General features: G+C 52.2%; 5 protein-coding genes across 9 annotated transcripts; 3 read left to right on the forward strand and 2 right to left on the reverse strand.

Moving 5' to 3' along the window:
• Nucleotides 1-10529: 10529 nt before the first annotated feature.
• Nucleotides 10530-21027, reverse strand: PRPF19 (pre-mRNA processing factor 19). Its single transcript, XM_035012942.1, has 16 exons — nt 20795-21027; nt 18995-19144; nt 18734-18810; nt 17828-17969; nt 17671-17744; nt 17484-17546; nt 16584-16625; nt 16375-16449; nt 15942-16017; nt 15674-15783; nt 14066-14221; nt 13773-13842; nt 13460-13545; nt 12981-13151; nt 12737-12842; nt 10530-11049 (listed from the first exon to the last, which is right to left on the reverse strand). Exons 1-16 carry the CDS (start codon nt 20811-20813, stop codon nt 10952-10954), a joined length of 1515 nt encoding a protein of 504 aa, XP_034868833.1. The 5' UTR covers nt 20814-21027; the 3' UTR covers nt 10530-10951.
• A 4191-nt stretch (nt 21028-25218) lies between these two features.
• Nucleotides 25219-33205, forward strand: TMEM109 (transmembrane protein 109). Its single transcript, XM_035012943.1, has 4 exons — nt 25219-25330; nt 29879-30120; nt 30989-31091; nt 31548-33205. Exons 2-4 carry the CDS (start codon nt 29887-29889, stop codon nt 31937-31939), a joined length of 729 nt encoding a protein of 242 aa, XP_034868834.1. The 5' UTR covers nt 25219-25330; nt 29879-29886; the 3' UTR covers nt 31940-33205.
• A 1122-nt stretch (nt 33206-34327) lies between these two features.
• TMEM132A (transmembrane protein 132A) lies at nt 34328-47364 on the forward strand. 3 transcript variants are annotated; one of them, XM_035012944.1, is made up of 11 exons: nt 34328-34523; nt 36956-37170; nt 37412-37630; nt 38392-38723; nt 40031-40180; nt 41455-41653; nt 41743-41886; nt 43886-44088; nt 44830-45109; nt 45469-45660; nt 46081-47364. In XM_035012944.1, the coding sequence occupies exons 1-11, from the start codon at nt 34424-34426 to the stop codon at nt 47122-47124; spliced, it is 3078 nt and encodes a 1025-aa protein (XP_034868835.1). In that variant the 5' UTR covers nt 34328-34423; the 3' UTR covers nt 47125-47364. The 3 variants fall into 3 exon arrangements, with proteins under 3 accessions (XP_034868835.1, XP_034868836.1, XP_034868837.1); XM_035012945.1 differs by having other exon boundaries at nt 41458-41653; XM_035012946.1 differs by lacking the exon at nt 45469-45660.
• SLC15A3 (solute carrier family 15 member 3) lies at nt 47283-59967 on the reverse strand. Its single transcript, XM_035012947.1, has 8 exons — nt 58751-59967; nt 55683-55972; nt 53404-53551; nt 51977-52087; nt 51129-51297; nt 49566-49724; nt 48050-48205; nt 47283-47594 (listed from the first exon to the last, which is right to left on the reverse strand). Exons 1-8 carry the CDS (start codon nt 59288-59290, stop codon nt 47440-47442), a joined length of 1728 nt encoding a protein of 575 aa, XP_034868838.1. The 5' UTR covers nt 59291-59967; the 3' UTR covers nt 47283-47439.
• A 16266-nt stretch (nt 59968-76233) lies between these two features.
• Nucleotides 76234-117342, forward strand: CD6 (CD6 molecule). 3 transcript variants are annotated; one of them, XM_035012948.1, is made up of 13 exons: nt 76234-76415; nt 104159-104227; nt 105181-105531; nt 106291-106602; nt 107330-107632; nt 108993-109058; nt 111188-111328; nt 111669-111764; nt 112817-112939; nt 114646-114717; nt 114945-115181; nt 115482-115586; nt 116119-117342. In XM_035012948.1, exons 1-13 carry the CDS (start codon nt 76355-76357, stop codon nt 116181-116183), a joined length of 2001 nt encoding a protein of 666 aa, XP_034868839.1. In that variant the 5' UTR covers nt 76234-76354; the 3' UTR covers nt 116184-117342. The 3 variants fall into 3 exon arrangements, with proteins under 3 accessions (XP_034868839.1, XP_034868840.1, XP_034868842.1); XM_035012949.1 differs by having other exon boundaries at nt 115485-115586; XM_035012951.1 differs by lacking the exon at nt 112817-112939.
• The last annotated feature ends 22125 nt before the right edge of the window (nt 117343-139467 follow it).

Below are 139467 nucleotides of genomic sequence, written 5' to 3' on the forward strand. Positions count from 1 at the left end.
GGGGGTGTCTTTGGTTCTAAAATGAGTCTCTTGCAGACAGCATATCGATGGGTCTTGTGTTTTTATCCAATCTGATAGCCTGTGTCTTTTGATTGGGGCATTTAGCCCATTTACATTCAGGGTAACTATTGAAAGATAGGAATTTAGTGCCATTGTATTGCCTGTAAGGTGACTGTTACTGTATATTGTCTGTGTTCCTTTCTGGTCTATGTTGCTTTTAGGTTCTCTCTTTGCTTAGAGGACCCCTTTCAAGATTTCTTGTAGGGCTGGTTTTGTGTTTGCAAATTCCTTTAGTTTTTGTTTGTCCTGGAAGCTTTTTATCTCTCCTTCAATTTTCAATGACAGCCTAGCTGGATAGAGTATTCTTGGCTGCATATTTTTCTCATTTAATGCTCTGAATATATCCTGCCAGTCCTTTCTGGCCTGCCAGGTCTCTGTGGATAGGTCTGTTGCCAATTTAATGTTTCTACCATTGTAGGTTACAGATCTCTTCTCCCGAGCTGCTTTCAGGATTTCCTCTTTGTCTCTGAGATTCATAAGTTTTACTATTAGATGTCGGGGTGTTGACCTATTTTTATTGATTTTGAGAGGGGTTCTCTGTGCCTCCTGGATTTTGATGCCTGTTTCCTTCCCCAAATTAGGGAAGTTCTCTGCTATAATTTGCTCCATTATACCTTCTGCCCCTCTCTTTCTTCTTCTTCTGGGATCCCAATTATTCTAATGTTGTTTCGTCTTATGGTATCGCTAATCTCTTGAATTCTGCCCTCGTGATCCAGTAGTTGTTTATCTCTCTTTTTCTCAAATTCTTTATTTTCCATCATTTGGTCTTCTATATCACTGATTCTCTCTTCTGCCTCATTTATCCTAGCAGTTAGCACCCCCATATTTGATTGCACCTCATTAATAGCCTTTTTGATTTCTACTTGGTTAGATTTTAGTTCTTTTACTTCTCCAGAAAGGGTTTCCCTAATAACTTCCATGCTTTTTTCAAGCCCAGCTAGTATCTTTAAAGTGATGATTCTGAACTCTAGATCTGACATCGTACTAATGTCAGTATTGAGTAAGTCCCTGGCAGTCGGTACTACCTCTTGTTGTTTTTGTTGAGGTGATTTTTTCCGTCTTGTCATTTTATCCAGAGAATAGATTGAGAGAACAAAATGCTAACAGGGTAACAACGTTCCCAGAAAATATACTCTAAACAAATCAGAAAAGACCTGAAGCAGTGGGAAAAGAAAGGGAAAGAGAGAAAAAAGATAAAGATAAAAACAAAAACAGAACAAAACAAAAAACAGAATGTGATCAAATATGATCAGGCTGGTATATAGACCAGTGCCACACACTAGATTTGGGGTGTATTTTGGTCTGTTAGAAGAAAGTGCCTCCCAAAATTTTAAAGAAAAACTTATATTATGTACAAAAATAATGGTTGATATGATGAAGGGAAGGAATATGACTATAAAGATGGAAATTATAAAAAATTTTATAAAAGGAATTGATAAGTTGTTTGAAAAAAGAGGATTTTAAAAAAAAAGAAAGAAAAAAAAAGGGAGAGAATGTGATCAGGCAGGGGAGTAGAAAAAAAACCATACACTAGAGATTTAGGGTATATTTTGATCTGTTAGAAGAAACTACCTTAAAATTTTAAAGAGAGAACAACTTATATATATATGCCAAAAGTAAGGGTAACTACTATGAAGGGATAGAATATGACTCTAAAAATGAAAAATAAAAATGTTTTTTAAAAAAGGGATTGATAAGATGTTGGTTGAAAAAGGGAAAAAGAAAAATTAAAAAAAAAAGTTAAAAAAAAATTAACTTTGAAACACTAAAGAATCATGGTAAAAAAGCCATGAATTCTATGTGCATTATTCCCCTAGCGCTGGAGTTCCGTCGTTCTCATTGATCGGTAAACTTGGTCTTGGCTGGCTGTTCTCACTGATCTTCTGGGGGAGGGGCCTGTTGCCATGGTTTCCAAATGTCTTTGCCGGAGGCAGAATTGCCCCGCCCTTGCCCTGTCTGGGCTAAGTCATCTGCTCGGGTTTGCTCTCCGGAGCTTTTGTTCCCTGCGAGCTTTCCCTACAGCTTTGGAGGCGGAGAGTGAAAATGGCAGCCTCCAATCTCCACCCCTGAGGAGCCAAGAACTCGGGTCCCGCTCCTCAGTGCGCCCCCAGAGAAAAGCCGTCAATCACTCCTGTCTCCCTGGTCTCCGGCCGCACTCCATGCTCACCCGGCCTGTGACCGTGCGTTTCTCTCTCTGGCCCCCGACCCCGTGTGGAGTCTCCAAGCCCAGTAGATCCCTACGGTGCGCTCCCGCGCTGTTCCTCCCGGGGAGGAAGGGGAGTCTCCCCGGATCTGCCGCTTGTTGGGTCCCTGCTGGAGGAGCAGTGGCCCGACTGTGCCGCAGATCACAGTTTATGGCAACCCCGAGCTGAGACCCCGCACCTCGGCTCCGTCTCTGCAGCCGGCTTCCCCGCTCCGATACCTGGGAGCTCTGCCGCCCTCAGGCACCCCCAGTCTTTCTGTGACCCCGAGGGTCCTGAGACCACACTGTCCCATGAGGGTTCCACCCCCCGCTTAGCCACCGGAGTGACGTCCCTCAGTGGAGCAGACTTCTAAAAGTTCCGATTTTGTGCTCCACGGTTCTATCACTTGCCAGAAGCAGCCGACGGAGGCCCCCTCCCCCGCCGCCTATCCTCCCAAATATCGCCTCGGATTCACTTCTCCGCACATCCTACCTTCCAGAAAGTGGTCGCTTTTCTGTTCAGAGAGTTGTTGCTATTCTTTTCTTCGATCTCCTGTTGAGTTTGTAGGTGTTCAGAATGGTTTGATCCCTATCCAGCTGAATTCCTGAGAGGAGACGAAATCCAGGTCTCCTACTCCTCCGCCATCTTGCTCCGCCCCCTCCAAAAAAAAGTTTTAAATGTACCTCTTTGATTAGAAGACAAACATCGTTAGAACCCCTTGTGTCTTATAACCTGCCGCTTCGCGTCTCTCATCTGCTCTCCTGAACTTCTCTCCCTGTCTGCAGAGACCTCTTCCAAGTCAGGGGGGCAGCATCTTCATCTTGCAGATTTCCCATGGAGTCTGCCTCTGACCTCTTCCTCTGTGGAGCAATTCCATCTTCTTGTCCCAGGGGATGATGTAACCGTAATTTTCCCCTCACATTTTCCTCTGTGAATATGGCAAACACCGCATTACCCTGTGTAATCATAAAAGTACCCACTGGCTTTTCTGTGATACTGACGAGGCAATTCAGGTGTTTCTCTCCTGTCAAGGGTACACAGGGACAAGATCTGGATACCTCTGGCAATCAGTCCTTGTACACAGATTGTGTCAATACTTCTGGGTCCGAGGGTTCTGTTGAGATCTCAAAATTTAGTCCAAATTTTGCCCAACGTAAAACTTCTCCCCGCCCACCCCCCACCCCTGCCCCGAGCCACTTCCTAGTGCGAGCAGGAACCTGAGCCTTGAGAACAGTTGGGTCAGGCCCGATGGGGGTGATAACAAGCCACTCGTGTTGACCTGCAGCAGGAAGCAGAGCTGCTCAGGGGCCTCTCAGGTTTGCTCTCTTCCTGCCCTTCTGAGGTGGAGGCATGGTAAAAGCTGTGGCTGCAGCAAGGTAAGGCCTGAAGGACTCCCCTACCTCTCCACCGACCCCCGGGCTCCCCCCACTTCTGCTACGACTGAGATCAAGTGCATGTGCTTTGCCTGCAAGGAAGGGGGAGAATAGTAAAATTTGACTCCCTAAAGTGTGGCCACATGCCCGGGCATCTCTGTAACAGGGCCACTTCCATCCCAGCAGTAGGAAGACCACATGCCTGGATTAACCTTCGGAAGTAAACAACTAAAATGCCAGATGATATACACACTTCAAAAACATGTTTAAATCCTTGCTGAGCAAACAAGAGGGGTTAAAAAAAAAAAAAATGCACATAAGCCAAAAATAAACGCAAAAATTCTGAGAAGTAAAACCAGCTTCTATTCTGGGGCTTCTGTGGGACCCTGGTGATCTTGACATTCTGCTTTAATGAGGACAGGGGACTACAGGTCAAGCTCAGAGCCTGCCAAAGGTGGGGAGTCCAGATCCGGGCCCCCAACGGAAACGGGGGCTTCAGAGGGCCTCGTCCTCAGGATGAGAGCAAAGGAGAAACAAGCCCACCGTACAGAGAGGGGCAGCAAGGGGTCTTGCTGTGCTGGATAGATTGAAAAAAAAAGTACTCCCCTGAGAATTACAATTCCTCTCCTCTGGTGAGTGCAGCCCAAATTCTTAGACTGGGGCAGGGGTGGGAATGCTCAAAGTTTCAAATGGAAAAAGCTCCATGGCTGAGTTTAAAGTGATCCCTGGGCTTTGGAAAGGAGCAAATGCAAATCCTGTCTGAAAAAAAATATGATTTCGGCCAGTTTCCAAGAATTCTCATGGTCACAATAAAATGAGCACTTTCCAAACCAAAATCACAAGACACTATAGAGTGAAAAGGAAGGGCACACACTGGGAAGACAGTTGCAACACCTAGACAAAGGATTAGTATTAAAAAAAAAAAGTGTGTGTCTGTATATATCTAAATGAATAAAACTACCAATCAGTAAGAATAAAACAAGCCAAATAGCTAAACGGGCAATTTGTAAAAGATAAATGGCCTAGATGTGGATGAAGATGCTCCACCTCATTAGTAATCATGGATGTGAAAATTAAACTTCAAGATAGCATTATATACCCACCAGACTAGCAAAAAATTTTTAAATGAGCAAATATTAAGGGTTGGTGAAGGGTATGAAGACAGAATGCTCATCCACGTGGTAAATCACAGTGCAAACTGATACAACCGTGTTGATAAAGAGCTTGTCATTACCTATAGTATTATCTATATAATAAATCCCCTCCTAAGTTAATATCCTAGGAAAAACCCTTGCTCCAGAATTTTCACAGAAATATTTTTTATAATAGAAAAATTAGAAACAATCCGTGTGTCTGTTATCAACAGGACGTTATCAATGCATTGTGGCGTACTCCTATGATGGAATCCCACAATGAACGAGAGGGAAGGGTTAACCTGTTTGGGTTTATCACTGGCAGGCTGGCCTCCCGAAACAGGACTTGGCCTCATACAAGGCTCCATGGAGTCTGGCCACTGCCAAGGGCCTAAGGCACTGATCAATTACAAAGCTTGGGCCCCAGCCCCCTAATTAGGTCAGAAGGGGCTGGTGCTTCTCCAAGCAAGAATGCAATGCAGTAAATCCTGCCGCTGGCTAGCTATGTCAAACACCTGCGAGAGCACAGGACTGTATCAAGGGGCAGAGTTGGTGCAGCCTCCCCAAAAGAACGATCTGGCAGATTAGGGCTGAAACCAAGGTTCAGCCACATGATACTGTAACCCTTCCCCTGGTGGCCATGGCGGGGCTGTGCCTCATGATCACGCAGCTCAATGCACCACAGCGCCATGGCAGGCACCCCATGGGGCATCCCATGGCGGGCACCCCAGAGGCACTGCCCTGCAATGAGGCCACACGGGACCTGCACGAGTGGGACGGCTCCCATCTCCGAGGAGCAGTGTTTCAGCAGTCTGGTGGGAGTTCCGTGCCCATTGCCTTTGTTTGCACAACAGTGAATGAACCATAACCACATGGGTCAACACAGGTACATCTCAAGAACAATATTGAGCAAATGAAGTCAAAGAAAGCAAGCTGAATGATTTCATGTATATAAAGTTCAAAAATAAGCAACCACCCCCCCCACACACACACACACACATAACACAGTGGTAAAATTCAAAAGAGAAGCAAAGAACTGATCCACCCCGATCTCAGGGTAGTGGCTTCCTCTGCACTCATGGAAGAACACAGAGGGCCCCCCATACTATCCTTCTTAAGCTGGGTGCTGGATATAAGGAGGTTTATTATTCTTTAAACTGCAAAGGTATGTTTGAGACACATTTGAACCAATGTTTCACAATAAGAAATTTAAAAAATGTTGGGGCGCCTGGGTGGCTCAGTCGTTAAGCATCTGCCTTCAGCTCAGGTCATGATCTCAGGTTCCTGGGATTAAGCCCTGTGTCAGGCTCCCTGCTTGGCGGGGAGACTTTCTCCCTCTCCCATTCCTCCCTGCTTGTGTTCCCTCTCTTGCTGTCTCTCTGTCAAGTAAATAAATAAAATCTTTAAAAAAAAATTTTTTTTAAATATTAAAGACCTGTTTCTGCTGCTGAAAAGCTGTGAGATCTTCGACTTCACACTGCTGGTTGAGACCGGCAACCTCCTCCCCTAAATACAATCTGCTGGGCAGTTCTCCAATCTTCTTGCCCCCCGCCATCCACACGGTCCGTTCTCCCTGCCCTGCCCTCCTCCTGCAGCCAGGCAGGGGCGCTGCAGCATCCCCTGCTTCCCCAGCCGCCCCTCCTCTGCTCCTCTGCTCTTGCTCCACCTGGTGAATTGCCATCTCTCCCCAGACCTACCTGATGCTGAACAGCAGCGTACCCCCTTCCGCACACCCGCACCATGCAGAACTCATGCCGTGGTCCCAGCCATCTGTACCCTGCCACCTCCCTCACTGGCCCAGGTTCCAGAGCCTTCATCTTTGTAACACAGGCAGGTGTCCAGCGTCAAGGGCCACCGTGACCCCTAGAGTGCCACTGGATGCCAGTGCCGACAGAAGCAGGGATGACCGCAGCCAACGCTGTGTGCTCGCCGCATGTGTCCGCTCACTTAACCCCCAGCAACCCTATGAAGCAGGCACCAGCTGGTCAGGGTTTCGGATGCAGAAACCGAGACACTGACATGGTCATAGAGAGCTGCTGACTTGGGCTCCAAACTCGGCTTCCGACTCGAGAGCCCACACTGAGCCACAACTCTCAACTCCAGAAAACTGGAGCGGGTGGTCAGCTGCCCATTGTCTTCACAGAGGACGAGGTCGTCAGCTTGGTCTCTGAAGCCAGATGGCTTTAAGTCCCAGCTCCAGCACTCAGCTTGCTTCCCGTCTGTAGAATGGGGATAACAGCACCTGCCTCCTGTCCACGGTACCCAGCCGTCCTGGTGCCAGTGCTCCTGGAGAGACTAACGGAACCACAGTGCCCCCAGGTGGCCGCCCTGGTCAGTGCTCCAAGGCCAAGCAACCTTCAACAGTGGAAGGGAAGAGGAGTTTGCACCCTTGGCCCCAGACACAAGCCCACGCGTGGACTGTCAAAGGGCTCAAGTTCATGTAGGATGCAAGAAGCACTGATGACACCACCAAACGATTTCCCTTCAGATACCCTAGAACCAACCGCTCCTGGACCCTAAATACAAACTCAGGAGCCGGACGATACGGGTCCAGAAAAGGTGAGCCCTCTGAGAACCCACCAAACTCCAATCTACCAGCTGAGACCTACGGCCAAAAGGTTCGCCTACAAGGCAGCTGAGCCCAGTGTGAGAGATGTGGCAGGGGTGGTGGCTCTCCATCCCATTTTGGCCAAAATAACCAAGTCTGTCATCCCCCTGCTTTTGTGTTCCGAGGAGAGTCAGAGACCAGGCTCCAGACTGAGCCCCACGGTTGAATCTCTCGGTCTGCCCCTTAGCAGCCACGTGACATAAGGTAAAACGGGGAAAGACAGCACTGAGTACACGGCCTCGCCCTCGAAATGAAAATCTAGCTGAGAGACACAAATGCATGAACACCTCCAAGATCACAGAGCTGTGCCAGAGCCGGGAAGCATGGCCGAGCGAGGTCACTCACCCGCGGGGCCAGGGCTGGGCAGCAGAGGCTTCCTGGAGGGACCCCGAGCGTGGGGAGGGAGACTCCGGGGAGAGCAGACGGCAGGGGACACAAGTCGCCGTCAGGGTAAAGCAATGCAGGAAAAGTGCCGGGAGAAACAGTCACGGCGCTGACGGAGCAGTGAACACAGTACCGCTGGCCTCGAACAGCGCAGAGGGTAGGTACCAACCCCCCGCAGTCGCAAATCTGTGCAGAACCTCTGACTTGCCCCCAACTTAACTACTCATAGCCCAGAAGCCTGTTGACCAGAAGCCTCACCGATAACATCAACAGGTGATCCAGATCTACCTGTGCATGTCCTGTCTACTACGTTCCGACCATCAAGTCACCTCCGGGCAAGAACGTGTCAGAGCAGAAAATACACGGTACGTACCGGGTTTATTGAAAAAGCCCGTGTGTAAGCGGACCCGCACTGTTCCAACCTGAGTCGTTCAAGGGTCAGCGGCAGTGGTAGGAAAGTCATAGTAGGAGCAGCGGGAGGAGGAGGGGCAGTGGGAGGAGCTGCTCACAGACACGCAGCAGCATCAGTGGTAGGAGTAGGAATGGGGGCAGGAGGTGGTCAGAGTGGGCCTGGGAGGACTGGTAAAAGTGGTAGCAGCAGGCAGAGTAGCAGTGGCGGGGGGCGGCAGTGGGGGGGCGGCAGGAGCAGCAGTGAGAGGAGGAGTAGCAGTGGGGGGGGGGGGGCGGGGGGGGGGGGGCAGGAGTAGCAGCAGGAGAAGGAGTAGCACTGAGGGGGGGCGGCAGTAACGGGGGGATGGCAGCTGGACTGACAGCAGCAGGCATAATATACACAGCATGTATCCCGTGCACCGACCATTCTACAAACTTCTCTACGCTCTAATTCACTTAAGTTTTACAATATCCCTACTAAATACAATATCCCCAACTTCTGAAGAAACCGGAACCGAAAGAAGTCATATAATCTGGAGGAGGCCCCCTCCCCAAGTGCCAGAGCTGGGATCCTGCGCTCCTACCTCATACCCTGGACTGCAGAGGAGGAGGCCTGAGGCTCCACGGGGTGCAGGGAAGCTGCTCGGTTGGACAGCTAAACACCAGGTAGTTTCAAGAACAAAATGAGGGAATGTGTGTAGTGTCCAGAACACAGCTAATATAAGGGGACAGACGGCAGGATGGAGTCGAAAGCATTTTAGGACTTCTAACCCAAACACGCGGCTCCCAAGGCCAGGAGAGCAGAGCCAGGCCCCAGTTCTAGAGCGGTGGTTTGGAAAAGGGTGGGGGTGGGACTAGAGTCCCTTTGAGATCCTCTGAGATGTATTCCAAGCCCCTCCCCTGCCAAAAAATGCATGTAAGCATGGACACAACACATGCTTCACACCACAGCGCCCCTCCTAACCCCGGAGTCCCCTGAGAACCTCCCTTTATCTCTTAAATGGTTTTCCTGGAAACAAAGCTGACCCAACGACGCAGAGTCACATCCAGCCAGGAACCAACCCATGGCTTAGTGCTGGGCTGGCGGAGGTCCGGCTCCGCCCTTCCCCACCTTGACTGGTGCTACCCGACCACCTGCAAAGAGCAGCTCCATCCCGTCCTCCTTTCAAAGTGTGTCCAGCCTCAGAAGAACCACGTGACAGCTCTTTTCTGAAAAAGGGACAACCCCACACTTTTCAAACCAGGATACCCAAAACTGGCCTTTGATTGGCAAATGTTGGAAAACCTCCAGGTGTTCAAACGCCGCCTCGTCACTCCCCTCTCGGGAGTTTCCTGTGAGAACTGAACTAACAAGAGGCTGGCGCTCGGAGATGCCCACTGCAGCGCCATCTGCCAACAGCTACAACTCTGGTGTGTGTTCCAAAGGCAGGGTCCACGGACCATTACAGATACACACACACAAAGGCCGTCCTAGTCAAACATCTGTGAAAACTGGGTCAAACAGTTAAAAGGTTTTGTTGCAGTTTTCAAAGGCCTTACTAGCTAGTAAGCATTGTGAGCCTCCGAGGGGGAGAGCAGCGGGCCCGAACTTTCTGGACCATGGGACGCTGACCCAGCAGAACACGCACGAAGCTGTTGCGTGGCACGAGTGGGGACCGCCGTGCTTGGCCGCACTGCCCCCCACCCCAGCATAGTACCTCAGTCACGGCCCCCCAAGTCTCACCTCACATTCCCTTACGGGCTCCAGCAAGCTTCCAGCCCAACACGCTGCGGGACTGCTCTTGTCCAGGGTCCTGAAGACCTCCCTGGGCCACCACCCCCACCCCTCGGCCCACCTCTGTCATTCCCCCTTAGAAACTCCCCCTGCCAGCAACACCCCTCCTCCCTTTTAGCAAATAAGCACTAAGACTTCAACTTCGTTATCACGTGCAAGAGGCCACCCCACCTTCAGTAGCCAAGGAGCCCTACTTCCACCCCCAGAAGAGGCGCTGGCGATCTCACCTTCTGTTGCTTTACTGTGCTGGCAGTCTCCCCAGGAACCAGCTCTACTTCCAATGTTCAAAAGCCAGAGTCTGGAAAATCTTCTGGATTTAAGCTGACCTGGGACAGGTTCTGCAGCACCCACAGCAGAAGACTCCTTCCTGACAGGTTCACACTTCCTCACCAGCAAAAAAAAGGCTATTTTTCCCTCACGTCCCCCTCCCTTGGCTGCTGTGGAAGGCAACCCCACAAGAAAGTGGCGGCACGCGAGCGACATCTGGCGACACAGATGAATGACTCTGGAACACAAGGTCGAGGCCTGCAGAGCCCTGAAGGGCCATGAAAGTCTTTCTGGCCAATGTGCTCCCTCCCCGACCTTCCCAGCTTGGGCTTCCTTTTATAGACACACACAGGGAGGTGCTGTTTATTGTTTTCTTTTTTTAATGAAACTAAATCACTGCTTACAAAAACCTGCAAGAACCCTCACGCCCATCCCCTTCACACTTCCCTTGGCTCAGCCTCTCCCCATCTCCCAGGAACTGAAACTCAATGAGTGCCATGAGGGGAGAGGCCCTGGGCTCCGACCCGAGCCTTCACAGGGTGACAGTTCTACCTCCCATGATCCTTCCTGTCAGGCTGGAGGTGGCATGGATGAGGGTGGTCCCCGCCGCCGTGGCTCTCAGGTCACCACCCAGACCAGAGTGAAATGATGTGAATGCCCCCCCCCAGAGACCCCCCCCCCCCCCAGTAGTCTCTCCCTTTCCTCCCCCCCACCCCCCTACCCTAATTCTACCCCGCTACTGAGATGAGGCCCAGCTCCCAGATCCAAAGGGCCAGGGCCTACAGACTGTAGAACTTGAGGCTCCTGTCCATGCCCGTTGAAGCGATGAACTTGGCGTGGTGCCCAAAGGCCACCCCTGTGGTCAGGCCGCTATGCTCTGAGGAGAGAGACAAGAGGCAGTGGTGAGGCTTCTCCCCCTGAGGGCTGAGCGCTGATCCAGAGGACACACTCCCAAATCCATCCAGTGCTCCCCGGGTCAGTGCTCACGTACTCTTTCCCCAGTCGCCTCTACGCTCCCGAGGGCAGGGTGCTAGTCCGGCCTGCACACCACCTGTCCCTAGGGCCTTACTTGACGCCTGGCATACAGCAAGCACTTGAGTTTTTCTTGTGGGCTGAATTAACAGATGAACGTCAGCGCCCCCACCTGAGCTTTCGGAGCAACTGCAATTCTGCTCAGTTCAAGTGCTAGAAGTGACTGGGAGCCGGCGGAGGGCACAACAGACCAAGCTGACAGGGTCTCGTTCTTCCCCTTCTCACAAACTTAGTTTTACAGATTTAGCTGAGTTTTCACTTCGGTTTAAAACTTCACTGCTCAGCTGGCTGGTATATGTTTATCCTTTGTAGTTAGTTCTAACTCCTTGCTTATCACTGAGACAGTTCCTTAGCGTGTTCTAGTTCAGGGGGTTCCCATTTAGGGAACCTGGGCCCCCAAAACAGGGCAGGGCTGGGCCAAGGGCAGAAGAGGCTAGGTGACACGCCACCCTGGATTCAGGTAGTTCATGAGCAGCAAAGCAAACTCCTTCTAGGTTTAGGGTAACACCTGGCACCCCGACTAGAGAGCCCAAGCTGGGCTGCCAGCCCGCTGCTCTACCTCACTCAACTCCAAAACCCCGGAGCCCAGTGAAGGGTCACAGCTAGGCCTGCACACCCCTGTAGCACACACACTGAGCAGGGCTCAGCGGGACGTGGGGGGCAGGAGGAGCATCCTGGGGCCCACCCACACCCTGCTGATCAGGGGGAGAATTTCATCAACAAGGACAGCAAGCAGCTGCCGTTCGCTCAGCTCCCTGGCGTGCAGCGGGCACCCTGCCACCGTGCGGGCCACTTCTGTGGCTCCAGCTGGGACATCTGCAAAGCAGTGCCAGTGTGACCTTTAAAAAAGGAAGAAGCTGCAGCTCTGAGAGAGCAAGTCATGTACCCAGAGCCACACAACTATTAGAGGAGGTTTGCAGCCCCCACTATCCACTGTGCCCGCACTACTTTTCTTCTCCAGCATCCACAACTGCAATCAAGTGATTGTGAACTCGCTCCACTTCCGCTTTCCTAAGCGGACTGGGAATTCCATTAGTGCAAGGCCTGGATCTCAGTCCCGGCTCCATCCCACAGCAGACAAAGACGCGATGGTGAGCAACGGCAAATCCTTACTATGTGCCAGACACTGTTCTATGTACGCACGTATGTGTCATACATACGGCTACTTCCTCTGTTTATACGCATGTGTACACACATACACAGATAACTTCATATACATACAGGCTCACCTAAACCTCACGACCACCCAGTGGAGTATGCACTGTTAGCATTCCCCAGAGAGACCGGGCAACTTGTCCAATGTCGCACAGCTTGAAGTGGACTTGAAGTGCTAGGGCTGGCATTTAAAGCCCAGCAGTCTGACTCCTGAGTTCATTTTCTTAGCCACTCAACTCTGTTGTCTCAGGTAGTGATGAAAAGCTGCCTAGGCAAACTCACGCCCGCCCCTAGAAATTCCTAGCCCGGTGGTATCTGCCCTCTTCATTCTGGGCCAGGGCACCCTGGGGCCTTGGGGTCCCACAGTCAGACCCTACCTGTGAAATGAAGAATCTCTGTCCACTGCTTGCAGATGTAGATCTGGACATCAGTGCCCCCGAGGGCCAGGTAGGTACCGCTCTGGTCAAAGATCAGTGACTTCACCTGCCAGAACCAGGAGAGAGGTCGCACGAGAACAGAAACTACAGGGCAGTCAGGGATAAACAGAAGTTAGATCAATTCGGTGAATAACCGACAACTGAGGAACCACAACTGACAGAGCAGAGGAGGGAGGGGGCACACCTCAAAGTTGTTATCCAGCTGCAGCGTCTTGAAGTTTTTAAGCTTGCGCAGATCCCAGAGCTTGACAGAGGAGTCATCGGCCGCCGTAGCCAGGTAGTAGCCATTCTCCGAGAAGGCAATGCTAGTGATGGGGCCCGAGTGGCCGGGGAAGTTGGCCACGTTGGTGCGCTCCTACGGTTGGAGGATGGGTAGCACAACATCACCCACTGGTCATGAGAGGGAGAAGATGGAGTTCACCAAATGCCTACCTCTGAGCCGTCCTCCTCCATCCTTCAGGGAAGGACCACTAGCAGGAACGGCAGAAGCAGATGGCCCACCCCAGGAACCCCGGACCACACCTATCACATCACACACACACACATGGCCACAGTCTCTCCACCCTTGGGACACCCCCAGGGCCAGGTGCCATCAGCACTTAATCACACCTCGTAGTCAAGAGCTCAGAACCTGGGCCTTAGATGGAGGCTGCCATGTCCCACCTTCAAGTCCCAGATCTTGATCTGCGAGTCCATGGTGCCTGTCCCAAAAATGAGCCCATCAGGGTGGAACTGCGCACAGGTGAGAGCTGTGGGAAAGGGAGATGGAGCTGTGGTCAGAGCCCACGGGAGAGACAAACACAGTGAAAGGTTCCTCGCTCTTCACACTGCTCACTATGCCCAGCACAATGCCTAGCACCTGGCAGGTGCTGGCAGCAAATGTATTTTAAGAAGAAACAAGCAAATGACTAAATAAAACATAAAAATAAAGGATAAGCAGCAAAAGACAGAGCCCAGCAACTGTGAAGTGACTTACAGCAGCCAGAGGTCTCATCTGTCACCTTGGTGAGCACACGCCCTGTCTGGATGTCAGAGAAGGCCCAGTACTGAAAAAACAGAGACAATGGAGCTAGTAAGAAAGTGGGTGCCCTTCAGGAAGGCAGGGACCCTATTTCGGCAAACCCTGGCAAAGCTAGCCCCTCTGAACAGAGGAACATTCTCCTCTGGGGTTCTGGGGAACCAGCTGGTGTTGGCAAGATGTTCCCTCCTCCCAGGATGTTCAAGCTCGGAAACCAGCAGGCCTCTGCAGCGTCCAGGCTGGGACCACACCTGGTCATCAGAGGAGCTCAGGAGGTAGTCCCCAGTGGCATGCAGGCTGAGGCCTGTCACAGCGCTCTCATGGGCCCGAACAACCTGCACACAGGAGGCATTCGGGACCGACCAAATCCTGATAGTAGCATCTGGAGAGGCAGAAAACACCAGCTCCTGAAAGGAAAGCGGAAGAGATGGACCATAACAATCTTACAAAAGGGGGCTGGGGACGGCCATAACCCCAACAACTGCTACTCTTTCAGCCCTGTCCTGCCTAGAGCCATCCATCCACCCAATGATGCCTAAGAGAGCCAACAGTAAATGCTATTTAAAACAGTAAATCAAACAGCAGTGGCCTAGATGAGGAAGCCTAACTATCTAGAGGTAAGAAGGACAGCTGTACCAGAGAACAATTTCCCACACCCTGTTTCTAGGACCAGAGAGAGCAACGTGGCTGGTGTGACTGAGGAACTGAGGTTTTTTTGGTTTTTTCTTTTAGTTTTATTTTACTTTGTTTAAATAGACACATGTAGCTAATGGCTACTGGCAGGGATAGCGCAGGTCTGAGCAGCACTGGGTCTAGGAGGGGCTGCAAGGGCATGTTCCACGTTCCAGTACCTCCCACGCTTCACCTCTGCAGGGGCAAGTTAATCCTCAGAAAAATTGGGGGCAGAGAGAACTTACATAGTGTCAGCCACCAATTATTTAGATTAGGACATTAAAAACTGTAAGAACCAACTACACTAGTTCGTCAACACGATTTTATAAGAGACATAACATATTAACACCCAGTCAGCAAGAAAGGAGTGCTTTCCATCTGAAATACATTTAGTTTTAGGGCTCCTGGCTGGCTCAGTCAGGGGAGCATGTGACCCTTGATCTCAGGGTCAGGAATTCAAGCCCCATGTTGGGCACAGAGATTACATAAATAAATAAAACTTAAAAAGAATAAATGAAAAACCAACAAATAAATACATTTAGTTCCATGAAAACTTCATGTTATTCATCTACTTCTAATTTCCTTAAGGGACAGGGAAAAGGCTGACTGTCTGGGAAGCACAGACTCAGCCACTCTCCTACAGTCTCAGGCCCAAACTGTCCCAGACCTCAAGACTCAAAACCTATAAGGTCAGTAACCTGGTCTAATGAGCTGCCTTTGCCCCCTACGCCAGCACCCATCTATTTAAGCCCACACCACTTTCAATAGTCAACATCAAGTTCCCCACCCCCAACCCCATAGGACCATGGGAATGTGGACAAACCTGTCCTTCCCAGATATGCTGAGTCAAGATTTTGCTGAGCTTTGTTCTCCATAGTTTGTATTATAGATACTGTAGGGTTTTTCCTCTTCCTAACATAACGTATGTCTATGAATATGCTTATTCAAGCTGTTTCCTCTCTTACCCTGCTCTGAAGGCCACTGCTCTAGGAGGTTCTACAGAGAACAGGGCAACCCCATTACTGCAAACAAAGGCCTAGTGCCCACTCTGGAGGCTCAGCGCTTCGTCGGGCCCGATTCACTTCAACAAGGACACAGTAGGGCACTGGATGACTGGGCCGCGACCCTAAGCCACTGCAGCAGGGCTCAGGAATGAGGAACCCAGGGTGACTGGCAGAACCCTTTACCTGGGAAGGATGAAACACCACACTGGTAACTTTCTTGGTATGGCCTTTGAGGGTGGCCAGGATTTGCTCAGAACTCTTGTCGAAGACGACAACATTTTTATCTGCCCCACCTAGAAAGGACCCAGATGAGATCCAAAAATGAGTCACGCCCACCTGGGTCCCTCTGCTGAAGAAGGTACTTTTGTCCCCAGGCCATGCAGAGGACAGGAGCATGCACCTTCCCCACCAGCCTCCCCGCCTTGGCCTGCTGGGCTTGGCTGGCTCTCACCAGTAAGAATCTTGTTGGTGTCGGCAGGACAGAGGTCCAGGGCAAGGATCCCAGGAATGCTGGCACTGTGCAAACCCTGAGCAGAGGGCACAACATCAAACCCAGTTGTGGCTGAATGCAGGCCGGCCATAAAGCCACACAACTCCCCCATTCCATCCCCAGCCCCAGGGAACAAGAGCGACCTCTGTTCCTCATCCACTGCACTTGGCCTTCTGCCCGGACACAGCGCCACCTTTGCGGCATTACTGGGAAAGCCAGCACCAGGCAAGAAGAGAAGCCCTGAGAGCTCTGCAGCCGGGGCAAGAAGCCAGGGCCGGGGCCGGTGCACAGCTCTACAGCCACCGCTCCCGATGCTGGCCGCCCGGCCCAGATACCGGCCCAGACGCCACGGGGGGCACCCTGACTCCCAGTTAGCGGGGACCTGGCCACTCACCACGTGGGATGCCACCTGCCGGTATTTGCTCAGCTCCTCCGGCTTCACCAGCTCCTCCGGCACCGTCTTCCCTCTCTGAGAAAAAGCAAAAGCCCCCCAACAAGAGCGGCAGTGAGTGCAGGATGCAGCGACCTCCCCTTCTCCCGAAGGCGGCAGCTGCCTCCACTGGCCAGCTCTCCCCTGGCTCCTCTGGCTCCGGGAGGACTCACCTTCTTACGCTCCGTGGTGAGCACAGTGGCCTTGTCTTGAAGCTGGGTGAGAGAGAGGAACAGGCACAATGTGAGACAAGTTACTTTGCCAGGGCAGCGGCATGCTAGACACTGGTCACATCTGCAAGTGTCACCTGCACTCGTGATCTGCCAGGTTCTGTGCTAAGGGCTTACGGGCATTCCCTCTTCTTACTCTCACCCCAACCTGATGAGATGGTGCTGACCTTACTTCACAGAGGAGGACACTGAGCCTCAGAGGAGTAAGGTCCCTTCCCCAAGGCCTCAGCGGTGACAAACGGCAGAGTGAGCACCTGAACCAACTCCCACACCAAGTCTACACCATCAAGAGAGCAGAGATGCAAGGTCAGCACAGACAAGACACAAACGATTAACTCCTACAAAAGGTGAGTTCTGTGCGTACAAGAGGGCACTGGCCCTGGAATCTGGCCCGCTCTGCCTTTGAATCTTAGGCTCCGGTTCTTTATCTGTAAACTAAAAATGGCAATTCCCCTTCTGTCTCCCTCAGAGAAAACACATGAAAACGTGTAACAAAGTGTTTTACAATCTGCAAAGAACCCCGTGAACAGTAAAAGCTACAAGTTGCACTTATCAGTAATTACAATCTTTTAAATTCTCACAAGTCTACAAAGTAGACACTGTTATTCTCAGTTTAGAAACAAGGAAAATGAGATACACTGTTAGTTAAGTCAGCCCAAGGTCATAAGGCTTCTAATAGGTGATAACAAAGCATGAACATGGGCAGTGCAGCCTGAGTCTGTGCTCTGCACCCCTCTGCTTCAGTCCCACATGGATGGGACTTCTATTCATACTGGACTCAAGGCAGAGGGTGAGAAGTGAGGGCCCACGAGCATTCCCACTGAGTGACTTCCTACAACTTACCTTCTGGATAATCTCGGGAGTCATTCCCACCAGCTCACCCAAATCCATCGGCTCGCCTGCACCCTGAAGACAAGAAAGTTAAAGGTTAGGGAGGCACAGAAAGCCAAAGACACGTGCAGAAGAACCACGTGCAACACCGCACACAGGGGCTATGGACTGGCGGGGGGTGGGGGCTGGCCATACTCACCGCAACACTCGGCTGTGAGCTCGGCACGGCCTGCGGCACGATGAGACCAGCCTGTGGTTTCAGGGTGGCCAGAGCTGAGAGAGAAGAATACATTAGAAATGGGGTATTACAAAGCAGGACCAGCCCAGAGTGGGGGATGGCGGGGCCGAGGCTGCACCTTCTCGGGCAGCTGTAACTTCCTTGGTGAGACGGGCAATGACACGGCAGGCGGCATCGTGCTGGTACAGAGCGTGGGACAGCTCTTGGCGGGTCGTCTGCAGCTGCTGGCGCAGAGTGAAGCTGTGCAGCATGACTGCATCCTGGGGAAGGGAAACGCCACTGTGAGGGGTTGGGGAGGAGCAGGGAGCACCCAGCAGAAGAGTCAGCCCTTGATCAAGAGGACACTGCCCCGTATTCCCACAGCCTGGACCAGTATAAGTAACTCAAGCGATACGTGAGGGACCAGGAACGTGCTGGCAGCCACTCGAGCTGCCACCCCACACCAAATACTGGGCACAGAGAGGAGTGGGAGCCCGCTCTTCCGCACCCCCATTTCCTGTAATTTACTGGCAAATCTCAACGTCATAGCGTCACCTCCCCACGAGGGAAGAATAATGCTGCTGCTGCCATTTATGGACTGCCCTCATTGTGTCAGGTACTGTGCAAGACAGTCGCTCAAGATGTATTCACTCATCCATCTTTTAGAGAGCCTATTACATACGGTGCAGCTCTTGGCGCAGGGGATATACTGATGAATAAAACAAATCCCTGATGTCACAGGGTTTATACTCTAACCTTATTCTAATTCTCCCCCAAACCCCGAGAGATTGGCACAAATCCTTGTCCTATAGTCAGGGAAACCAGGACTCACATATGAGCAATTTGCCCAAGGTCATATGGCAAATGAGCAAGGGAGCTAAGTGTGAAACCCAGATCTGTGTGAGCTCAACAACCAGGCTCCTCCTCCACTATCATCCTGCCCCTCAAAAAAAAAAAAAAAAAGCTCCATCTTTCCCAACCCAAGTCTTAGAGCAGTGGTCCCCTCTCTTCAAGTAGAGACATCAGTTCTCTTCCACAGACTCACCCACTCATCCTGCAAGGCTTTCAGAATGGCTGGGATGCTGGTAGCAGAGGGAGGCTTGGGTCGGATTGGGTGAGCAACTGCCAAGAGAGGGAAAGCGGGTATGAAGAACCATAACCCGGGGACTCTTCCTCTCCCCCACCTCTTTCCTCTTTAGCCTGCATTAACAGAACACCATCTCCTCGTCCAGTGCGCTGGCACCACCTCCCAACTTCTCAAGCTCTGAGCTAAAACAGCCCTGGACGGAGGCCAGCCACCAGGCACCTTTGATGTCAATGAGCTGCTCCTCGGACAGAGGCTGGTTGTTGATGGGGTCTGTGCCATTCTCTGCAATATACTTCTCAATGAGCCGCCGCTCGTAAACATGATTAGAGACAGGGGACACGCACGGGTGCTCTGGCACTTCATTGGAGACTGTGGAGAAAAGGCAGGCAGTGAGCTTGGAGTGGTGAAAGGGACCCTGGGACAAAGGGATGCCTCACAGGCAACTGGCCCCAACAAAACCACACGTCCCCACATTCAACTAACAGAAAGCAGGACATGACACTAGTTTTGTAGTGTCCCCAGCATCTTTTCAGCTACATAACTAGCTTCTGCATCACTCTCCTGACAGGTAGTCAATCAACAATTACTGCATGACTACTATGTGCCACGTACCTACAGAGCAGTCAATGATCCCCGCCCATCTCCGTCTGGAACAAAGATGCCCAGGCACCCATTATACTCCAGGACACAGAAATACACATGGCCACTCAAATCTCAGTCTAAAGCCAAAATGGATTATCAAAGAAATTACAAATGTTACATTAAGAAGAAACACTTACAAGGCATTCATCAGGTGCCAAGCATGATTGTAAACATTTTCCATAGATTGACTCATCCTCACAACAACCCCCAACAGAGGTATCATTGACACGCCTGCCTCAGTAGACTATGCACCCTTGAGGACAGGGATTACAGCTGGTCTGACTTCCAGTACGATGCAGATGCCCAGCAGGCATCCAGTAAACATCTAACAAAAACATCTAAACACAATCAAATGAAAGGAAGGATGGTGCTGGGAATATGGAAAAAACCTTCCTCAACACTGAAAGAAAACAATGAATGTGAAAATATTCTGCAAACTTTAATTTCTTCACTATGAAAGATTCCTTTATCTGGCCCTCATTTCCCTTCCTTCCTTCCTCCCTCCTTTTGGATTCATGGAGAGGTTCTGAGAAGAGCACAGGGCTTCCGAGTTGGAAGCAAATAGAGAAAGGGATGTCCTAGTAACCTGATGACACAGTGAGAATGGAAAACATCTGCGTGCTGCATTAAAATACCAGAAGGAAAGACCATGCAAGGCAGGAAAAAAAAGCATGGATCTGGGGTCGGAGAAACGACCTCCGCCACAGTCTCCTCCAGCCTTACATCCTCATCTGTAAAACCCCGATCTTCCTTTCTGCTTTGGAGAACTCTTGTGAGGATAAAATGAGATCACGGACTTGGAAGCGCCGAGTCAACCAAAGGCTTTATAAATGTGCGCTGTGTTTGTTTGGTAGTCGTACAGGGTGAGGCTGGGAGCCAGGGACCTGGATTCCAGCCCTGTCACTGCCTCTAACTCGCTATGTGACCTTCGCAAATTGCAGAATCTCTGACTACCCGAGCGGGACCTCAGACGTCATGCAGCGCAATGCCCTCTTTTTGCAGCTGTGGAAACTGAGGCCCAGAGCCTGCGCCAGATCACAAAGCCAATCGGAAGGGAGATCCTGCACAAGCTCGATTCCTACACCACAGCTGTTTCCCTGCACCAGCTCCCTCCATCCAGGCCTCAGTTCACTGCGTAAACAAGGTGCTTGGCCTCAGTGACGTCTGCGACAATAAACTTGAGGCGTTATGTAAACTGTGAAGCGCTGCGCAAATGCACCCCACGCCGAGGAGGAGGACCCCCGCGCTGACAGGCCGCCGCCCTGCCCCCAGGGAGCCCTGTTTTCGCCTCCGCCCCGACCCCTGCGGCCCGCAGCTCCAGTCCCGCTCCGCGCTCCGGCCCCCTGCGACCCGCGATCGGCCGCAGCCGACACTCACTCGAGCAGATCAGGGACATGGCGCCGTCGCTGCGCTCCGAGGCGCCTCACACCGGGCTCCGGGATTCGCTTCTGCGCCCCCCCGGGCCGCTTCCGGTTCCCCGCTGCTTCCGGGACGCTCCGCGGCTAGCGGGGAGCGACCCCGCCGAGCGATGCACGCGTAGCGCTTCACGTGGGGCTGCGGCCGGTCGCGCGCCTCAGCCTCCAGCACCTAACGGAAATTGCCCTTTCCCAGAATGCAACCGGGCAGGAAAGGGCCCGCCTGGGAACCTTCGGCCATTTCCGGACCGACTCGGCGCCTTCCGTAAAGCGCTCCCGGAGCCTGGGGCAGAGGAGGTTCCAAACTACATTTCCCACAATGCAGTGGGATTTTTAAAGCCAATGTATTGAGCAACACTTTCTTGAGACCGTCGTCTTACAAACTTTGGAGTGTATGAGAATTTCCTAATGAACTTTTTAAAATACATCTTCCTGGGGTCCGCCTTAAGAGAGTCTGCATTTTTCGTGTGTGCCCCACGTGATTCTGAGGCAGGTGTTATCTCCGACCACGCTTTGAGAGACAGGGCTCGGTGACCGCGAAGAAAGCGCAGGTGCAGATGGGTAGAGAAACTAGCACTGAGGAAAAAACTGTTCTGGTTCTGCCTCTACTCCCAATTTGCGCTGTGATCGTGGGCAAGTCATCTCCTTCTACGCCCCTCTCCTCCATGACTTCCAGGCCCCTTCCAGCTCAGATCTGTCAGGTTCTAAGTGGCTCTCTGTAAGAGGCTCTAAGGAGTCATGTACAGAACACGTGGTGTGGGCTATAAGGGATCCAGACAAAGCAGGACAGACAAGTGTAATCAGGGAAATCTTCGTGGCTGAAGAGGGGTGAATGAGCTGGATTTTGACAGGTAGGCAATATTCAGATAGAAGGGGAGAACAGAGGGCATCCCAAGAAGAAGAGCATGAGCAAAGGCTTGGAGAGAATAAAATTTACAGGTATGAGGGGCAGAATGGCATAGGAGCCTGAAGTCTGAAGTCAGATTGCGGGTGCTCTAATCCCAGCCCAGCCAGCTAGTAAACTGTGTGAACTTCTCTGCCTTACTTTCTTCATCTGTAAAAAAGGGGAATGATAACAAAGGTTGAACTAGCTCATAGGGTTGTTGTGAGGAGTTAATATTTAAAAAGTGCTTTGGGGGCCGCTGGAGTGGCTCAGTCAGTTAAGCGTCCTTCTCTTGATCTCAGCTCAGGTCTTGATCTCAGGGTTGTGAGTTCAAGCCCCGCTTCTAGCCTACTTAAAAATAAATAAAATAAATAAAAAGTGCTTTGGACTTTGCCTGGCACATAATAAGTACGATATACATATTCGGGTTTGTTATCATTATCCCTGAATCCAAGCAAGATTGTCCAAACTACTATCATGTCTCCCCTGCAGCAGTAAAATAGCATCCTAATTGGTCTTGCTTCCAGCCTAGCCTTCTAATTCACTCTTTACAGAACAGCCAGTGATCCACTTTCCATGAAAAATCTATTCCTGCTACTCCCCAGGCTTTCCATTCATCCAACAAATATTGATTGGGTGCCTCCTAAGTGCCAGACTCCACTCTGATAACTAGAGATACAAATGGTGAACAAGGTTTCTGCTCTCTTGGAGCTTACATTCTTTTTTTTGGAGGGGGGGAGGGTGGCGGGGTGGCAGAGACAATCAACACATCAGAAGAAAATTCCAGAGTGGTAAGTGCTAAGAATAAAACAAATCAGAGAAAGATGGATAGGAGGTGGTGTGGCTGGGAGAGATGGGCTGCTTTAAGCAGGGTATTCAGGGAGGGCATCTCTGAGGAGGTGACATTTTTGCTGACACCTGAATGAGGGAGAGTGTTTCTGGCAGAGAAAACTTGCCCCCAAGTCCTGCACCATCTAGCCCCTACTGACCTCCACCACCACACCTCATCTTCCCTCCAGCCACACTGGCCTTTCAAGTCCTCAAACTTAGCCCCTCTGGCTGGTTCCACTACTTGTGCCTGGCTCACCTTCCTCCTCTCTCCTCCCCTCCTATTCCCGCCAAAGTAAACTTTCAATCTCATCTTAAATGGCACTTCCTCTGGGGCTTTTTTCTTGACCCCTGTCTGAAGTTTAGACCCCAAAGCACCCTGTAATTCTCCTTCAAGCCATTCTGGTAGCTATAATCATTTGATTATTTAATTGCTTACAAGTGTCTGTTTGATATCTGTGTTCTCCACTAGACTTAAACTCTGTGACATCAGGAACCATCATTGTTCTGGTCACTGTTGTTCCTCAGAGTCTAACACAGCACCTGACACACAGTGGGAACTTCATAACTGTTGTTGTTTGAATGACAGGCTGCCCGACACCAAGTATCTTGAATATTTGGATTGATAGGGAATAAAATGGATGCATTTAGTCAGGGTCTTGAACCAGAGGCTAATTAGACTTGATAGGGCTGGCAGTAGAACAGCAGCTGAGCTGTGGAGTGATAGCTACACTTCCAAAAGATTCCTCTGGAACATACTTATTGAATGGGTTGGAGGAGAACAGACTGGAAGAAGAGAGCCAGAAATTCATTTGTTGAACAAATCCTTATTGAGTACCCACTGTGTGCCAGTCAAGCACTATCCTGGGCATTAGGGATACCACTGTGAGCAAAAGCAGAGGTGTCCCTATCCTGGGGAGCTTAGGGCTGTGACTGAAGAATGGAGAAAACAGGCAGTCCTTTCAAGGCTTGTGAATTTCAAAAGCCAGCCCCTCATGGATAGAAAGGATATAGGGTTAACAATAGGAGTAAATATTACAGGTAAGAACTTGATCTCAGAGTCCTCCCCACTCCCCCCAATCTCAAACTCCCACAGGGGAGCTAAAGATCCCCTAGGCAGGGAAGGAAGACATAGTAAAAAAGGGATATATGTGTACCTATAAGTCGCACCTTGAGGAAGGAGCTCTCTGCCTTGCTCCCTTGGCCAAGGCTGCTGCTACTCAGGAACTAAGGGGACATGTTGGCCAGTAACCCAGACGAAGCTCCATTTCTCAGGTGGATTTAGTGGCAACCTGTGTGGGCAAGTGATGGAAGAGTAGGCAAGACAGTGCAGCTCAACTGACAGGATTAGTGACACTTTGGCCCCATGTTAATTTTCCAAACACTGTGTACACTCTGAAAACCAAGGTGGGAAGAACCCCCAACTGAGATTGTTTCTACTACTCAGATGGAAAAGAGCTAAAAAGAAAGTGACTTGTCATAGCGGGGGTGGGAGTGGGGAGTTACATTTCTTGCACAGGAATCTGTGACCTGAGATTGGTAGTCCTACAAATCAGAAACCTCTCACAAACAAATGTACATTTGTAACTGTTAGAAAAGCTGCAAGGTGAGGCCCAGGATGCTACCAGAGCCTGTTCTGGAAGAAAGAGAACCTTAGCTTAGGCAGGTAGATGGATGCGGCTGAGAAACATCTCAAGGAAAGAAACAACTGGAGGAGGTGACAGGCTGGTTACTGCTGAGTTGTGTAGTCTGGGAAGAAGGCACAATTAGAAGGCTGATCCAGGGAGGATGGGGAAAAAAAAGAGTTCTGTTTTAGAATGTTGAGCTTCAGGAACTGTTTTAACATCTAAGGGGGAGATTTCCTAAGGCAGGCAATTTGAGAGAGGTATTCAGACAGCAACTTGGATTTTTTTTTTTTTTTTAATATTCACTCTCGTTACTTGATTGAATCTCCACACACTACTGTGAAGTGAAGTGATATTTTTAGGACTGTATAGGAAAGTCGAAAAGCTGAGGTCAAGAGGGATGAAGCAATGTGCCTAGAATCACAAAGCAGGCAAGGGATTGCCTCATCCCAAACCCCTGGTTGTTCACCTTCACGATCTTGCCTTTTTTTTTTTTTTTTTTTTTTTGTAGAAATGGGGTCTGGAAGTTGGTTCCTTTCCTTCTCTAAAACTGAGTGAACAATTGGGAGCTATCTGCAGGGCTCCGGGTGTGTAACTGCTCTCGGAGGGGGCGGATGCAACTTCCCAGCGCTAGCGCCTCTTACTGCTCCTCTAACACCTTTTTCCTTTGTGCCTTTTTAGCGCGAAAGTTCCTCAAAAGACCAGGTGCCTCTTGATTAGAACTACATTTCCCACAAGGCCCCAGGAGGCACTGACTAGCCCGAAACTACATTGCCCGGAATGCTGAGGTATTGAAGAGAGGGATGGGCTTCGACTCCGAATTTCAAAGATCAGTTTACTTACTTCACAGGCCAGATATAGTCACTCCTTCCCCCTTTCCTGCCAGAAACTTCCGTTCCCAGCTCAAACTTCCGATCCCACTCTTTTTCGGTGGGAAAGCTTGGTTGGGAAAGGAGGGGGTGGGGTGGCAACCGTGATTAGGAGGGTAGGGCGCATGCGCCCACGGCGCAGGGTTTGGGCTGGGAGGGGGACTGGTCGGTCCCCGGGCTCATCCCGCCTTGCGCGTGCGCAGACGATAAACCAACGCCCCGGAGTTGAAGCGCGGGTTTGGTGGCGCGTTTTAGCGAAGTCGCACGTGAAGGGCAGTAGTGGCCGGAGCCGGGTGAGTGCCAGTGGAGACCGGGCCTCAGGGGCAGAACGCGGGATGGGCAGGCGGCAGCCGCCGCAGGTGGGAGCGGGGCGGGGCCTCGAGGCCTGGCGAACACGCGTGGGGTCCGACGGCGCCCGGCGGAGGGAAACAAACTGGGGACCGGGATCCTGGTTGCTATGCAACAGGGGGCGTCGTTACTAGGTAACAGGGAGGCACGCGTTTCCGGGGTGAAGAGGGTTCGGAGCTCTGCTCAGAGGTTCGACTGAGGCGGGGCGGCTGCCCGGCTGGGGTACGAGGCTAGCGCTGCGCCCCTCGACCCCGCCTCACGGCCCAGCTTCCCGCGGCCTCGCTTTGAGCACCTCCGGGTACCCTGAGCCCCTTGGGGTATCCCGAACCCATGGGCCGCGCCTCGTCCCTTGCCACCGACGCCACCCAGCAAGGCTTGGCAGGGGACTTGCTGTTCGAAATAGCACATGCCACTGACACCCTGTCTGGGGGAGGCTGGGCCCTGGGGAGGAAGCTGCCCCTTTGCCCGTCGCCCTGCCCCCAAACAGTTGCTGGGCAGCAGCTGTCAGGGGTTTAGCGGGGGCTGCCCCCACCTGCCGGGACGCTGACTTCATTTTCCTCAGTGGCAGCTTCGCCCCACCAAGGAGCTTCCTTTCAACGCAGCTGTGCTTCTCCGGTGGCCGCTGCCTATTTGGATCAACTTTAAAATAAGCCTTTTCTCCCCACCTCTCCCTTGCTACTCTCACAGCTTCTTGGCGGTCTTCTAATATTCCTTTCACAAGCATCTATTAGTCATTGTTCTGTGCTAGGCAATGAGGATTCCAAAAAAAGTTGTCAAGTCTAACCGGAGGCGGTCAAAGTCTAATGGGGGAGGCTCGCCTATAAACTGCTAAATTATGCTACAATGTAATGAGTGGTGTATTGGCTGTCTGTGTACTTGACCCTTAAGGTCTACAAAGCTCTTGCAGAAACGTAGTAGTAGTTCTTAACCCTGCTTAACCCCATTTTGCATTGAGGAGACTGAAACTCAGATTAAGGAATAGGCATAAGGTAGTGGCTTCTAATTTGTGGCAGAACTGAGTCTGGGATGCAAGTCTCGGTTCCTTTGTCTCCTGCCACACTTTGGAGGCTTTGCCTAAAATAGACTTCCTGCGCTGCTGATCGCTTGTGGCAGCTGTCTGGTTATGCATATCAGAAATCCTCGAGGGGCTCTAAAAACAAAATGCTGAGCCCTTCTTTGGGAGAGTCCAAGGTGGCCGCTCTTGGGGCAGACATCCTTGCTTGAACAGGCTCTACAGACAGACCTTTCTGATGGGCGGCCAGAGCTGAGAACCACTCTTCTACCGGGGCAGCTCTGAGCAATGATAGGAAAAATCAGGGCCGGCAGAGGGCACTAAATCAGCTGCCCCTCCTGCCACGTAGTGATTCATGGTGTGAAAGGAAGCTAACCAGAGGAAGGAGCCTTGGCAGGGGGTGTGTGGACTGCCCCGCCCTGCCCTCTTGGCAAACCACAGCTAAACATATAGTGCCTCCTTACTACCTTAGTTAAGTGAAGCACTTTCCCAGCTGAGCCGGGTTCTCCTGGCCCTGCCTGAGCCATCTTACAGAAACCTGGACAGAAGTGGCAGGTCTTGCCCCAATCTTTTGCCGTCCTCATACCTCTTGGTACAAAACCATGACCTCTAAGTCCAGCAGGTGGGCCATCTCCCGGTGGGAATCTGGATGTCCTCTCCCTTTGAGCTTGTTGCTAGTTGGTGGAACTTTCAGTGCCTTGAGGGCAGGGACCGTGTCTTTCTGAGGCAGCAGAGGGGTGTGGAACAAGCAGAGAGGCAGGATTTAGATCCTGGGTTCTGGAGGCAAGGCCCGGTTCTGTTGTGTGAGCTTGAACAAGTCACTTGACCTCTCTGAGCCATAGTTTTCTGAGTAAAATGTGGAATCACAGAACCTTATCAGGTTGTTGTAAGAGTTAAATGAGATGGTGAGGAGACAAGCACTTTGTAAATTATAAAGCACCACACTCATACACAAATAAACATATGCTTAACAAGATACAGACACACTCAACTGGGGCAGGTGGCCGCTTGTGTACATAAATATAAATACACACACATACAATTTGTTGTTGTTGAATGCCTACCATTTGAGGCCAGGTATTGGAGGAGATGATGTTTAAGACGTATTTCCTCTCAGAGCTCGAGACTGCGTGGCTCTTGACTGCCATGGCTTCTCTTTATTAAAAGTATTTGATTGGGCTGCAGTGAGGAGATGAACAACAGTGAGGCTGATCCTTGCTGCCTAGAAAGGACCTAGAAGAAACAAGAAGGAATCCTGTTAAATAAAACAATTGGAAGAAACGGACCAGCCAGTGAGCTGCACCCTTATCTGCAAAGGGTACACTGTAGAATCCTGCTAGATTTGGTTTCTGGTGCACTTCAAAAAGTCAGCTGGCAAGGCAATGATGGCTTCACGGGGGAGGGTTTATTCCAGGTCCCCTGGCTCCTGTTGACTGGGGCAAATGGCTGCCTGAAAGTTGAGGATCACACAGAATGCCAGAGGCTCCATGGGGGGAGCAGCTCATGTCACCCTGACCTTCTAAAACAGAGGAGATGACATCTGATCCCTCCTGGTAGAGGTCCTTGGATATAGGACCCAACCCAAGATAGCAACCCTGCTCTTTAAGTTCCCAGGGTGGTTATGACCCAGATAGCTCAGGAACTGACCTGTGCTTTCCTCACGTCTGACCACTGACTGGCAGGCAGGAACCATCTGGTTCTTGATTTACGCCAAAGAGAGTAGAATAAAAGGCTTCCCAGCCTGAGGTCTCTCCCCATGAACGCGTGTTTTGCAGCCCTGCTTGATTCCACAGACCTCAAGAGGAACTTAGGGCAGCTGTTTCTGGGCCAGAAAGTGCACGGATATGAAATTTTTATAACTCTTTCTTGGACTCTTCTCCACTGCACTAAGTAAGAATGGGAACCTCTTCCCTCTCCTCTATCCTGGTGGCTCCCATTTCTGGCCAACTCCCTGAGTGATCTGCTAACTGCAAACACTTCAGATACCTGGCTGCTCCTGTACCCGGGGCCTGGCTTAGCCTCTGATCGTCGGGTCTCAATCATGGAAACTCCCTGGAGCTACAGGTTCATTTCTGAGCCTGGAAGAGAACAGGGGATTTGCTGGTGCTGTTTGACATTTCTCAAGCACTGTGGCAAATGGAAGGTAGACTTGGCAAACATTTTTTTTTGGCTGATCCACACCTGCTTCAGTGAATCGGTACTTATTGGGCCTTAACTTGCCTGTAGCATCACGTTAGGCGAGCTCAGAGCACAAAGCACAAAGTGGTTAAGTGAATTGTCACCAGTCATTCACGGAGATGACTGGTAGATGCCAGGTTTATTTTAGCTCATGAATAATCTATTGCGTGACTTTCTAAATCACTTTTGAGACTGACTTTGGAGATGACCCAGCTGGGCGGTGTGTGCGAGGGGTCTGACATCAGGTGCACCTGGGTTCAAATCCTGGTTTCCCCACTTACTGCTTCTCCCACCTCCGTTTCTTCACATCAGTAAAATGGACTAAAGTAACAATGCCTACCTGATGGCAGCGATTGTATGAGATCGGTGGTGCGTGGTTCGCTTTTTATTAATAATAGTATCTTTCCCTAAAGGTTGTGCTTTAATCCTTTGTCTGCCTTGGAGGCTGGGGAGTTGAGATCATTCTGTGTCAGCGCATCTCATCTTGGCGCAGTGGAATCACCAGGGGAGATTTGCAGGTCTAAACCTAAGTCACAGCCAGTGACACCAGGACCTCTGGGCTCTGGACAGAGGCATCAGTAGTTTGGAAGCTCCCAGGTGATTCCAGTGAGCAGCCAGTTGAGATCCACTGTGTTACCTTCACTCCCAGGGAGTGTGCAGTTCAAAGCAGAAGCTCAGGTTCAAGTCCTGATCTTTCTGCTTAGCCCAGTGACCTTGGGCAAATGCCTAAGTCCTAAGTCTCAGTTTCTTCTCATTTGTTACCGGGAGGGCGAGGAGGTTCATACCCACCTCGTACGACGGTCCTGCAGAGCAGATGGCATGTGTGCCGTTCTTTCTTGCTCGAGCACGTACCTGAGCGCTGCCCTTTACATCATTACACAGCAATAATCGTATTTGTGTGCTATTTTTTAAGTTGTTTTTTTATATCAGCTTTACCTTAAGTAGATTATAACCTCCCTGGGGACAAAGCCTTATAGTCTTACACTTTTTTTTTTTTTTTAATACTCATAGCACCTAAGGCCCAGAGATAGGATTTTTAGAACTGGAATAATCTAGCTCTTCTCATCCACCTGAAGGCATTGAAGAATACTTGCTGGTTAATTAATATGCAAGTGGTAAAGAATGTGAAGGAGGCACCCATGAGTCAGATGGTCGTGCCCAGCTTCAGTTGAAAGACCCAGTTCTGCCTTTCTCAGCTAACAGGGTAGGGGTGGAGGAGGGTGTTGGGGCAAGTCATAGCTGGGCCAGTGGGTGTCCATGCCAGTTCTGGCTCCCTGCTCACCCTGTGCTTCTCTCCTGGCAGACCCCGCCATGGCAGGCCCAGACAGCAGTTCACCGTGGGGCAAGCATGTGCTCAAAGTCATCCTGATGGTCCTAGTGGCCCTCGTCCTCCTCCACTCAGCATCATCCCAGTCCCATGCAGACTTTGTGCCACCAGGCCAGCAGAAGGAGGCCCCAGTTGATCTCTTGAGCCAGATAGGTCGCTCTATGTGGGGAACACTGGATGCCTGGCTTGGGCCAGAGACCATGCACCTGGTTTCCGAGGTAAGGACAGTGGTCCCTGCTGTGACCACACATATCGAAGAGAGATAAAGGGGGAGACGTTCATAGTCACCCTGTCTTGGCTCCACATCTTCTGTGTGTCATAATCCCTGGTGCAGAGAGCCCCACATTCCACAAAATGAAGCCAGACAGTACCTGCTTTTTGCAATCCCATTGTTTGATTCCTGCCCTGGGACCTTTAGCTCTTTCCCTTCTTCCTGCCCTTTCTTGTCAGAAAGACTGAGAAATGAACCAGTCTTTATAAACCCATGTCACTGGATGACGATAGAGTCTGACTTTGGTCTAAATCTGACCTAAAGTCTTAAATTGGCAAAATATCAAGACCTGAACCCTGTAGAGGTAGAGGTAGGTCTGACTCAGGGCGTAAGGCAGGGCTGTCTCTTCTCCCTAAGGGCATCCCAGGCGTGGCATCACAGACTTTGCATAGGTCATTCTAAACAGTCCAGCCGCTCATTTATAACATCCATCACCCAGTAGAGTTGATTGACCCCTTTTTCACTGAAACATCCTAACCCTTCACAGATGTTGCTTCACACAACTTCGTGATTCCCTGGGAAGACCCCAATTTCACAAGGTGACTACCATAGAGATTTGTTGATTTCCCACACACACATTCATCTACTACCATCACCAAAGTATTCTGGCAAGTCAGTTGAATGAGGGCCCAGATGTCCCAAGTTCCAGTTCAGGAAGGACACACGGCCTGCTGTCCCTGCTTGGTGGGCTAACCTTTGGCTGAGAAGGAGGTGGGACCCGTTCGTCCCGGGCTTTGCCGGGCGGGGGTCAGAGGCCTAAAGGAGAAGGAGCGTGATTGATTGTGGACTCATCTCCTGCCCTGCTCTTTCCACAGACCTTGTCCCAGGTGATGTGGGTCATCTCTTCAGCCATCTCGGTGGCCTTCTTCGCGCTGTCTGGGATCGCTGCACAGCTGCTGAATGCCTTGGGAGTGGATGGTGAGCACCAGAGAACTGGTCAGGTCTCCCAGAGCTTAGCCTGTCACTTCCTGTTGGTGGGACTTTATCTTTTCAGGGCCCAGACTTTTTCCCAGCTGCTTGACGCCTGCCGGGTTTCCCCAGAGGCAAGCATAAAAGTGGGCTAATGACTGCAGCCTCCCAGGTGTTTGCTTCGTGTTAGGCAGAGCATGGTGCTAAGCCATAGTATCTCATTTAACTCTTACCCGCAGCCCAGAGAATCACCCGCATTTTGCAGAGGAACCCGTTCAACCAAGGGCAGTAATCTACGCCCGACCAGCAGGAGCGGGAGCTGAGATTCAAGCTCCTATCTTTGTGACCCTGTGGGAAAGGGTTTTTCCTTTGTAAGGGGGTTTAGCTCCTCCCCCTTCTTTGGTTCTTGACCCCTGTGCCCTGACCACTCCAGGTTGGCTGATTCTGTAACTCTCCCTCTTCCAGGAGACCACCTCACCCAGGGCCTGAAGCTCAGCCCCAGCCAGGTCCAGACATTCCTGCTGTGGGGTGCAGGGGCCCTAGTCGTCTACTGGCTTCTGTCTCTGCTCCTTGGCTTGGTCTTGGCCTTGCTGGGGCGGATCCTGTGGGGCCTGAAGCTTGTCCTCTTCCTGGCCGGCTTTGTGGCCCTGGTGAGGTCAGTGCCCGACCCCTCCACCCGGGCCTTGCTCCTCCTGGCCCTGCTGACCCTCTACGCCTTGCTGAGCCGGCTCACTGGCAGCCGTGCCTCGGGGGCCCAACTGGAGGCCAAGGTCCGGGGGCTGGAGCGCCAGGTGGAGGAGCTACGCTGGCGGCAGAGGCGGGCAGCCAAGGGGCCCCGGAGCGTGGAGGAGGAGTGAGAAGGCCGCCGGACAAGGCCACCTTCGCCGTACCAAAGAGCTGCACTGCTTCTGGATCGCACAGCCCTCCTTCCGGCCCCCGGCCCCTTTCTTGCCCTGTTTCTGAACTGTCAGAGCCTTCATCCCTGCACCAGACCCCCTAGCTGAGAAAGAGGAAGACCATGACCCATGATGGACCCCAGGAGCCTATCTTCTGAGGTTCTCTGTCTGGAATTGGTTGTCCTAACCCTTTCTCTGCTCCCAGCCTGCCTCAGTCAGGCTGGGTTGGCAGGGTCTCCCCTGTGGCTTGTGCATCTGTTCTCAGTGGACATCCCTGCCATTGGTCTCCCGTGACTCAGCCGGCTCCCCCCTCTCCTCCTGCCTTGCCTTCCTCCTGATGCTCTCACTCTCCTGTCCTTCTGGAGCTCCTCCTCTGCCAAGTCCCCAGCTTCCTTCCTGTTTGTCTCCTTCTAGCCCTGCACTCCACCCAAACCACAGTCCCTCGAGGCATGTTCCTGTCCTCTTCATTGCGTAGCCAGGGGGAAGAGGCAGGGCATATGGGACCTGAGGGGAAGGGCTGGGGGGAGTTCCCAAAGGGTTTGGGAATAGAATGTACATTGAGTCTGTTACAAGTGCCTTAATCCGAGCCAGCAGGGCCCTCTGCTTGCCCGCCGCTGTACTGTATGTAGGAAAGTGCACTGTGGCTGCTTTGTGTCAAGAAGAGAGTTTTCCCTCTCAGAATCTTGATTCCCCTTCAGCCAGAGCAAAAGGTGACTGACTGCTTCATAGGCTTGTGCCTGCAAGTAGGACCCTGCGGTGGCCATCAGATCCCCTGTGGGGATTTCAGAGACACTGAAGGAGAAAGGAGGACTTCTCTCGTCCGCACAGCTCCAGACGGTTCTCCACCCCTCTCCCTCCACTCACTGCCACTAAGGAGTTGCTCATCAGGGTCCACCCCAGTGGCCTAGGGGGAGTGCAGAGCAGACACACCAGAGCTGCACACCATGGCCCCTTCCTCTCCCAAGCTCCAAGAGGGGCAGGGTGCCTGCCACCTGAGCCCTCTCCACCAGGGGTCTCATTCTTCCTCTGAGGCTCTGGTGGTGGTGGGCGTCCTCTGCCAGGGCCAGCACAGGATGTGAAGAATGAATTCAGTGCTCAGTTCTTACTGTTAAGGTCTGATGTGGAATCACAGCAGCAGTGATATATATTTTTATCAGCGCTTGGTTGGTTTTAAATAAAATGCACGCTATTTTATTATCTCGTTCATATAAAATGTATTTACTCAAAGTCTTGGATGGCTTTCATTTGTCCCTCCAGCTAACTCCATTTCTGCGGAGCGGCTCGGTTTTCTTGACTTCTCCCTGCAGGGGCAGCGTGAAGCTGGTAGAAAGGGAGGGAGAAGGGGGAGCAAAAAAGAAGGCTGGTACCAGGCACCCTTCCCTCCTGGAGTGTGAGGGATGAGGAAGTCATGCCCCCTTTACAAAACTTCCAGGAACTGGCCCACACTCTTGGAATAGTGTGTATGGGGGGAGAGCAAGGAAGGGCACCCCTTCCCCCATGGTGGGCAAGAGTATGAAAGGCTGGCCCGCAGGCAGCCAGGAAATTTGCCTGCCCTCCCTCCTTCCCTCACCAGATGGGAGTTTCTGGCACTATGGTTCTCAACTTGGCCCATAGGTTAAATCAGTTGTTTTGTAGAGCGGCCCAGGTGTGGGGGTTTTTTTTGTTTCTTTTTAAGCTGCCACAGAGATGCTAATGTGCAGCCAGGTGCCCTGGTCCGGACCTCTCCTAATTGTCTGGTAGGCAAGGCTGGGCCAGGAGGCCAGGACCTGGGTGGCAGGACTTCCCTCAGGAGCAGAGAGGCCCCCACCTTTCCTAGGCCCATGGGCCTCTCCCAGGGATGGGGCTGGGCCAGCCGTGTGCACCTGAGACCTTCCTCCACAGGAGTGGCCCAGGACTCTGTCAGGGCAGGCCCAGGTGATCCTCACCTGGCCCATTTTGGCCCCTTTCTTCCCCTTTTCCGCCCCTGCAGTTCGGTTCCCCATAGCCCCAAATCCCAGTTCTGATTCAGGTGTCAGATACCTTCACAGGTGAGTTGCTTGTGGGCGGGCATGAGGCAGAGGAAGTGGCTGTTTGCTCCAGGGGCAGGAGCTTCCGAGAGGGAGCCAGCAGAACGCCTCGAGGCCCTCTTAGTAAGGCAGATCAGTCCCCAGGGAAGCGGCCTTCTCCCCGACCTCAAGCACGGGGCGCTCGGGGCTTGGGGATCCGTAGGGCACTAGGACCCGGCGGGGCGGAGGGGCAGCCCGTGTGCCGCGCTCGCTCCCTCCCACCCTCCTGCTCCGGCTCCCGCTCCATTGTCTGGGAGCTGCGGCCGCGCACAAGCGGCCGGGCGGGCGGCGGCGGGGACCCAGCCGGCGGGGTCGGAGCGGCGCGGAGCGGGCGCGGGAGATGCCGGGCGGGCGGGGGCCACCTGAGCCGCCCGCCTAGTCCCCGCCCTCCGCGGAAAGGATGTGCGGCGGGATGGCGGGGCGCGCAGCAGCGGTTCCCCGGGGGCCCTGCGGCCCCTGGCTCTGCCTCCTGGTGGCCCTGGCCCTGGACGTCGTGAGAGGTCAGCGGGAGGGGAGGGGATGGGCGGGGCGAGGGGCGGCTGGGGCCCGGCCGGGCTGGAGGGATGCGGCGAGCCGGGAGCTGCGGGTTCCCGGACTGAGCCCGGAGCGGGGTCGCCCCGCAGCGCGCCCTGAGGGCTGGAGGTCTCACCCCTCGGATCTTCCCTCCAGCCGCGCTCCTCTGTTGCTTCCCTCACTTCCAGAACCCGGCAACTCTTCTGATCCAGGACCAGCCGGGTCCCGGGCTCTCCCCGCCAGCCCCCGCACCTTCCGAGAGCTCCCCCTCCCGCCCGGGCATTTAACCCGGCTGCCCCTGGCCCAGGCGCACCAGCTCCCTAATCTGCGGTCCACAGAGCTGCACCCAAGTGGCTCCTAGTCTCCCCCCTCCGCACCAACGACTCACCCACCGTCGACCCAGCCCCCACGGGCATGGGAAGCAGCCCCTTTGCCTGGGACCTGCGAGGTGTGCAGCCGCCGCCGCCCCCCCCCCCCCCCGGCCCCAAGGAGCATTCTGACCTTGGAGTCTGCGGGGATTGCCCCATCCGTGCCTTCCTGAATTCTATGGGGATCCCCATCACTGGAGGAAGGGGGAGCGATTCCTCTGTGCCCAGGGTGGGGGTCAGACTTGGCAGGGCTTGGCTGCTAGGTGGATGACACCACAGTACGGGGCGGGGAGAGGGGATGCGGTAGGGGGGGGTGGCGGATAGTGAGGCATTCTCTAGCCCCCTCACCCTCACCGTGAGAGCTGAGCTCTGGGTGCTGGGAGCCCGTGGGAGTCAGGCCACAGAGCATCTTGTAATATCCAGGCAGTAGAACAGGAGGAGGGCTGGAGGTCAGGGACTGCCCCCAGGAAGCCATAGTCACTCACCTGTTACACTTGGGGGCAGGATGTGTGGAGCGTCTCAGACACAAGTTCCTTGGTGGGAGAGTCTTGAAGGAGGTTGAGAAACCATCAAGTCCCCCAGCCCAGGATGGGGCAGAGAGGGACCTGGTTCTAGGGCTGCTTTCAGCCACCTGCTCCCCTCCCCAGGGGACCAGCAGGAGCCCTAATAACCTCTTATACAGAGAGATGAAGGAAGCCTTGTCACATCCATTATTCAACAGCAATAACCCCTCCTCCAGACAGCTCACCGCACTTTACAAAGCCCTCCCCTATTCACAGTTGTTACTAAATGCTCATTCTACAGGTGAGGACTCAGGCTCCGAGATGTTAAATGACTGACCCAAGCTTTATTGAGGCAGAATTAAGACGTAAACGCAGTCTTCCAGGCTCCCAGAACATCCTCTCCAGGGAGAGCTGCCCAGCTTGGGGGATTCAGGAATGAGTAGAACAAGTCCCCCTGTCGATAGACAGGAAGACAACCAATTCAGATGAGGCAACTAGGGGGCTGGTGGGAGGGCAAGCAATCAAGAAGGGCTTCCTTAAGGAAAGTCCCTTAAGGACTTTAAGGGCCGGGGGAGGGACCCACAGTCTAGGGAGTGAGGCTGGAAGTGCTCACCCTTGCAAACAGCGCAGGGAGGAGAGGGAGGGTATCCCTCTGGGTGTGATGCCTGAGCTCTGACTCCCAGCTTCACCGCTCTCCAGCTGTGGGATCCCAGGCAAGTCCCTTAACCTCAGCCTCATCTTTCACATCCATAAAATGGAATTAATAGCAATAGAACCTAGTTCTCAGAGTTATACAAATTGAAGAATTAATCTCAAATAGTCGTCTGTGTATAGTGTTCGAAAGTGTTTATTATTACTAGGTCTAACTAATAGTTGGTACAAACCAAGTATGGTCTTAGGGGTCCTTTGCCCTTCTACTCATTGAATATTTTGGCTCTCTCCCCAGGCTCATAGTCCCCCCCCCAACACCAATGCCAATCCCACTTTTGCACTCCGGTACCCAGTTGGGACAGGGAAGAAGGGAGCAAGCTTAGGAAACCAGTGCAGGGTTGCCATGGTGATGATGGAAGGGGAGGGAGGTGGGTGCCCCAGCAAGTCTGGCCAAGGACCCGGGGACAGAGAAAGGGTCTCTCTTCTACAAAGCTCACCTCATTGCCATCTTACTGCACAGACCCTGTCTGGGGAGAACTGTGCCCCACAGATGCCTTGACACCAGAGGCGAGTAGGTAGAGGGCAGGAATGGGGAGGAGATGTTGAGAAGGTTCTCCTCAAGGGAGGAAGGCCTGAGTCTATGGTAGGCAGGAGAAGGAAAGGTTTGGAAGCTGGCATCCAGTCCGAGATGTACGTTCAAATCCTGGTCCCGCCACATGCTACCTCCTGTTTCCCCATCTGTGAAATGGGACAACTTCCCCTATATCCTGGGGGGATGGGACATTTCTAACCTTTTCTTCCTCCGCTGCCCACCACCACTGTGCCCCAGGCTGGAGCTCAGTTCAGCCCCAGCCAGCTCTGGAGCTGTCCTCATCTCTACCCCTTCTCCTTCTTCAGTGGGCTGTGACCAGGACCCCCTGGACCCCGTCTACCTGCCCGCAGCCCTGGAGCTCCTTGACGCCCCTGAGCACTTCCGCGTGCAGCAAGTGGGCCGTTATCCCCCGGCCAACTCCTCTCTGGGCTCCCGATCTGAGACCTTTCTGCTCCTGCAGCCGTGGCCCAGGGCCCAGCCACTTCTCCGGGCCTCCTACCCACCCTTTGCCACTCAGCAGGTAAGGAGAGGGCACCAGGGACTGACTCCTAGGCTCACAGGATGCAGAGCTGAGGTCTGCTTGTGCGTAGCTCAAGGGTCCTCCCCAGCCCCAGCTGTGCTCCACATTTTCCAGAGGGGGAAATTGCAGTCTGTAAATGCTCTGTCCTGCTACACCAGGTCTGGAAGCCTGGTGTCCCATCTTTCCGGATCTTGCTTCCCTGCACCCCCTGCTTTGTTGAGCACCCCCATTCTCCCTCCAGGTGGTCCCGCCACGGGTCACTGAACCCCACCAGCGGCCAGTGCCCTGGGATGTGCGGGCTGTGTCAGTGGAAGGGGCCGTAACTCCGGCGGAGCCCCATGCCCGAGTCCTCTTCCACCTCAAAGGGCAGGATTGGCCTCCAGGGCCTGGCAGCCTGCCCTGCGCCCGGCTCCATGCCACACACCCTGCAGGCACTGCTCACCGAGCCTGCCACTTCCAGGTGAGTGGGCGGGCCCTACCTAGGCCGGCCCTACCTGCTGTGCCAGCCAGAGGGTAGTCCTGGGTAGGGAAGAAAGGGCTTACCACTTCTGGGTGGTTTGGGAGTCCCAGACAAGCTGACTCCATTCCTGTTCTGCTAGCTTTCATGGGGACCCTTTGAAAGGGTTATTTAGGGCGCCTTAAGGAAGTCAGTCCATTGTATATGACTTTGGGCAAGTAACTTAATTTTTGTGGGACTCAGCTTCCCCATCTATGAAATGGAGTAGTAATAATTCCTACCACATATGGAGCTGGGATAAAGAACAAATGAAATGAATGCAATAGCTTTTAGCACGATGCCAATGCCTGGCCCAGAGTAATCACTCAGCAAGTATTTGCATTATTGTTAGTATTACTTTTATAATTGCAACTTACACTGTTTTGGAGTCGAGCACGGGAATCCACCAGGGAGAGGTATTTTGCTTGCTTTGGGATTCTTCGAAGCCTGAGGTATAGTCAGGGTGGTCCTGGGGCATCATTAGGGGGAGGCATTGGCATTGGCTCACTTTGGAATGAGACTGTTCCCCAAAGTCGAAGTGTGGCTTTTGGACGTGTCCAGAGACCCAGCCCCAGTCACGTCACTCATTGACTGTGTCACCTGGAACGTGTCTCTGGCCCGGGCTGGTCCTGCCTTTCATGGACCCCTCCAGCTCTGCGTTTCCTGCCGTGGGTGCTGGAACCCCCTCCCCTGCCGGGCCAACCGTGGCCATTGTGTGTTTGCAGCCCTCCCTAGGTGCCTGTGTGGTGGAGCTGGAGTTTCCCTCCCACTGGTTCTCCCAGGGCTCCACCACGCGGGCCGAGCTGGCCTACACGCTGGAGCCCGCAGCTGAGGGCCCTGGGGGCTGCGGCCCTGGCAGGGAGGAGGACCCCAGGGAACAGGCCCTTCCGGTGGGTGGTGTGGAGCTGCGCCCAGCGGACCCCCCACAGTACCAGGAGGTGCCCCTGGACGAGGCTGTGACCCTGCGGGTGCCTGATGTGCCCGTGAGGCCTGGCCAGCTCTTCAGTGCCACCCTCCTGCTTCGGCACAACTTCACAGCCAGTGTCCTGACCCTGCGGTGAGTGCTGGGCTCCTGGGGAGGTGGAAGGGACGGGTTGGAGGAACCTCTGCAGGAAGACTGGGCAGGTGCCTTCTCCTTTTGGGGTCCTTACTGGTATCCTTGATCGCTGCAAACACGGGCCCACCACACTCCCTCCAGGCCAGGCAAGACCCGGCCATGGGCACAGTCCTGAACTTGGAGTCGGAAGCAGGAAGCTCTCCTTCCCCTGGCACCTCCCTGAGACTCCTTGTCCAGTGGGACTAACATTGCCTGCTTCTCAGGGCAGCTGTGAGGCTCCAGGGAGGGAAAATAGGAGAGGACTTGGAAACTGGAGAGTGCAGTGCCTGGGGGATGGTTAATGCTCTAATACCCCAGGACAGGTGTTCGCTCCAGTCGTGTTATCTGCATGTTCTCCTGCCTGCCTCCTTGCTGCATGTCCCTCACCTTTGGACAGGAAGGCCCTCCTTTTGTGTCTCTCTCTGCAGGAAGTTCTCCCAAAGTAGCCTCCCATCCCAATTCCACTGACAAGGATTTGCGGAGTATGACTCCCCTCTCCCATGTTTGGGTTTGTGTGTGTCCTGTCCCTATGTATTTCTCAGGTGCCTGTCGCGTCCCCCTGTCTCTCACACCCTCCTATGCCCACTCGCACACTCATTAGATCTTTCGCAGACACTTAAAACATGTCCAGGCCTGTGTCTCCACTCTGGAGCTACAGAGGAGCAAGGCCAGGTCCCCACCTGGTGTTAAGGGGCCCCGGCGGTAGGGAAAGGAGCTGTGTGGCCTGCACTGGATTATGTGCTCTGGGAGGTATGAGGTGTGATGGGGGCCTGGGTGAGGGCTGGAGGAAGGAGAAAATTCATCCTGCCACAGGAAAAGCTTTCTAAAGGAAACAGTAATTTGAGTTGCTGGAAGCTTGAAGAACAAGCAAACAAAAAAAAGAGGGGCAGGCCGGGCTGAAGGCACAGGCTGAGCAGACTCAGAGGCATAAAAATGAGCTGGGGTTGGGGGGGAGGAACTTTCGGTGTAACTGAAGCAGAATGACAGAGGGATGTCACAGCCAAAGATGAAACTAGACCAGATCCTGGAGGGCTTTGATGCCGGTATTAGACTTGACCCTGTGGGCAGTGGGTCTTTGAGTCGGGGAGAGCTGTGTGACCTGACCTGCGCTGAGATGGGGTCCTTCTGGACCAGAGGATGGTGAGCAGAAGATTCAGACCAGAGCTGGGGAGGCCAGACAGGAGGCTGATTGCCTTTCGCCCCTTGTGTCTCTCCTCATTCTAGTTCAGCGCCCACCTTGACACACTGGGCCTATGTCCTCTCCCCAGGATCAAGGTGAAGAAGGGGCTGCACGTGACGGCTGCCCGCCCAGCCCAGCCCAGCCTCTGGACTGCCAAGCTGGACCGCTTCAAGGGCTCCAAGCACCACACAACTCTCATCACCTGTCACCGTGCCGGGTCCTCAGGGCCAGACTCCAGGTGGGCAACTCCCTCCCCAGGGGGCGGAGGAAGGCGTGAGCAGATTATTTCTGCGGCCTGAGGGAAGGGGGCTGCCAGGCTGCTTCCCTATTCCCACGTGAGCAGGCACAGAACACTCCTTCAAGGAAGCTGCACAAAGCAGATAGTGATTCATTCAGCTACTATTTATCCATCCCCAGGTACAGCGAGTGTCTGTGATCTCATTCCAGGTGATACCAACCTATCCTGGCTACTCAGTGACAGCCCTCACAGCCACCACCCTGCCTCCCTCAACCACCAAAGGGGTCCCTTTTTCTGGACCGTTAATATTTCAGGAACAGCTCAGCTGTGGTTAACCTTTATGAACTCTCATTCATGTTCTGAACCTGGGCCAAGGCCAGGAGCGTGGTAGCTCCAGTTTGAATCCTGGTTCTGACACTTTTGGATAACCATGGGCAAGCCGGTTAACCTCCCGCGATACCCCCTGCCCCCGACCAGAGCCTCAGTTTCCTTACCTGTAAAGTGGGGATAATAATACACCCCTTAGGGTCCATGAAAATAAAATACTGTAGAGCAAGCAGCCAGCCAGTGCTTGATCAGAGGAACCCGCGAGAGTTATGATTCAGGGGGTCAAGTGCCAGTCCTGGGGCTTTGAAGTGACTCTTCCTCCCAGGGAGAAATTGACCCCAGCTGCTTTATGCCCTCCCCTCCCCCCATGGCTATGGAAGACAGAAGTCTGTCTGGTGGGAGGGCAAGTGGAGGGGGACTAGGGAGGCAGGAGGGCAAGCAGGCTTTCCAAGGGGGGTGGCGAAGTGGCTACATGGATCTTCTAGAGGCCAAGGGCGTATAAGAGCTGGGGCTCTGAGCCGGGATGCTTGAGTTTAATCCCAGCCCTGCCACTTTTCACTCTGACTTTGGGCCGGTTATATGACTTCTTTTGTTTTGTTTTGTTTTGTTTTTGAAGATTTTATTTATTTATTTTGACAGAGAGAGAGAGACAGCGAGAGGGAACACAAGCAGGGGGAGTGGGAGAGGGAGAAGCAGGCTTCCCGCGGAGCAGGGAGCCCGATGCGGGGCTCGATCCCAGGACCTGGGGATCATGACCTGAGCCAAAAGCAGACGCTTAATGACTGAGCCACCCAGGCGCCCCTGGGCCGGTTATGTGACTTCTGTCCCTCTGTTTTTTCCCCTGCAAATTGAGGGTTATCATAGGACCCAGCTCACGAATCTAGGAAGTGCTGACAACAGCGCCTGGCCACTAGCAAGCACTCAGTCTCTCTCTCTCTTCTGGCCAGCAGCCCCCTCGAACAATCCGAGTTCCTGTGGGTGGACTTTTTGGCGGAGAATGGCACAAGTGGGGGCGTGGCAGTCACTCGCCCTGTCACATGGCAGCTGGAGTACGCAGGCCAGGCCCCCGAAGCAGAGAAGGACAAAATGGTGTGGGAGATCCTGGTGTCGGAGAGGGACGTAAGAGCCCTTGTCCCACTGGCCAAGGTAAGGAGTCCCCACCTGTGCCCGGCCAGGCCCAGGGCCAAGGGAGGCAAAGAGCTGGGGGCTGAGCCCCTCCTGAACAACCCCCCCAGGCCGAGGAGCTGGTGAACACGGCTCCGTTGACTGGAGAGGCACGGCGTGTGCCCGTGCGCCTGGTCACTGTGGACAGCGGCGGGGCTCTGGTGGAGGTGACAGAGCAGATCGGCTGTGAGTCGGCCAACACACAGGTCCTGCAGGTGAGTGGCATGTGCCAACCCCGTGTGAGTATGCGCTCGTGTGCACAGTGATGCACAGACGCCCTCCCCACTCGGGTCCCCAAGAGAACAGCTTCTTCTTCACACCAGAAACCTCGTGGGGGGCACCACAGATTCAACTTTGTTTCCACCACCCCTCTCCACAGTCACGTGGGAGCTGTGTCACCCCAGCAGCCACAGCTTAGGCATTTCCATGTTCATTACTGTATTGACAAATGAACTGATGTGGGAGAGTTAACGGCACATACTTTGGGGGCACGTGACTGGCTCAGTCAGTAGGGCATGTGACTCTTGATCTCAGGGTCCTGAGTTCAAGCCGCGCATTGGACATAGAGCTAGAGCCTTTTTTTTTTTTTTAAAAGATTTTATTTATTTATTTGAGAGAGAGTACATGAGGGGGGGAGGGTCAGGGGGAGAAGCAGACTCCCTGCCGAGCAGGGAGCCCGATGCGGGACTCGATCGCTGGACTCCAGGATCATGACCTGAGCCGAAGGCAGTCGCTTAACCAACTGAGCCACCCAGGCACCCGAGCTAGAGCCTATTTAAAAAAAAAAAAAAAAAAGAGTATGTATGTTGGGACCCACAAATTTTGGTTTGAAACCCATCTTTGGAGGCACCTGAGTGGCTCAGTTGGTTAACTGTCTGCCTTCAGCTCAGGTCATGATCCCAGGATCCTGGGATGGAGCCCCGCCTCAGGGAGGGGGGGGGGGTCCCTGCTCAGCGGGGAGCCTGCTTCTCCCTCTCCCTCTGCTGTTACCCCTGTGCTTATGCACTCTCTCTCTCTGTCAAATAAATAAATCTTAAAAAAAATAATCTTTTTTATCAATTAGCTGTGTGATCATGGACTAGTCTCTTCACCTCTTGGAGCCTTGGTTTTCTAAACTTTAAAATGGGAAAATATAAAATGGGAATATATTGTAAGAATTTAAAGCATCCAGGGGCGCCTGGGTGGCTCAGTCGGTTAAGCATCTGCCTCTTGATTTCGGCTCATGTCATGATCTCAGGGTCACAAGACTGAGCCCCACGTCCAGCTCGTCGCTAGACATGGAGCCTTCTTAAGATTCTCACTCGCCGTCTGCCCCTCCCCCACTTCCTCCCTCTCTTAAAAAAAAAAAATTAAAAGCACCTACGACACTATACCAGCAGAGAGCAGGAGCTGAAGCAATGGCAGCTTTTAATACAATGTAATACTTATAGGATGTTAAAAATGATAATTATTAGAGCCTTGTAATGATCCACGAGATTAGGGAAAAAAAGGGGGGCAGGGTAACTTTCTCCATTTTGAAGTTCTAAGAGGGGAAGCCCAGAGCTTGCATTTCCTAAATCCTGGCTGCCTGACCAGAAGAGGTGTCTTTTCACTTACGATGGCACTTTGCCCCTGTGTGAGTGGTTCCCTCCTGAGGGCTCTCGGGTGGGTAGGTCTGTCTTGCCTCTGCCCACCTTCCTGTAGTTGGTTGCCAGGTGGCTCCAGCACAAAAGTCGGAGGCCAGCACTAATGAGCCAAATGTGTGGGTTCGAACTCTCCACTACCAGGAGAAAGATTTTGTTTTTACGCAAATAGTTTCCCCAGCTGAGCCCCAGGTGAACTTGGGGAATGGCTGGTTCCTCTAGAATGGATCTCAAATGCATAGTGAAGCCCTTTTTTTTTTTTTTTTTTTTTTAAGATTTTATTTATTTGAGAGAGAGCAGGAGCAGGGGAGAGGGGCAAAGGGAGAGGGAGAAGCAGGCTCCCCACTGAGCAGGGAGCCATGCGGGGCTCAATCCCAGGACCCTGAAACCATGACCTGAGCCAAAGGCAGACGCTTAACCAACTGAGCCACCCAGGCGCCCCTTGGTGAAATCTTCATACTCTTAAGACATGCCAGTAAAATGCAGAATGAATTTCAGCCCTGCCCCATATGGCAGGGGCTCAGGGCAGCCCTCTCTGCCCTGAGCTCCACACCTGTCTTCCGAAGCTTAGCCCAGCTCCTACCTCCCATAGGTGTCGGAGACCTGTGATGCTGTGTTTGTGTCTGGCAAGGAGAGCCGGGGCGCCCGCGGGGTGCGGGTGGACTTCTGGTGGCGCCGGCTGAGGACCTCGCTGCGACTGACAGTGTGGGCCCCGCTGCTGCCCCTGCGCATTGAGCTGACCGACACCACCCTGGAGCAGGTCCGAGGCTGGAGGGTGCCCGGCCCAGCTGAAGGGTGAGTGGGGGCCTTGGCGAAGTCGCTCTGGGACCCGAGAGATGGTGCAGGGAACACAGCCATGGGCTCAAGCTGGGATCTAAAAACTGCCCTGTTGCTTCCATCCCTCCTGCCCACCTGCCTGTCCCCACCCAGCCTCTGGCCATTTTGTGATCGCCAACCTCCACACTCTCCCCCTCCCATGCCACACTTCTCTGAAGTACAGATCACTTCCTAATTACTGGACCGCCTGATTCATCTTGTTTGTGGTCTGCCCACCGCCTTCACTCTCCTCCCTGAGACTTTAAGACCTGGAAGGCGAGGGGTTTTGTCTATTCTGTTCACTGCTGCGTCCTCAAAGCCTAAGATGGCACCTAGCTCAATAAATATCGAGAGGGTCCCACCGGAGCCCAAGGGCGAGGTGGCCTCAGGAATCTGAGCCAGGCCCCCCAGACACTGAGCACTGCAAGGTCTCCCCCTCGGAGAGGGTCTCCCCGCTTCCCCAAGAGCCAAGAATTCAGATTAAGAGCAAGAGGAGGGCGAGAGCGGCTTGATGGACAGGCATAGGCACCAATTAGGAACGGCGGCGCCGCGCGGACACGCAGAGGGGCAGCTATGCCAATTTGAAGAATGCGCGTCCCTTAGGAGCTGGGGCGAGGGGGGGTGTCTCCAGAGGGCGGGGCCCTCAACGGCTGGGGGCGGAGCCCGAGCTGACGCCCCGCCCCCGGGCCTGTCCGTCCTGCCCCACCCCCACCTCCCCAGAGTGCTGGAACCCGAGGCTGCTGCGGTGGCGGAGGAGGCCGAACGGCGCGCCCGGGGCTGCCGCCTGCAGTACCAGCGGGCCGGCGTGCGCTTCCTTGTCCCCTTCGCGGCCCACCCACTGGACGGTGGCCGCCGCCTCACCCACCTGCTCGGCCCCGACTGGCTGCTGGACGTGTCCCACCTTGTGGCGCCGCACGCACGCGTGCAGGACCCGCGCGTAGCCTCGCTGGAGGGCGGCCGCATCCTGGTGGGCCGGGAGCCCGGTGTCACCTCCATTGAGGTGAGCAGACCCTCATGAGAAGGGCATAGATGGCCCCCAGAATGTTCATGGGCAGGTATGAAGAGTGTCAGAACGGGCCCAGGGTGTACCTGGGCAGGTATGAGCCCAGCGGGATTGGAGATTGGGTGAGAATAGGATGGGGGACACCCTCAAAGCATGAAGGGCTGGGGTTGGGTATGGAGGGACCAGGCCTTGAGAGAGGAGGGAACTGTTCCCTAGGCATGGGGGTCCCAGTATGTATAGGTCGTATGGAGTGCAAAGGGTGGGGAAAAGCAGCATGTGCAGATGATGAGGCTCAGACTGGAGAGGCTCTCTGTGTACTTGCCCCCCCACAACTTGCAGCTCCCTCTCACCCTCAGGTGCGTTCCCCACTGTCTGACTCCATTCTCGGGGAGCAGGCATTGGCTGTGACGGATGACAAGGTCTCGGTGCTGGAGCTGCGGGTGCAGCCGGTGATGGGCATCTCACTGGCCCTGAGCCGGGGCACTGCTCACCCCGGGGAGGTCACAGCCACATGCTGGGCACAGTCAGCCTTTCCCGCCCCAAAGCAGGTGACAGCCAGGGGTTCAGGGGGATGAGCTCAACATCGCCAGGTGGGGGCTAATGACAGGGGGATGGGAGGCACCTGGACCCCTCACCTTAGGGTTTTCAGAATGAGGACTGACTGCCCTGTGAGGTAGTGAGCTCTCTGCGGCTGGAGGTGATCAAGCAGTGGCTGGCTGGAGTGTGGCAGTGGGAGGTTGGTTAGATGGCTCTGAGGACCCTCCTGATGACTCAGACCCCAGGGCTGAGTGGCAGACAGGTGATTGACGCATGTCCCCTCTCTCCCTGTGTTTTGTCCATCTGCCCATGTCTGTTTTCTCTCTGATCTCTCCTCCTTCGTTCCATGTGGCCTGTCTCTGTGGGAGTGGTCTCTGTGTGCATGCGTGCGTGCCCTCGCATGTCTCTGCCTGTGTCCGTGTGCCCCACAGGAGGTGGCCCTCTCCCTCTGGCTGTCCTTCTCTGACCACACCCTGGCCCCCGCTGAGCTCTACGACCACCATGACCTGGGACTATCTGTCTCAGCCGAGGAGCCCGGTGCCGTCCTGCCAGCCGAGGAGCGGGGTGCCCAGCTCGGGGTGGTGGTGAGTGGGGCAGGTGCTGAGGGGCTGCCCCTGCATGTGGCTCTGCACCCGCCTGAGCCCTGCCGCCGGGGCCGCCACCGTGTGCCCCTGGCCTCTGGCACCGCCTGGCTAGGGCTGCCCCCTGCTCCCACCCCAGCCCCTGCCCTCCCATCCAGCCCTGCCCGGAGCTCACTGGCCACCGAGGCCAGCATGGGTGGTAAACGATGGGAGGCAGGTGGTGTTGGGGGCAGCGGGGGTGTGAGAGGCAAGTTTGAGCGGGCAGAGGAGGAGGCTGGGAAGGGGGCAGAGGCTGGAGAGGAGGAGGAGGAGGAAGAAGAGGAGGAGATGGTCCCCGCCCCACAGCGGGTCACCGACCTAGAGCTGGGCATGTATGCTCTGCTGGGCATCTTCTGTCTGGCCATCCTCATCTTCCTGGTCAATGGTGTGGTCTTCGTGCTGCGCTACCAGCGCAAGGAGCCTCCCGACAGTGCCACCAACCCTGCCTCCCCCCAGCCCCACAACTGGGTCTGGCTGGGCACTGACCAGGAGGAACTGAGCCGCCAGCTGGACCGGCAGTCCCCCGGCCTGCCCAAGGGGGAGGGGGGCTGCCCCTGCGAGACTGGGGGCGGAGGGGAGGCCTTGCCCGTGGCCCAGGCACCTGCTGGGGGCACCACCAGCTCCTCGAGCACCCTGGCCCGGAAGGAAGCCGGGGGGCGGCGGAAGCGGGTAGAGTTTGTGACGTTTGCGCCAGCCCCCCCAGCCCAGCTGTCTGAGGAGCCCGTAGGGGCCCCTGCCGTGCAGTCCATCCTGGTGGCGGGTGAGGAGGACATCCGCTGGGTATGTGAGGACATGGGACTGAAGGACCCCGAGGAGCTACGCAGTTACATGGAGAGGATCCGGGGCAGCTCCTGACCCTCCCCAGCCCGCCTGGCCCGGCACTGTCGGCCGCCAGCCCGGGCAGCTTCCTGCTCACCCTCTGGTGCTTGCGGATCCAAGTCCCCTGCCTGGCCTCTCAAAAGGATGCCCACCCAGGCCCCCTCTGCCCTGCCCGCCCCCGTCATGGACCATGCTCGTGAGGAAGGGCTTACGCCCCTTATTTATGAGAACCATTTCATCCTAATGTTGGGTACAGAATAAACTCAAGGAACCCCCACTGGGACTGTGGCTGTCTGTGTCCTGGGGAGAGAAGGGAAGGCGGGGGGGAGGAGGCAGGTGGGGGGAGGGTGTTCAGCCCCTATCCCTGCTGGGACAGCTCTGGGAGGTTGGGCCCTGAGCTACCCTCTTGTAGCGGCCAGCGATCCAGATAAACAGGAGGGCCGTGGCGGCCTGAATGCAGGCCAGCAGGAAGAAGTAGAGGTCCATCCGGCAATTGTTGATGTTCCCTGGGGAAAGGAGGGGTTGGCATGAGGGTCGGGCAGGGCTTCCCCGAGACTGGCAGCGTGGGCAGTGGGTGGGCAGACAGCCCTCTCACACCTGCCGGTCGCCAGGGTTTCCTGTGCTGCCGGCAAGTCCCTGTGGGCTATTCTTTCAGGGGTTTAAAACACAAAGACCCCAGAGAAAGGTGACCCTTCAGCCAGAATGACAGACTTCCAGAAGCAGGAAGGAGACTTGGAGGTCTGCCAAGTTCACAGATTCCTTTTTGACAGTTAGGGAAACTGAGGCCCAAAGTGGGGAGGCCACGTTGTGGGCGACTGGCCAAGTTCAGGCTAGAACCCAGTTCTCCTGAGTCCAGCCTGCCACTTCGCTCTGCCTGGGGTCAAAGCACTTAGTAGTTGCCACAGCCTTTCCAAGCCTCCCACCACCCACATCCCGCTCCCAGGGAGGGCCCCACACTCACCAAAGTCCTCGGGGCAGTAGAGCCAGCCCCCGGGCAGGGACAGCAGTGCCACAAGGCTGGAGCCCAACAGCGAGCCCACTCCCGACAGGCAGAAGAAGATGCCTATGATGGCACCCTGCATGGAGCGCGGAGCCTCGGAATACGCAAACTCCAGGCCTGCAGAGGGAGGGGGGAGAGCCAAGTGGACGGTGGAGGAGCAGAGATGAGGCCCACCCAGCCTCCATCCTGGCCTCCCCTGCATGACTGCCCACCACGTGGCTAGGACGACACCTGTGCCCCCGAGACCCCTTGCTCTGCCCTGCTCATTTATTCCCCTGGTTGAACACCTCCACCTGGATGCCCCCACATTGCTCTGTCTCCCCTCCTCCTCCTGGGTCTCCCATTTCAGGGATAGCACCTCTCTCTCCCCTACCCTGTCTGCCCGCCTTCAACATCATCACCAAATCCTTTTGATTTAGCCTCAGAAATATCATGTCTGCCCTCCCTGTTCCCTCTGCCCTGGGCCAAAGGGTGGCCCTGGTCTTTTACTGCCCAGCCCCTGCAAATGCCTTTTAATCACCCCCCTGCTTCCTGTCTTCCTCCTCACACAGCTAGATGGGTCTGTCTAAAAAAATCTCTAATGGGATCCTTTCCTGCCAAAATCCCCATGGTCGTTGGGGGTGAGGGGCGGGGGGCCCTGTTGCCCTCAGGAGAGACTTCAACATCCATCCAGGTTTGGCCCCGTACCTCCCCAGCCTTCCGCACACTCCCTACAAGGCTTAGCTCTCCGCGTCTGCTGCTCCCCCTACCTAGGACATCCTGCTACCTGCTGAGTTCTGCCTTCTCTGCCCACCTGCCCCTCCCCCACCTCGTCCCAGGGACTTTCCCTACACCCTAGAGCCACCACTATAGCCCTCCCCTGGGTTTGCTGTCTGCGTGACTGTCCCCCCAGCTCTGAGTGAGTCCCACCAGAACCTAGCCCCGGGCCTGCGGCTGACTAGCTGCTGCTTGGCTGAATGAAGAGCCCACCCCCACCCCACAGCTCTGGCTCACAGCCCGGCAGCGGGGCACACAAACGTGCTGCATTCTTACAGCACAGCGACCCGGGTGCCGCGATGGAGATGAGCGAAAGGAGGCTAGAAGGACTCCCTCTGCCCAGGGGCCTCGGAGAGGGCTTTATGGAGGAGTTGACATTCAGGCTCAGCAGTGAAGGGGAAAGAGGAGTTCACTTTGAATCTGAGGCACGGGGAACTGCAACCACACAGACACAGGGGATGAAGGACAGGGCACCAGGGACGATGTGGGAAGTCGGTAGGGAGTGCCTTAATCACCTGCAAATCTCCAGGGCCGATCACAGTGCCTGGCACAAAGCGGGTGCTAACAAGTCTCCACTGGGTGAATGCGGCCCCACTCAGAAAACCTGGCCTTCCTCCACACCCACGAACTCCGGAAGCTGTGCCCGTGAGACCTCTGACTTCGAGGCAGCACCAGGCAGAGCCCATCACTGGTGCGAGAGCAGGGGAGGGGTCCAGGGTACCTGGGATACTGGCAAAAATCTCACTGATCCCGATGAGCAGGTACTGAGGGATCTGCCACCAGATGGACAGTGGAGCTGCGTAGTACACATCCTTCCCGATCTGCTGGGACACCGTCTGGTTGCGATGGATGTACTGTAAACGCTCCATCTCCAGGCCTCCTGGTGGGGGACGGGGGGGGACTATAAATAGCCAGGCCCACCATCCGCAGCTTAGCCCAGGGCAGAGCTTGGCACGTGGAAGGTATTCCCTAGGTAGCCTGTGACAGAGCAGCAGGAAAGGAGAAGGACACTGGCCTGGGGGCACGGTGGAGGTCCAAGATACGAGTTTCAACTCTGACTTTTGCCTTGGCTGCTAGGAAGCTCAGAATGAGGTTTTGCACTCATGAACAGGACCAGCTTGCATTAATTGAGAGCCTGTTATGTGCTGGGCATTTAATATGCATTCTTGTAAATGAAGAAAGACAAATTTAGGTTAAGCAACCAACCCAGGGTCACCCAAGTTGATGAGCATAGTTGGGGTCTGATTTTACAACTGACCCTATTTCCCTAATATCACGAGACTTCTCTACTATAGCATCCAGAAGGGTTTCTAACCTGGCTTTCAAGCTTACTTTTATCTCCTTCCCCTTCGTTGCTTAGAAGACACTGGATGTGGTGGGAGGAGACGCAGGTTCCAATCCTGAGCCCTGGCACTGGTTAGCTGTGTGACCTTGAGCAAATCACTTAACCTCTCTGAGACCCAGTGCTGTTACGCAAGAAGTAGGAATAAAAATCCTCGGATTGTTGTGGGGATGAACTAGGACAAAATGCATTAAAGCGTGGAGCTGAAAAAGAGGCTAGTTTGGTTTTCGTCCTTGCAACACAATACTGGTTTTTGAGCTTTGAGTCCCCTGGGTCCTCCTCGTGATCCAGACACAGTGCTGGGTGTCTCACAGACTTCACCTTTTTTAATCCTCACAACGCTCCTGCTAGACCACATTCCATGAGGGCAGAACTCGGGTCCTGCACCGGGGCTGAACGAATTACTATCCCCATTGCAGAGTCGGGGCTCAAAAACACTAAGTCACTTCAGGATCACTAAGTTACCGAGCGTAAGGGACGGAGGTTTGTGCAGTAGCATGAAAGGCTTCTTTACCAGAGCCCCTTTGTCATAAATGGGCTTCAAAGCCTTTTGAACTAGAAGAAGGAAGAGAATAAATGATAAACTCTTTAAAAAAAAAAGTGGCTGAGTGTCTGAAAAATTCTTCAGCACATTGATTGGGTGCCCATGTGCATTATTCATAGCAGTGAATGAAAAAGAAAAAAAAAAAAAAAAACCTGCCTTCAGGGAGCTTACATCCCACAGGAGAAAATCTTTTTCCCTCTCGTGGCCTGAGTTCCCTCATCTGTCAAGATGAGGGAAGGCGGGACTAGAGGAGGAGGGTCCCCTTCAGCTCACAGTCCCTGGGAAGCCAAGACGGATGCCCATGGCGGGAGGGTGTGCGCGGCGGGGGCCAAGGTTCCAGCATCAGCCCCAAGTGGAGCCGGCCTCCCTCCCGCGTCCCTCCACTCGGGCCCACACACCTGCCACAAGGACGGAGGCAAAGCCGAAGAACATCCCCAGGGCCATCTTCTGCAAGGCCGAGGGAAGCAGCTTGCACTGCTGCAGTAAAGGGTCGAGCAAGTGGTCCTTCACAGGCACCAGGATCAGCACCACCACGACGTTGGCCAGGAGGAGCCAGGCTTCTGGGATCTGGGCAAGAGGGGGCCAAGCAAGGCAGGCTAGCAGAGCAGAAGGCGCTCTGGGCGGGAGCTGGGGGTGCTGGCCTCCGGACTGTCCCTGGTGACCCAGGGTAAGCTCTTTCCCCTCTCTGGAATGCACCTTCCTCAGCAGGGTGAGTCGGGGATGGGATTAAATCAGAAATGGCAAATTGGTTCCTCTGGCTTCTGTCAGTGGGTGGTAGCTGCCTGGAACATTCTCAGGCTCAGCATGAAAACGTGTCAAGATGGATTAGTGATGTCTGCCCTGGGCAAGGAATGGAGGTATAGGGGCAAAGGTCATTGCTCTGCCAGCTCTGAGGATCTTTGATGTTATGAGTCTTGGAAATGCCAAGGACCTGATTTGGAAAGTTCTGGTGAAAGACAGACATCTGGGCATCCAGGGTTCCCAGAGAGTGAGGGAAGTCAGGGTAGAATTGAGGGACCCGAGTGCACCTTGCAGGCCCTGAGGCCTGCCTCAGAACAGCAGTGGGTGGGAGCGAAGCTGGCCTGAATTCTTGGGCTGGGGCCCAAGTGTACCCATCTTCCTGGGGCTTTTCATGTTCCCTGAGGAACCCCTGCACCTGGGCATGGAAACTTCATTTCCTTCTGTTTGCAGAGGAGGCTCCCAGCACCGCCTGCTGTGGGGGCTGAACACACGCCTGGTCTCTTACCTTGTAGCTGCTGCGCTGGGCTCTCAGAGCCATGGAGCTGTTGGCAGGGTGGTCTGGGAAAATGTTCGGGATGCGGAGATGAAGACCCTGCAGGACATACGTGGACTGCATCTGCCAAGAGAGATGGAGCCGTGGCTGGAACAGAGCTGGCCACCTCACCTCCAGCCCAGGAGACCGCCAGCTCCTAGATGGGCGTTCTTCGGAAGGAGCACAGGATAGCTGGGCAGCTGTCCTCTCTGGGACGTGACACCCCTACTCTCCTTCCTCCTCAGGAGCCAGGCTCGGTCGGGGAGCTTCCTTCGCCCTGCTCCCAGGCCCGTGAGCTCTGTGAGCAACCTGATCCCAGAGCCTGGGCACAGCTGGTCTGACTCACATTTGGTGTCTCCAGGGTCTGGCACAGAGGAGGCGTGGAGAAATGTTTGTTGACATGGGGAAGATAATGACATGGCTGTCCCCACAGAGAGCTCTCATTTGATACTGAGGCCAAGCTGCGTCCCACGGGCTGACAGCATAGGCCCTGCATAGGCATCCGCCCACCAGAATGGCTCTGGGCAGAGCTGAAGGGTCAGGCTCAATGCAGGGGGATCCGGGAGAATCCCCCAGGAGGGTTTGGGGTGGGGGAGGACACTCGGGTTGCTCAGGACAGCAGCTATGGACCAGCAGCTGGTGTGTAAGAATGTCAGTATTCTGAGAATCGGCCGTGGACACACACACACACACACACACACCCATGTCCCTGTCCCCTTGCCTCTGTGTCACCCCCAAGTAGCAGGCTGGCCCTGCATAACCCCCATCTTCTATAAACGCAAAACAAGCTTCCTAGGAAGGGGGTATGGAAGGCAAAGACCTTGTCGTCTGGGGGTTAGAAGTTGGGGTTAGGCACCCTCAGGAGGTGGTGGGAAGCAGCGGGTCTCAGACCTGGCTGAGTACCAGTCTCCCCTGAGAAGTTTATCACTCTAGAGACTTCCCCAGCAATTCTTTCAGTAGTCTGGGGTGGGACATGGAATCAATTTTAAAGGCTCTGCAGGTGGTTCTGAAACACAGCCCGGGTGGGGGATCACCACTGTGAAGTATAGGACGCTCTGAGCTTACCCTTAACTGGCTGTGGGGCATTGGGCAACTCTGGGCCTCAGTTGCCACGCCAACGAATCTGACTGTTCTAGAGCTCTGAGAGCCTCCAAGCCACCCGACACATGAGGCCCAGACAGACGGGGTGACATTCGAGGCACTGGGCCTCAGACCCGTCTCCAGAGTTCCTCATGCTATTCATTATCGGGATGGCTTTGTGCCAGGCCCCACATAGCCCCAAGTCACACTGTGAACCCCTGCCTCCCTTTCCACATGCTCTGGGCTTCTACGGTGAGAGCTGAGGCCCGTCAGGGGACCGGGGAGCCCGTGCCCCCAGAGTGAAAGGGCCGGGTGCTCACCTGGAAATATACCATCCAGTAGGGCACCAGAGTCACCATGACGGGCAAGATCTTCACCAGCACCTGGAAGTTGGCCATGTCCTCTTGGGGGGAAGGGCCAGGCTGGGGAGACCTCTGGTCAGGCAGCGGTTGGGTGCCTTGAGGGTCTCTGTGGGGCCAAGGGGGGGACGGCAGATAAATAGCAGCCCCACTGCCATCATTATCCCCTAATTTAATCTTGCTCCCCTATCACCAGTGACTTTAGCATCACCTCCGAAATCACTCATCTCCTCCCTCCACCATGAGCATCACCTTCTCCATCATCATCATCATCATCATCACGCTCCTCGCCATCATTGTTGTTAGTGAGGCGATCGCCCCCCAAAGCCAGCCTCCCGCCGACTGTTCATTACACTCCTTGTCACTGTCCTCACTCTCCCCTCCTTTCTCACACAGGTGGCTGATCAAGACCCCTCCCACCCTGGAGCTGAGGCCCAGTGGTCTGGGGGAAAGTAGACTAGGGCCTGTGGCAAGTGGAGTGTTGGGGGATTTTTGGCCTCACAGCATCCGCATGCTGTGGGAAGCAGGGAAGTCCCAGTCGAAGCCTGACTCAGAGAGAGAGGTCAGCCTGGGTCTGATATACGCCAGAGCTCCCCCACTTGCTGTCTCCAAGTCCACCCTCTTCAACAGGGCAACATTATAGTCCTCTCCCTACCTGACAGACGAGGAGGGAGGCAGCCGAGAGGTAGGGGTGCAGGGGAAATGATCAGGAAACAGGATAGATCAACCACTGCTGTGACCTTCCCCCTTTGCCCTTTGTCCTGAACGGTTTCTAATCTCTTCTTGCTCTAGAGCCTTGCTTCATCCTTTGAGATGCCGAAAGGGGTAACATCAGTGCAGTCCTTTCCAAAGATGGGCCGCTATCAGCTTCTCCCCTCCCAGGATGCCACTCCTCCACCCATGGGCGATCCGCCCCCCTGCCCTGGAATCTGGGCCGGCCTTGTGGCTGACCCACAGAATGAGAGGAAGTGATGGCTCTGGGACTTCAAGCCCCGTAAAGGACTGATAGCTTCCGCCTCCTTCCCTTTGGAACCTTCACTCTTGGAAAGCTCCCTCCTCTTGCAACCCAGACACCTTGCCGCGAGGAGCTCCAGCCACAGGCGTGAGGCCACATGACGGGAGGGGGACCTGACGTGGACTGCCAGCCACATAAGTGAGCCATCTTGGATGTTCTAACCCCTTCAGGTCCCCAGATGACTGCAGCCCCCTCCTCCCTCCCAGTGACATCACAAGAAGGAGAAGAACTGCCCGGCTGAGCCCAGTCACCCACAGAATTGTGACAGGTAAGAAAACATGGTTGCTTAAGCCACTGAGTTCCAGGACAGTTTGTCGGCCTGCACTGGGTCGTTAAAACAAAACCCCACAGCAATGCACCAGCTTGGACAAACATGTCCTGCCCCTTTTCCATCTAGAGCCTACTGACAGGCTCTGTAACCGGCTCCAAGGTCCGGACACAGGTTTGCTTAGCATAAGTCGTCAATTCACTTCAGGAAGGTCAGGGGCCATAGGAAGCCGGTGTGTATGTGTGTGTGAAGCTGTTCAGAACCTTCCGCCCTGGGATGCAGGCTAATGGAGGGGGGGCAAGTTTGGCTGATTTCTTAGACTTTCTTTTTCTTCTTTTTAAAAGATTTTGTTTATTTATTCGAGACAGAGAGTGGGAGAGGGAGAGAGCCCAGGCAGGGGGGCGGGGCAGAGGGGGAGGGAGAAGCAGGCTTCCCGCTGAGCAGGAAGCCCCACTCGGGGCTCGACCCCAGGACCCTGAGATCATGACCTGGGCCGAAGGCAGATGCTTAACCAACTGAGCCACCCAGGCGCCCTCTTAGACTTTTTATACTTAACACCAGCGTGGCATTGGATTACTTATATTATATCCCAACGGCCTTGGCTGGTACCATTGCCTCCATCATCATCCCCACTGCCGTTGTCGGTCACCACCGACTTATCTTCGCTGCAGCTGCTAACGAACACCTCCACCTCGACCTCGACCATCATTGTCAAGACCACGAACAGCCTCCCACTTTCTACAGTTAGTCCATCAGTACCGCCGCCACCACCACCTTGACCTCCGTCACCATCCTCAGTCACAGCGGTCCGCTGTGGCCCGGGCACAGCAGGTCGTCATAAAGGGCCACCACGGGAGCTGACCCAGAACGTTCTTCCACCTGCACCGTGCCTCCCCGGGAGGAGCACGGCACGCCTCCAGGCTCTGTGGCCCCCTTCCCCGGGAGCCCCTTTCTTACCTGGCAGAGTGTCGGTGCGACAGCCGGGGACAGCAGTTTTGGAGAGCGAGTTTAAGCATAGAGGACACTTGGCTGCCTGTGGGGGGCTTGGTGATGAAGATGGGGGTGGCAAAGAGGAAGATGAAGAAGGCCAGGCCCAGGCAGCCCACGATGATGCTATAACCCAGCAGGAAGTCGATGTTCTGTTGGATAAAGGCCACCACCAGCAGCGACAGCACGGCGCCCACGTTGATACTCCAATAAAGCCAGTTGAAGAAGCGACGGCTGGCATGGCGGCCAAGATCCATCACCTGCAGGGCAGGGATGAGAGTAAGGGAGGTCCAGGGGCACCCTGCCACGATGTCCCTGCACCCCTTTTCCCACAGAGGCACTTCCTGGGTCGGAACTTTCCTGGCCCCTGGTCACTAAATAGACACTCAGTACATATTGGTTGATTGAATGAATAAACCTTTCCCTTGGGAGTCACTTGTTAATGATCAGGACAGTTTGGCAGAGCTGTTTTTTCATGCCCATGGCACACAGTGCTTTTTTATTTTCACCAAGGAGTGCATACAACAGATGTCTCTGATGCCACTTTGTTCATTTCTGGTTGATTTATTCTTTTGTCTTTGACTGAACAACCTACAGTATGTATCACCTTTATAATCAGAAGAAAGCCAGTAAAGATCAGGTCTGTTTCACATTACTAAATATGATGTATGTGTATTACTGAAAGAACAGTTTAAAGTTTAATTGAGAATTTCCTCTGCAACTTGGAGATGCAGAGTTTTCTACTGTGGCCCATTGGCCCATCCCTTCCTCTCCTTTTGCTCCCTCTGTTATATGCCCAGTCAAATAAGGTTGGCATATCAGGGAAAGCAGGGGCGATCTCGGACACAGCCCCAAGAGCGGGTTCTGGCCTGATGAAAAAAAAAAAAAAAGGCCCCCCAGCAAGGGCAGAAAGACTGAAAATCTTTACCCAGGATTTGGATCAATCTGCAACAGTCAGGCCCCAGGCCCCCTTCCGGTCTGCTGGCTCGGGGCAGCTGCACTGGCTGATCCCACCTCTCGCAGACCCTGGTCCCAGATTCTGACCCAGCAGGTCTGGGGCAGGGCCCAGGTGCCTGCATTTCTAAAAAGCAGTGAAGACTAGAGGTCAATTTTCAAGGTGATTCTGTATGCTGTTACACCCGTCACCCTTTCAACAAACCAACGCATCTCAAAATCCACTTTTCTCCTTTTTGTCAAGCTTTACATTCTGTAATTGCATTGGGGAAAAGATAAGTATTTATTTTTCCTTTTCCAAAGGTAAAATTATAGTCCATACAGATGCATGCCCTTAGAGACTCTGAGGGGTCCTCTAGGCATTGCCCGGAGAGGACCATGTCCACACGATGAAAATGTTTGCTGTAGACTTTCGAGCAGAAAATTGAATAAGTCCCATTATGTGCAGGCACTTCCATTTATTAATTGGATGTAAATGAATATGACAATCGCAACTCTAAGGGGAAGACCAGGCAGCCCATTCAGGATATAAATGAGCTCTCCCAAAATGAGCACTTTGTCAAGAATGATGGATGGCCCTTTTTGAAATCAGCAAGTGTGTTAAAAACGCGGCTCCTGGGTATGGCTGTCTGCCAGATGGTGCCAACCCTTCCCACCCACACACCCTCCATCTGACTGTGCCCCTGAATTCTGTAACAGCCCCTCACTGCTTTGGTGTACCTGCTCCGGTTACCCACCCACTCTCCACTGTAGCCAGAGACATTTTTTAAAGAACTCAAATCCAGTGATGTCCACCCCTGCCTGAAATCATTTCAGGGTTTCCAACCTGTCCTATGGGTCAGGTTCAGACCCCCTAGGGCAGCCTAGGGCACCTGTAGGTGTAGTGGACGTCAATGAAAGAGTAGAATGAAGGGAAGAAGAGAGATTCCTATTGGCAGATGTTGGGGGTCTCCTAATCCAAAGGAAGGTCAACAGTAGCTGAGGAATGGACAGGCCTCCCTGTGGGCACCAAGTCCCCCATCATCAAAGGAACCCAAATAGGCTGGATGAGTCAGTCCTTGGTAAGGACACTGGAAAACATGTAAGATGTTGAACTGTGGGTGGCAGCTGGATGCAATGATTCTTTGAAAATGTTCCCTTTATGATGGTGAATACATACAATTAAAGAACATTTGAAGAACAGAGGCGAAAGGGAGAAGTACAGTAAGTCCTGTGATCTGATCACACTGTTATTACAGTCTTTTCCGGTTTCTCCTTTTAGCTGACTCCTACTCTTTCATAGGGCTGTAATCATATTCTGTACTCAGTTCTGCCTTGCTTTTGCTCACTAACACCACATGTGGTTGTTTTAATCCTATTACATATTACTTAAACGTATTGTCTAATATCCCACTGAGTAAAGCTATCAAAATATAGCCATATCGTTAGGCCTTCGCTCTTTCATTCGGTAAACACTCACTGAATTTCTCCTGTGTGCCACGCCCACTGTCCAAAAGCATACAGAGAAAGGCTCAGAAGTTGAGATATTTGCCCAAGAGCTCCTGGCTAGTGAGTGGCAGAGCTAGGATCTGAACAAGTCTGCGGGACCCCCACCTCTGGCGCTGCTGGTTAGGAAGGGGCTTACTCCTTCCTTAGCCCCCAGGTCCCTAGGGCACGTAAAGCTGGGGCTCGTGGTGGGGCCTGAAGTCCAGCTACCCTTCCTACTCCTTGACCTGCTCTCTCTGTGACCTTGGACAGGTTGATTCATATCCTGAAACCTCAGTGTCCTCGTCTGTAAAGTGGACATAATAATACCACCTACCTCCTGGGTAGTTAAGAGGATGAAAGGAGTGAAAACCTCGAAAGCAGCGCAGAGTCCAAGAAAACCAACTACGGTTATCACCATGGTGGCCATCGATATTGTTTGAGTCAGCGCCCCCTCTTCTTTCCAGTAAGGAAACCGGGAGCAGCGAGGGGAAGCGGTTTGTCTGAGGTCGCTCCTGGCTCTCGGCCTCGGCCCCCACGAGCCTCGCGGGCCCTGCGAGCCTCCCCGGGCCTCGCGGGGCGCGGGGCGCGGGGCGCGGGGCGGCCCGCCCGCCACTCACCTGGTCCGCCCCGAAGGAGGTGAGGTTGCTCCTGATGGAGCTGGCGGCCAGGGCGAGCAGGAGCAGCCCGGAGTAGAGGGTGGGCGCGCAGTACGGGGTGGGCGACACGCGCGTGCAGCCGGGCGACGGGCAGGCGGGCCCCAGCGGCGACGCGGGCACCTCCCCGCAGAAGGAGCGGCGGCCGTCCCCGAAGGCGGTGGCGGGCAGCAGGCTGGAGGCGACCAGGTAGAGCAGCAGGCTGAGCGTGACGGCGCGGTAGCGGCCCAGGTACGCGTCGGCCAGCCAGCCGCCCACGGGCGCCAGCAGGTAGGAGGCGCCCAGGAAGACGAGCGCGGCGCGGGACGCCTGCTGGCCGTCCCAGTGGAAGCTGGCGCTGTTGAGGTAGAGCACCAGGTTGGCCGAGATGCCGAAGAAGGCGGCGCGCTCCAGCGTCTCCACCAGCAGCACCGCGGCCGCCGCCGTCCGCCGCCACCGTCGGGGCGCCCGCGGCCTGCGCCCCAGCAGCGGCCGCCGCTCCTCCGCGGCGCCCGGCGCGGGCATCGTCCGCCTGCCGCCCTGCCCTGCGGCCCCGCGCGCTCAAACGGGGCGCCCTCCTTTCTCACCCCTTGCGGCTGCCCCGCCTTCCTGTCCCCTCTGCCTGTCTTTCTCCCCCCCACCCCCACCCTGGCCGCAGGGGCTGCCCAGTCTCTACCCCCGCCCCGTCCCTAACCCTCAACTCTGTCCTCTCTCCTCCATCCACCCCTGACTCTGCCGGCCCCCACTCTTTCTCCCCCTCCTCTCAACCCCACTGCCCCCGCTGCCGACCCTTCTTCGCCCCGTTTCTCTGCCCCTCCCCCTCCTTTCCTGTTGATCTCCCCGGTTGGTCGCCCCGGCTTGCTCAAGTGTCGTCCCTCCCACCCGGGACACCTGGCGTACACTCTGGGGAGGGGGCCCTCCCACGGGGCCCGCTCTGCCCCCAGCGGCCTGGCTGCCTGCTCCACCGCCTCCTTGCCCACCCCCCACGGCCTCCCCTGCCTCCCCTGCTCCCCTCCTCCCCGGCCCCCCGTGGCTCTCCCGTCCCGCTCAGCCTCTGTCCAGCTTTCTGCTTCTTGAGAAATTCTGGGCTCTCCTCGCTTCCTCTTTCTGTGGTAGGGCTGCGTCACATGGTGCTCTGGGGAGCTTAGGAGAAATGAAAGCCTGGGTCACAGGGTCTCTGCCTGCCCAGTTTTCTAAAAACTTCCCTCCCAGCCTGCTCTTCCTACCCCCACCTCTGGAGCCTGGAGGAATAGTTTCCATCTTTCGCTTTCACTTCTTCCCTGGATCCCACTTGGGCTGCATCCTCTTCCAATCACAATCCAAAGCGACAGCAACAGAACTGGAAATGCCATTTGCATCTTTTGGTTCCCCCCTCCCGGTCCCCAGGAAACTTTACAGATGCAGCGACTGAGGCCCACAGGACCTGTAGGAAGGGAGGGTGGGGATGACTGCTCATGATAACTCAACTGGGGGTGAACCACCAATGGGGCTCTTGAGTGACAGGGGAAGCTCTCGGAATGCAATTCAGATTGTGTAACTGCTGTTGGGAGGAAGGAAGTGGGGTCACCTTCAGGAAGCATGTGGCACCATAGAGGGCCCACAAGGGAGTCAAGATTGGGAGCAGAGGGACCTCAGACTTCATCCAAACCAGGCTCAGCACTCCCTCCGCAGAGCCCCACAGCACGCCTCTGACCCCTGCCCTCCTCCAACCTCACCAGAGCCCCATAGCCACTCAAGTCCAGCCCCAGGGACCTTCTTTCTGCTCCCCTCACTGCTGAGCTCTGCCCTCTGTTAGAACTGCTCTTCCTCCCGAGCTCTGCATGGCTGCTCTCTTCTCTTTATCCGGATTTCAGCTGAAATGTCTCTTTTTCATAGAGACCTTCCTGGTGGACCTAAGTAGTTGCCTACTGGATTCCCTCCACCTGTCACTCTGTCTTGTGTTCGTGTCTTCAGGGCATGTAATACTCATCCGGTTACTGGTTTATTGTCTTCCCCAACAGAATAGAAGTTCCACTGGGTCAAGGACCTTGTCTTTTTTTTTTAAGAATTGATATTTTTTTTAGGGGCGCCTGGGTGGCTCAGTCAGTTAAGCGTCTGCCTCTGGCTCAGGTCATGATCCTGGGGTCCTGGGATGGAGTCCCCCATCGGGCTCTCTGCTCAGAGGGAATCTGCTCCTCTCTCTCCCTCTGTGATCGCTCTTATTCTCGCTCTTCCTCAAATAAACAAAATCTTTTAAAAAAGAGAATTAATGTTTTTTAGAGCAGTTTTAGGTTTACAACCAAATTGAGAGGGAGGTACAGAGATTGTCATATACCCCCTGCCCCACACATGCACAGTCTTCCCCATTATTAACATCACTCACCAGAATGGTACATTGTTACCAAAGATGAACTGACACTGACACATGATAATCACCCGAAGTCTATAGTTTACCTTAGGGTTCACTCTTGATGTTGTACATCCTATGGACAACTGTATGATGACACGTACCCACCATTATAATATCAAGTAGAGCATTTTCACTGCCTTAAACATCCTCTGTGCTCCACTTACTTATGTGCCTGCTCCCTACCCCCCACCACTCCCAACCCCTGGCAACCACTGAATTTACTGTCTTCATTTTTGCCTTTTCCAGAATGTGATATAGCTGGAATGGTGCAGTGGGTTGCCTTTACAGCTTGGCTTCTTTCATTTAGTAATACACATTTAAGATTCCTCCATGTCTTTCCATGACTCCAAACCTCATTTCTTTTGAGTAATTGTCTGGATGGACCAAAATGGATCCATTCACCTACTGAAGAGCATCTTGTACGCTTCCAAGTTTTGGCAGTTACAAATAAAGCTGCTAGCAGCTTCCTCGTGCAGGTTTTTGTGTGAATGTAATCTTTCAACTCCTTTGGGGAAATACCAAAGAGCAGGATTGCTGGGTCATATGGTAAGAGTATATTTTGTTCTGTACGAAACCGCCAAACTGTCTGCCAAAGTGGCTGTACCATTTTGCATTCTCCCCGGCAATGAAGGAATGAGTTCGGGTTGCTCCATGTTCTTGCTGGCCTTTGGCCTTGTGGGTGCTCTGGAGTTTGGCCATTTTAAGAGGCGTGGAGTGGTATCTTATTGTTGTTTTGATTTGCTCTTCCCTGATGACGTAGGATGCAGAGCACCTTTCCATATGCTCATTTCTAATCTGTTTATCTTCTTCAGTGAGGTGTCTGTGAAGGTCTTGGCTCATCTTTTAATGTGGTTGTTTGTTTTCTTATTGTTGAGTTATAAGAGTTCTTTGTATATTTTGGGTAACAGCCCGGGTATCAGATGTGTCTTTTGCAAATATTTTCTACCTGTCAGTGGCTTATCTTCTCATTCTCTTGATGTTGTCTTTCCCAGAGCGGAAGTTGTTAATTTAACGAAATCCAGCTGGTCAATTATTTATTTCATAGCTCGCGTTGTATCTAAAAAGTCATCACCATACTCAAGGGTGTGTAGGTTTTCTCCTGTTATCTTCTAGGAGTTTCATAGTTTTGTGTTTTTATAGTTAAGCCCATGATACATTTTGAGTTAAGTTTTGTGAAGTGTATAAAGTCTGTGTCTAGATTCATTTTCTTGCACATGGATGTCCAGTTGTTCTGGCACCATTTGTTGAAGAGACTTGTCTAGCTTACCACTTGACCTCTCAAGAGCTGTGTGATCTTCATCGAGTTACTTAACCTTTACCGTTTCTTTATCTGAAAAGTGGAGAATGAAAAATACTTACACTACAGGCTTTTTTGTATCAAAATGAGATAACCCAGCCTGGTGGCTGGCATATCATAAGAACTCAGGAAATGTCTGCGCCTTAATTAACTAACAAATAAAACAAATGTTTAGAGATGGCTTACTATGTGCTGGGTGCTGTTCAAGGGGCTGAGGATACAACAGTGAACAAAATGGACACAAACCTGTGTCCTCGTGGAGGTGATGTTCCAGTGCTTGGGGTCATAGACAAGGAACCAAAGAAGAAAGGGGAATAAAACAGATCAGAAGGTGTATTTAATATCACATATAATAAAGGCTACAATGAAAAATAAAGTTGGAATGAGACACGGAGATGACAGTGGAGGCTTTTCACTTTTATTTATTTTTAAAAAAAGATTTTATTTATTTATTTAAGATTTTATTTATTTATTTGTCAGAGAGAGAGAGAGTGCGAGCAAGTGCGGGGGGTGGTGCAGAGAGAGAGGGAGAAGAAGCAGGCTCCCTGCTGAGCAGGAAGCCTGATGCGGGACTTGGTCCCTGGACCCTGGGATCATGACCTGAGCCGAAGGCAGATGCGTAACCGACTGAGCCACGCAGGCATCACCAGTGGAGGCTTTTTAGATAGGGTATAATATAATCCTAATTTATTATAAATCCAACTTTCTCAACCTTGACACTATGGACACTTCGGCCCAGATGCTGCTTTGTTGTGTTTGTAGGCTGCCCTGTGCATCGGAGGGTAGCTAGCGGTACCCCTCGTCTCTGTGAACAAGACACTACCCGTACTCCAGCCCCTCCGTTGTCACAATCAGAATGTCTCCAGACATTACCAAATGTCCCCTGGGGGCAGAAAACTGCTACTATACATACAGGTCTGCTGGGGAAGGGTGTAGTGGGCTTAATGGTGGCCCCTGAAAAGATACGTCCACAGGCTAATCCCTGGAACCTATGACTATTATCTGATATGACCAAAGATGCCATTAAATTAAGGATCTTGAGAGCAGGTGCTTATCCTGGATTATCCCGGTGGGCTCTAAACGCCGTGGACGAGTGTCCTCGTAAGAGCAAGGCAGAGGGAGAGGAGACTGAGCCACCCAGAAGAGAAGGCACTGGGAAGACAGAGGCCAAGAACAGATGTTGCAGCTGCAAATCCAGGAATGCCAAGGAGCTTGGGTCGCCATGACACGTGGTGGGGGGGCAAGGGACAGACGTCCCTACCGACATCCTGATGTCAGGCTTCTGGCCTCCTGAACTGTGAGAGGATCCATTTCTGGATCCACTTCTGTCGTCTGTCGCCAGATTTGTGGTACTTTACTAACAGCAACCACAGGAAACTAATCGGGAAGGTGTACATCATCAGCGAGAGGGTTTCAACATCGAATGTTCTGATGCAAGATTCAAATTGCCATAGGAGAATTTATGGAGCTGGCTGATGTTGGATGAGGGTGATCTCGTTTGCAGATCACACGAAGCTGGAAAAGTTGGCAAAACAAACAAACAAACAAACAACAACACAACAACAACTTTGGCCAGTGGACTCCAGACACCAGAAGATGTCCGCAGGGCAGTGGACAGATGTGAACGTCAGGCTCTCTCCATGGCGCGCTCAGCCCCACGTGGAAAGGGCCAGGATGACGTGGCTTAGTGGAAGCAGGACAAAAAACAAAATGAAACAAAACAAACAAACAAACAAAAGCCTTGGGGAGGGGCGCCTGGGTGGCTCAGTTGGTTGAGCGACTGCCTTTGGCTCAGGTCATGATCCCGGAGTCCTGGGATCGAGTCCCACATCGGGCTCCTGGCTCGGCGGGGAGCCTGCTTCTCCTTCTGACCCTCTCCCCTCTCATGCTGTTTCTCTCTCTCTCTCTCTCTCAAAAAAAAAAAAAAAAAAAACCTTGGGGATTTCATCAATAGATTCAAGATGAGTCAACATTGTTTGGGCCACCTGAGGCCACAACAGAACGGCGGTTGTCAATGTGATGAGATTATAGTGGTTTGTTTTCTTTTCCTAAATTTCCAGAGTTGCTGTAATGTACTTCTAAGGCTTTGTTACCCAAAGGTCAAATTTGGTATCAGGAGGTTTTCCTTCCACTCGACTCCTGGGTTTAGCAGAGATTGGGTCCAGCGGGTACCACACTTAAAGGTCCAATGGGGAGCAACCAGGGGAAGGAAAAGCCTTGAAGTTCTGCCCATGGGAGAGAAGAGACAAGTGGCAGCATATCCCTGTTGCCAAAGGTGCCTCGAAGGCTGCCCCTCAAAGAGGGCGTCTTTTTTTCAGATTTATTTGAGAGAGAGAAAGAGAGAGAGAGAGCAGTGGGGAGGGGCAGAGGGAAAGGGAGAGAATCTTCAAGCAGATTCTGCACTGAGCGCAGAGCCCAACTCGGGGCTCGATCCCACAACCCTGAGACCCCGACCTGAGCTGACACCAAGAGTCGGACGCTCAACCGACTGTGCCACCCAGGCACTCCTCAAAGAGGGATTCTATGTCTCAGGTAATGCTTCAGAAAGAGCGAGGATTTCAGGGAGCGCGAGGTTTCAGCTCCGAGCCCCACAGCCTTTCCTTTGAAATGAGGAATTTTCAAAGCCGGGTCCACGGGCAGCGCCCTATGAGTCCCCGAGACCATTCCTGGGATCTAGGAGGTCAAAAACTATTTTCGTGCTCATATAAAGATATCGTTTGCCTTTCTCCTGACCTCATTTGCCTGGTACAAAAGCCATGATGGAGTGGCATAAAATTGTCCTAGAAGCCACTGAATTCTAGAACCCTCTGCTCAGAGTACAAGCAGGGAAAAAAACGGCTAGTTTTACTTAGGAATGTTCCTCCACAAAGCAGTTAAAATCGTTAACATTATTAGATTGCAACCATTGCGGGCACAATTTCTTGGCATTCAATGTGACAGGACGAGAATATGCATAGCGTTCTTCCGCTGAGTCCCGCGGTGCGGCCGTCACCACGGGGCTGAGCTCTGATGCTCCTCTCCAATTTGCCAGCAAGCGAGCTGGGCTGTTGGTTTTTTTCCATGGAACACTCTTTACTTGAAAATGATGGTTATTCAGCCTGGAGAATGTGGCAGATAATTTTTTGAAACCGAGCAAAGGAAACCTGTCATTTCAAAGGAAACACATGACAGTATTTGCTGCCAGTGATGAAATTGGAGTTTTTGAGTGAAACTTAGAAGTTTAGAAAGACTCTCATCTGCCACCGTGCTCTTGACAGCTTCCCAGGACTTAAAAGTTTTCTGATGAGCTCACAGATGATATTAATGAATGTGATTTTTTTTTTTTTTTGGATACCATGCGACGAAATATGTCAACATTTGGAAGATCTGCATGACTTTTGTGAGCCAGTATGTTCCAGAATGACCGACGCATGTTATTACAGAACCATGCGTGGATAAAAGATCCGTTCAAAGTGCAAGATAGGCCAATGGATTTTAATTTAACAGTGGATTAAAGTTCACTGATACAGTTTCAGACCTCACACTGCAACTAACCTTTAGAAAACATCACTTGTCAAATTTTGTTGCAGTATCAGAGACTATCTAAAATTATCTAAAAAGGGTATAAAAAATACTCCTCCTTTTTCCAACTGCATATGATGAGGCCAGATTTTTTTCCCCCGTATGCTTTGACCAAAACAACACCTCTCAACAGATTGAATGAAGAAGCTGATAGGAGAATCCAAGCGTCCTCTATAAAGCCAGACATTAAAGAGATTTGAAAGCGTCTAAAACCAGGCTACTCTTCCCAATAATTTTTTGGGGTTCAGAATATATAGTAATTTTTCATGAAAAGTGTTATTTACATTGACATGTGGTGAGTTCATTGTTGCTATTTTTATTTATTTTTTTAAAGATTTCATTTATTTATCTCAGAGAGAGATAGCGAGAGAGAGCACGAGGGAGAGTGGGGGGCGTGGGGGGGGCAGGGAGAGGGAGACACAGGCTCCCCGCCAAGTACGGAGCCCGACTCGGGGCTTGATCCCAGGACTCCGGGATCATGACCTGAGCCAAAGGCCGACACTTAACTGACTGAGCCAGCCAGGCGCCCTGATTGTTGCTATTTTCAAATGAATTAAATAAATGTTTAAAATTTATCAGTTTAATTTCTAATATGATAGGTATCAATAGATACAACCCACATAAACAAAAGTTCTTTGGGCCCTTGATAATTTTTAAGAATATAAAGGAGGCTTGAGACCAACAAGGTTGAGAACTGCTATCCTCTCTGTGTGCTCAGAGTGGGGAGACACGCCCCACAGAGATTTAAGCGGCTGCCATAGTGAGGAAGATTTTCGGTATCCAAAGGCCTGAGGCATGCTGGGACGCTGTCTCTATGACAAAGAGCAAGACTTTGCACCTTGCATCCTCTCCCACCAAGAACAAGGCACAGTACCAGGGGGCCTGTTTAGAATTTGGAGTGTAGACTATCCTTAGCAATTCTGTTCTGACCCATTGACCATGTGACTCGAAGGGGCTGCCAGTTCTGCGTGGGGCCCCGAGCAGGAGAAGGCTCTGTGGCAGCTTCCGGGCAGTGGTGCGGGCCGCTGCGCTAACGCGGCCGTAAGACCTGGACAGTCCAATCATGCCAGAGATGCCAAGATGGATAAGGATGCTGTGCCGAGTCTCCGGAAGGCTCTAAAGGGGGAGAATTTGCATCACAAGCTTCCAGAGCCCTGGAGCACATCTCTGACTTCTGCAGCAGAGAACCACTTGTCGTCCGAAAACCATCTCCTGCTGCGTGCCACCACGCACGCCCTGATAGAGACTGCGCCTGATGACGGGTCACCAAGGACGAGGCCACCTGCGGGCCGGTCATAAGCTCGGTATTATCACATACGCCGGGTTGTTAAAGGATTCACTGGACACAACAGCTTCAGGCCCCAGCAGGCCCAGAAGTTGCAAAGAAATGATAAAAACAGATGGCCTTGGCCTCCGTTGCATTCTTGTTTCTCTTTGAACTCATACCTCTAGCTTTCACGGAGCTGCCTCCGATGGAGGGGAAACACCCCTCAGGCCTGGTTCACAAATGGGAAAGCGGAGTAGGCAGTTCCTGACTAGAAATGGAAGTCCTCCCGGGGGCAGGGGTGGGGGCAGAGATGTGAAAGTACCTTGGGTCACCTGCTGCCGGTGGAAGGAAGAGGGGCTGAAGGCATTGGTTGTGCATGAGTCCCTGGGTGGGGCCCCGGGACCAAACCCCAAATGTTCTGTGTCTTATGTTAATGCCCAGCAGAGAAGGTCTACCCACGGGAGGCTCCAGCAAGCCGCTGGACCGGGTGCCTTTTCCCGTGGGTGTGGCCAGCTTCTCTCCCTCGGCCTTGGGGTATCGGGAAGCAAGAATGGGGGCTGTCCCTGGGGCAGACCATTCTGAGAACCATCTCATAAGCCTGACATCCAGTACTACTCGCTAGAGTGGGGCCAACCCAATGGCGTGCCCTTTTACTGACTGTCCTTCTTCTCCTTTGTCACCCCATGTTCCTCTCTGTCCCCCGGGATCACATTCCCTAGTAACCCATCTGCAAGCAAGGCTCTTCTGAGAGGGGACAGGCTGAGCCCCTATTCACAAGTGTGACGTCTCCCTCGCTCTCCTAGTACCCGGGACTCAGCTCTACTTCTTTTCTCGTATAATTTACATTTGTTAGGTCTATTGTTTATGATGTGACTCTCCCACCAAGGACAGCAACATTTGTCTGTTTTGTTCAGTGCTGTGTCCCCCGCCCCTAGAACGCACGACATTGGTGTTGAATGAGTGACCAAGTGAGAACAGTTAATGTATGTACATTTAGGCGCTGGATGTTTAGACTGTGGTAGAAAACGCTGGACCTCAGGAAAGACAAGGAGTTGGCTATGACCGTTGTGGGGACCGTTTCAGGACTCCGGAGAGAGGAGAGGGCTTGGCTCGAGCTGGGGCAGGGCTGGTCCAAGATTCAGAGCCCTGTAGAGCCAGAGCCTTCCTGCCAAAGAGGCCACGGTTTGGCCAAAGCTTTCGTGCCAAAGGCTGAACTGCCTATGGTTAAGAGCTCAGGGCCCTGCGGTGGACAGACATGAGTTCGGAGCCTAGCTCTCCTCCACGTCTTAGCTGTGGGATCATGAGCAAATGGTGTCTCTAACTTCGGTTTTTTGATCTGCACAGGTGTGTTAGGAACAGCACCTGTCTCCTTGCACTGCTGTGAGAATCGGGGCAGACCCCACGTGAAGCACAGGGCACAACAGGATGTACTCACTAAGGGTCAGTCAGCACGAGGCTTTCCCCTGTGCCACATAGGGTAGGGGGATGCAGTTCTAGGGCTCCCCTTCCTTCTGGCCAGAGAGGCAGACTTACGTCCCCCAATAATGTTGCATATTCCACTTTGCTGGGCCAAGGTCAGGAGAGAGACACAGTCTGGATGAAAGATGCCTGGGCTCTCCACAGCATGGCGGAGCACTAGGTGTCCTTGCAACTTGAGTTCAAAAGGGCTTGGCCCTGGGGCACCTGGCTGGCTCAGTAGGCAGAATATGTGACTCTTGATCTTGGGGTTGTAAGTTCAAGCCCCATGTTGGGCATAGAGTTTACTTAAAAAAAAACTTAAGAAAAAAAAGGTCTTGGGGCGCCTGCGTGGCTCAGTTTGTTAAGCGACTGCCTTCGGCTCAGGTCATGATCCTGGAGTCCTGGGATCGGGTCCCACATCGGGCTCCCTGCTCGGCAGGGAGTCTGCTTCTCCCTCTGACCCTCCCCCCTCTCATGTGCTCTCTCTCATTCTCTCTCTCAAATAAATAAATAAAATCTTTTAAAAAAAAAAGAAAGAAAAAAAAGGTCTTGGCTCTAAGAGTTATAAATAAAAAGGAGCTCATTAAGGGACGCCTGCGTGGCTCAGTCGGTTAAGCATCCAACTCTTGATTTTGGCTCAGGTCATGATCTCAGGGTCATGAGATTGAGCCCCATATTGGGCTCCATGTGGGGCGTGGAGCCTGCTTAAGACTTAAGATTCTCTCTCTGCCCCCTCCTCGGTCCTCCCCCTTCTCCGAAAAATAAAAAGAGCTCATTGAGTTGGGTACCCAGCCAGGTGTATCTTCTAGCTTCCTGCTCAGAGCTTCACGTCCATGAAACATGTGACTGAGGTGTGTCCCATCAGTTCCCAAGGATGCACCCCCCATGCTGTCCTGCCTCGACTTACCCTGTGCCCTCTGCCAGAAAACCTACCATTGTTCTGTTTGTCCTTCATTTCTTTTCCTTTCCTGTCCTGACTTCTTATGGTTTTCATTTTTTTTTTTTTTTAATGCCAGAGAGAGAGAGAGAGACAGGTAGAAGGAGAAGCAGGCTCCCTGCTGAGCAAGGAGCCTGATGCAGGATTCTATCCCAGGACCCTGAGATCATGACCTGAGCTGAAGGCAGACCCTTAACTGACTGAGCCACCCACGTGTTCCTCCTTACTGCTTTCTATCAGGCTCTTCAACTCATTCCATTTGATTGTTCCGCTGGTTTATCATACACATTTAATTGAACAAAGTAAAAAACTAGTCAATATTTTATGCTTCTGACAAATAATAGACCTTTCCAAAATTGCTCACTCCTTACTAATTCATGTCATTATCTTCTGGTTCCTTATTTTTATCTTGTTTTTTTTCCTAGACCCACAAATTAGACATTATTGTAATCATTGTATACCATCATTGCTTATTTAATTCACCTCCATGGTGACATATTTCTTTGCTCACCATTCCTACTTGAATCTTATACTTTCCTTCTGGGATTATTTTCCTTGTTCCTGAAGAACATCCTTTAAAATTTCCTTAGGTGAGGGTCTGTTACTACTCTCAATTTTTATCTGAAAATGATTCTGTTTAACCTCATTCTTTTTTTTTTTTCCGAGTCTGTAACAAGGCCATTCTGGGTTTTTTTGGTTTTGTTTTTGTTTTTTTTTTGATTGAGGTATAATTGATATGCATCATATTAGTTTCAGGTATACAAGGTAATGATCTGACACTTGTATGCCCTGCGAATGATCACAAGAAGCTAATCACCCTTCACCACCATAACAAGTTACAAAAAAGTTTTTATCTTCCTTGTGACCAGAACGTCCAAGATCCACCATCCTGGCAACCTTCATATCTGCACCACATTACCACTAACTGGGGTCACCTTGCTGCGCACCACATCCCTATGACCTGTGCATTTCATAACTGGAGTCTATACCTCCTGACCCCCTTCATGCATTTTGCCCAACCCCCAGCTGCCTCCCTCACCCCAGCAACCACCACTCTGTTCTCCATATCCATGAGTTTTGTTTTGTTTGCTTTGTTTTTTAGATTCCACATATAAGTGAGCTGATATGGTATTTGTCTTTCTCTGTCTGACTTATTTCACTTAGCATAATAACACCCTCTAGGCCCATCCATGTTGTTGCAAATGGCAAGATCTCATTCTTTTTAATGGACGAGTAATAGTCCATTGGACATGTCTACCACAATTTCTTTATCCATTCATCCATAGATGGACATCTAGGTTATTTCTGTATCTTGGCTTTGGTAAATAATGCTGCAAAGAATATGGAGCTGCATATATTTTTTCAAGATAGTGTTTTCCTTTTCTTCAGATAAATACCCCAAAGTGGAATTACTGGATCATATGGTATTTCTATTTTTAATTATTTAAAAAAAACTTTTTTTAAGATTTTATTTATTTGGGGCACCTGGGTGGCTCAGTCATTGGGCATCTGCCTTCAGCTCAGGTCATGGTCTCAGGGTCCTGGGATCAAGCCCTGCATTGGGCTCCCTGCTCTGCGGGAAGCCTGCTTCTCCCTCTCCCACTCCCCCTGCTTGTGTTCCCTCTCTCGCTGTGTCTCTCTCTATCAAATAAATAAATAAAATCTTTAAAAAAAAGTTTTTATTTATTTATTTGAGAGAGACAGAGTTAGCAAGAGAGAGAGCATGAGTGGGGAGGAGAGGGAGAAGCAGGCTCCCCATGAGCAGGGAGCCTGACACAGGGCTGGATCCCAGGACCTCAGGATCATGACCTGAGCCAAAGGCAGACACTTAACCGACTGAGTCACCCAGGTGCCCCTATTTTAAATTATTTGAGGAAACTCGATACTGTTTTCCATAGCAGCCGCAACAATTTACATTCCCAGCAACAGTGCACAAGGGTTCCCTTTTCTCTACATCCTCACCTGCATTTGTTATATTTTGTCCTTTTGATAATAGCCATTCTGACAGGTGGGAAGTAATACCTCATTGTGGTTTTAATTTGCATCTCCCTGATGATTAGTGATGTTGGACATCTTTTCATGTGTCTGTTGGCCATTCAAATGTCTTCTTTGGAAAAAGGTCTTTTCAAATCCTCTGCCAATTTTGTAATCAGAATTTTTTTCTATTGAGTAGTATGAGTTCTTTACATATTATGGATATTAGCCCCTCATTGGATATATGATTTGCAAATCTCTTCTCCCTTTCTGTAGATTGTTCAATCTCATTCTTAGAACATATTCGAGGTAGACTTATTTTCTTGGCACGTTGAGATGGTATTCCATTGTCTTCCAGCTTCTATTGCTAACATGAAAAAGTTAGCTGTAAGTCTATTTCGTAGTTCTTTCTAGCAAGTAGCAATCTTGTTACCACATGTGATTGGTGTAGATTTATTTATTGATTGATATGTGTATGAAAACATTTTTATTCTTTTTTAAATTATTTCCCTCCCACCCCCCAGTTTTATTGAGAGAGATTTCTTTTTATTTGACAGGTGGGGTGTGGGGAAACTTCTGGGATCTGCGGGCTAGGTATTTCATCAGTTCTGGATTTGACCTATTCACCTTGTTCCATCCTCTGTGTCTCTTAACTTCTGTTTCATAGTCTTCTCTTAGACACTTTTTTGTCTCTCTGTGCGGCATTCTGGATAAGTTCTTCAGACCTACTGTCCAACTCACTAGTTTTCTCTTTGGCTATGTTAGTCTGTTGCTTAATCTATCCATTGGATTGCTAGTTTTGAAGATTATATTTTTCATTTATAGAAGTACTATTTTTTTCCCCCAAATCTTCCTGGTCACTTAGTTCCTTATCTATAGTCTCTTGTTCCTTATCTACAGCCTCAATTACCAACTGTATTTTTTTAAGCATAAGAAACATCCTTATTTTATATTATGTACACCATAAGTCCAGTAGCTGAAGTGTTTGAAGGCCTCAGTCTGTTGCTTACTGCTTTGTGCAATTCTCACTTACAGTGCCTTGTTGTGATGGTTACTTTTATGTGTCAGCTTGAATGATCTGTAGGGTGCCCAGATATCTGGTTAAACATTATTCTGGGTGTGTTTGTGAGGGTGTTTCTAGGTGAGATTAGACTTGAATCAATAGGTTGGGTAAAGCAGATTGCCTTCCCCATTGTGGATGGGTTTTGTTCAGTGAAGTCCTGAATAGGACAAAAAGGAGTAAGATAGAATTGTCTCTCTCTGCCTGTCTTCAGGTTAGGACACCAGTCTTCCCCCTGCCTTTTGACTCAGGCTCTGACTGGAATTTACACCATTGGTTTTCCCAGTTCTCTGGCCTTTGGAACTGAACTGAAGTGATACACTGGTTCCCCCTGAATTTCCAGCTCGCCAACTGAGATCTTGGGACTTTGTTTCCAAAATCACTTGAGACAATTCCTTACAATATATTTCATATAGGGGCTCCTAGGTGGCTCAGCTGGTTGAGCATCCAACTCTTGGTTTTGGCTCAGGTCATGATCTCATGGGTCGTGGGATCAAGCTCCGCACTGGACTCCACACTCAGTGGGGAGACTGCTTGAAGGTTCTCTCTCTCCACCCTCTCCAACACCCTCTCTTTCTCTCTAAAATAAATAAATCTTTTTTAAAAATCTCATATAAATTCCATTAGTTCTGTTTCTCTGGAAAGCCCTGATTAATACACCTGTGTCCTGTGTTTTATTCTTTCTTTCTTCCTTCCTTTCTTTCTGTGCATGTGAGCTTATATTCCTGGGAACTTTTCTGTGGGAATTCTTTGAGACTTAAATTTAAGGTGAGTTACTTTACTTCAGAGAGGATTTTTGCATTTGTTTCTGTAAAGTGCCCTGGGAACTGCAATCTGCTTTATTATTTTTTTAAGATTGTATTTATTTATTTGACAGAGAGAGATAGCGAGAGAGGGAACACAAGCAGGGGGAGTGGGAGAGGGAGAAGCAGGCTTCCCGCTGAGCAGGGAGCCCGATGCAGGGCTCAATCCAGGACCCTGGGATCATGACCTGAGCCGAAGGCAGACACTTAATGACTGAGCCACCCAGGTGCCCCATGCTATCTGCTTTAAATTCGCCTGTTGTTCTTTACTTGTTTGTGGTGGTGGTGTTTTTGCCTCACAAGTAGTGTGAATTCCCTCTCAGACCCAACTGCAGGTGGACTTGTGGTTAAGAGCCTTTAGGGTTAGCATTTCCTTTTCTCCCACTCAGAGTCAATGCTGAGCCAAGCACATTCTCTGTCAGATCCCTTTGAGAGGTGTTTTTTCTTAGTTCATTCACTGTGGATGTTGTTTTTCACTGGTTTTGCTTTAGGGGGTAGGTTTCTGATTTTGCTTTTCATTTGCTCAGGCTCTAGGTTTCATCTCATTAAACTGAAGTTCTTGGCCAACTGGGATGAGCAGGTACCTCAAGGCAACCTCCGCTTCTGCTCTCAATTATCTCTTTGGATTTGTGTTTTCTTGTCATTTTTGCCTCTGATAATTATTGTTACCTTCTTGCCACCTCAACTTTGCATTTTTAAAGATTTTTACAAATATTTTGCCCCCTCCTTTTTTTGGGTGTTTTGTATCAGGAGAACTTTCGGCATATACTGCTTATCATATTGTCAGAAATGGAAATCTAGCCATCCTCTCTAGCGCATTCAGCTGTGTTTCTTTTAGGATGCTGCTCATTAGCAGGAGAACTCTCCTTGTGTTCATCTTACCCTGGCCTGTGGTTGGGTCACGTGGGTTTGTGAGCTCCGTGCTCCTTGAGGGCAGGGATATGGTTTCCTGTCTTCACCTTCCACAGAGCCCATGCCAGAATTCCCCACACCAAAGTCTCCCTAAGTGTCAGTTGAATGGAAGTGAACCCAGGAGATGGAGGCCCCCATCGGCTGCCTGTGCTACCAGTGACCTTCCACAAGAGGGCAGCCTCCACTGGTGCCGGAGTCAGGTCCACCCCCTAGGTCTGGGCAAGGTTTACAGTGGACGGGCCTGGCTCTCTGTGGCTCCCAAACCTGCAACGTCAGATGCCCCCTTGGCCTGGGACCCAGTGGAGAAATCCTCCCCATTCTACAGATGGGGAAATGAAGTCGAATGGGGAGGAGGGAAGTGTCAGGCCGGGCCAGGTAAATCTGAGAGGTCATACAGAGAAGGGCTATAATAGAACCAATCTCCTCTGGACTCAATTTCTTAAAGGATACTGCTTATACAAGCAAATTAAGTTTTCTGTTCTTTCATTCACTCAACAACATTCATTCAGCATCTACAGTATGCCCCACAGGGAGTGCAGTGGTGAATTAAACACACTAGATCCCTGGGGCACCTGGGTGGCTCAGTCTGTTGAGCGTCCAACTCTTGGTTTTGGCTCAGGTCACGATCTCAGGGTTGTGAGATCCAGCCGTGACTCAGGCTCTGTGCTCAGTGCACAGTCTGCTTGTGATTCTCTCCCTCTCCTTCTGCCTCTCCCCCCACTCACGCTCTCCCTTGCCCCCCTCTAAAATAAATAAATAAAATTTTAAAAAATAAAAACCCACACTAGGCCCCTGCTTCCTTTAAAAAATAAAAACCCAATGGGCGCCTGGGTGGCTCATTTGGTTAAGCAACTGCCTTCGGCTCAGGTCATGATCCTGGGGTCCCTGGATCGAGTCCCACATCGGGCTCCCTGCTTGGCGGGGAGTCTGCTTCTCCCTCTGACCCTCCCCCCTCTCATGTGCTTGCTCTCTCTCATTCTCTCTCTCTCAAATAAATAAATAAAATCTTTAAAAAAAAAACTCTTTAAAAATAAAAAAAAAAAATTTTAAATTTAAAAAACCCACAACCCAGCGTTTCCCCAGCAGCCCTGGCCTTTTGCTCCTCCTATTCCTTCTGGCCCTTCCAGAGGCCTTCTACCATCTCTGCATTTTGAAATCCTGCTCAATCTTCCTGGACCAGCTCCCATGCCTGACTCTCCCTGAGGAATGGGCACCCAGCCCAGTGCCTGCAGGTGGTGGTCCTGTAGCCTCCTGTGCCATCTCAGGGGACATTTCTAGCCTGTAAGGAGATGGGGAGACAAACCATCCCTCAGTCCCTTCTCCACTGATAATTCTTTGAAGGGAATCTGAGGCTCTCTCCTCTCAAAAGTGCAAGACCACACTCTCCTTCCTAGCCATTAACACACCCAAGGACAAAGTACGTTTTGGGATTTTATCCCAGAAGAGCTGGATTTCCAGGACTGGGACAGGCCGTGGGTCATGCGTCCTCTCTTCTTATGTGTATTGGTTGAGCATCTACTATGTATCGGGTCTCCAGAAAGGAAGCATGCCCCCACTCCCCGTTTCCTTAGGACACAGTTGGAAGAAATGTGTATGTGTGTGTGTGTGTGTGTCCTACTCTGTGACTCCTGGGGTTCAGCCAGGCTGGGTGGGCTCATAGCAGAGGCAGCTGGGCTCTCCCTCCCAACCCCTGTGATACCAGCCTGGCTTCCTGGAGACCAAAACCACAAGTAGAGCACAGAGGCGTAAGAGACACTCAGAGGCTGGGTTTGGTCGCATGCATGTAAAGGAGTGCTCTCTCTCTTGCAGAGAGAAAGTTATAAACAGAAGGAGCAAAGGTCCGAGCGGGTGTGAGGAACACATAGCAATCGCATCCCCCTCCCGGCCCCAGGATGGCCCTTCCCACGGGCAGGCACGCGTAGCAGTCAAAGATGGCCCCAGACATGTGGCTCCTCTCTACGATCATCGGATTGCTGACAGCAGCCCTCTCAGGTAGGGCCCCTTTCCCATCTCCTGCCACTCATGCTGGAGGACGTGGGTCCTGGCCTCTTGGCCCCCTTGCTGGTCATGTTCTCACTTACCTTCCTAGAGCCTTCTAGCCAGGACTGTCCCAGGGAGGCCCCAACTCTGTCAACGGCGACTGGGGCCTGGAGAGGGTCCAGGAACCCCCTGGAGGGGCCAGGGTTGTGCCTGGACAGTGCTAGAAGACTCCCGGGCATGAGATGATGTGGGCAGCAGGCTTGGTGTCTCCTCAGCGGGCTCCCAGGGTCTGAGGAGGGAGACACTCCCCACCGTAGGTTCGGGAACTCCCCCAGCCCTATTTCTTGGCAACTCTCAGTAGGGAGCGGCCTGCCTTCCAGAAAGGTAGGACCACGGCGATTGTATTCTCGACCCAAAGCTGAGGCTCTGGACTCACTAGGCTTCTGCCATTCATGGTAGAACTGTCCAGACATAGACCGTCGGGGAAGCCAATGGGCACCGAGGACAGCCCGTAGCTCGGGTGCAGCCAGTAGGGGTAGTTTAGGGCACAAATGAGTGGGAAAGCACTTCCTCCCCCATCCTGAGCTCCCCCTGGGCGCCAAGGCCCTTTGCGACCTGGGCGGGGGCATGAGGTGGCCAGAAAGTTTGGGGGCTGGCTGTGCTCATTGGATACTGTTGGCCTCTGCTGCATGCGGGGTCCAAGCTGGCAAGAACCGGGCAGACGCCCATCCTGCCTCTGTTGGGACCTCACAATTTGGGGATGGGGAGATGCATGGAAACAGAATTCTGGGCCAGGGAGTCTGGGCCCACCTGGCAGGCAAGATACCAAGTGCTTTCACTTTGCTTTCAGAAGGTGACCCAGAGAGGCCCCATCGGGAGGGGCATCCAAGCCAACTAGGAGAACTGGGAGACCTGGGGAGTTTTTTGGGGTGGGGGCAGCTCTTCTCTCTGCCTCTATCTGGAGGCACATGCTCCCCCACACTGGTTCAGGGAAAGCCATTTAGCTCTGGGAGTGGGAAAGTGTGTGCCTTCGGCTCCATGTGGGGCGGCTTGGTTTCTCCTGCTCTGCCAAGAGCACTGGAGCTCAGCCACCTTCTGCCCCTGAGCTAAGACAGACAGACGGTCAGAGGGGCATCCCTCCCACCACCACCTTCTGTCCTTTTCCATGAGGCCCAGCCACCAGCCTCGGCTCGGAAAAGTCTAGGAGGGCAAGGTCTGCTGGCCGGCCCCGGGGAACTGGCCTGGAGTGGTGCCTGACAGCAGCTGGGACTCCAGGGCCCCAGCAGAGCTCAGCAGGGTGAGATGAAGGGGCTCCTGGAGCCAAGGTCCATACACCTGAGTCCTTTTCATCCCTTCCTGACACTCCTGCCTGGCCCACTCCACTCCCAGTACAGATATTTACTTTGTGTTTCTAAAACTGCATTTATAGTCAATGGCCTCACTTGTTACTAATACTAGTTTTGAAAGGAAACTTTATGTCACTACTGTTAAGTGGAAAACTGGTATCATGTGTCAGAAGTATAAGGTGAAGGTAAGCATAAAAATAAGTGGGGATGGAAACCAATTTCTATTACGTGTTAGCAAAAAGTGGAAAGGATGCGGGGTGCCTGGGTGGCTCAGTCATTGGGCGCCTGCCTTTGGCTCGGGTCATGATCCCAGGGTCCTGGGATCGAGCCCCGCATCGGGCTCCCTGCTCAGCGGGAAGCCTGCTTCTCCCACTCCCACTCCCCCTGCTTGTGTTCCCTCTCTCGCTGTCTCTCACTCCGTCAAATAAATAAATAAAATCTTTAAAAAAAAAAAAAAGTGGAAAGGATGCAAAGACCCTGGAGCCTGAAGCCTACACTTGTGCTCTCTGTTGAAGGGGGGATAGGGGACGGGGATAAAGACCCCTTGCCCCCAAGTTGTCATTTTCTCCTTGACTTTCCAGGGGGACTGAGAGCACTTGAGCAGAGAATAATTTCTTTGCCATGAGATTTCATAGCACTAAACGCTGCGTCCTTAAAGCCTCTGAGTGTTCCCCGATGGTGTCTGTCCTCCTGCTGAGAACCAGGGCCTGGCAGGAAGGACATGCAGGCCAAAGGAAACTGTGCTCTAAAGCCCTAGGAGTGGGGCGGGGAGGGCCAGAGCGAGCGGATGTGGGGAGGCCGTTCCCCCCCTCCCAACCCACCTGCCGGAGCCGTCCTTCCCTCCACCCAGGTCCAGCAGACCCCAACCCCGGCAGAACCGGGCCCTCGGTGGGCAAGATGGACCCAGATCTGCTCCAGGGTTCTCCTTGGCAAAATCAGTGTGTGGGGCAGATCAGGTTGGGGAAAGGAAGTGAGGGCCTCCCAGGAGAGAAAGAAAAGGAAAGAAAGACAACAGAGAACAAGGAGGGAGGAAAAGGGGCCAGGAGAATGAGGCCCACAAGGGAGTTCCAGGGCCTTCTCCTTGAGAGCTATGGAGCCCTGATGGGGTTATCAGGCTGTGCCCTGGGGCCATAGGCAGGTGCAGGCTGGCCCTCTGCACCCCAGCAGTCCCGGCCAAGGCCTCCCCTCGCCTGCTCTCCTTTGCAGTCCCAGCGCCAGGCTCCATCCGCGGCCTCACACGGCTATTTCTCTGGCCTGGCTGGCCTGTGTTCTGGGCTGTTCTCTCCTCAGGCTTGGGTGTGTGCTGTTGAATGACCAGGGCAAGGACCACACTTTCCAATTCAGCTGGTGCTCCCTGAAGGCCTGGGTCCAGGCCCAGTTTGTCCCCCTACCCTCCAGTTTTGTGCCTCAGTTTCCTGATCAGCCAACTGGGGACAAAGAGGCAGAGAGAATGAACTTGAAACACTTGACTGGGGAGGACGGGGTGGGGTCAGGAGACCAGAGTATTGCTTGGGCCCGGTCTAATTCACCATGCATTCTTCTCTGATCTGGTTTTTGCGCCAGTGAAATTGGGTGCTTTGGGCAGAAAACCCCTAAGGGCTTGGTCAGATCTAACATTCTGTGTGCAAAATAGTAACAAATAATCCGACCTTTCCCCGAAGGGCCGTGAGGAGTTCCAAGTGGCCCATGATCGGTGAGGTCCTGGGGAACTGCTTTCATGTACTAGGAAGGCCATTTGTGGTTACTCTAAAAAAAGCTTCTTAAACGAACAAATTTTTAAAAATCAGGCTTTTGGGGCGCCTGGGTGGCTCAGTTGTTGAGCGTCTGCCTTCAGCTCAGGTCATGATCCCAGGGTCCTGGGATCGAGCCCCGCATCGGGCTCCCTGCTCCGCGGGGAGCCTGCTTCTCCCTCTCCCACTCCCCCTGCTTGTGTTCCCTCTCTCGCTGTGTCTCTCTCTGTCAGATAGATGAAATCTTTAAAATAAATAAATAAAAATAAAAATCGGGTTTTTCCCTTCACTTGTAAATTCAATATCCAAAAATCGTTTTATTTATAAGTCCAGTAATTTTTAACAGTGACTCTCAGGGAGCCTTTGATTAATATTTCATCAGATCAGGTCGAACAGAGTAAGCTTCCTTAAATAACAAATACCACTCACAAATGCACGTAATTGAGTGCCCTTAGATCTGTCATATCCCATACAGCCACCACCAGAATATGCATTTGAAACGTGGTAGCCTGAGCGCACAAGTGTTGGAAAGGTAACACACAGAGCAGATTTTGAAGATGTGTTCAAAAAAAGAACGTCAAGTATCTCATTAATAACTTGTTTATGCATTACACGTTGAAACAGTATTTTGCATAGGTTGAGTTAAATACATTTTACTGTTACAATTAAGTTGGTCTATTCCTTTTTGATTTGTAAAACACATGGCCACTAGAAAATTATAAATGACCTATGTGGCTTGCGTTGTGTTTCTACCGGAGAACACTGCCTTAGATAATCTAAACTGCATCTACAAATTTAATGAATTTGATTCTCTTATAAATGTTACAAATACCTCTAAGAAACAAGCCTTTTTCAAGGATTTCAGAGAATACTTTCTGCTCTAAAAAACTAACACTTAAACAGAGTGAATATTAAGTTCTCTTAAATATTCTGATAATGTTTACAGACATGGCCAAATTCTCTTAAATTTTTAAATTAAAATTTCAACTAAAGTCGGGCGCCTGGGTGGCTCAGTTGGTTAAGCGACTGCCTTCGGCTCAGGTCATGATCCTGGAGTCCCGGGATCGAGTCCCGCATCGGGCTCCCTGCTCGGCAGGGTTCTGCTTCTCCCTCTGACCCTTTTCCCTCTCGTGCTCTCTGTCTCTCATTCTCTCTCTCTCAAATAAATAAAATCTTTAAAAAAATTTTTTTTTCAACTAAAGTCAATTACTCGGCCACACACATAAGAAATGCTAGCAGCCAAGTGTTCGTAAACATCACAGATCTAGGACTTACTGCACCAACACACAGCAATTGATCCACCTGACACTTAGCATAAATGTATAATTACTGTGGGTTTCCATGTACTTCCACCATCTTTATTTTTAAAATTCTAATCTTCTTGGGCTTCAAAGCCACTTCCCAAGAAGAAGAGGACTGTCCCAGAGCAGATAACTTGGATGATCCCCAGCAGATGGGGGTGGCTCTGTCTTAGGGACTGCAATGAGGTCAGCTTTTTAATTGATTCCTATGTGCTGTTGATGGGTGTGCAGTGCGCTTTTGGATAGCCTCTGCCTTCCACTCAGGTTGGTCCCTCGACCCATGACCCCTGGACCCAAGTTCTACAAACCTAATTCTCAATGTCTCCCCCACCCTCAACCCAGAGGGCTTCACCACTTGATTGGATTTAAATTAAACAGATGTGTTTACGATTCTCTTCTTCTTTCCCTGCTGGCAAGACTGCAACTGATAGATGTATAAATAATGTATGACCGGCATTTGTACATTTCTCCCCGCTCAGTCTGGCTCTCTGGTTACAGGTCGATGACTGGTGGGGCCATTAGCTTGGCGGTCACCACTGTGGTGATGTGGGACAAGGCAGCTCCGAGGGTAACATGGGTTATTACAGAGGGATCTAGAATGAGTAAGAAACACTGTCCTCAGACTCCCGTCATTCGGTCTCTATTTATCGAGGCCTGCTCTGAGCCAGCCTCACTTTCTGATTGGAAAGCTCGGGAATTAAATTGGGCCCCCAGCTGTTGGATTCCAAGGCGGAAGAATCAGCCGTCTTCCTGAGGGCAGGGAGGGAGGCCCCAACTCAGGCTCCGGGACAGGGGCTTGGAGGAAAGACCAGGAAACCACCAACCACCACCCGTGCCGATGCTCAGCCCTGCACTGAGCAGACCCTGGTGGGGCTGGAATCCCCAGGCCCACCTCCTCTTTACTCACTGTGTCCTCAGACCCTCCAGCCCACCCTAGGCGCTGCCTACCGCCCCCCCCCCCCGCCCCCATCCCCGCCCCTGGCCCTTGGGGCCAGGGCGACCGGAGTTAGTCAGGGCAGCACTTCCTGGGGGCCCTGGTTCCTGCCCCCACCCAGTGTTTGCCAAAGCTGCCATTTATCTGACAATTTACTTAATACTTTTAATTGATGTTTTAAAGTGTAAATACATTCATTTTTTAGAAAAAAACTTTATGTTCCTCCCTTAAAGATAGAGCCATTGTAAATCACCTAATGGTAGTTAATGGTGAAAATAAACATCATGGATACAAAACAATGTCACGAAATTCAGATGTGTAGCTGCTTTCCCTTTGCTCAAACGGGAGGGTTTCTAGAAATCAGGCATTAAGGACAAGTGCCCTGGGAGATTTTCTCCTTCAAGTAATCAGAAAGGCTGAAAGGGAAATACAGGGCATAACTTCCTTCACTTGGCTAATGTAAGACCATGTCAGTGACAACCTAAAGCATTTTTCAAACCTTTGGATATGTGCCTCACACTTTGGAAGCACTGATCCAGAGAAAGGACAATGGGAATAGACAATCTGTTCCCCTTACCGGACACAGCCCGGGGAAGCCTTCTGTTCACCTTCCCAGGGGACACCCTGGATATAGGGGCCCCATATCAGGCTGTCCCCAGACCCCCTGGGCAGCCCCTGGATTCCTGGTGAGCCTTGAAGTCGGGGATGGTGCCCAGATTCATGTCCCCCAATTTAGCTCTGGGAATCGAGCCCCTGCAGCATGGGGAGAAGGAACCTGGAGGAGGGGGGAGGTGGGGGTAGATTCTTAGAACTCACTGTGGCTCTCAATTGCTGGGTAATCTCGGCAGGCTCATTCCTTTCTCTGGCCCTAGTTTCTTCACTGGATAAATGGGCAAATTGAACACTAAAGACCCAACCGAAAAATCCTTGTACTTTATGTCTGTGCCTCAAGGTTATTACCGTTTGAGGAGCAGGGCTGTGGAGATCCAGCTGTTAGAAACCAGCCCGTGGGGACACCTGGGTGGCTCAGTCGGTTAAGCATCTGCCTTCGGCTCAGGTCGTGATCCCGGGGTCCTGGGATTGAGCCCCACATCGGGCTCCCGGCTCAGCGGGGAGTCTGCTTCTCTCTCTCTCTCCCTCTGCCCCTCCCCTCTGCTTGTTCTCTCTCTCTCTCCCAAATAAATAAATAAAATCTTTAGAAAGAAAGGAAGGAAGGAAGAAGAAAAAAGAAAGAAAGAAAGGAAGGAAGGAAGGAAGAGAGGAAGGAAGAAAGAAAAAGAAAGAAAGAGAGAGAGAAAGAAAGAAGAAAGAAAGAAAGAAAGAAAGAAAGAAAGAAAGAAAGAAAGAAAGAAAGAAAGAAAGAAAGAAAGAAAGAAAGAAAGAAAGAAAGAAAGAAGAAAGAAACCAGCTCCTGGTTGGGCACAACATGGTAACCCCAGCCGGCATCTGCCATGTGGAATCATGGACCTTGGCATCAGGCAGACTTGGGTTCTCAGTCCCAGCTCTGTGTGACCCGGGGTGATTTCTTAGCTTCTGTGTGCCTGCATGCTGCAAAAAACACCCACCTCGGGGTACTTGGGTGGCTCAGTCAGTTAAAATCTGCCTTCAGCTCAGGTCATGATCTCAGAGTCCTGGGATGGAATCCCGCATCAGGCTCCCTGCTCAGCGGGGGGTCTGCTTCTCCCTCTCCCTCTGCCCCTCCCCACGGTAGGAAAGTTAATTTAGATAATGCATTGGAAAGTACCTGAACATAGCAGTGCTTTAAAATGTTAGCTTTAAATGTGTTACAGAGCAAAGAAAAGGATCTTGTAAATGTGAATACAGGATTTAGTGGTTAACACGCAGTTTGCACATCGAGCTCGTTTACCCACATGACAACCCCATGTATAGATAAGGAAAGCAGGGGTTCTCAGGGCTGAGAGACTGGCCCAAAGTCTGTAGCTAGTAAGGGTCAGGACTTCAGCGTAAGTGTCCCGACTGGCAGCTCTGACTAGGGAGCCTTGGAGTCTCCTAGAGAGGAGTGGCCTGGCTCGTCTCCCGGCTTGCTGCCTAGGGGGCTCCATGCAAATACAAGGCATCTCCTCCTGCTATTACAGCCCCCCGGCTGCAAGCCAGAGGGGCCCCTGAGGGTCTGGGGTTCCCTGGAAAGCTTCTCGGGGACAGATGGGGTCAAATGGGGCTGCTCTCACCAAGGCCCAGCCCTCACGGGGTCTGCCCTGCACTTACCCCACGTACCTGGGCCAGAAATGAATGAGGGCAAAGCTAGAGAGGTGCCATGAGCCTAGGAAAAGCTTGCCCAGCCGGAAGCTTCATCTAGTTCCGCTTATTGAGCACCTGCTGTGTGCCCAGCCCTGTAGGACAGTGAGATGTGAGATACGAAGGTTCGCCCTTGAACCCTTGGAGTGTCGTGAGGAAGATGATAAAACACACACACGAGGGTCAGCCTGGGATAGGTGTGATGACAGGTACAATCCGATGACAGCCATAACTACGACCCACTGCAGGGCACTTACCATTCTCTGAGCAGTAGCTAGGCTGATCCTGTCCCGCCCTGACATGGGGGCAATCACCCCATTCTACAGGTGGGTCCACTAAGGCTCAGAAAGTTATGTATTTTGTCCCAGGCTGGTGGCTGGTGTGGAGTTTAAACCCATGTCTGTAGGTCTCCAAAATCCACATTCCCCATCACAGGGCTACACTGCCTTCAGGAGCTGGGAGTCCGAGGAGGGAGAGTTCAGGCCTCCTGGAAACACGGGGCGGCTTCCCAGATGGGGAACCCGGCTGTCTCAGGGGGCTAGACAGACAGAGGAGGCTGGCACAAAGACAGTGTTAAAAATGAGTGCACGTAAAAACTGCTGAGGTCTGAGAAAAGTGTATATAGGCTAGTTAGTTTGTGTTGCATCAGTATGAACTCCACACTCCGTAAATTCGTAAGTCATGTGAGGACTAGGACATGTGAGTTATTACCTCCATTTTACTGATGAAGTTGCTGAGGCTCAGAGAGGGGAAGGGACTTTTCCTAGGTCACACAGCTAATAGATGCACAGCTGGTAGATCGTTGACTTGACCTTATGACTCCTAATCCATGTTCTTTCCCAGCCCTGGAAAATAGGCAGGGCTTGGACCACGGACCCCATCCACCTCAAGATTTCTCAGAGAAGGTCTCCCCATTCTCAGGAGACTTTTCATCTCACCCACTGCCAGATTCGCTATCATGGAACCGGGGTAAAAAAAAAAAAAAAAAAAAAAAACCCTGAAGCTACCTGAGTCAGAAGTCACTGCCTGGATGAGTACCCTCTCTGAGCCTCAGTTTCCCCGGTTGTAAAGCAGGGTTGATGGAAACCTCCAGAACACAGGTCTGGGATGAGGTGCCATGAGATGTTGGCTATGAAGTACTTGGGGAAATCTGGAGTTCCTTGGGGGTGCCAAAGAGCCCCACAGCCATAACTGCTGCCGGGCCTGGGGCCACGCAGGAGCTCACGCGGACAGCAGAGAAAGAACAGAGGGAAGCCCCAGTTTCCGCCCATCATTTTGTAGATCCCTGTGGCTTGACTGCCTTCTGCCAGAAAACGGCCACCAAGGGAGCCTCCGAGAGGCCAGCCTCAGCAGGGAGGCAGCACGGAGGGAGAAGCCGTAGGGCCCTGGGGAGATGTGGACTGGGATCCCATAATAGGAAAGTGATCCCCTTGCTTTCCCCTGGCCTCCACCTGTGTTAGGAGGTGGCGGGGCACATTAGAAGCTCCACCCTATGTTTCCAGGCTTCCTCCAACCACTCCGTCATGGCCGAGCTGGGCTGGGCTCTCTGGGCAGTGCTGACAGATGCCCAGGGAGCCTACACATGGGGCTGGGGGCCACAGGCTGTGTAAGCGAGGAGCTGGGGGCTTCTCAACATGTCTTGGGGCTCTCATCTGAGCACCCCACTTCTAATCTGGAAGTCACCTGCTGAGCGCTGAGCAAGGGAGGACACAGAGGTGAAGTCACTGTGTCCTCACAGCTACACACAAAGCCAAGCACAGCTTTGGCTTTTATAGAAGCACAAACTGATAGTTGGAGAGCTCCAGCCGTGTAGCCAGTTGCTGTCGGAATTGGGACCAGAGTCACTTTCTGGTCACTGTGTCGCCCGCCAGCCCGCTGCCTCTTTCAAAATGGAGCTTGGTGGGGGGAAGGATTTTATCTATGCTTTAGTATAAATTTTGGTAGGGTGCTCACCTTGTCTGGGAGGAGTGCATGGGAGCTGGGCCGGGCTGGGGACAGAGGTGAGAAACCACCATGCCCTGGACAGGGAGGAGGTCCATCCCCCACTCTGCTCGGGGAGATTCACTTTCCCCTCCTTCCATCAGCTAAACTAAAGTAAAGGCACTCTCCAAATGAATTAAACTCCTTGGAGAAATGTGCCACACTCTGCAGACAGGATTCTAGAAATTTCATGACAGTATCTGGGCTGGAAGAAATGCCAGAGGGCCATGATCTACTCCTATTTGTCAGAGGAGAAAACCGAGGTACAGAGTGGGGGGTGACACCCGAGCTCATGGAGCCAGGGTGGGCAGCCCGGTGGGTAGGGGCGGTAGCGGGGGTCCTGCGCTCTCTCAGCCTCGGGCGGTGGTCCACCGCGGTCTGAGGGGAGCACAGGTGACCAGGGCTCTGAGATGTCAGCTTGGCAAAGTGAGGAGCTGGCTTCCTACACGCACTCTTCCTGCACACTTCCATGGCGACCCCGTCCTCAGCCTCTACCTTCTTTTTCTCTCAGGTTTTTTTCTCCCCAACATTTTATTTCAACATAATTTCAGACTGGCTGAGAAGTTGCAAGTTCCATATGCTCTTCACTCAGATTCCCCAACTGTTAACATTTTACCACAATTGCTTTACATTTTCTCAGCCTACCCATTTTTTGGCCTGTCTATCTCTTACTTTTGGCCTGAATCATTTGAGAGTAGGTTGTAGACATAAGGTCCCTTTCTCCTAAATACTTCAGTCTGTCTTTTTTTTAAAAAAAGGACATTCTCTGATCTAACCGCGATACACAGGTCAAAATGGGGTAGTTGACGTCAATACAACATTAATAGATAATCCATAGACCTTTTTCAGATTTTGCCAATTGTTCCAATAATGTCCTTTAAGGCAAAAGAAAATTCTAGTTGGGGTACCATGCTTTATTCTTGTCTCTCTTTATTTTCCTTTAATCTAGAACATTTTCTCAGATTTTCTTTCTCTTTCATGACATTGATTCTTTTGAAGAGTATAGTCCAGTTATGCTTTTTTTTTTTTAAGATTTTATTTATTTATCTGAAAGAGAGAGTATAAGTAGGGGCAGGGGGTGGGGAAGCAGAGGGAGAAGCAGACTGCTCACTGAGCAGGGAGCCCGATGCAGGGCTCGATCCCAGGACCCTGGGATCACGACCTGAACCGAAGGCAGATGCTTAACCAACTGAGCCACCCAGGCGCCCTGATAGTCCAGTTATTCTGTGTAATGACCCTAGTCATGGTTGGTTTGATGATTCCTCATGAGTGGTCATACCTCCCGCGGCAGGAATAGAACAGAAGTGCTTGGTGTTCTCAGTGGGTCGTATCAAGAGGCCTGCCGAATCAGCTTGTCCCATCTTGGTGTTCTAATTTTGATTGCTTGGCTAAGGTGATGTCTGCTAGGTAAAGGGACTCTTTTCTTCTTTGTAACCAATATGTATCTTGTGGGCAGGTTCTTTGAGACTATGTAAAAATTTTAGCCCCCCCTCAAACCTTTACCCACTAGTTTTAACATGATTGATGATTCTGGCCTGAACTGGTTATTATCACCACCGTTTCTGGATGGTGATGTTGTAACTCCATCACTCCTTCTACAAGTTTAGTCGCTGACTTGGCTCTCTTTGCTGGTTCAGGGGTTAGGAGCCAATTGGCTCAGTGCCTGGAAGGCTGGAGTTGATGAGCCCATCAGGTTGAGCCTCTGGCAGCCGCCATCCTCCCGGCAAAGCCTCAGACTTCAAGGAGCTTCTATTTTAGTGGGGAAAATAGAGAAATGAGCAAGCATGTTTTATTTTTATTTATTTTTATTTTTTATTTATTTATTTTTATTATTATTATTTTTAATTTTATTATGTTATGTTAGTCACCATATAATACATCTTTGGTTTTTGATGTGGTGATCCACGATCCATTGTTTATTTTTTATTTTTTAAGATTCTATTTACTTATTTGACAGAGAGAGACACAGCGAGAGAGGGAACACAAGCAGGGGGAGTGGGAGAGGGAGAAGCAGGCTTCCCACTGAGCAGGGAGCCCAATGTGGGGCTCGATCCCAGGACCCCAGGAATGTGACCTGAGCCGAAGGCAGACGCTTAACAACTGCGCCACTGAGCAAGCATGTTTTAAAACTGTCTCATATCAGAGAGGAATATGTGCAGCAAGGGAAATAAAGCAAAGCAAGGCAGACAGAGAGTGAGTGGGATGGGGTCCCGGTAAGGCCTCTGGAGGCATTTGAGCAGAGACGTGAATGATGAGATTAACCTGGAATCCTGAGAGATCGAGAGATCAGGGAGAAGGACCTTCCAAGTGGAGGGAACACAGGCGTGAAGGCCCTGAAGTGGAACGGTTGATGGAGTGCTGGAGGAGATTGCCGAGGGGGAGGGAGAGCGGAGGAGATGGAGGTGGGCAGGCTGCAGGTGTTGGGGAGCACCACTCACGTAGGGGCTTGGAATGAACCCACAGGAAATGGGAAATCATCAGAGAGTTTTAGATATCAAAGGACGTGATCTGATTCGCCTTTATGCATATACAGTTATTTAACAACCCTTGTCTATGATCAACTCCATATTTAAACCTAAGTCAGTTTATTTAAACCTAGAAATCTTCTATCACCATCATGCATCTCCAACAAATATTACTTCAGTAAATAGAATATGCCCATATAAACAAAACACTGAAAACACAGTGGCATTAAAGAGCCTGCTACCCAAGCCTGGGTCACTCTCCCCTTACGCAGAGTGTTGGGTGTTCAAAGCTGAACAGCACCACCCCACACTTGTAATCCCAAGCCCTGACGAGCAGCAAAAAGACGAATCCACTTGCTGTGGGATTTAGTACTATTTGATATCCAATCTTAAATTGTCTGGTTTGGGAAACGATGCACTGGTGGCAGGGTCAGGTGGGTGGGGGGCAGCAGGGACAGAGGGGGGCAGCGCTGTGATGGAGGGAAGTGCAGTCTGAGGAGCACCCTCAAACCAGGAGCAGTCAGAGGCCAGAGAGCTGCCTCCCACTCCGGCAGTCAGACCCCAGCTGGCCCAGTTGGCCCATTTTAGCACGGAGAAACTGAGGCCCCCAAAAGGAACAGGGACATACCCAAGGTCCTAATAATGGCTGATGTCAATTCTACCCTCTTTCCTTGTCGCTCCCACCCAAATCCAGCTGAAAATTCACACCCGCCGTACACATTCATCATCCTTATGGTAAAAACGTTCTCACAACCACATGAAAAGAAATCTCACCCAACTCGGCCTTTCATTCTGGGAGGAGGGAGTTTGCAAGTCCCCACAGCGATGTGGGTGTTTAGTCTCAGCATGAGGGCGGGTGTGAGGAGGGGCATCGTGCGGGCTTTGATTGGTCTTTGTCAGGGTGAGAACGTGGACTCTGGGCTCTGGGAGGCGAGCATTTGATTCCAGGCTCCAGCACCTTCTCTGTGGCTCTGGGCAAGTTCCTGAACCCTCCCGAGGGAAAATGGGCACACCCGAATGCCAGCTCCTCTGTTCTTACACTCTAGATGGGCTTTATGCCCTCCCTGAAGATCCTCACAGACCCCTTCCAGCCACCTGCCCGTGTGCGGGCGGTCTCGGGTCCAGCCATGTCAGCACAAGCCGTGAAACGGTCCCAGGCAGCACTTGGGGGGTCAGACTCTGGCCCTCTGGAAGTGAAGGAGGGGCTCAGGCACGTACCTTGTGAGTTTCCCTCTTCTCCCTCCCAGAATCCCCTAAATGCTCCCATGGGCTCTCCCCAGCCCCTGCCTCTTACAGGCAACCTTTGTTACAGGAATGGGTGACTCAGTTTTCTAGAGCTACCATAACTCAGTACCACAGGTTGGTGTGTGAGCAACAGAAATGTATTGTCTCAAGCTCTGGAGGCTGGAAGTTCAAGATCAGGAGGTCGGCAGGGTTAGTTCCTTCTCAGGCTGTGAGGGAGTGTCTGTTCCAGGCCTCTCTGGTAGCTTCTGGTGATTGCTGGCTTTCTTTGCCTCTCCTTGGCTTATAGAAGCTCCATTCCCATCTCTGCCTTCATGTTCACATGGCATTCTTCCTATGTGCATACACCTGTGTCCACATTTCCCCTTTTCATGAGGACACCAGTCCTATTGGACTAGCGCCCACCCTAGTGACCTTATTTTAACTTGATTACCTCTGTGAAGACCCTCTCTCCAAATAAGGTCACATGCTTAGGTATTGAGGTTAGGACTCCAACATATCTTTTTTGTGAGACACAATTCAATCCATAGCTGTGTGTGTGTGTGTGTGTGTGTGTGGTTCGGGGGTGGAATTTCTGGGTCATGACTAAGGAAATGTTTTCTAAAGTGGTTGTCCTGACTATGCTGCCCCCAGCAATGTACAGAGTCCCTGCTGACCTCCATTCTCAACAGTCAGTATTACCCCACGACTTAGCTGTGGACAGTCTAGTAGGTATCAGGTAGTATCTCCCTGTGGCCCTGCTTTGCATTTGCCTGATGACTGTGAGGCTGGATACTTGCTGTAAGTTTATGGATCTTGTGTGTTTTCTCTACCATGAAATGCCGCTTCTGGCTGTTTGCCCATTTTTCTATTGCTTGCCTTTTCCTTATTGATTTATACACAAGCTTCCTTTTGGAGGAGGGTTTCCATTAGGAAAGGTGAGGAGAGGGGAAGAGGAAAGGGGGGTTAGGGCAACTTTTCTGGCCTTAAATTTGGAGAACTGACCCTCACAGTTACTCTTTCAGGGGAGAAACAGAAAACCACATTGAGTCTTCTGTCTCTTTCTGGAATCCGTGGGGCCAGGTACAATTCAGAATCTGCGATGTTTGGATTTCAGAAAGGGGACAAGGTGCCCTTTTGTAGACTTTGTAATGTCACAGCAAGGGCCTGGCCAGGCACTGGAATCAAATACGTTAATATTTCTGCAGCAAAATGTATGATTTTCCACACCATGTGGAATAAACAAAGACTATGAACACCTTGCATCAGGTCAGGTCAGGTGTTGCCACCAACAGAGTTATGAAAACACTTTCAGTTTGGGGGTCTCTGGGGCTTTCAAATTGCAGTAAGGGATTGTGCATGCAAACTTTTAAGTCGGGCCCTGCAGTGCCCCCTTTCTCGGCTAATCCCTTGATTGCTCCACGAAGGTGATATTACCATCACCATTTATGTGGAGAAAGATCGTGGAAACTCAGACAGGTTAAGAAATACAGATCCTGGATTTGGACTCACATCAGTCAGACTCCAAAGCTCACACGCCTCCAACTTTGCTGCTGTGTCTTCCCCAACCCTTTGGGGGTGACTTCTTGGCTTCTCTGCTCCCCAAGGCTCTGGAGTTTGAAAACACAGTCACAATTCAGAGGAATGGATTGGGAGGGCAGAATGCAGCTAGGAGTGAGTAGGTGGGAGGTCAGTTGGCTGAGCCAGACCCTCAGCCCAAAGCAGTGGGTGCTGGTGGCCAGAGCCTGGAATGCTCACCTCAAACCTCTGCAGAACTTCCCAAGTGTCCATCATGCTTTGATACTGATCAAACATTCAGCCAGCTCTCTACTCACCCCGGATTGAAGCCTAGAGGCTTGACACCATGGGGAGAGGCACTGACCAGAGATTTTAGTCATCACTGGGGCAGAGGCTGAGAAAGCAACACGTCTTCCCAGTATTTAAATCAGGGCTCGAGCACCTTTGCAGAGAATGGTGGGGAAGCCCCGTGATGCTAGGCCACTGGCAGGGAGAACAAGGTGTGTACAGAGAATGGTGGGTCACTGCTGCCCTTGGCCATCTCTCCTCCTGGTCCGCTCACCTCTGGAAATTTGCAGGTTAGGTCTCCCAGGTTGTCTAAGGCTTGGATAGCTCTTTCTCTCCATCACTTTCTCATCCCTGAGAACTCCTACTCATCCTCTAAGACCCCTTCTAATTGTCCCCTGCTCTTTGGACTCAAAGTTATTCCCTCCCACCTCTACTTTTCCCAGAGCCCTTTGCTCTGACCCCTAGGATAGCCATTAGACCCGACTATAATCAGCTGTGAGTACATCTGTGTCCTCCACCACGGCTGGGGCCTGGCATGGAGTCTGGCCGAGTGAAGAATGAATGAAGGAATGAATGAATGCACCTTCTTGGCTAAGGGTTAAGAGAGGCGGAAACGTTGGAAGGACTTTCGAGCCACCTCAAAAGCACCCTGCATGTGACTTGTGGAGGAGAGCATGGGGCGACCGTGAGGCCTGGTGTCTAAGAATGTGGGCTTGGATCGGAAGTCATGTTCTGTCCCCCGCCCCCCGAGATGTTCTGGTCCCAGCCTGAAGTCATCGGCTTGGGAAGGGCCTGGTTCCTTCCTCAGAGGGAGGCTGATGAATTCCAGCAGCTCTGGGTGCCTGACATTAGGAGGGCCCTTGTCTTAAGGGGGCTTTAGGCCACCTCTGGAAGTGTTAGCCCCACCCCTAGGAGTCAGGGGGATTTTCATCCTGTGCCCACACTCGATCTTCATTCACCCAGAAACTGCAGCTCCAACAGCTCTCAGAGACTCGAACCGGAGTCGCTCCTGAGAGCCAGTGGGTGGGGACAGGTCCCCTGGAAAGCCCTGTGTGGCCCAGCAGGGTTTCGGCTCCCACTGAAACCGGAAAACCAGTCCTGCTCCCCTGCACAGGGGGCCAAGCTCTGGGGGATTTTATTCTTGAATTTCACTCCAGCTTAGCACACTAACTAAATCCTTGGTAATTGTGGGTCTGTGGGTCTTTTCCCCTTGCCCCTGTGAAACACTCCTTGACCATCAAGGCCTGGCCCGAAGATCCCCTCCCCTGCAGTCACTTCCCGGACTTTCTCTCCTCTGGGTTCCTTGAGGACACCCTTCATGCCCCCAGAGAGATGGGAGTTGAGCCAGCTCTTGACCCCTGGGCCTCCAGGCTGGGCTCTGGGCTGCAGGCCGGCCGGGAGCTCCCTCACCTCCACCTTCCCGCAGTAGAGCCCAGAGAGGGTCTGGCCATGGCACCATCCCGGAAATGTTGGTGGAGGTGAGGTGAGTTACAGAGACTTCTATTAAAAATAATGGTAACTAGAATTTGTTGAGCATTTACTCTATGTCCCGAGGTATTTATCAGGTGGCAACTAAGGCAGCCCAGGAAACCCTCTGTCTGGTTCAAATCCTGCTTTGCCTCTTATGAGTCCTGTCCTTCTAGAAAGTTCCTTAATCTCTTAGACCCTAAATTTCCCCATCTGTAAAATGGGGACAGTAAGAATACCTTTGTCTGAGCATTATGAAGGAGATGAGAGAATTGACCACTATTAAAAACCCATGTAGGCACACAAGAATCATTCACAAGTGGCATTGATATGACTCGAGCAATTTATAAAGGTTTTTCACCTATCTTGTCTTTAAAAAGACCAACTGTTGTTTTTATTTTCATCACCAAAATTATATATAATACAAAAGTTACTGAATTTAGAAAATAATTTCGAAAATAAAGAAAAAAACCACACCTGTCATGTTACTGGTAACTATTGTTACTATCCTGTTAAGGAATCTTCCAGATATTTTGTTAGAGAGGAATATTACACACATATAGAAATGAACTGAGAGTGTTTCAACAATCCCTAGGCATCCCCACCGCCCTCATTTAAGAAATGTTTACATTAAAAAAACAAAAAATGTTTACATTTTTTAAAAGACTTTACTTGTCAGAGAGAGAGAGAGCACAAGCAGGGGGAGCTGCAGGCAGAGGGAGAAGCAGACTCCCCGCTGAGCAGGGAGCCCGATGTGGGACTCGATCATGACCTGGGATCATGACCCGAGCCGAAGGCAGATGCTTAACTGACTAAACCACCCAGGTGTCCCTTTTTTTTTTTTTTTTAAGATTTTATTTAATAATCTGCTTTATCCACCGACTACATGTATGTGCATACACACGTCTGGCACATATACACTTTTGTATTCGTTGACTCAGCAAGATCTTGGATACTTATGTGGGCCGGCTGTTGGGTCTTTCTTAGGATGGGACTTCAGTCCTGGGAGGGTTTTACACCTGTGAGGTGGGGGAAGCAAGTCTGGCATATAATGAGATTTGCCCAACATCCCCTGAGCGTGGAGGAAGCTGGGTTTCGAACCCAGGCAAGTTTGATTCAAGCACCCTACCCAAGACCAGCTGAATCAGAGTTCTAGAGGAGGGACCCGACATCCACCTCCTGCACTCAGTGGTCTGAGTTCTACAGGGGATGAAGCAGGTGGGGCCCGTGAAAGGCCCGTGTCGCTGGCCTGCTGGGCTCTCTTGGAACCCCATCCTTCCTGTTATCTCTTGGGATTTATATTGAGCCACTCATGATCCTCTATGCTCAGTGGCGTCTCGTCTTACCGTCTGGCACCTGCAAAGAAGGTATATAGTCTGGCACGGGAGCCTGAGCAAGCCTTAGGTCAGGACCACAGGAGTCTTTGCTTTTGGAGGAACTCCTGTTATCATGGCAACCACAGGCCACCTCTCATCTCCAGGACCACCGGATGCCATGCTTGCAGAGCCAGGGAAGGCGGCAGCAAGAAGTGAGTGTGGGGCAGCTCTGCTAAGGTTCATAAGAAAGATGGAGAGGAAGGAGGAAAGAATGCAGTCTTTGGGGAACTGGAATAGTCCTTTTGCGGAGGAAAAGGCTGAAGGGCCCTCGGAGTCATCGATATGCCTGGGACGGAATGTGTAATCGATGGCCAGATGCCCTCCCCTGTGCAGTCTGGACTGGACAAGAGAGAGTAGACCAAAGCCTCAGGCTGCGGGTAATAATGACGGCAGCAATATATCACGTCCTAGGCCTCTCACCTCCGTTCTTCATGCAGCGCTCAGGGCAACACGCTGCAGCCCCCGCATCATATACGGTGTCAGCTTCAGATCAAGTCTGGCAGGGCTCAGGGACCTTCCCGAGGTCACACAGCCAGCGATCAGCAGAGAGGGCTCGGGCCACTATTCTGTCTGTCCCCCAAGTCTGCATTCTGAATTATGAAAAAAGGATTTCCGGAGAGATGCACTGGTGCGTGGGAAAGGCCATGGACCCTCCCACTCCCAGGATCTTCCGGCCTCACGCATCTCCCCGGCACCTGCCCCAGTCACGCGCGTGGTGAACGGTCAGCGGGTGTTAATGGAATTGAACGCAGGCCAGCCACAGACTCATTTCTCAGCTCCCAGCATAATGTCACTCACACCCCCTCGCTTTCTTGAGCAAGAGAGGGGAGAATGGGGGAGTTCCAGAAATCTAACAGACCCCAGAGCTGGTTATGTTGCATTATTCTTATGGTGGCGCTTCTCTTTCAGTGGAGGTTATGAGTTGTTGTCCTTGACTCCCCGTGGATTTGGGGGTGGAGGAGGTGAATTCCACCTGGGCGTGTAGGGAGGATGCTGTGCATGCAAACATCCTCTGTCGTGTGTCAGGGTGACCCAAGAAAGGTAAAAAGGCTAGATTTCTCTGATGTTTAACCGTGCTCTGCCCCCCAATTCCATCACACTGGGGAGTAGGGCTTCAATATATGGTTTGGGGTGGGGGGACAAACATCCAGTTCGTAGCATGCACATTGAGTTTCCTTTGTGTCCCCAAGCTTTTCCGAGGTAGAAGAGGAGAGAGCAAAAACAAACAAAAACTGTCAAAGAAACTAAGGCCAAAACACCAAATCACTGACTTGCTTTTAGTTTCCAAGGGGAGAGAGGTCACCCCAACCTTCCTGGGCTCGGAGAATCCCAGCAGGTGCTGCCTGGTCTATTCCCCACAGGCGCCCGACACCGGTCACCTCTGTGAGCGAGGGCCATGCTGTCCAACCAAGCCCCCGGGCCAGCCTCAGTCTCTGTGTCAAAGTAAACTCAGACCAACTGGGTGTCACGACCCCTCCAGTCCCTTCAAAGACAGAACACCGTTAGCTGCTCCCGATCAAGTTCAAAGTTAACTCGTGTGAGCCAGCACCATGCTTCTTTCCAATTTTAATGGAATTATAGATTGTTCCGTTTTTCTTTCCAGTTCTTTTTTTTTTTTTAAGATTTTATTTATTTATTTATTTGACAGAGAGAGACAAAGCAAGAGAGGGAACACAAGCAGGGGGAGTGGGAGAGGGAGAAGCAGGCTTCCCGCTGAGCAGGGAGCCCGATGTGGGGCTCGATCCCAGGACCCTGGGATCATGACCTCAGCCGAAGGCAGACGCTTAACGACTGAGCCACCCAGGCGCCCCTTTCTTTCCAGTTCTATGGATCGCTCCCCATTAACAACTTCAAGGAAAGTTCTTAAAAGAAAAACATTCACACAGTCCCAGCCCCCTCCCTGTGAGGGCGCCTCCCCCAAACGCCCCTGGTTCTGTTGGTGGTTGGTTCTCTTTCTCCTCAGAGTTGAAGCAGGGGCTTCCAAGGGTGCCGGAGCCAGCCTGTGTTGGAGAGCTGGTGTGGAAGGGGCAGGGCAGCTCGCGGCCATGTGAGGGCAGGGGGACAAATGTCATCCCAGGGGCCCCTGCTCGAGGAAGAATGGCCTCCTCATTGCAGCTCATCCTTGGCGTCAGGACCCCTTTTGGAAATTAGTCCCTGGGGCTTGAGTGCTGGGCTGTATCGCCACTGGGGGTTGAGCTATTGTTGCTACGTTCTGGGCTTGCTGAGCAATGCAAAGTTGGAAGGAGTTTAGAAGACTGCCCCCCCCCCCACCGGCTTGTCAGAACTCCCAGCCCCCCACCCTCGGCACGGTCACTGAAGCAAAAACCAGGACGCTGGATTCCAACCTGTGGAGTAGAGTGGTTAAGAGTGTGGTCTCTGGAGCTGGATAGCCTGTGTTCAAATCCCAGCTCCGCCTTTTTCTAACTGTGTCATCTCAGGCAAATTACTAAATGGCCTTGTGCCTCAGTTTCCCCATTTTGTGGGCTTGCTGTGGGAATTAATCTGAATCAATCCATCTCAAGTATTAGAAAAAGACCACTGTCCTGGGAGTCTGACTCGCTGTGGGCTTTGGGGTACACTTCCTTGCCCCGGGACCTCAGATTTTGCATCAATTCAATGAGATCATAGGCCTGGGCAGTAATAATAATCACGTCTGAGTGGTCTCAACAGTTTACAAAACACTCGCTCACAAAAAGCCTCTGAGAGAAGCATTATGAACTCCAGCTTACGGAAGGGAGAATAAGGCTTACGTGTCTAAATGACTCCTTGATGGTTAATGAGGGCAGGGCTGGGACTCCTGTCCAAGCCTGTGGGTGTGAGGCCCATGTTCTCCCCCACACCACGCTGTCTGATACAAATATGATGAGAGCCACACTTGTCATTTTAAATTTCCAGGAGCCACATTTTAAAAAGTAAAAACAAACAGATGAAGTTAACATAATGATATATTTTATTTAACCCAGATGTCCAAAATATCGTTTCAACATGCTGTCAGTATAGAAAGTTAACAATGTACTATTTTCCATTCTTTGTGTTGCTTTTTTTTCTTACCAAGTCTTTGAAATACGGTTTGTGCTTGGCACTTAAAGCCCACCTCAATCCAGACATTAAAGTTTCATCAGCAGGACTTAATCTGTATTTAGATTTCATAAAATTTACTAAGGAAAAGGTAGATTTGCAGGTCTATGTTGCTCGAACATTTCTTTGAATTTTTCCCATGACTGGATTGAATATCAGTTTTTAAAATTAAATTTAAGTAAATCGAACTGAATAAAATGAAAATTTTAACCACATTGGACAGCACAGCACTACACAATTCTCCATTTCAGACAAAATGATCTCTAACATGTCCAGATTTCTACTCCTCTGCTGCATTTATACATAAAACTCTTTGCATATGACAAACCTAGCCCTGAAACGATAGACTGAGAGTAGGGGACAGATTTCCCATCTGTCTTGATAGGATGTTGGAAGTTGTACAATGTAGTGTTTTAAAAGAGTGGCTTCTAGAGCCAAACTGCCCAGGTTCTCGTCTTGCCTCTAATACTGACCAGATGGGTGACCCTGGGTGACTTACTTAACCTCTCTATGTTGCAGTTTTCTCTGCGACGACACAAGGATGCTAAGAGTACCCACCTCACTGGGTACTTGTGAGGATTCAAATAGCTACTACAGTGGATAAAGCACAATGTTATCTTCTACGGGGCATACAGTGAGTGTTCAATAGATGTTGTCTTTCGTTATATATTTTATCTAATTATAACAGAAGGATGGAAGGATTAGAAGAGACCAGAAAGCTATCAACCTGTTGTCTTGCAAGTGAGAAAACAGGTCCGAGGAGTATAAAAGACCCAACCAGGATCACACAGAAAGCTAATGGTAGAAATCAGCCGGGACCCGCTTCCTTAACACTCAGCCCAGTGACCCCTCCACTCTGCTCCCAGGGATGTTGACATTTACAGGAGAGGAAACACCTTGGCCCACTGAGCACACGGGCTCTTCATTTCACCCCCAGGAGCAAGGATGGCTCTCTGGCTGACATGGCCACATCGTGCCAGGCCCTCTCCACAGGCTCGGGAGAACAGAATGCATGGACAGTTGGCTTAAAACTCATTGTTAATACTGCGAGCTAGCCACATGTTCCCCCAGGAAAAAAAGGCTTGTTTGTTTCCTTGGAGACCTTTGATTTTTATTTTGTTGTAGGAGATATTAAAAATTTAGAGCAACAGCAGTCGTTAAGCATCTGCCTTCGGCTCAGGTCATGATCCCAGGGTCCTGGGATCGAGCCCCGCATCGGGCTCCCTGCTCAGCGGGAAGCCTGCTTCTCCCTCTCCTGCTCCCCCTGCTTGTGTTCCTGCTCTCGCTATCTCTCTCTCTGTCAAATAAATAAATAAAATCTTTAAAAAAAAAAATTTAGAGCAACAAAAGGAAAGAGAAAACAACAAAATTCACTGTATGGGTATATTTCTTGCTAGTGTTTATATTTTTCCTATGCTTTTTTTTCTGTAGTAGAGATCGAATTTCATTTATTTATATCCTTTTAGCATCTCTTCTGGGCACGGCACTGTGCCAGGTTCCAGGGATATGGGAGTGAACAAAATAGAAACAGTCCCTGTCCCTATGACCCTGAGAATCCAGCGGGACTGATGGGAGTCAACAGCTCATCACCGAAAGCACTGTAATTGTGTGTGGCCAGGGCCACAGAGGAAAAAGGTCCCAGGGTTCGAGGAGAGGACAGAATGGGGGACCGAACTTGGGCTCCTTCTGGGTCCTGGGAGACCTTCAGAAGCTTGAAACCAGACTGCGTGGGGGCGGGGGCTGGAGGGGAGAGCACAACCATATTTATAGCTTTCCCCACATCATTAAAAACTCTTTGTGAATATATTTTTTAAAGATTTTATTTATTTATCTGACAGAGAGAGAGACAGGAGAGAGGGAACACAAGTAGGGGGAGTGGGAGAGGGAGAAGCAGGCTTCCCGCAGAGCAGGGAGCCCGATGCGGGGCTCCATCCCAGGTCCCTGGGATCATGACCTGAGCCGAAGGCAGACGCTTAACTGATTGAGCCACCCAGGCACCCCTCTTTGTGAATATTTTTTGCAAACATTTTTAATGTGGATCTTCCTAACCAATCCCCCACTTGCTTTTAGACAATTCCGTTGTCTGCAGCTTGGGGGGGCGTTTCATGTTTTTACTATGAGAAATGACAGAGGGAAGACCATCTACCATGCAGCGACTCTAAGTTCTGGCTGTAAGAGGAGTCTTCTCAGAGCTGCAACAGGGTTCCTATTGTTCCCAGTTTGCCGAGCAAGTGCCCGAGGCTAGGAGAAGTTAAATGATCTGCCTGAGTCACACAGTTCGAAAGGGGCCCAGCTGGAGAAAGAAATCTAGAATGTTCCAGTTCTGACACGTGGACTCTAATCTCTATGGGGTAGTCCAGGTTATTTCTGTAGGATAGGTTCCCAGAAGTGAAAATATTGGATCAGACGGACTTTGTTTGTTGCGGTTGCTGTCCTTAAGGCTATTGACGTATGGGCTCGCGACACTTCACACGGATGTTAAAAAGAAAACAGTGTGCACGCTGGTTCTCTCTGTGGGGTCCTCCCTCCACATGGCTGGAAGTCCGCCCTGTCCACCTGCCTTGCCCCCCAACCGCACCCCAGCAGCATCTCTCCCCCATCAGCCACTCGGCAAGCATTTACTACGTGCCTATGCATCCTGAGCACGTCTGTTGGAGCTGGGGGCAGCAGGTGCTTCTCTTAGGCCTGGAGGGCTGTGTTGGGTGGGGCGTATGGGTGCCCAGGACGGTGTTCTGCTGAGCCTCTGACGGGACCTGACAGCTTCCCCGCCAGGCTTGCTCTGACACCGGGCCAACCAGCGGGGGCCTCAGCCTCTCCTTCAGTGTCGATACCTCCTCCCTTGCCATGTCCCCCAGCTCTCAAAGCTTCCAGGAATCCCACAGGCCTGGGTGACACAAGAGGACGAGTGTCCCATTTTCTCAGGCTCCAGGCACGGTGACTTCATTTTTCCTGTCCTCAGTCACCTTCGTTTCATGTCCCCTTGGCATCTTGTCTAGGCTACCCTGTCCGAGGTCCTGTCCCGTTCTGCTTGGGGCTAGCCTGAAAAGCTGCTGTCTCCCTGGGCTGGAGGAAAGCTTTTTCTTCTCCCACTCGGACACCCTCTCCTCCATCCCTTATCCTTTGCAGAATGGGGGGCACAACTCAAGATGATTTTCTGGGGCACACAGGATAACTGAACTTAGTAGATGAACTTAGTATTGAATAACACTGAGCCGCGTGGTAAGAAAAATATTTAGGGGCGCCTGGTGGCTCGGTTGGGGTTTTTGGCCAATGCTTTACAAAAGTTGTAACATATTACATTTTCTTCCCTGTATCTTGCTCCGTTCCTCAACATAGCATGGAAATCCTTCCAATTGGTGTGAGTCCAGTTCACTCTTTATAAAGACTGCATAAGATGACATGCTGTAAATGGACCATAATTCATTCATTTTCCCCAATGAATGAGCACTCACTCTGTTTCTAGTGCTTAATTATCCAAGAAACGGCAATGAACACTTTTTTAAAAAAAGATTTTGTTTATTTGGTGGGGAGGGGCAGAGGGAGGAGAGAGAATCTCAAGTAGACTCTGGGCTGAGCGCGGAGCCCGACATGGGGCTTGATCTCATGACCCTGAGATCATGACCTGAGCCAAAATCAAGCGTTCAACACTTAACCGACTGAGCCACCCAGGCGCCCCTGCAATTGGTTCTAAGATATTCTCATATCTTAATGCTGTAAAGCAAATCCCCAGGAAAAGGTAAAGGTTCCTTTTCAAGTAATTTTACTGCAGCAAAATGTGAATCAATAAAGAAAATCAAAGAAAATTGTGAAGCGTGGGAGCTGGCAAAGGCAGTAACACTGCTGGGGAAGCACCCATCCTACTTGGGCCCTCGGTGAACAGAGGCCTGGATGGAAGGAAGCGGGGAGGTACATTCTGCTTTTGTTCCAATAGGCACAGGTCACAGAGAACAATAGCCAGGATCCCTTCTTGGGATAGGGGACACGAAAACGCCTGTGAGCCAGAAAACAAACCCTTGAGTGTGAACAAACTGCGTTGGTGAGAGCTGGGCTTGTAGCCGGCCGTTCCTGCTCCCTCTTCCATCAGTCAGTCAATCAATAACCACTGAGGTGGGCACCCTGGGGGACACAGGGCTGGTTCAGCCTTGGGCCCTGCTCTCCAGGGTTTTCTGGTCTAGCAGAAAGCGTGTGTTCTTTCACACATGAGAAAGTGGTTTCCCAGACCCAGAGAGCCCTCCACATACACACACATGGCTGCACACACGCATACACACAAAGACACTTACACACCAATGGTCACGGCCACACACTCACACGCCCACCACAAACACACACACATACTGCGGCCGGCACCCCAGTCTCCCCCATGCCCCAGCCCACGCACTGAAAACTACCCTGGGACACTGGGGCCGTTGCTGTGGGAACCAGGATTCTGCCACCCTACTTTGTGGGCCTCTGAATTCTCGTTCTGAATATTACATTAGCCATGGAGTCTGTGCTCTGAATTCTCAGTCCCCGCCAGGGGGTCAGGCTGGGCAGCCAACCAGGGAGTTGGTGAGGACAGGCAATTCTAGGCCTGATGACTTTCTGTCTGAGTGATGGAGTGGCCCAGATGGATGCTTGTAGGAGAGCAGTGTCTGCAGGCATGAGGGGGGGCGTGCGTGTGCGCGCGTGCACATCTGGGTGTGAGTCCCCAGTATCTGCTCAGGGGAGGCTGAGACTACGCAGCAGCATGTGTTTGTAGCTCCTAGCAGTCAGGCCAGGCCAGGCTGGGCTCCGGTAACAAGCGCAGGCTGAAATCTTCATGGTTTAACCCAATAAAGGTTCACTTCCTGGTTTGGGGGCTTTTTTGGGGTTTTGTTTGTTTGTTTGTTTTGTGGGGGGGGTTTTTTGTTTGTTTTATTTTGGGAGGGGGCACCCGGATCTGAATAAGAATATGGGTTCACTTCTTTTTTTTTTTTTTAAAGATTTTATTTATTTATCTGAGAGAGAATGGGAGACAGAAAGCATGAGAGGGGGAGGATCAGAGGGAGAAGCAGACTCCCCGCCGAGCAGGGAGCCCAATGTGGGACTCGATCCCGGGACTCCAGGATCATGACCTGAGCCGAAGGCAGTTGCTTAACCAACTGAGCCACCCAGGCGCCCACGGGTTCACTTCTTACACAAAATTCTAGCGGGGTCAGCATCTGCCTCCATCTTGCAGTTGCATCAGGGCCTCAAATCCCGGCACCACAGCGAAAAAAGAGATGGAGGACGCTCACTGCCTCTTATCTACGCTGGCCCGTCAGCGAGCACACGTCCTTCTTCCAGACAGCAATGGCCCAGCCTAAGTATGAGACCCTGAGTGCAGCGGAGCTCCTCTGGGAGCACCACGGTCTCTGCCTCAGCCATCCCTTTGTGCTTCTGCCGGCAGGAATATTCCCGCCCGGCAAGGAGCTGATTCCGCGCAGACAGTTCAAATCCAGGTCCTGCTTCTTGCTGAGCTGGGTGGCCTCAGGCCATGGGTCAGTCAGGGACCCAACAGGAAATGGGTGGCACTATCAAAACAGGAGCGTTTGAAGGGGCTTATTTACAAAGGGCAAGGTAAGCAAGACCTGGAAGCCGAGGAGCTGTTGCCACCCCGGGGGCCCAAGGAGGCAAGGGCAGGGAGTGGTCAGTGAGACCAGAGGAGAGAGTCAAGGAGAGGAGGGATCACCTTCAGGTGGGGGAGCTCACAGAAAAGGAGAATAAACACCACCTCTCCACTCTCCTCCCTCCCTCCCTCCTATGTCTGCTGTGGCTCCCTATTGGCTGAGCCAGGCAGAAGCTGAAGGCCCCAGGAAGTTGCTGATTTATTCCCAACAAATCAGCCCATCAGGGCCGAGCAGACAGCGGCTCTGGAGGGATGAAGGGGCATCACCTGGCACAAGAGATGGATTTCTATCTCTGGGCCCCGCTTTCTGAGTTTGTAAAAAGTGAATGTTCATATCTACCTCCCGGCGTGGTTGAAGGGAAAAGGAATAATGCATGTGAATAATAAGTGCTAACCTATGTCCGGCCCTCGGCAAATGGGAGTTTTTCAGTATCTGAAAGCTTTACAGTTGGATGGTCCCACCCCACGATGCACCAATCACCCTAAAGTCTGGTATGAATTTCTTTTTTTGTTTCTTTTAAGATTTTATTTATTTATTTGAGAGAGAAAGCACAGAGGGAGAGTGTGAGGGAGAAGCAGGCTCCCCACGGAGCAGAGAGCCCAATGCGGGGCTCGATCCCAGGACCCTGGGATCATGACCCAAACCGAAGGCAGACGCTTAACCATCTGAGCCACCCAGGCACCCCCGGTATGAATTTCTCAAACAGATTTTCCAAACGAAAATGTTTTTCCTAACAATAACTCCCATTTTTGAGCTTTTTCTGTATGTCAAGTATGGTACAGACATTGACTCCTCTTTGCACAACACAACCCCTAGGTGCTGTGGCCAATAAATTGGGACTCTGGCCAAGAGAGGCTGGTAACTCATCCACAGTCACTGAGCCATTAGTAGGTCGGGCCCCAAAGCCCACAGTTGTTCCTCCCTGCTCTACTCTGATTTCTGAGTGTGTTTGTACAATTCAAAGACGAAGCAGAAGATGTTGCAGCAACAGAGCTTGAGAATTTCCCTACCCTCAATGAGGCAACCCTGCCCAAGGCCCAGGACCGTGGTCTTTCAAAGTCCCCATGTAGCCCCAGCTCCAGAAAGTGGCCCCTGACCTTCAAGGCACCTCTGTGCCTCTACCTCTGAGCTCGCTCACCCACCGGCTGCTGCTGGTTGATTCCAGGTCACCCGGCTCTAACTCCATCTGACCAGCCCAACACCAGCAGTGCAGAGAGCCTGCCCTTTGAGCCAGGTGAGGAAAGAATCCCTCTGGGGGCCCACAGCCTGCTCTCTGACACCAGGTAGGCGGTGTCCCGGGTGATGGGGAAGGAAAACGGACTTTTAGGGTGTCAGGGAGGCTCCCTAACTTCAGACAACACTTCTTCCTGGCTCAATGCCCGAAGGGCCACCATTCCATCCACTCTGAGAGCTTAGAACTACCATCTTCGAAAGGCCACTGATCAAATGTCACGTACGTGTGGGCAAAATGATCAGTGAGCATTTTAATGGGATTTGTTGAGAACGAACTAACGGACTCTTGGTGGGGGTGGTGGGGTTCCATCAAGTGGGTCCTTGATTAACTCAACAGGTATTTATTGAGCAGCTCCTCTGTGCAAAGCTGTGTGCCACCCTGGGGGTGCAGTCCCAGGCAAAAATGGGCAGGTGGCTCCCCAAGGAGGGCGTCTGGGGAAGGGAGAACCACCATCCCAAGCAGCCTGGCTTCAACCCCATCACCAACCCTGTATCCATCCCCCAGGGCTTCAAGGTCATGGTGGCACCCTCCAGAACAGCAGAGGGGCCTAGGAGGGGGAGGCGTGGCACCCACAGTACCAAGGAGGGCCCCCGAACCCAGAACTCTGCCCTTCTTTCATGCAAGGGTACCCTGGAGATAGAGGCAAGAGAGGGAGGTTTGTGGGGACTGGACCCCTGGTTCTCTGTCACCCCACACCTAATGAAGGCACCCTAACCTCTACAGTCACCCTCAGCCCCCTTCTCCGGATGCTAGGGAGAGTCAGGCCTCAAAGGGGCCTTGGGGATGGACCAGCCCAGCCCCATTTTGCAGATTGGAAGGCTGAGGCCCAGGGCCCAGTGGGATATTGTCCAAGATAACCGGGTGGAGCCCCTGGCAGCCCTCATCCCCACCCCCATCCCTGAGACCTGCCACCCCGGTGGGCGGAGGCCTCAGTGGGCGTCTGGCTCTTCCAGGACAGCGGCTGGGGGTCCGTCTGGTGAACGGGAGCAGCCGCTGCAGTGGGGCGGTGGAGGTCTGGCTCGGGCTGTCCTGGGAGCCGGCCTGCGGGGCACTCTGGGACAGCCTGGCCTCCGAGGCCGTGTGTGGCGCGCTGGGCTGCGGCGGGGCCTGGGAAGCCACCCAGCTCACCTTGCCGTCCCTGGAGCTGACGCCTGGGCCCGGCGCCCGGAACACCAGTGAAGCCACCAACGCCACGCTGGCCCTGGCGCCCACCGTCCTGTGCAGAAGTGCCGAGTGGCAGCTCTGCAAAGTGGTGGAGCACGCATGCGACACCAACGGGAGGCCGGCCAAGGTCACCTGCGCAGGTACGAGCAGACCACCCCCTGCGCCCTGCCTGCCCTAACTTCAGGCTTTCAGCCATTGCCCCTCACTCCTGTCCCCAGTCCTCGCCACCGGACCCAAGCCTTACCCTCCAGACTTCCCCCCGCCCTCCACCCCACCCCCATCACAAACACAGCTGGTTCCCACGTGCAGCACTGCCTCATTTCCAGCTCTGAGCACGTCCTCTGATCTGGCCCCCACACCTCTCCCCCTACTAGATCTCCAGTTTGACCACTTGGGTCCCCAATCCTAACTGGGTCTCGGCCCTTACTGACGGGTCCCGCGCCTTCTCTCGCTTAAGACCTCTATCTCTGCCCCTACCCGCCATGTACATAAATATGCCAGGCTCCCCAGTGTCCCTTAGCATTGTCACTTTCCAACCCCCACCTGCTCTTCAGGCCCCGCCCACCAGGCCTCTAGCCCCACCCACCAGTCTGCAGCGCTTCCCCCCCACCCCCCAGCCCTGAAGCTTCCCCTGGCCCGCCCACCAGGTTACTAGCCCCTCCCACCGGCTCCATAGCCCGCCCCTCCCCCCCCAAGTCTCCCGCCCCGCCTGCAGGTCCCTAGTCCTGATGAGTCCCCCACATCTGCTCACTAGGGCCCCAGTCCTAACAGGGTTCCCCAGTCCTGCCCACCGAATTACCAGCTCCTCTCACTGGGTCCGGAGCCCCCACCACCCTCCCAGCCCTGCCTCCCTCGAGCACCCACCAAGCACCCACCAACGCTTTCCCCTCCTTCCGCAGAGAACCGCGACGTGCGGCTGGTGGGCAGCAGTAGTCGGTGCGCAGGCCGCGTGGAGATGCTAGAGCAAGGCCGGTGGGGTTCGGTGTGCGACGACACGTGGGACCTGGAGGATTCGCACGTGGTGTGCCGGCAGCTGAACTGCGGCTGGGCGGTTCAGGCCCTGCCCGGCTTGCACTTCGCCCCTGGCCAAGGACCCATCCACCGGGACCAGGTGAACTGCTCAGGGGACGAGACCTACCTGTGGGACTGCCCGGGGCTGCCAGGAGACGGGTACTGCGGCCACAAGGAGGACGCCGGCGTGGTGTGCTCAGGTCAGCAGGCGGCGGTGGAACCGGTCAGCCACCAGTCCTTACCGTGCCCGGGTGCGGGGAGGGATGGCCCCGGCTGGTGCGAGGTCAAGTCCACCAGGGAAGGTAAGACCCAGGCAAGCGCCATCTGGGGGAGAGAGTGATAAACGCCCTAGGAAAGGGGTTGAGTGGTAGCGGGCAATCCAGAGGGGGAGGGACAAGCCTGCCCACCTCCTGGAGGAAACCACATTGGAGGGGAGACTCTTCCCCAGTGTGAGTTGGTCACCTGGTTCAGAGCAGCAAGGAGGGACAGAGGCAGGGAGGCCCCTGAGGAGGCTGTCAGCAGTCCGGAGGAGGCCATGAAGTTCTGGTCCAGCCAGGGCTTCTCCGTATTGTGCACAGGAATGGCCGGGGGGTGGGGCGGGGGGGGGGGGGGGGGGGCGGTTCTCGATAAAGATAGATTCTGATTCAGTAGGTCTGGGCAGAGCTTGAGATTCTGCATTTCTAACAAGATTCCATGCCAAGCTGATGCTGCAGGTCCGCAGACCACACTTTGAGTAGCAGGCATGCAGTGCCAGCCGGAGCAGATGAAGCAGATGAGAAGGGGATGCAGACATAGGAGGGAAAGCACACAGGATCTGGAGACCGATGGGCTGTAGGGTGTTTGCATTCATGAGTCTGGTCTGGTGGGGGTTTCAGCCCAAAGGATCCTGATCTGACTCTGCCCCCGCGCCCCCCCTCTCCCCTGCAGAGCACCAGTCCTGGCGCCTGACTGGGGGCCGTGACCCCTGCGAGGGGCAGGTGGAGGTCCATTTCCGTGGGGTCTGGAGCACAGTGTGTAACAGTGAGTGGTACGCGCCGGAGGCCCGTGTGCTCTGCCAGGCCTTGGGCTGTGGGACCATGGTCAGAATACCGGGCGGGCTGCCCCACTCCCTGCCGGGCAGAATGTACTACTCGTGCACAGGAGAGGAGCCCACCCTCTCCGACTGTGCCTGGCGGTTCAACAACTCCAACCTCTGCAGCCAGTCGAGCGCAGCCCAAGTCCTCTGCTCAGGTATCCCTCCTCCCCACCCCTACCTCACCCTCTCCCCCAGATTTGCACTAGGAATTCCACCTGAATCCGAAGCCTAAGAACTTGGACTAGGTCAGGGATGACAATTGCTGACATTAGAGTCACTTACCATGTCCGGAAGCCAGGGCTAATTAATCAGGGCATTCTTGCCCACAGAGCCTCAACTCAGCCCCCACATATGTATTAAGGCCTTATTATATGCTAAGCAGGGATCCCTGTTGACTGGAATTGGCTCAGGAGGTGAAACCAGCTGCCATCCCAGGGCTGGTGATCATAGGTGGTCATAGCGAAATGATATTGGGAGACAGGGTCTGGAGCCCCGATCATGTGGCAGGCACTGGGGAGCAACTGATACCTCTTTTTTTCAGCTAAGCCTCATGTCCATGCTATGAATTGGATTCTGCCATATTTCACCAAATCTCAGGTGGCATCGAGATGTCACCCTATTATTATTTTATGTCCCATAAAGGACAAAACTGCTGCCAAAATAAGCTCACAACATGTCATCAATTGTAGCAATTGATGCCATCACCCCAATTTCAGAGGAGTTAAAATGTGAAAAAGCCAGAGCATTAGACCCAAAGAAACATGGTATTAATATCCCTATTGGGTTCAGGCACCTGGCAATGAACTCCAGCTCTGGGGCTCACCCACTGGGAGGCTTCAGTTCCACGAATATGTGGATGCTGATCCTAACCACTTCACAGGGTAGCTGGGAAATCAGGTAATATCCACCAAGGGGCTTTGTAAGCTCCATCCCTTCCTTACCTGTCAAATGACTATGATAATGATCATCATGTCAGCTTCCCAGCTCCCAAGACCAATGTGAAGAGTGAACCCAAGACTTTTTTTTTTTTAAGATTTTATTTATTTATTTGACAGAGAGAGAGAAAGAGAGAGAGCACAAGCAGGGGGAGTAGGAGAGGGAGAAGCAGGCTTCCCGCTGAGCAGGGAGCCCAGTGTGGGGCTCGATCCCAGGACCCCGGAATCATGACCTGGGCCGAAGGCAGACGCTTAACGACTGAGCCACCCAGGCGCCCAGAGTGAACCCAAGACTTAACAGAGAAAGGGATCTGTGGTCTGTAGCAGATTTTTACAGAAAGAAGGGATACTTCTTTTTATTAGCCTCTTATTCTAACCAAAGAAGATCCATGAGATCTTCCTTATTGTGGGGGGTGGAAAAGGCAGGTTTCCTTAACCATATGCCCCGCCCCCCACTTCCCTTGGGACCATGCCCCTCACTACAGGTTACTTGTCTGTCTGCTTCGGTGTCTAACCCAAGGACTGGCACACAGTAGGTGCTCAGTAATGTGTTGAGGGCATGTACGGTGTTTTCTGACAGGCTCCCGGAGTCTGCTCAATCTGTCCACTCCTGAAGTCCCTGCAAGTGTTCAGCCGGTCACTGTAGGTGAGTGTCACTTGGTTCACGGTTTCTCAGAGCGGTGGGTGCACGTGCGCAGGGGGTGCGTGAACGCGTGTGTGCACCTGGGAGGGGCCCGATGGGTCATCCCCCATCCCCCACCTCCAGACAATGCACTTGCCTCTCCCTCCGCCCCCACCCCGCCCCACCGCTCTGTTCTGGGGGTGCTTTTGCTCCTCTCCCCTCCCCTCCCTGCCATGTCAGCTCCCCAGCTCCCCGAATCCTGGTACTTCATGGACAGGAGCCCACTCTCCCGTCAGCTCCTGTCGGGCAGGAGGATAGAGCTAGAGAGAGCCCGCGCTGGTCCGGTAGGCCTCCGGCCGGTGGTAGATATACCAAGGGTGACAGGGTGTTTCTCACACCCTGGGCACTGTCCCAGGGCTCTACCAAAACTCTTTCCCGGCCCTGTAAGCCTCCCGGTGTCCCCATGGGGGGAGGTCTCCTTAGCCGTGCTGGTCTGCCTGCCAGCTATGGATCCTTTGGCTGACTCCAGGAAGACTCCCGAGGCTCAGATCCCAGCTGTGCCTCCCACCAGCTGTGAATGGTGGGCGAGTCTGAACCTCTCTGAGCCTCAGACCCCTTGGCTGTAAAATGGGGGAGATAATCATGATAACTTTCTCTAGCGCTGCTGTGAGTCTCCAGTGAGTTAATTTTTCCAAAGCCCTTGGAACAGGGCAGAGTCCACAGTGAGCAGTGTCTGAGTGTTAGTTATTCTTGTGATTATTGAGTCCAGGCGTGGAGCCCCTTGGCAACCCCAGGATAGCCACAGGGGCTGGCCCAGGTTCACGGCCTCTAGGCCGTCCCCTGCTTCCACCAGAGGAGGGTGGGCAGGGGCTTGGGGATGGAGTGGAGGGGCACCAAGTCCTGACAGAGAACCTGGCCGTGGAGGAGGGCACGGAGGGCACGGAGAGGGAATGAAAGGCTGGGAATGAAATGCTGGTGAGCTCCAGCCAAGACCCTAGACACCCACTCGCATGCTCTCTCTCTCTCTCTGAGGTCAGGGCCGGGACCCCACCTCCCAGGACCACACTCTAGCCCTTGGCCCAACAACCCGGCCCTCAGCCCCTGTCCCTCTGGGCCCGAATTCACTGGTCTCCCCATACCCCCCACAGCCCAGCCTCGCTCTTGCACTCACTTCCTGCTGCTAAACCCAATTCCCAGGCTGGTCCAAGTCACCCCCTTTGCAGATGGAGGAGAAGGAAGAAAATGAGAACAGGGAAGGGGTGATCTCTGGGGGTGGGGAGCAGACACTATCCGCAGCCAGGGGATTAGGATGGTCACATCCCTCCGCCCCCTGTAAAGCTGTCACTACCCTTCATCCAGCCCTGTGGCCTACGCACCCCGGACCTTATACACTGAGCAGGAGGTGGTTCCCGTCTCCCCTGGGACGAGGGCTCCCAGCACCTGCCCCACTTCAACCTCTCTCCAGGTTTGGGGTTCTTTTAAGCAGGGGTGGGGTCGAGAGAGAAGACGGTAAGCCATACCAGGGCTGCAGGGCTGGGAGGTCCAAAATCACGGCCCTCACCCCTACCCTCAGGGAATGCATGTCTGGTAGGAAGGATGCATCCAGGGCACAGAAAGGAGATCTTGCTCTCCGATGGCCCATTCGCCGCCAGGCAGCTCCAAGTCCCCTTCTCTGGGAAGCCAGCCTTGGTCTTCCACCCCAGAGAATTAGGTGCCCCTTGTAGGGCCTCATGCCTGCCCATACGTCCATCCCAGCAAGCATGGCACCGTATTGGATCGAGCCAGCGTATGGATCTCTCCACGAGACAGCGCCCTCAAGGCCTGTGATCCTGAGGTCATATTCGTATCCCTAGGGCTTAGTGGGCACGCAGTGGGCACTCAATAATTGTTGAGCAGAGAGAGAGAGATCCCTGTGGGCTGGTGGCCAGGGGAAAGTTTCCTTCAGTCAGTTATTCATTCAATATGGATTTCTTGAGCCCCTACTAAATACAAGGCACCTAAAAGCAAATGGGTAAATTCGAAAAAAAGAAGAGGGGAGGAGGATAGGTCCAAAAGGGAAGAGGGTGAGCGCAGAGAGGCTGGAGAGGCAAGAAGGGCCAGGAGAAGTCTATGTCCATTCCTCTTTCTCCTTGATTTGGGGTTCTTGCTTCTAGAATCTTCTGTGACCATGAAAACGGAGGACTGGAAATCACGGGAACTAATGCTCCTCATCTTGTGCGTCATTCTGGGGATTCTCCTCCTTGGCTTACTCATCTTCATAGCCTTCATCCTCTTGAAAGTTAAAGGAAAATACGGTAGGTACAGAGTTCTGGGAGCCACAGGAAAGGCTCAGAGAGGGAAAGAAGCAGGCCTGAGGTGTGACCCTCTCAGGGGGATGTGGGCCTTGCGGGACTCCAGCAGGAGTGGCAGTGATCCGGCAGTGGCCACCCAGCCCTGGCCCCGGGGGGCACCTCCCGATGGGAAGGATTTTCCCAGCATGCCCAGCGGAAGTGGTCCATGTATGGAAGGACCGACCAGACTATATGTGTACGCGCATGTGCGTTTGAGGAGGAAGGTGTTTCAATGAGAATAGGACCAAGTAGACTGGGAGAGAGTAAAAAATGACTTGTAGAATCTCTGCCTCCCCTCCCTCAGCCCTCCCTGTGACGGTGAACAACCAGCACCCACTCACCACCACCCAAGAAGGGATCAATAGCTATCAAGATGTTCCCATCACCATTCCCAAAGAAGGTAGGATGTCACCCACCCTGGGGGTGGGGAGGGCTGAGGAGGACAGGAAGGGTATCCTTTCTGGAGGGTCAGTACTGCTTAGGTCAAAGCAGTGCCCCCACTGGAAAGGAGACCTCAGCGAGCCCATTGGGGCCTGTGGGACCTTGAGCATATCATGTCTCAATCTGGGCCCTGATGGGCAGATGACCTTCCAGGGTAGTCATTCTCTAGGCTTTGGAGTTCTGGAATAAGACAGGCTCAGCGCATTTCTCAGAGGACAGTTCTGCCCTGCTACTTGGTTGGTAGGTCTGGGATAATATGGCCTCTTCCAATGGTCTGCTCCATCAGCCTTCCTGCAGAGCCCCATCAAGATTTTCCTGGAACATAATTTTATTTAATATTTTCTGAATGAAAGAAAAATGGAAATCAGTCATCCATCTTTTACAACATATGGGTTTATACTCCTTGAAAGTCTTATAAAGGAACTCAAGCTTAATCACATTGCATTGGGACTGTATTAAATCACCCTTATTTGAAAGCATTCAATGACAGGAAAATCAATACAAATCTCAGCCAAATAATATAAATATTCCCGGTGCACAGAATCCATGTGTTCAAGGGAGGAATATGAATACAGAACCTAGCCCACAGGTTAGGCTCCAGGCATTTGCTCACTGACTATTACGGGCTAAGGGTTAAGAGCCACACTGCCTGCTTCTCTGGGCAAGGTGAGGACCTCCCTGTGCCTTAGTTCCTTCGGCTGTAAAATGGGGACACGGATGCACCTACCTCACAGAGTTGCTACGAGAATCCCAATGAGATCGTTTATTTAAATGTCCGAACAGCGCTGGGCATGCGGTGACTGCTCTGTGTTTGTGAAATAAACAAATGTTATTAGGTCCCCATGTTTGAAATGGGTGGGGGGAGCTTGGAAAACCCGGGCTGGATGGTCTTGTACAAGACGGGCTACCTGGTCCTCTCCCTGACCCTCTGTCTCTGGCCCCCACCCTCCATACTCTCTGCTCCCTTTCTGCCCACCACCTGGCCACGCCCCAACTCTGCTCTCTCCCCAGTTCCCAAGCTGCCCATCCAGGTCCAGGCCCCACTCCCCAAGGACTCGGACTCCAGCTCGGACTCAGACTATGAGCACTATGACTTCAGCGCCCAGCCTCCCGTGGCCCTGACCACCTTCTACAGTGAGTGCCTGGGCCTGGGCTCCCCGGGGGCCCACCTGACCCAACCAGGGAGAGGGCCCTGGTGGCTGGGGAGCTTCAGTGGGTTCCACCTGATCACCCCTGCACACCCACTGGACTGACTGGAAATGGTCCTGCCCTGAAGCTTTCAAAGTGCTTTGTGACCCCAGAGACAACTCCATGTCTCCAGCCTCCTTCTTTCCCACCTTTGTCTCTGGCCGTGTGGGGTCTTAAGACCCGCCCCTCGACCTTCACCTAAAGGTGTGTGTGTTAGACAAGGAAGTCCGGGCAAGAGACATGCTCGGATGGCTTCTCACACGCTCACACCCCTTCTGTGTCCCATCCTGCCCGTCCACCTCACCCCTTCCTCTCCCTTCATGGCGAGCCCAGCTTGACCCTCTTAGCCGGCTTTTCCAGCTCCCCTCCCTGCCTGCTGGGGATAGGAGGGGGGAAGACAGTGCTTAAGGCAGGGCCCACACAAGACTGGAGGTTAGGCCAGAGAATCCCACACCTACTGTGGACTCCCTTAGGAGCTTGTCCAACACTCCCCAGCTCCCCCCAGGACCCACCACGTAAGTTAGGATGAGAGTTTGACTGTGTGTGACCGAGGCCCCCAAACGACGGTGTCCTAAGTAGTTGGCAGGGGCCCAGGACGCTGCTTTCTTGTTGCTGTGCAGTCCCTAAGATGTTGCCCTCGTCCACATGCTCCAGCCTGGCTCACTACCATGCCCACATGCTGGGCAGCAGGAGGGGAAGGGAAGGTGGGGCAGGCGGTACCCTGAAAGGCAGGATGCTGGAGACGCCCACATCACTCCCGCTCACAGCCACACACACACACACACACACACACACACACACACACCGGCCAGAACTTAAGCCCATCAGCTGCAAGAGAGGCCAGCAGACGAAGCCTCTGTCCTGAGCAGCTGTGTGTCCAGATAAAGGCCAGAGGGTCTCCTACTCCAGGAGGGGAGAATGGATATGGGGGACAGCTAGCCGTCTGTGCCCCACCTGCTGAGCCAAGGCCTCTGGGGTGGGTGACGGGTGATTCCACTTCTGCCATGCCACACACCAGCCTTTGGGAGCCACCGGGATGCGGCATCCCTAGAACCTGAGGTTCTGCACCCAGGCCTGTAAGAGGCAGGACTGAGAGTCCAAAACCCTAAGACATTTTGTGACTCAGATTCAGTGGTACCAGGTTCGAGAGAGCAGAGTCCACGATCCCAGACACTCAAGTCCTTAAGACTCAACAAATCCACGTCATCTCTCCAGTTTCGAAGCGAAGGTGCCCCAGAGCCTGCGAGGCAAGGATTCCAGACCTTCCAGCTTCCTCTCTGAGAAGGTTCCTAGACGGGGAACCATCCCCCAGAACCTCCAGGGCCCAAGGAGAGAGCCCAGGACTTGCCCCATTTCCTTAAGCAGAAGGAGGGGTGGCTGGGGAGCAGCAAGGTGCAAGGCACTAGGGCTTCTGGCCAGAAGCAGCCTGATCCCGAACTGGTTAGAGAGTGAGGTCAGGGTCTGGCTGGACTAGGACAAGCACCTGGGATCTGATGGGAAATGCTAAGACCCTCTGTACACCTGGGGTGGTTCTCCCACACTGTTCAGCCTCAGGGCACCCTCCCAAGTCCCAAGGCACAGTGGCCCTTCCTCCGGGGTCCCGGGACGAGGAGGTGGACCTGCACCCCTCCTCACCACCACCCTGCTTATAGATTCTCAGCGGCACCGAGTCACGGATGAGGAGGTCCGGCAGAACAGGTTCCAGATGCCCCCCCTGGAGGAAGGTGAGTCAGGCTGGGGAGGCGCATGGTGGCAGTGATAACGATATCAGCCCTGACTCCAGACTTAGCAACTCAGCCCACCCTGAGAAATGCGGGCAGCAACCCCCCTCAACAGGTCCTTCCTGATTTGAACAGTTCCTCTTGGCAGTTAGTTCTTTCTTGAGTCTCATTTAAAGCCCTCTTGGTGTATTGCTGCGTCTTTCCTCACTGTACCCCCTTTCCTGGGCCAGGACTTGAAGAGACGCATGCTTCCCAGATCCCACCTGTCAGCGCTGGGCATTACACGGCGGACGCCCCCTCCCTGGGCTCTCAGAACCACCCCAGGGGCAACAGTGGGTCCAGCACCTCCTCTGGGGAAGATTACTGCAATAGCCCCAGAAGCAAGCTACCTCCGTGGACCCCTCAGGTGTTTTCTACAGAGAGGAGCCCCCTCTTGGAGCTGGATGGCTCCCAAGGTACTTTTTCAGGTAAGCGGGGCCCAGGAGGATTCCGCGTGTGCCCCAGACTCCCATCCTACAGCCGACCTGGCTGGGGGAAGCATAAAGCCGGAAGCCCTGAGCCAAGCTGAGTTGAGGATTCTAGCCCCAGCTCTGTGGCCACTTGCTGTGTGCCCTGGGACAAGTCTCCACCCCTCTCTGGGCCTTCATTTCCTCATTCATGGTCAAGCCAGGAACTTGACTCTCGTGAGTCATGAGGGCCTCCCAGCTCTGGCATCTCTCGAGCTGGCTGTCTCCAGGCAGAGAGTGATTGGCTCTGGGTGTTTCCAGCAGGGCCCTCGGCCGATGACAGCTCTAGCACCTCATCCGGGGAGTGGTACCAGAACTTCCAGCCGCCGCCCCAGCCCCCCTCGATGGAGCAGTTTGAGTGTCCAGGTGCCAGTGGCAGGGGAGGTGGTCCTGGAAGGGGGGGGAAGGACAGGAAGCAGGGGGTGGATGAGTGGGGGAACTCTGGATCCATTGGATTCATTAGCCCAAGAGGAAAAGAAGAGAAGGAAAGGGATTTTTTTTAAACAAACAAGAATATGAGGAGGTGGGAAAAATGGATGCGGATGGGATAGAGAAAGTTCCAAAGAATGCCTTGAGAGGGAGTGAGCTCCCCATTAGTGGAGGCATTCAAGCAGAGGTAGCTGATGTCCCCCTGGGGGAGACTGTGGTAGCGGGGGGGTGCCAGCAGTCAAGTCGCCCATCATTTCCTGTGCAAGCATGGAGACTACAGCCCTAAACCGCACAGATGAGTCTCTGCCTTCTGGGCTGACATTCTAGCAAGGGCGATGGTGGTGAACAAGACGACGTGAAGGGAATCTGGTCACTGCACCCCACACAGCTTCACAGGGGAGGGGTGTGTCCCATGGGGCAGGAGGGGCGGTGATCAGTCTCCCGCTGACCCGAGCCTCCTGCCACACAGGGTCCCCCACCCGGCAGCCTGATTCCCTTGACAGCGAGGACTACGATGACATCGGAGCAGCCTAGGCTGGGCCCAGCGAGGCCCCAGGCGGCTCCTTTCTGCTGGTCTCCTGCTCTCCCTGCCCACTGCTCTCCCACCCCGCCCTCCCACATCCTCCCCCAGGTGGCTGACAGGCCTTCCCTGGAGAGATGCGGGGGAAAGCCCTCACCCTGCACTCACCGCTCAGTCTCCATCCTTCAGAGAGAGCCTGCTGGCACAGCCCTCCCTCAGCCCCAAACAGCCCCAAGGTGGAGGGCCCTGCCTCTGAGAGGTAGTGAGCTCTCGGGCTCAGGGATGGGCAAGCAGCCTGGGCCACGTTTCAGCAGGCTGCAAGGAGGGGTTGAACGGAATGCGTCCTAAGGCCCCTTCTGTGCTTTGGTTCCCTGAGTCTCAGCTCAGGGCCCGGAGGTACTGAGAGAGCAGAAAGGGGCCCCATCCCAGTGCTGCCCACGTGTAGGGGCTGCTGAGCTGCTGTGGCTTTGACAGGTGGATTCTGGGGCTGGGGGTGACACACCCACCAACCCAGGTTGGCGACCACCCGGGCACAGAGTCCAGCCTTCCTAGGAACAGCCAGCTGACAGCAAGCAGGACGACTGCCCCTCCCCCACGACCGAGGGGCTGGGGCCTCGGCCAGCGCTGCCTCTAGAGACCCTGGAGCCCACCAGGGCACAGCCCTGTTCTGCAGGGACTGTCCCTGGACAGAAGATCCTTATTCTGAGCTTCCTATGGCTTACAAAGATGGCCCTAGCCCAGCTTCCCCAAAGACTCAGAGTTGGGCCCCAGGCCCCGTGGGAGCAGACGTGTGCACAGAGATGTCTGCCGGGAGGGGCCCAGAGGCTGCACTAAGCCCTGCGTGCCCATCTGTCTGCTTGGATTGCTGGGAGCTTCCCTGAGGAGCACATGAATATGCGGCGTGTCACCCGGAGCCACGGACACGTCCAGGTGGCCTCCAGAGAGAGGCCAGAGGGCTCGGAGCCAGCTACTGGTGTCCTGGTCTGAGTGTCCTGAGATTAAAGTAATTGCTGAATAAAATCGGGGCATAGAGTGACAAGTCCTTGAGCTTTTACAGTGCCCAGCCTCTATGTGTGTGTGTGTGTGTGTGTGTGTTGGGTGGGGGCAGCTCTATCCATCAAGGTGGAAATGTTGGGGACCTGGAAACCTCCCGTGGCCCGGCGCCATGAAAAATGCTGGGGACACAGGAACAGGAAGGCAGGGCCTGCCCTCCCGGAGAAGGTGGACCCAGACATGCCTGTGAGCTTAGCGGCCCGCTTCCCTCTCTTCTCGGCCCCACTCAGGCCCTGGCTCAGTGGCTCCCAAGAGTTTCGGAGGAAGGGCAACGCGGGGGGCTTTTATGCTCCGAGCCACCTGGAGAAGAATTGGCTCCAGGCCGGGAGGGAAGGGCTGGAGGTGAGGTGTACATACAGTGGGGAGGGGTTGTGGTTGTGTCCTCGCATCTGCTCAGAGGCTGGGATTTTCACCCAGCTGCCAAGGCCAATGGACAGCTCTGCCTTCTGGGTGAGGGCTGGGGCGCGGGGTTCCTCAGAGCAGGCAGGTGTTGGAGGAGGCTGGGCTGTGGATCCTGCCCTGCGGGGCTGAGTAGGGCCTGTTTTCCGTTCACCTGTCCCAGGGGGGGAGACTCAAGCTAGCACTCCCCAGGGCAACCGTCACAGGATGTGGTTGCTGGTGACGGCCCCCTTCGGGCCCTCTGCGCCCTCCCCAGCCAGCGGGGGGATTCCTAGGGGAGGAGCCAGGGCTGGGGTGGGCCGGGACAGAGGCCCGGGGTGGTTTGTGCAAGCCTTTTTTGTCCGACAGCCTGGGTTCAAATCCTGTCTCCTCCCCGTGGGGCCATTGGCAAGCCCCTGGACGTCTCCGAGCCTTTGCCGTGAGGCTCGTCTGCGAGGCGGGCACGGAGCTATCACATGCCACACAGTGGCTGCAGGGGTCGGAGGCTTAGCTGGAAGTGTTCCCTCTCCGTAGAGGCGAGAGACCTCGTGCAAGGGAGACAGGGGAGGAGAAGGGAGGACAGCCAGCGATCCCCGGGGTCGCCATACACTGGTGCTGGTGGAGGCTTGGGGAGCGTCTTGTCCCCACTCTCACTCGCCAGATGAGGACGCTGAGCCCCGGGGGTGGGGGGCAAAGGACTTGTCCAAGGTCACTCAGAGTTAATAGCCGAGTCGCAATTCAGCCCTCCCCCTCCTCCCCGGCCCCCGGGGGCTCAGACAGGGAGATGGTGACACCCTCTGGGCTCTCTCTCATCTCTCACTCGAACCACCTCCCCATCCCGGGCCCCCTCTCCACCCACCCACACACCAGTCTGAGAGAAATTGGGAAACTCTGACACGTGTCTCCCTTGCCCCCTTGCAACCTGGCGACACCAGGATCACACAAGTCAGGAGGGGCTTTCTGACCGCTACTGTCCAGGGCCAGTCTCCCCCAGATGGTGACAGGGGCTGCGCACAGACAGGGCCTTTCCTGGCCATCTCTATGCCTCCAGGGCCCTCAGCCATTGCTAATGGAACCAGACTCGGTGCTGGAGGTGGAGAGGCAGAGATCAAGGACATGGGGCTTTGATCTGAAGGAGGGAGGGAACGGGAGCCTGGCAGGGAAGTCCCAAACATAAGCAGGTGCGCTCACCCTCCACTCTTAACCAGGCATCAGAATTAGCCTCCAGGATCTGGGAGAGCAAACACCAAGATGTTAAATGGATGTGGCAGCTGAATCGATTTCAGGAACATCGATGTGCAGGGAGGGGCTGCATCTGAGCACAGAGGCACTGTGGGAATTTTACGGCTCTGCAAGCCAGTGAGGGAATGAGCACAGCCCAGGAGAGCCCCTGACCCAGCTGGAGAGAGGCCATCCGGAAAGACCTTTTGGTGGGGGGCGGGGATGAGTTGGGTTGTAAAGGATGAGTAGGGTTGTAAAGGATGCCTGAGTTGGGTTGTAAAGGATGAGTAGGAGTTTGCTATCTAGGAGCAGAGAGGAAGGGGCATTCCAAGTTGATGGGATGGCATGAGCAAAGACAGCACAAGAAACCAGGTAGCTCACAGGGTAAAGAGTGGTCCAGCCTGATAAGAGAAGAGGCTGAGGACAGTCAGTTCTCATACCGGCTCTATTTTGTAAGTAAGAAAATGGAGGCTCAGAGAGGTTAAGTAAAATGCCCAAGTCGCCAAGCTAAAAAGCAGTAGCTTTTACGTGCTGTCTAGCTTCAGAGTCTGAGCATTAGCCGTGGCGCTTCCAGTGGAAACCTGTTCCTGTCCCTGTGCCCACTGGAGCCCCACTGCTGGACACAGCCAGAGCCCCAGCCTAACTCTGAGACTGGAGACACCAGCCTTGTCTGCCCACCGACAGCACAGGCACCTACTGGGTATGGGGATTCCGGGCTCAGGGATGGAGACTGACTCACTGTCTGGGCACCTATCTGGAACCATGCTCTCTGCTGGCCCTGGAGCCCTTCACCTGGGGAAACGCACACAGATACCAGCAACTGCGGGATCCGCCATACAGCGGTGGTGCTGAGTGGCATTTGCTATGTGCCAGGCATACGACATTTCACCAAAGCTCATAAGAGCTCTCGCAGAAGGTATCGTCCTCCCTAACGTATAAATAAAGAAATGACATCCAGAGAGGCTATGTGACAAGCCAGAAGCCACACAGCTTGGCAGGTGGGACAAACTTTTCTACCTAACTCCAAAGCCCCGTGTGAAACGACTGCGCTGCACATGGGGGCACATTTAACCCACACACACTTCAGTGTGTCTGCTCAGCAGCAAAAGAGAAAGAAAAGGAACAATGGAGCCCTCAGTGAACAAACATCGGAGGGAGGAGGGAAGTGGGAACTGGGGGCCCCCCTCTTCTCTCAGACCCTGAGAACTATGCACCGCCTGGGCATCTTGCCACTTTAGTCACTAACAGCTAAACTTTTTCAAACACGGTGGGCCTGAGCATGAACCCGTCACTTCATCTGGGCGATCCAACGCTGGAGGGAGAGGTGTCTCGGGTGGAGGCGTGCAGGACAGGCTCAGATACGGGAGCCTTCCCAAAGGAGCTTGCTTTTTCTTTCCCTCCCTCCCTCGCTCCTTTCCTTCCTTCCTTCCTCTTTCCTTTTCTCCTCCTTTCCTCTTCTTTCTTTTAAATAGTAAACAGTCCCATGGTTCAAAACTCCAAACAACATACGAATGCAGAGCATCAAAATCTTGTTACTCACCCATCTGCCCTCTCCCCTCACTCTTCCTCCTCCCCAGATAAACAGTATCGTTCCTCTGATGCAAGCACAAGCAAATGCGAATATCTCTTGCTTCCCCATGCCCCTGCTTGCTAAACAAAATTAAAAAAAAAAAAAAAAAGGCATTCTACCCACACTCCTAGGCTCCTTGCTTCCTCTCACTTCTCAAGGCATGCCAGAGAATTCTCCTGAGGGATTTTCGAAAGTAGCGTTGACCATGTCTGAGTTTTGTCCCACGTGCTAGCCAAGCTCACAACCTCTACTTTTTGTGACTCTGACACAGTGCTCCAGAGGGCTCTGCGGACAGAGCGGAAGAAGCCACTGTCTCTAACAGAGTTTGCTGGGGAGAGTAGGACAAAACAGAGAGAACAAATGAGTCAACCATTGAGGGATGAGTAGGAGTTCGCTGGACAGGAAAGAGAGAGAAGGGCGTTCCCAGTGGCAACATGGGCAAGCATGGTGCTTGTCGGCCAAAGCCTGGGGGGTGCGGGGAGGTACAGGGAGTCCACACGTGGGGAAAAAAAAACACTGGGGAACATCTCAGAGGGTCTATAACCTCAGCCAAGGCTTTGGTCATCGTCCTCCAGGCACTGGGGAATCCTGAAGAGTTTCTAAGGCAGGGAAGTGATTGGATGAGACGGATGCTCTAGAAAGATCACTGCTGTGAGGTGGAGGTAGGTTGGAGGGAGACCAGTTGGGGGTGGTCACCGAGCGTTGATGGCCAGGACCGGGGGAGGGGGCGTGGAGAAGGATCCCAGGAGGTGGAGGGTGACCACATAACAGGAGGAGACTTTCTAACACGGCACCCTCCGGCCACAGTGACAATATGACAGTGACATTAAAACAGCGCCCATTCCCCAGAACTTACTATGCGTCAGGAGCTGTTCTGGGAATATTCCAGGTACTGACACAAAATGGAGCATTAGCTCCACCTCACGGCTAAGGAAACCCACGCTCGGGAAGACTCAGAGTTTTCTGCCAGGGCTGGCAGCTGCTCACAGTGTGGCTAGGCCCTGGCCACCACTCCACGTGGCCTCCTGAGGTGGGAAGGCCACGCTAAAGGCTCATGTCTGTGCTTACTGATCTGAACGCCCAGCCGGGAGCACCATACCCTTTATGCTTCAGGCCTCACAACTCATTGGCATCCTCCAGACATCTGGGAGAGCCCAAGGGAGGAGGCCGGGAGGAGGCTTGGGCACGATTCTCCTCCCAGGGGCCCATCTCCAGTCTGCAACCTGGGCTGCAGCAGGGGGCTCTGAGGCCCCTTCTGGGAGCATGGGCTTGGGTTTCCCTGTCCCGGCCGGGCATCGCCTGTGGGTACTCGACCTTTCCCACTGGAAACCTCACCTCCAAGCCACATCTGCCAAGTCCGGCTCAGGTCCCCATCCCTGCCAGCTGCCCCATCTGCGGTTTCCACTTCTACCCCTCCCTGAGACCCTCCCCACCATCCCAGAGGTGGCCAGAGCCCCGCGTGGCTGCTTGGCGTGGGCCGCCCTTGGCCTTGGCCCCAGACCCCGGTTCTGGGTTTGTAAAGATGGGATGGAGTCTCCAAAATGGGGAGGAACTGGGGAGACCCATCGAAGAAGGGATGAGTTCAAAGTAGCCTCAGTGGAAAGTTCATCTCCCACCACATCCTTCAGCTGTTTACCAGTTTGACGCGGTTCTGGCATCCTGACATGAAAAGAGGCTCACCCCTCACCACCATCATTGAGGAAGGACCGAAATAGCAGCAGAGGAAGATAAAGAAGAGTGCGACAGAGGCAGGGAGGAGAGAGAGGGTGTGTGATGAGACAGGGAGGAAGGTAAGCAGGAGGCAGCATGGTGGTGTGCAGACAGTGGGAGAGACAGCAAGACCAGATGAAGCCTCCATCCCCCTCCCTACCCCTCCCCCTGAGCTGGGCACTGCCCTGAGTCCCTTACCTGTGCGGCATCACTTAAACCTCAAGGGCTCTCAGGGCAGCAAGATACTCCCATCTCCTTCCAGGGAAGAAAAGGGAAGCCCAGAGAAGTCATGGAACTTGTTCAAGGCCACCCAGCTAGGACCCAGATGGAGGGGTCAGTAGTGGCTCCCGCACGTCGGCAGGAAGGAGAAAAGGGAAGAAGATGGACAAGTAGAAGGCTGGAGAATGAGATGGGACGAGATAGAGGCCCAGGGAGGATGGTGAAGCATCCTCTGTTAGGGTGGGATTGCCCCCCACCAACGGGACCCCAGGGGGCCCCTTCCTGGCTCCTCCCACCCACCCGCCCCCCCCAAGTGCAGAAGGAGAGAGGAGCAGTCATCCTCCATGGCCTTCATTGTCTTCTGAGCAACCCCCTTTGCCTATGGGGTCTTCCGCCCCCCCCCAACCACTGAGCAGGGCCCACCTCGTCCCCCTCCAGTCTCTCACAGCAAGGAGAGAAAAATGATCCACATCTGCACTCACAAACACATTCCCCCCACGGGTCTGTGAGCCACACTCCCCTGTCCCTCTGGAATACATGAGCAGGGGTCCTACTTTCCTCCAAAGCCTCCCCTTTGAGGCACGGCCACCCCTCCCGTGGGCCTCACGCAGACACCCGGGCCTGGCGTGAAGGCAGGTGGGGGCTACTCTCATCTGAGGAAGAGATGCTCACGTAACTGGAGTCAGCGCCCCCCAACTCTTCTGAGAGACTGAGACACAGTGATACCCTTTGTCACACGTCCATGACAGCCTCTCTCTTCTCCCCCAAACCCGTGGCCCCTTCCTGCTCTCACCCTCAAGCCTCCCCCTTTCTGGGAACCCGCAGGACCTCCCAGGGCTCATACCCACACTCCCCCTCTGGCAAGAACAGCCTATCCCTGGAGAAGCCCCTGCGGGGTCTCGGATTGTGCAAGGCCATCATGACCTTCTGTCCCCAGGCCACCCTCCTCGGGGATCAGTGCGGGACCCGAGGTAGCCAGGCCATCCTGCTCCTCTGGCTGCTAGGGAACACTCCAGAGTGTGGGGTGATGCAGCAGCCTTGGTTCTGAAGCGCCCAGTAAAAATCCTGAGCTACCTTCCCTCTGGTTCCAGAAAACTCATCTGTCCTATCCATATTCAAGTCTTCCGGCTGCTTTGTTGGGCTTTCTTCTCCATTCTCAACATTATGGGCTGTTCGTTCAGCGACCCATGCAGCTGAGATCTGCCCACATCAAAGCATGCCTTCCTCCCAGCAGCTGACCAGCCCCCAGGAGGGAGCCCAGTGCCCCCCCCCCAGGCCCTGCCCCCCGAGGCTGATTTCTGCCCAGCGGTCTAGAATAGCTTCTGTCTCGTCGCTTGATCCACAGTCTCTAACCCAGTGGGATGAGGAGCCAGGGGCGGAATGAAGTTGATGTAAACCAACGTTTCTCAAACCTCAGTTTTCCGCGTGCCTTCATGGTTTCTCTTTATCGGCGGACCATTTGTTCTTCAGTTACTGAATCCGGGCATATCTCATTGTATTGCGCTTCGTTTTATCGTGCTTTGTAGATCCTGCGTTTCTTTTTTTTTTTTCTTTTTCTTTTTTTTTTTTTTCCAGTTTGAAACCATACTTTATTTTTAATGTAGCTAGAAATCAAATAACTATATATTTTTAAGCAGAAAAAAACTCCTTTAGTTTTCCTTCTTATATGCTGGGTTTGAGATCCTGCGTTTCTTACAGATTGAAGCCTCATGGCGACCCTGCAACAAGTAAGTCCCTTGGCACCACTTGGCCAACAGCATTTCCTCCCTTGGTCTCTCTGCGCCTCGTGTTGGTAATGCTCACAATATTTCATTACTGGGATCGTTGCTATGGTGATCTATGATCAGTGACCTCTGATGTGACCATGGGAATTGTTTTGGGGCACCCACGTAAGACGGGGCACCTCATCCATAACGTGTTCTCTGTGTTCTGACTGCTCCACGGACGAGCCACTTCCCATCTCTCTCCCTCTCCTTGGGCCTCCCTATCCCCTGAGACACCACAACATTGAAATTAGGACAATTGACAAGCCCATGGTGGCCCGGAGGTGTTCTAGTGAGGAAGGGTCAATCAGTGCAGCAAACTTCATTGTTGTCTCATTTTAAAAACTTGCCAGAGGCACCCCAGCTTTCAGCGACCGCTATCCTGACCAATCAGCGGCCACCAACATCGAGGCAAGACCCTCCACCAGCAGCAATGATGACCCACTGAAAGCTCAGATGATGGTCAGCATCTTGGGGTGATATTTTAAATTAAGGTATTTACACTTTTTTTTTTAAGACATAATGCTGTGGCACGCTTAATTGACTACAGTATAGCGTAAACATAACTTTTACATACACTAGGAAACCAAACGGTTCATTGAACTTTCAATGAATTGCATATTTCAATACTCACTTTATGGCGGTGGTCTGGAATAAACCTACGATATATCCTAGGTATGCTTGCAGTTTTTCTATAGATAGATTCATATATTTTTTTTAACTTAGGTGTACCGTAAGAGAAGTATTTAGCCATTTCACAAAACATCTGGCACGTGCTTTTCAAAAATGCTAATATTCCAAACTACAAAGATCCAGGAACCATTTCAGACCAAAGGAGCTAAGGAGATCTGGCAACGGAATTCGAGGTGTGATCTGGGATTGCCTTTTGCTACAAAGGATGTTACTGGGGCGGATGGGGAAATGCAAATAAGGTCTGCAGATTAGATAGTAAAGCTCTATCAGTGTTAACTCCCTGATTTTGATACATGAACTATAGTTACGTATGAAAATATTTTAGCTTTTAGGAAATGCACACGAAAGCATTGAAGGATTTATGAGTAAAGTGACAACCTACTTTTAAACGGTTCAGAAACAAACACTCTCTGCTTGGGGAAGGGGGCTGGGTAGGGGGAAGGGGGTGATAAAGTAGTAAAATAGTAACCCTGCGGGATACCAGAAATGAGGGGTATCCAGGGATTCTTTATATCATTCTTGTAACTTTCCTCTAAGCCTGAGATTGTTTTAAAATTTAAAACATATATAAAGGGAGCCCAGGGAGCAGGCACACGTTTAAAGGAAACGTGATGTTGTTGTTCTAAGGGGAAAACCAGTATCGCTTGCTACAAATTGAAGGTAATTCTTTCAAAGCAACCACTGCTCTTGCTATAGACACATTAGTCGGCTGAGTGTGAGCCTAAGACCCGCCCGTTCTTGGTTATGTGTGGGGATGGGCAAGGGAGGGAGGGTGTTCAGACGCCCTCGCTCTGGCCTGAGGTGCTCTCCTTGCTGTCAGACAAAGGTTGGCACAGGGCCAACAAGGGCGTCGCTTTCTCACTATGTGATCTGATGATAGAGTCCTGTCCTATGGCAGTGAGCTCAGGGACATTCATTTCGTGACAGTTTAATGGGCACCCTCAGTGCCAGCTCGTTGCAGAGCCCTGGCACGGAGAGAGGACAGGATCCTGACCAGAGACAGTTAGGGGTGGTACTAGGATGGAAAGGGGTCCCAGTGGAGCTCACTTCTCTGAATCCAGTGTTTCTGAAGTCCCCAGAATCCAAAGATGGCGACCCCAGGGGAAGGGGGGTAGAAGGTGCCCAGGGAGCGGGCACACAGAGCTGGGGAAGAAAAGAGATCACCAGTGTGTGAGAAACAAGGTGAGAACCACCCCCACAGCCCATCACACCCAGGAAGACAGAACAGCCTGAACCGACTCAGTCTTTAGTGTCTTGTTTTGATTCCCCTGTTACCCTGCACCCATGCTCCTCCCTGCTCGGATGGCAAGGGAGACTTTCCCCCCACTTTTCTTATGACATATCTCATTTTTAAGAAGGAACTTTTTGTTTTAAAATAGTTTAGATTTACAGAAAAAATTGCATAGACAGTACAGAGTTCTACACCCCACACCGTTGCCCCCTGTTACTAACACCTTACATTAGAATGGCATATTGATCATGATTAATGAGCTGCTGTTGATACATTATTATGAACTAACGTCCATACGCTCTTCGGATTTCTTTAACCTCTACCTAATGTCCTTTTCTGTCCCAGCGTCCCACCCAGGATGCCACATTATTACGAGTCTCCTTAGATTCCTCTTGGCTATCACAGTTTCTCAGACTTTTTTTTTTTAATAACAATGACAGTTTTGATAAGTACCATTTAGGTATGTTGTAAAATGACCCTCGTTTACGATTTGTCCAGTGTTTGTCTTGACCTTAGACTGGGGTTGCGCGGGTCTGCGGGAGGAAGACCAGAGGTGACACGGCCTTCTCACCCGACGCAATCGATGGTACGTCTATGAACAGGACTTAACCCTGACGATGGGGAGCTGGCCGCGGTGGTACCTGTTACATTTCCTCACCCGACAGTCCTTCTTTCCCTCTTTCTACGCCATACTCTCTGGAACGGAGTCTCTGTGTGCAATCCCCACCTCGGAAATAGGGCATGGCTGTTTCTATGTCCACTCAGCTGACAGAGCAAGAAATGCATGTATAGGCACTCAACTGTGTGTGTGTGTGTGTGTGTGTCAAAAAGTCCATGAACGCTTCCAACACAGTCACCTGTCTGCGTGTGCAGATAAACATGAGCTCATACGGATGCCCCCAGCTCTAGTCCAGTACCATCAGGTCATCCGGACCTTCTCCTCCCACCAGCAGTGGGAAGCTGGCTCCCGCATCCGCTACCCATTTCCTTAATTGTCTGATTCTATGTTACTTTCCTTTCTTAGATTTTTCATATTTTCTCCATTAAGACTATACGTTCCTCAAGGGTGAAGCCTGAGCATTTTTTTGTTGTTTGTTTTCTCTCCTCAACCCCCTTCACACCAATGTCTAGCTGAATGTCCTCAAGGAAAAACAATATAATGAATATGTTTACAAGTGTCTACTATGAGCCATACTCTCCGCTCATGTCGAGGGATGTAAAGATGAGTAGGATGTGGTGCTGACTCTCCAGTTGCTTCCATTGCCAATAAATACTCATTGAACGTTATATGAAAGATCTTGGCTCCTGCCCGGCCCGACAAGACTTCTAGATCACAAATAGAGGACCACGGAAAAAAGAGAGCTGGATGGAGCCTCAACTCATGCAGGTGGGGATTTTTGCCTAATTTGCTTACTGCTGTATCCACAGCACCCAGGGCAGAGTCTGGCATATAGTAGATGCTCAGTAAATGTTTGAGAAAGGGAAGGAGGGAGAGATAGAGGGAGAGAAGCGGGGAAGGAGAATAGGAGGGAGGGAATGATGGAAGGAGGAAAAGAGAAGGGAGCAGTCCTCAACTATTGTCCGAGTACCTCTCAGATGCGTGCACTTGGCTCCTCACACACAGACACGTCTAAACATCTCCTTGGTGCTGCACCTGAATCACTCATATCAGTGGATGGATGAGAACTGGAGCTCCTACTGCCTGCCAGCCACCTCCCAGGGGTTTGCTTGTGCCCTTATTTTGATATGATGGATTTGATATCATTCTATCAAATGAATGGGAACTGGAAAGGGCTCAGTTTCAGTAAGAAGCATCCATGTCAGTAATCCGGTGTAGTTAAGGCAAAGTAGAAACCATCTGGCCCCTGGCTCTGCAAAGCTCTCAGGAAAACCCTTGCAATTGGCCCTGAAGTCCCCCTTGCCAACCCATGTCATGATTTCTCCCTGTCGCTGGGAAAGGATGGGACGAAGAGGCCCTGACTGGACTGAGTCAGGTGCAATGGGCACACGAGCCCTCCGAGAAACAGATTCTACGGCTTTTATCCAGCATCGGAAGGTCTCTGGTTAATTGTCTCTCCATTTGAGAAGCAGGCTTGCTGGTTCCTTTGATGAGTGTTTCTATAAATAGATAGAGCTGCAACCTGAACATCTGTGTCCCCAAAAGGGTTTTTTTAAGTTGTCAATGGTTGTCACTGTCATCCCTCATTTCTGCTCCAATGTAAAACAATGAAAGGGCTCAGCCTTGCTCCTCTCCTACTCCCTTGGCACCTCCCCACCCCCCATCATGCCGCCCTCCGTGGGACACGCCTGATTTTCTGAAGGTTCCAGACCCACCCCAGGGTTGTTCTTTGTTGTCACTGAGCCCCATGCTGTAGGAGCCCAGGCCCCACCTGTGGGGGGGGCGGGGCGGCTAGAAGACCCTCTCATGCAGGCACAGAGCCCGGCATGAATCGTGAGCACCACCTCTGAACAACAAAGTCCCTGGGTATATTACTTCTTAATTAAGCAAGATGAAAAGATGAAACAGAATTAGAGAACAAGCCTTTGGGGCATGGTGGTGGGGACCGGAATGCTCTCCAAAAGCAGAGAGAAAGAATTCTTGCATAGTTGGGGTTTAGAACGAATGTCCCGTCCCCCCCCCCCCCCCCCCCGCTCATTCGGTTTGCTTTCATTCCATTTGCAGCCTGCTCTTCCTCCAGAGGCTTGCTGTTTGCTCTGCACCGGGCACCTGAGGTGCCTGAGGGATCCGGACAGCCCTCCACCACAGCCACCGCTCCTATCTCTCCTTTGTACAGACAGAACAACACAGACCTGGCAGCGGGCGGGGTTCTAACCCAGATCTGTGGGTCACGATCACGGCCACGGTCACAGCGCCCGCGGCGGGGAAGATATGGTGGACCCATCTCTAATCTTCCTGTAAGGGGAAAACGCCCACGCAAAAACCGGAAAACAGTCATTCGAGGCAACAACATCAGAGCCATCTGAGCCGCCGCCCCCTCCCCAGGGTCGCGATCAGTGGGATCTAAGCATCTCCCGTCTGAGAAGCTTCCTCGGGTGGGTGGAGGGCCCGCAAGGCAGTGCCTAAAAGGCCAAGATGAGGCAGTCACCCGGGTAAGTCCCGCCCGCCCTTCCAGAAGCATCCAGAAATGGAGCGGTGGGCCGCACCTCCAACCCACCAGATGACTGGCCCCAACTTCATTTCTCTTGTCATCAGGAGACACTGCCAGTTTCTGAGTCACAAAAGGAGGGACATTCATGAGGATGCCTGCGAGGTGGGGAACGAGGATCCCACCTGGGAGATGAGGAAATTGATGCTCTGGGGACCTCAAGTGACAGGCCCACTGGCCACACGGGCAGTGCCAGAGTGGAGGCTCATCCTGGCCCCCGGGGTCCAGACTTCAGGCTTTGCCCTCTCAAATGCCTCAATGTTGCAGCCTGGAGTCCAAATTTGACCTACAGATGTGCTTATTGAGGCCAGCTTGGTGGCCAGAGAGGAGACCTTTTGAGATGGGACAGGGCTGCTGGTCACCCAGGCTAGGACCGTGTTGGCACTGGGTTTGTCACCCCCGCCCCACTGCTCAAGGCCTGTCCCTGCACGAAAGCTGGCTGGGCCACGTTGGACCCATGGGGAAGCAGAGCGTGCTGGTACCCCGGCTGGGGACACTGGGGCAAGTCCGAGGGAGACCCCTTCCTTCTGTTTCTTGGGCTTCCATCTGTCTGAGACCCCAGGGCATAGCCCCCTGGAGTGCGTGGGGCATTGCACAGGGTCGTTGCAGGGGGCCTGAGGCAGCAGGGCCTGTCCCTGGTCTGCCTGTAAGTCACGTGGCGCATCTGCACTCCCTGCAAGCCTCACACGAAAGGGGGGCTCTCCATAGACAGAGACGGTGGGGGTGAGAAGCACCCGCCCGGTCCTGCTTGAGCTCAGCCCTGTTTCAGGTCTGTTCTGTGCCCGGCCTTCCCTGAGGCGGCCACGGGAAGTCTGTGGGCTGGGAGTGAACCGGGAGTGGCCTTTAGGGAAGCTGGTGGATGTTTGTCATGGGACGGTTTGTTCAAACCTTTGCTCACCACAAACGCTGAGACTGAGTGACGCTGGGAAGAGCCCCCTTCACCAAAACCGTGGCCGCCAACCCACAGCCAGTGCCCGGAATCCTGCCGTTAGCACTCCACCCCTTTGGGTTAAAGAGTTACCTCTTCAGAGGTCATTTTTACTTGTATTTATTTATTTATTTTTAAGATTTTATTTATTTGAGAGAGAGAGAGTGCGGGGGGATGGGGAGGGGCAGAGGGAGAGCGACAAGCAGACTCCGTGCTGAGCGTGGAGCCCGACTTGGGGCTCCATCCCAGGACCCCGAGATCATGACCTGAGCCAAAATCAAGAGTTGGGCGCTCAACCAACTGAGCCACCCAGGCACCCCCACTGGGGTCATTTTTAAAGGTGAGTACTCCTGGGAGGTATTGGCCATTAGTACCCGAGTATGAACTGCTTTCCCAGACTTGCCAGATTTTTAGAGTTGGAAGAGAACTCAAACACCACTCTGTCCTAGCGGCACATTTTTCCAGACCAGAAGCCCGAGTCCCAGAGAGGTGGAATGGCTTGTCCACGGTGAGGAGCAAAGCCAGAGCCGCGAGGCGGTTTTCCTTGGTCTGTGGTAGGCACACATCTTCCGTGAAGGGCCAGATAGCGAATACTCCAGGCTTTGCTGGCCATACGGTGCGTGTCACAGCCACTTGGTTCTTCCAGAGTGCTGGGAAAACAGCCAGAGACAAGACGTAAATGAGTGAGGTTGGCCGTGCTCCAGTCAGACTCTGTTTATGGGCACGGAAATTTGAATTTCACACCATTTTTTATGTGTCACAAAATACTCTTCCCTGTACTTATTTTATTTAAAAATGTAAAAACCATCCTTAATTTGCAGGCCACCTGCGACCAAGCCCCGGGCCTGATGGCCCAAGGATGAGAGTTGGCTTGCCCCCGGTTTAGGGAAGGCTTTCAAGAAAGCTACATCGGACGCCCTCGGACCTTCTTTGCTTGTTTTCTAAAATGTTGCATCAAGGGTCTGATGAAGCAGGATGTGATTCGCATTTCTTCCTCAGTGTCCTATTTTAAATACCGGCATTTTAAAAGAACACTGTTACCGTCATGCTTTTAAATGAACCTAGTGGAATAGAACTTTGATACCCACCATCATCCTTTTCTCCTCCCAAATATTCTTATTGTGGCAAAATACATACAACACAAAATTTACCATCTTAACCATGTTTAAGTGTACAGTTCAGTGCATTAAATACATTCATACACGCCCCAGGGGAGGCAAATTTTTACCTCTATACCGTAGAGGTATTCATTCGTACATGCCACCATCCATAACCATAGCCTGTTTCTTCTTGTAAAACTGAAATTCTGTCCCCATTAAACACGCACTCCCCTCCCCCCCACACCAGCCACTGGCAGTCCCCGTTCAACTCTCTGTCTCTACGATCTCGACCCCTCTAAGTACCTCACACAAGTAGAAGAAACAGGATTTAATTTCTTGCGACTGGCTCATTTCCCTTAGCATAATGTCCTCCAGGTCCATCCATGCAGCAGGTGTCAGAAATTCCTTCCTTTGTACTCAGCCTTTGAGGCTGAATCACATGGAAGTATACGCCACATTTTGCTTATCCACTCACATCTGTCAAAGGGTTGCTTCTAAATTTTCCCCTGGTGAACAGTGCTACCAGGAACAGGGGTATCGGAGGGGTGGCAAAATATGCCACCCCAAGATACACCACTCTGGCGTAAGGATTATGTTGCGTGAAAGACACTTGGAAAACAGCAAATACAGGAAAAACACTCTGACCTTCTCTCTTTTTCTTAAAAGCAGGAGATGAAATCCCCATATGAAAAATGTCTTCCTTAACATACCAGAAGCAAAGTAGCATTCTTATCATCAAGGACCAGAAGTTGAGACGGAGAAAATTCTGTACACACAGACTTTGCTATAATCATTCTTATCTCCCTTTAGCCTCTCCTATGGTTTAGTTTCTTCCCCACAATCGCCCCCCTTTGCTCAACCTGCTGTAGAAGCACTCAGGTTTCACCATGTCTTTGGGGCTTCACAAGGGCTCCCAGGCATGTAACACTTTCGTAAATGTGGTGCTTTTTCTCCTACTAACTAATCCATTTTATGTCAGTTTGTCAGGCACACCCAGAAACCTAAGAGAGTGGAGGTAAAAATTTGCCTCCCCTGAGGCGCGTGGCTGGCTCAGGCTTGATCTTGGGTTGTAGGTTCAAGCCCCACGTTGGGTGTAGGGATTACTTAAAAATAAAATCTTAAAAAAAAAATTGCCTCCTGCACAGTGTACGACCATTTAAAAATACTGTTGACCCTTGAGCAACATGGGGGTTAGGGGTGCCAACCTCCCCTCCCTGCCCACTCGCAGTCAAAAATCCGCATTTGACTTTGGACTCCCCCCAAATTTAACTACCAGTAGCCTACTGTTGACCAATAACATAAACAGCCAATCAACACATATTTTATGTGTTATATGTATTATATACTGTATTCTTGCAATCAAGTAAGCTAGAAAAAAGAAAATATTACTAAGAAAATCATAAGAAAGAGAAATACATTTACAGTACTGTACGTATATGGATAGGAAAAAATCCGTATGTAAGTGGATGCGCTCAGTCCAAACCCGTGTTGTGCAAGTCAATTGTATATGAGGAAGCTCTTCTTTACCAGTTAGTATTACCACATCATCCCTTTTCCTCCTCGAACACTTATTCTACTCCTTCCATATAATGTTATCCTCATATATTTTCCTACTTTCATCCTATTGTGTTTTGAAACAAAAATATATCTACATTAAAATATTAAAACTTTACCATTTCCTGGGTCAGAAGGTTCTGGTAAAATTTCCCCCCTTGACCACAATTGTTATTACAATTATTCTTAGCGCACAAATAGAAGGAACATGGGTGTTATAATTTTGATAAATGATTATTAGCTACAAAAGGCTACATTTTTTTGGAAATGTATCTCTCTCTGAATCAGGTGTTAGGATCTTTCCCCCCTCATTTAGTTAATGTATCTGTGGAAGGATATTATTTGTTGCTAAAACAAGATAGGTACAAGCATCCTGTTTTTCATTTTTATGGATGCGCAGGCTGGCCAGTGACACTGGAAGGGACTTTTTTTATAGTGATGCCACTTAATTTTTTCAACTGTGTCCACTTTAGAGGCTAAACTCCACAAAGTAATCTAGCATCAAATTACTTCTTGATTCAAGATTCTGTTGAAGATTAAAAACCAGAACCCATCCCACTTGCAAAATGATTTGTTCTCTTGGAGTCATTTAATTCCTTGTTACCAGGGCCGACACCTCAAATCATCCCTTTGTGGGTGCCCCAGTAGTTTGTAAGGGGGTGGGTTAGGCCTGTACAGTTTTAGTAAGGGGAAGAGGGAAAATTATGAAAGAGCACGAAAGGACGTGGTCTGGGAGGAGTACAAAGTGGATTTCCATTTCTAACTGGAAATAGAGTCCCCGAGGACCCCCGGGGCCCCTTCCCATCTGAAGACCAGCAGCCTGGGGCAAAGATGAAGAAAGGCAGACGAGCCAAGAGCTGCAGAAACCCTCGGCATGAACTTCCCAGTCCAAGCCTCTGCACTAGGGGATTGACCAAGCTCCTAGCAGCCTATGGCCACATCCCTGGGGTAACCCATCCTCCTTGAGCTCCCGTCTGCAAAAGCTCGAGGTGGCCAGAATAATTTACCATTTGTTCCAGAAAATACCCGAGGCTGGCTCCCTTTCCACGGAGCATTTATTGAAAAAAAAAAACAAAAAAAACCCAAAAAACTTAAAATTGTAAATCTTTTCTCTGTCCCTCTGAGCTGTACATGCATCTCCTTCCACCCAGGGGTGTCTCAAGGACTGGAGAGCCATTCCTTTGAATGCAATTGTCAGGAAGGACGGGGCCTCTGCCTTCCTGTCTCAAGGTAGAATCCGAACTTTGAGGAATGCCACTTAGCAGACACTGGGTGACCCGATCACTTTGACATTCACCCACCTCTCACCTGCTTTTTGTCATTTTCACTTCCTGACTCTGCTCCGGCCCCCCACCCCTAGCTGCCTCTCCCAACACCCCCATCCCCTCTTCAGAGGACCCGGTCGCCCTGTGTGAAAGGCAGTTGACCAGACTGTCCTCGCGGTGCAGGACTAACACATCCCCTCCCCGCAGCTCAACTACCGATGGGCTACAGTGCTCTTCCCCGGGGAGCCTTCTCAGGCGCGCAAGGCCCTCACCGACACTGGACGCGGATTGGCCCGTCCAGCCAAGAGAAAGCAGCGGGCTTGGCTGGGCAGCTGCCCTCGCCCCCCGGAGGCCCGCCTCCCCCGGGGCCTCTCCTCTGTTAGCAGAGGAGTGATTTGCCGGTCCTCTGGGAAGCCCAGAGCAGACTCTTTCAGAGAGAACACACCGCAGTCCTTCAAGCCAAGAAAAGGGACTCCTGTCTGGAGGGGGAGAGACCGGACCCTCACATCTGGGGCCTGGAAGAAACCCTCAAGACCATGAAAGATCGTCTAGTGCCAAGGTCGCATTGTGTAGCGAAAGTGGAAGCTGAGGGCGCCAGGTGACGTTCCTGAGGCCCGAGAGCTAGTCAGAGGCCACCATGCTCTTCCAACAATCCTGACACTTGTAAACGGTGCTACGTGGCCTGACACATGGCATGTGCCAAATAAATGTTTGCCTAACTGACAGAGGGCAGCTCCACGTCCCTCACACTGCACACAGCAGTGAACCTTGGCCCACTCCGAAGCCAGCAGCGGGAGGCCCGAGAGACTGTTCTGGGCGTGGAAAGCCAACATCAGGCTGTATATGGTAAAAATGTAAGTTGACACTTTCCTTCTTTTGAAATGTGGCAGGGTCCCTCCCCTGTGAGGATACTAGGCTATCCTCTCATGGTAGATTCTGGAAATCCTGAGGCTCGGTGCACTTCCTAGGGCACGGTTAGTGATGACCCTACTCACAGGGCCACGGGCTGCTTGACCCTGAGTGGCCCCAGCTGCACAACGTCTAGCCTTGTGGCCCTCCCTCGCGGCCTCTGGAGTGACAGGCAGAATCCGGGTGCAAGCGGTCAGGTGCCAGGGTCCCCTGGAGGGGGAGCGGTGGCAGAAGCCTCTGAGCTAAAGTTAATTATAGAGACCTACCCACTCTATTTAAAGCTCAAGAGAAAAAGAAAGCGGGAAAGGAAATGTGAAAGGCAAACAATCTTTAGGCACATCAGAGATGGTGCCTTGGCGGGGAGGGGCCCAGGCTGCTGGGAAAGGGCCTAGAAATTTCTGTGCACAGAGCCCCGTACAGTGGGGGTGGGTGCTGGTACCGGTGAAAAACAGAAAACATCCTAAACGCTATCAAAAGGAGACTGCTTACTCATTTACAGCACACAGCCCACTGTGGAATGTTCTCTGGAGAACGATGTACAGCTGGATTTGCTGGTTTAGGGAGAAGACCTCAGCATATTTTTGAGGGAAAAAATAAATTTAAAAACAGCATTTGGGGCACCTGGGTGGCTCAGTTGGTTAAGCGACTGCCTTCGGCTCAGGTCATGATCCTGGAGTCCCGGGATCGAGTCCCGCATTGGGCTCCCTGCTCGGCAGGGAGTCTGCTTCTCCCTCTGACCCTCCTCCCTCTCATGCTGTCTCTCATTCTCTCTCTCACAAATAAATAAAATCTTAAAAAAAAAAAAATTAAAAACAGCATTTGTAGTGAGATCCCATTTATGTAAAGTGGTATCTCACACACACACATGAGAGTATCTGAAAAGTCAGGAAACAGAAGCAGGGTCAGCATCATGGGTGTAGGACCTGTGCAGGGCCCCACACTCAGAAAGACCGTGCACGATTCAATGCTCTGCTACCAGCTTCATAATTCTTAATTATGCAGTTGACTCTGCATAGAAAACACTCACTTAAAAAAAAAAATCAACTGGGGCGCCTGGGTGGCTCAGTCAGTGAAGCGCCTGACTCTCAATCTCAGCTCAGATCTTGATATCCGGGGGGTGAGTTCAAGCCTTGCGTTGGGACTTAAAAAAAAAAATCAGGGGCACCTGGGTGGCTCAGTCGGTTAATTGTCCGACTCTTGGACACTTGGTTTCGGGTTGGGTCATGATCTCATGGTTGTGGGACCGAGCCCTGCATCAGGCTCTGAGCTCTGTGCGGAGTCTGCTTTGGATTCTTTCTCCCTCTCCCTCGCCCTCTGCCCCTCCTTGCTCTCTCTCTCTAAAATAAATAAAATCTTTTTTTAAAAAAATCAACTTTGCAGAGGCATAATTTACATACAACAAAGTGCATCCATTTTAAGTGGACAGTTGAACAAATTTTCACAACCTTGTCTATCCGTGTCACCACCACCACAATCAAGACAGAGAACATCTCCATCACCCCCAGAAAGTTCCCTCCTGCTCTGACCCGTCACGCTCCCCCCATCCCAGCCCCAGGCAACCACGGACGGGCTTTCTGGCACTCTAGCTGACTTTGTCCTTTCCAGACTTCTACAAAAATAGAATTGGGCAGTATGCACTCCTCCTCTGCCTTCCTCCCCCAGTGCCCTGTTCTGAGGTTCATCGTGCAGTTGTATTATCATTGTTTGTGCTTTCTTATTGCTGTGATGATATATGGCTATACCACAGTTTGTCCCTGTGGACGGATCTGGGAAGTTTCCAGTTTGGAGCTATTATGAGCATTGCTGCCGTGAACAATTCGTGTATAAGCTATGTCTGGACATATGCTTTCATTTCTCTCAGGTGAATACTTACAAGTGGAATTACCATGTTTATGGTACAAGATGCATGTTTAACTGTACAAGACATGGTCAAACCGTTTTCCAAAGCCGTTGTACCATGTTTATATTTCCACCAGCTAAACTCATTTCTAAACAGCACGTTAAAATTTCAACACCGTGCACAATGTTTTTCTTCATCCTCCAGTGCAACAGAGTTTCCAGAAAGTCTAGAAATTCACATGAAATGGCAATTATTTATTGCACTTTTTTTTTCAGATTAACAATTGGACACATTGCTTCAAATTTAGAGGTCTTTCACGTGAAACAGTATCTAGAGGTTGAAGAAAACAGATTAGAAATGTAACTAACATTGGTTTAAAACAAGCTTATACTGTTTCCCGAGATTTTGAACACCCCGATGGTGCAAAAATGACTCGGTGGGTGGGGCGGGGGTCACCTGGACATTTGAGGCTGTGGTTTACTTCCTGGCCATGAGAGCTACACTTATTTTGTAGAAAACCAGAAAATATACAAAAGAATAAAAGTATGGCTCAAAATCCTAATCATCAACTTGTTAGAATTCCTTCCTGTGTGTTTTGCTAGACGGCCGTGTGTGTTTCATGATGCTGATTGGATTTTGTTAACTTCCTAACATAGCTCCTCATTTACAAAAGCATTACTTCCTCCTAGCAAAAATTCAAAAATAAAATTTTGGTTTTAAAATAGAAATAAGAGGTCTTCCTCAAAGTCAACAAGCTGCTGTGCATTTTGCCAAAATTGCCACTTCTGTTCAGCCCTTTCCATACTTACACGTAGAGGGACACTGTCCTTTTAAACACATATAATTTAAAAATGCATAGGATTTTACATCCTACGTTTTTTCACCTAATAATATATCATTAAAATTCCCTAGAAAACAAGGTTTTTAATGTCCACTTAGGAGTCCATGTATAAATACACCTTAATTTATTCAACTATTATTCAAATGTTGAACACTTTGGATGAGACTCTTTCCCCTTTTTTTGTAAAGATTTTATTTATTTATTTATTTATTTATTTATTTATTTATTTGAGAGTGAGAGCACAAGCTGGGGGGACAGGCAAAGGGAAAAGGAGAAGCAGACTCCCAGCTGAGCAGGGAGCCTGATATGGGGCTCCATCCCAGGACTCTGGGATCATGACCTGAGCCAAAGGCAGGTAAGCTTAACCGACTAAGCCACCCAAGCCGCCTCTTCATTGTTGACTTAACTTGCATGTTCATGATTATTAGAGAGGTAGGGGTTTTTAAATACACTTGCTGCCAGGCCTATCTTTTCATTTGCAAATTGCTATCATGTTCACTGGTTTTTCCATTAAGGTCTTATCTTTTTCTTATGGAAATATAAAAGTATATAATATATTTGTGAATACCCAGCATTTTTAACAGTGCCTTAAACATCACAGCACTCAATAAATCTTAAGGGAATGAAAAAATCCTAGGGATGTTCATCCTTCTTCCTCCATGCTGCAAATATGTGCTCTTATCAAATGCCTTAAATTTTTGCTCATGATGCTTTTTGGCTGTATACTTTGTTTACATTACCCTTTTTATTTTGAAATAGATTGACAGTTGCCAGAATCAAGTTCCTGTGGGCTCTTCATAAGGCTTTCCCCATTAATAGCCTCATGCATCACCAGGATACATTGTAAACAGTAGGAAAACATGGGTGCAAGATTACTTTTTAGAAAGATTTACTTATTTATTTTGAGAGAGAGCATGGGGAGGGACAGAGGGAGAAGGAGAGAATCTCAAGCAGACTCCCCGTTGAGTGTGGAGCCTGGCATGGGGCTCAATCCTACGACACCGAGATCAGGACCCAAGCCAAAACCAAGAGTCTGACACTCAACCGACTGAGCCACCCAGGTGCCTATATTATTAACTTCCATACGTGTATAACGATTTTTTGTTATCATTGCACACCACTTTCTAGTACAATATCTGACACATAATTAGCTCTACATCAATATTTTTAAATATTGATTGGCTGAGACTATATGGAGCAATCCTATTTTAGTCGAAAGTTCTTCATCTGTGAAAGTATAAGACTGGGGTGCCTGGGTGGCTCAGTCATTAAGCGTCTGCCTTCGGCTCAGGTCATGATCCCAGGGTCCTGGGATCGAGCCCCGCATTGGGCTCCCTGCTCGGCGGGAAGCCTGCTTCTCCCTCTCCCACTCCCCCTGCTTATGTTCCCTCTTCATGGTGTCTCTCTCTGTCAAATAAATAAATAAATAAATAAAATCTTAAAAAAAAAAAAAAGTTTAAGACTGTTGTACAGAATGCCTCCACCTACTATTTTTCTTTTTTTGATTCTCTTTGCCGGTTTCACCCCACCCCCACCCTCACCCTACCCCACCCCCTCTTTTGGCAACGGCCAACCTGTTCTCTGTATTTATGGTCTTAGTTTTTTTCTCCTTTCTTTTTTAAGATTCCACTTATAAGGGAGATCATACAGTATTTGTCTTTTTCTGCCTGACTCATTTCACTTAGCATAATGCCCTCAAGGTCCATCCATGTTGTCACAAATGGCCAGACTTCATTCTTTTTTGTGGCTGAATAATATACCACTGCATATATATAATGCCACTGCATATATATAATAATATGCCACTGTATATATATAATATAATATATTATATATATTATAATAATATATATTAT

The sequence above is a fragment of the Mirounga leonina genome, unplaced genomic scaffold (assembly GCF_011800145.1).
Source record: "Mirounga leonina isolate KUSES-001 unplaced genomic scaffold, KU_Mleo_1.0 Mir_166, whole genome shotgun sequence".
Lineage (NCBI taxonomy): Eukaryota > Metazoa > Chordata > Mammalia > Carnivora > Phocidae > Mirounga > Mirounga leonina.

Bases quoted from the DNA above. Each gene is read 5' to 3' on its own strand.
- PRPF19 (XM_035012942.1), bottom strand. The intron at 17,745-17,827 runs GTGCAGCCTCGG...CTTCTCTCTCAG, and splicing joins AGTTACAGCTGCCCGAGAAG to CTCTGGCCACCCTGAAACCA. The intron at 15,784-15,941 runs GTGAGAGCCAGC...GGTCCTTTCTAG, and splicing joins CACCAACAAGATTCTTACTG to GTGGGGCAGATAAAAATGTT.
- TMEM109 (XM_035012943.1), top strand. From the start codon at position 29,887: ATGGCAGGCCCAGACAGCAGTTCACCGTGGGGCAAGCATGTGCTCAAA. The intron at 30,121-30,988 runs GTAAGGACAGTG...CTCTTTCCACAG, and splicing joins CCATGCACCTGGTTTCCGAG to ACCTTGTCCCAGGTGATGTG. The intron at 31,092-31,547 runs GTGAGCACCAGA...TCCCTCTTCCAG, and splicing joins GAATGCCTTGGGAGTGGATG to GAGACCACCTCACCCAGGGC.
- TMEM132A (XM_035012944.1), top strand. From the start codon at position 34,424: ATGTGCGGCGGGATGGCGGGGCGCGCAGCAGCGGTTCCCCGGGGGCCC. The intron at 41,887-43,885 runs GTGAGTGGCATG...TACCTCCCATAG, and splicing joins CCAACACACAGGTCCTGCAG to GTGTCGGAGACCTGTGATGC. The intron at 45,661-46,080 runs GTGACAGCCAGG...TGTGCCCCACAG, and splicing joins CCTTTCCCGCCCCAAAGCAG to GAGGTGGCCCTCTCCCTCTG.
- SLC15A3 (XM_035012947.1), bottom strand. From the start codon at position 59,290: ATGCCCGCGCCGGGCGCCGCGGAGGAGCGGCGGCCGCTGCTGGGGCGC. The intron at 52,088-53,403 runs GTGAGCACCCGG...CTCTCTTGGCAG, and splicing joins ACTGGATGGTATATTTCCAG to ATGCAGTCCACGTATGTCCT. The intron at 47,595-48,049 runs GTGAGTGTGGGG...TCCTTTCCCCAG, and splicing joins CTACTGCCCCGAGGACTTTG to GGAACATCAACAATTGCCGG.
- CD6 (XM_035012948.1), top strand. From the start codon at position 76,355: ATGGCCCCAGACATGTGGCTCCTCTCTACGATCATCGGATTGCTGACA. The intron at 105,532-106,290 runs GTACGAGCAGAC...CTCCTTCCGCAG, and splicing joins GGCCAAGGTCACCTGCGCAG to AGAACCGCGACGTGCGGCTG. The intron at 111,329-111,668 runs GTAGGTACAGAG...CCCCTCCCTCAG, and splicing joins GAAAGTTAAAGGAAAATACG to CCCTCCCTGTGACGGTGAAC.